Here is a 142,436-nt window from a genome sequence, read left to right on the forward strand (position 1 = left end):
AATGTGAGGTGCCTGACATTCAAACTGATACAAAAACAATGGGATAAAATATGCATAACTGATACAGTAGATGGAAAAAGAATGATTGGACAAGTGATGGCAGAACACATCTGAAATCAGAGAGCATGAAATTCATAAATAGAAATAGCTGAAGACTGTAGTTGTATTGTGGATAATTTAACAACTGTGCTAGCATGTCCACATTTTTTCACAAATCAAAGCTCACACAATTTGAGCAATTAAAAATGCAGCCCCGCTTTATATTAGCTGGCCTTAATTACTATGTACTTACATTTAAATTAATTTGGTACAGTGCACTTATTGTGTACATACATGTTTTACATTGTACTTATATTTAAAAAAATACCTGCATGTAATTACATCTGTGATTAATTTATATAACTACATTTATAATTACGCTGTTGACCCATCCCTTAAACCTACCCATACCACCAAGCCTGTCCCTAACCTTACCCGTATCCCACCTAAGTAGCAGCAAAAGTGTTTTGCAATACAATATGAACAAAATAAGTAAATTTTTTTCATGTAAGTACACACTAGTTAAGGCCACCTAATATAAAGTGGGACCAAAAATGCTTATATTTGTTAATTCATTCATTTTGCTGAACGAGACTCAAAGGTCCGAGTCAGTAAAATGATCCGAACTTCCCATCACTACTACGACTTCATCGTCTGTGTACTCCGGCTAAAAAAGGTAGAGAATGGCGAAAAACTCCATCTTATTTTCTCCTACAACTTCAGAATCGTCCGACATCGTTGTACCTTTTTGTTTGTAAACAGCGTTTGACTTACTGGGACTTTCTTAGTCTTTGCGCGTTCGCTTTGTAAACACTGGGTCTGTGGTTCCACCTACTTTCAGCGTGACCTTTCGACATGATTCAATAGTATGTGGACGTGCACCCCAGAGCCTGTGCTACACAAGCTTTTGTGCTTATAAAGTATACAAATTGTTATTTTCCGAAAACAATTACAGATCGTTTCGCTAGATAAGACCCTTCTTCCTCGGCTGGGATCATTTAGTGCCCTTTGAAGCTGTATTTAAACTATATTTTGGAAGTTCAAAATTGGGGCACCAATGAAGTCCATTATATGGAGAAAAATCCTGAAATGCTTTCCTTAAAAACCATAATTTCTTTACAACTAAAGACAAAAAGACATGAACATCTTGGATGACAAGGGGGTGAGTAAATTATTTGTGAATTGTTGTTCTGGAAGTGGACTTCTCCTTTAAGTAAGGTTAAGTTAGGCAAATTGTAAAATTTGCGTGCCAACTTGATGTCCTTGTTTTAAAACCGCAGCCTTCCAATTCCATTAGAAATTGAAATGCTAATGAATGCCCTTTAAGTACAGCAGTGACCTTAATGGAACAACCATTTGTCAGCATCACAGTTTATTTATATAGCGCCGATTTCATATTTACCTCACAGCATATGAGCACTAAAAGGTCAAAACATCAAGTTATGTTGTATAGGATATGGGCAGCAATGGCAGAGGGGCAGTTGGGACATGAAATAAAGGCCTGATTGTGAGAGCCAGTGGTTTGTCCAGTTTAAAATGCATTGGGGTTCAACCAGGCACTTACGCATGGCTTCTTTACACTTTGGGTGATAAATGGCCTGTGGGTATATGCATGGATCAGTACACAATGTAGAATGCAATTGTATTCAGCATTAAAGACGCTTCCAGTATTTCCTGCAGTCTGTTTTGAACAGCTTTTGCTAATGGATGATTGCATAATATTTGATGATTGGATGAATTTCAGTGTTTTGTACAACCATAGGCTGCGCAATCTTGAAACTCATCGATTTCTATTGTTGAGTGGCGACACGTTAACCATTCCAAGATGGCGGACACATTGTGTCTGGTGCAGTCGAATGTGGCTGTACTTCTACCTATCTATGGTAGTAAATGTAACATACAAGCAACACAATGATTTAAAACTGAAAGTCAGAGATGCTGCCTTAAATACTGTGCCCAGTGCACACTACACAGACATTGCACAGTGACGTGGTGGCGTCTCAGGTGCGCAAAACATGAATGGAAGTACAAAGGGTTCAAGTAGCTTTTATTTGCAGTTTCTTCATCCCTGAGGACCATGTGCAACTCTCACTCTAGTTGATGGACTATAGTTAGTATGCGTGATAGTGAAGATGTCTTTTAATTTTCATCCTCAGGGACATACACATTTAGCCTCTCCATAACAAACACATTCAGCTTTAGAGAGGTAAGGGAACTTTTTCAATTCATTTTATGGAGTACCTGCACTTCAAACAGCCTTCACCTCTACTACCTCCATACAATTCAACTGTCTAGAGTCTAGACGGCTGCTCCATCAATATAGTGGTGTAGACAGACAGACATTGACATTGAAAACATCTCTGGATCTCTTAGATCTCTAATGGATACTACAGTTCCTTACAATAGACTGAACTGACAACACTTGTGGCTCTTCAATTCATAGAACTTTTAAAAAATATTTTGTGATGGAGAAAAACAGATCTTCAGAAAATGTATGAATCTCATGAAGTTAGTGTTTTTAAGCATTTTATATTTATTCCAAAATAATAACTCAAGACAGTTGCAATTTAAACAATATATTTTATGTGTGAACTTATGTTCAGCTATTTTTTTTAAATAGTTAACCTTTAATTATTTTTTAATTATTCAGATCATCTGTCATTAAAGTTCAGTAAATATTGGTCACAGATTTTGAGAAGACACTGCCTACATTGTTGCAGCACAAATATTTTAAATTCATTTAAAATTATTACTTTACTAATACATGTTTTACATGCCTGTATTTTTTGTAATTGATCATTGTACACTAATTCTCAAATTTCAACATGCTGATGAAAACACTGACTGATTTTTCAAACTTTAACCAAGGACTACTGGCAGATTCATGAGATTTGTGCTGTGGATCATGTCATCCTAAACACCTCTGAATTTTTCATGAACAACCCGCGACGTGCCACAGGCAAGCTGGCGTTTTATTAATAAAAAGCTCACTGGCTTGATGCAGAGGAGGCAGCGACAGGGATTTCAAACATCATTCAGCGTTTTTTGCAATGCAGGCCATTGTAATGCATTCTGTTACTGGAAATAAAATTTAAGTAAATGTGGAAAATTCAAGAACCTGGTATTTTCAACGATCATGTAATTTAAAGCAAAATATTTAATTTGAATTTTTTTTTTTTTTTTGCACTGACGAATTATGCAGGAATGTTTATTAATAATGTAAATAGGAATGATTTGGATTTCATGCTGACTTTGCAATGTTTTATGAAGTGAAATAATAATTCAATAAATTTAGCTGCAAGCAGCAATTACCGGGTTTCAAGAGCTTTAAGTCATTTAAGCAAATATGGAAAAAGACATATTGTTTAGCAAGCCTGTAACCACCTAAATCAATGACTGGAAGGAAAAAAAGCATTTTTGTCAAATCCAGGTACTTTGCCATAGAATTATGTTTTTTTTTTTTTTTTTTACATTTATAACTGTTACAGTGGCAGCTGTGGTCCAATCTCCTTAAAACTTTGCACGCTTGTTTAGTCTTATATGTTCAGCAGGTTTTGTAAAGTTTTGAGTTTTCCTTTAGGCTTTATAGGATTTTGGGTAAATTTGGACAGGCCTTTTTTTCTGAATGACCTCATTACAGTCTCCCAAAGGGTAAATTTCAACATTTTTTGATAATTAATATCCGAGAGAGTCCGGAGAATTGTACTGGAGTGTTTTTTTTTTTTCAGACTGAGGAAAAAACCTAGAATTAGTTCACAAAAGTAGTTTTTGACAGTTTGTCCAGAAAGAGGAATTCTATCGTATAATATGAATATCGTGTGAAAAACCACACAACGTACAATCATTTACACTGATTTCTTTAAAATTTCTTTCAGATCTTTGGGGCCGTGAGTCAAACAAGCCCACCGGGTTTCATTCCGATCGTCCTCTGTTAACCTTTGTCTAACAGGTGCTCAAATTTTGTCTGCCAATGGCGACCATGTTTTTTTTGAGATACACAAATGTCCTTATAGACACTTGTGGCACTTTGAACCAAGACCGTGCACACCGATTTTAATGTTGAAAGGACAAATGGTTGCACAGTTATAACCATTCCAAGTTTTTTTCCGTCTAATAGTGCCACAAAGTGGCCAAGCTCCACTTTTTTTTTCCCTGTGACCTCAGATTGAGCTCTTACATAAGTGTTTGGTGGAGATATCTCATTCTGTTCAGGAGTTATAGGCATTTTACTAAAAGTGTCCCTGCCCTTTTCAACGTTTTGGCGTCCCTTTGCAACAGTGAGCCGAAAGTTTATTTTTTTTGGTAATCATTGATATTTACTCTACAGAAAATCTTTCTGCACTGGTTTGGTTCCAATTGGGAGAAAATCTACGACTAGTTCGCAAAAGTAGATTTTACAAAAAATGCGAAATATCAGGAAATTTCGCCAGGCTCACGATCAAATTTGTGGCATGTGTTTTATGCATCATGAGCCAAGGACTTAAGCCTGCGACTGACGATTTAGGAGTTATGAGCGATTTTGTACTTTTGTCCGCTGTAGCGCTCCCGTCAGGCCGATTGGGTTGAGCCTTGATCACGTTGTAGGTGGTGCGAGTACTACCATCCCTCCAAGTTTCAAGTCTCTACGACTTACCGTTTGGTCTGCACGACCAGTTTTATGTGGAGATCGCTGATCGTGACCAATCTAACAATTACATTATGCCCTTGAATCCCTACCAAACAAACTGGGGCTACGTCTACATTAATCCGGATGCATTTGAAAATGGAGTTTTCATTTTAAAACGCTCTCCGTCCACACTAGCGTTTTCCAAACGTTTTTCATCCACACTGAAACGTAGGAAAACGTTAAATTCGCCATACTGCACATATGTAAAAACTCACTTAGATCATACAGACGGAACAGACATCATACGTTTTCACGCAGTTCTTGGCAGGATCATTTTATTTACGGAAATATCTCATCATTCACTAATGCGTCCATGTCGCGCGCTCTCGTGTTTGATTTAAAAAGCAGCTGCCCTCACGTTTAGTTGCAGGAGTCAGGATAGCAACTGTGAGTACATTTTCTGTCATCTTTTTAGGACTGTAATATAAAGAGTGTACAAATATATCTTTAGCAGCAGTATAAAAAAGTGAATAGCACATAACAACCACAATTACCGGTATAAACATGGATATCTATTGGTACAATATGCGTCACATGACTAAACATGCGTCATCGTTTTCAAAAGCCTCCGTTTTTGCAGTCCACACTGCAACGCGAAAACGGCGTTTTCAAATTTATCCACTTTGGAGAGTGTTTTCAAAAAGCTCCGTTTTCCTTGACCAAAAACGCCGTCTCAGTGTGGACGGAAGGCCAAAACGGAGAGAAAAAGATGTGTTTTCAAATGAAAACGTATTAGTGTGGACATGGCCTGGAAAGCATTGTGGAAGGAAACTCTGCAAAGTCTAGCAGAAAATACTGTCCATTCTGATCTACATTAAACAATAATGAATGTTTTTCAAAAAGACACTGCTGTCATATAAAATACATTTATACAGCCAGGAAAAGATCTTATTCAGACATACTGTTGTTTTAGACAAAACCACAAACTGGGTCACGTATGATGAGATATGAAATGTTAATTATTTCTGTGAGTGATATTTTGCCAGTTTTACCTTTACTGCCATGGCATCAAACAGTAAACTGTGGCTCATGATTGTCATCCCGACAGCAAACTTCCAGAAGAGTCTTTATTATTTTTGGATCCTGACAGAAATACATAAAACAGCATGTAAGTGCTTGAGGAAGATTGGATAATACATTTCTGTTAAACAGCACTGCAATGCACTCCAATAAAACCCAACACTAAGTTATGTTAAATATCCAAATCAATCAGATCCTTTCTTGTTCTTACTATTCTAGCAAAGTTTTAAAAACATTAGTAACTCCTGACCTGGATTTACAGTTGGTTGTTTCTGGATTATTCCTGTTTTGTTGTACCAACTCTGCATTGTTGCTGATTTTATGCAACCTTGAACTGACTCTGAATTGAATTAATTATGCAATTAAGTATAATTATGTAAATTTATGTGAGCGTCTTTTTTTTTTGCTCTATTTTAATGAACTCCACAAAAGCTGTCTATCTCTCTGCTCATCTATGGATAGATTTACTTTCAGACACACACTGAAGGTTTTAGGAGTGATTCTCTTGGGAGGTAAAACTGTTTGTTAGCAGCCTACAATCGAATCGTTAGAAACAGATGCATTTGCTCAGCCTCATCTCTGTGGGTGTTCTGTGACTAAAACACAAACTGACATCCGAAGAGCTGAGATATGGACTTGTACAACGGAGGAGGAATGTTTAGACTGACTAGGGGGTCTGAAGAGAACCTGATGATCATTCTATGAACGTATAGCTCACCTGACTGCAAGTTATAAGAAATGAAATCCTCAAACTAGAATAAAAAAGGGTGTTTGGTTGTCAGATTGAATTACATTTATTTTCATCACACTTCTTGTTTGGATCTATGAAACTGTTAAGTCCTAGACTCACCTTAACACCTGCATATTCTCATTAATATACACACATCATAAAGTGTTGGCCTCATTTCTGACATATGACACATGGTGCTTTTTCACACGTGGCGTTGCACGGTTAGCAGTGCGGTGAGCTGTGAAGCTAATTGCCACAATGTTCTCTCAAGCACCGTGCTGACATTTAGAGAGCGATGGCCAGACATACATTTCAATTCAGTTTATGAGGATGAAAGTGGATTTTGATTTATCAAAGTAGCACACAAGCTTGAACAATCATTCTGTCCCAAGTTATTAACTACTAACCTTTAGTATTACATCATTAAATCAAGATGTTTGTTTTTTTTTAATAAAATAACATACAAACAATATTTTATTCATCAATGAAAACTGAAAATAATAATAATATAAATGTTTTTTAAGCAGCATCAGAATATTAGAGTGATTTCTGAAGGATCATATGACTGGAGTAATGATGCTAAAAATTCAGCTTTGAAGTCACAGGAATAAATTACTCTTTAAAACATATTCAAATAGAAAACAGTTATTTTAAATACTAAAAATATTTCAAAATTGTACTGTTTTTTTCTGTACTTTGGATCAAATAAATGCAGGCTTGGTGAGCACGAGAGACTTCTTAAAAAACATTAAAAATCTTACTGTTCAAAATCTTTTGACTGGTAGTGTATTTAGCCAGAATACATAACTTTTGAATGGCCATCTAAAATGATGTGTTTGTCAAGCTTTTCTTTTCTTTTTTTTAATCTGCAGAGCATGTAGTTACAACATCTACCAGCAGAGGCTAACCACAGGACATGCCATCACCCAAACCTTGACCTCTTGCCTGCCCTCATGCTTTTCCTCTTTTCTCTCACCTTATTTGTTATGCCGTCTATTTTTTCTCTTGCTGTGTCTGGTTAGGGGACAGTCAGGAAACTTTTAACCAGTTTAGATGGGATGTCAGGTCATACTGCTGCATGGGTGAACAGGTGCATGGGTGCTAGATCTGCAATGGAAAGGAAAAAATGGAAAACAGAAGAAAAAGTGGCGAGACGGAAGAGAGATGAATTCAAATAAACAGCAAAATTCACAGCAAAAGAGTGTGTTTTATAAATCAAACATATGCAAATATATAGGTATTTCATAAAAGAGATTCATAGATAATTTCCTACATTCATACTTCTGTGCATAAGTATTTCAGTTCTGTTTTTCACAGTCAGATGGGTGCTGAAGATCAGTTGAGTTTTCCTGTCATCTGCTGGTGGCTGGTGCTCACTACAGATACAAAGCAAGATATCAGCACTGGATGAGAGAGTATTTTACTTTATAAATAAGAAATTCATTCGGATTATAACAACCCCCTTGTTTACATCAGAATATCGCCAATATGGCCGCACATATGGGTAACTAACCAAACCGTGACGTAAGTGCAAACCCTCTGTAGGCCCTTTTTAATCTTAAATAAAAAATATGCATGCTTGATAATTCAAATGTCTGTGCCACTTTTAAACAGCTGAAACTACACACAGCTAATAGACCACATGGATTTTAAAATGCTTGGGTATTAATACTGAATAAATAAACATGTTTAAACAGTTTAAATGTGTCATGGGCATTACTCTCTAATCAAAAATAGAGAAGACCTGATTGCTGGCCAGATGATATCACACAAGAGGAATGCTCATATCAGGCTGGAGAATGTTATAGAACCCTTGCCAGAGATTCACTTCCCTCTACAAACCTTTGATCCAGCCATTACATGGGCAGAAATGCAGGCCTTCAGCTCCTAAATCCCACCACACACCAGCAAAGCCAAGTTTGCAAATCCAGCACAGGTGGGAGATTGTTTTGGTATTTCCTGATGAGAAACAGGTTGAAGCATGTATTTATCTATACATTGATACTGATGGTTTAAATGAATAACTAGTGTTTCTGTTTTTTCTAGAGAACAAACAAAATCTATGTAAACAAAGTTGAGCATAAGTATAATCAGCTGGAAAATAGGAGTGAAAATGTATAATTTAGTAGTACAATTATTTAAATTGAGCCTGTTACATTATTATCTATTATGTATTATTAATTATATACACATACCTCTTAAAGACCAGAATTTGGCAGAAAGGTTAGTTGGAAGAATAAATGCTCACATTAGTCTATGGTGTGTTACAATGGCGTCGACAGTCTTATTTTCCTCTCCATATAACTCTTATGGAAATCGAGTGTAAGTGTTGTAAACATTAAACAGTTGGCACATCAAAGATGCTCATGAATTAAGATGCCTTTTTGTGATTTATATAACTGTTTCTCTCAAACAATTCAGCTATAGAAAACAGTGACATATGAGCGATAATTCAGTTCCCAACAATGTGCCATCATATGAATAAACAATGCAGATGATTACTCTGCTACACTTGAATTGTATAATTTACTGTTTATTGCTTCACTTGTGCCATTTATTATATATTTGCTATAGTAATATTATATTAAATGCTATCTTTGACTAAACTTTGACTAAACCACTGGAAAAAACGTGTGGAAACTGCTAAATCATATGGAAAAAGGATAGTAAACAGCACTCAAGGACTCAATATTTTGACAAACCAAAGTTAATAGGTGGTAAAGATACATACCTGACCGGAAATTATAAGGACCAGGGTTGCCAGGTTTTTACAACAAAACCCGCTCACCTGCTATTCAAAACTAGCCCAGTCGCGTTTCGAAGGGGGTCCCCAGTTTGAAATTGCATTCTGGGGGATAAAATACACGTTTTTTGTCGGGGCACCGCTGGTAAATTCTTATTTCAGGGGCTAAATATGACGTTATTGGGGTCGCCTCAACCCGGAGACATCAAAAACAACCCGTGGCACTTGGCAACACTGATAAGGACAAACAGGAATGTTGTCAAGGTTCTTGCCCGGGAAATGCTGGTTCAGTTTGACCAACCACAAACGCCTTATGTTCCTCAGACAGTTTTTTGCACTCTTCTTTTTGATTTGTTATCATTTTCCCGGTCCGACTATTAGTAACGTTACATCCCAAAAAATTACAGTAGGCTAAGTGATGACGTAATGCGTTCAATGAACACATCAACAAACGCTGTTTCCAAGTCATTTCAGCAGCCGTTTATGAACAACTGTTTATTCATATTAATTATTTAAGCTAAACATTTTCAAATTTACGTTGTACACTACAGCCTCCGTGGTCACAGCGTCCCAAACACAAATGTTTCATTTTATATTTTCATTGTATGGCTATCTGGGATTTCGGTGTAGAGTTATCATTTTTTTAAATATATATAAGCAGCGTTTCAATTAGAATGTAACGTTTACAGTTCATTCACTATTACTTATTTACAAAAATAGGAAATTAAGTCACACGTTTCCAAGGTATTTTCAGGAGAAAATAGCGGCGAGAATAACGTGGAAATAACGGTAAGTTGTTAAATTAATCAAATGAGACATCAGCTAGTCTCTGAAGAAAATGTACCATGTTTTTACTATAGTAAATAGTTTAACGATAGCGTTTGTAATAAAACCATAGTAGCCTCAAATTTACTATTGTTATAAACTGTAAAATGTAATATAAAGAATAGCCCAATTAAAAATGACACTTTTGACTGAATTATTTATTTATTTATTTATTTATTTATTCGTTTATGTATATCTGCATTTATTTATTAATTAATTTATTTATGTATTTATTTACTTATTCATTTATTTATTTATACTTAAGTCATTTCTCGTCCTCCATATCAAAGTTCTTCTGGGATTCGTAAAACTAAAGTATGGACAGTTATGCTCGGACATGTCCGTTGAGTGGAATCGATTCCAGCGACTCGGAATCGACGAATCAATTCTTTTAGAATCGACTCCCAGTCTTACCCGGCCCCATTCAGAGCAACCGTGCGGCGGGTTTTTCAGAGGCAAGCAAGCAACATTCATTCACCATTCACATTTTGCTCAAACTCCAGTTATTTCTGTTAGAACATAGAAATAATAGGCTCTTGTTCTGCTCTCACTGCAGGGTTTTCTGGCTGCCATGGCAACAGTATCTGTATCAAAAACGACTACAGCTGACAGCTGGAGGTTTGTAGGGTTTCATGACCATAAACATCCTAAACGCTGTAAGGAATATGTGTCAAACTTTATATGTTCACATGGCATTGTGGTTCACACGTGTACAATGCGATTCATATGCTCCTGTGTTACTTGAAAAAGCTTTATAGAAATGCATCAGAAACTCTAAAACAACTCTACGCAAAAAAAGGTAATTAATGAGTCGGTTTACCCTCTCAGGTGACTTTAAGCATGAAAACATTGAAAATAAGGCAGAGATAAGTGGATTAATAGAACATGGCGTGTATTGATCTGAATGTCTACTGCATCAGCTGTTTTGTCGGTTTTCATGCAAATCTAACAGTAAACAGTAAATGCACTCACACAGATCAATGTAACTCTATTACACCCACACACATGGATTCAAGTATTCCTGCACTACAGTTTCACACTATAAACACATTAGGCCAGCTCCAGTTCTGACTGAGCTGATTTCCCAAATGAATTATTGAGTAATTGGTTGCACAGTAAAATCTACATACTGCTTCTTTGAATGAAAGCTATTTTATTCAGCAAGGATACATTAAAATAATCAAAAGTGATAGTAAATACATTTCTAATGTTTGTAGTGTTTCTATTTCAAATAAGTGCTCAACAATAAGAAAAGTTCTTGAGCTCCAGATTAGCATATTAAAATTATTTTTGAATGTTCATGTGACACTGAAGACTGGAGCAAATTACATTTTGAAATGTATTCAAATATAAAACTGTTATTTTAAATGTTAATAATCAAATCAAAAGTACCATTGAAAAGTGTTCTCTAGTGAGATTGACAGCCCAGTGAGATCAGGAGAGCATTGTGGGTTGTTTGTGTGTCATGGGTGGGAGATCAGAGTCACTCCAGTGCTCTGACAGACTCTTTGTCTCGCTGATGAGGGAAAGACGCTCTAATGGATCAGAGGAAGCCACTTCACTTTTACCACTCACTGCATCCACTAAGAACAAGGCCACAATATACAACACACAGATCTATCTATCTGTCTGTCTGTCTGTCTGTCTGTCTGTCTGTCTGTCTTTCTGTCAAGCTACAACATTTTTCTGTCTGTTGTTTATCTATCTATCTATCTATCTATCTATCTAGCTATCTATCTATCTATCTGTCTATCTATCTACCTATCTATCTGTCTATCTATCTATCTATCTATCTATCTATCTATCTATCTATCTATCTATCTATCTATCTATCTATCTGTCTGTCTGTCTATCTCTCTCTCTCTCTCCATCTATCTATCTTTCTATCTATCATCTGTCTGTTTGTCTATCTGTCTATCTGTCTGTCTGTCTGTCTCTGTCTCTATCAATTTATCTATCCTTCATCTGTCTATCTATCTATCTATCTATCTATCTATCATCTATCTATCTATCTATCTATCTATCTATCTATCTATCTATCTGTCTGTCTGTCTAGCTACAACATTTTTCTGCTGTTTATCTATCTATCTATCTATCTATCTATCTTTCTGTCTTTCTGTCTCTATCTATCTGTCTATCTATCTATCTATCATCTGTCTGTCTCTTTGTCATCTATCTGTCTATCTATCTGCTTCTGTCTCAATATCTATCTATCTGTCTCTGTCTCAATCTCTATCTATCTATCTATCTATCTATCTATCTATCTATCTATCTATCTATCTATCTATCTATCATCTATCGATCTATCTGTCTGTCTGTCTGTCTAGCTACAACATTTTTCTGTCTGTTGTTTATCTATCTATCTATCTATCTATCTATCTATCTGTCTCTATCTATCTATCTATCTGTCTCTATCTATCTATCTATCTCTCTATCTGCCTATCTGTCATGTCTCTTTATCTATCTATGTATCTATCTGTCTATCTATCTGTCTCTATCTATCTGTCTATCTATCTATCTATCATCTGTCTGTCTCTTTGTCTATCTATCTATTTATCTGTCTATCTGTCTCTGTCTCAATCTCTATCTATCTATCTATCTATCTATCTATCTATCTATCTATCTATCTATCATCTGTAAATCTATGTATCTATCTATCTATCATCTGTCTATCATCATCATCATCATCATCTGTCTATCATCTGTCTTTCTGTTTGTCTCTATCTATCTATCTATCTATCTGTCTATCTGTCTATCATCTGTCTGTCTATCTATCTATCTATCTATCTATCTATCTATCTATCATCTGTAAATCTATCTATGTATCATCCATCTATTATCTGTCTATCATCTGTCTGTCTGTTTGTCTCTATCTGTCTTTCTGTCTTTGTCTATCGCTGTCTGTCCATCTGTCTCTGTCTATAGCTGTCTGTCCAGCTTTCAGTTGTTGATCTATCTATTTATGCATCCATGTCATTCACAAAACATTTTCTCTCTTCTTTTTTCCCATCTCCTCTCTATTGCTCTCCTGCAGGGTTGTGAAAGAGAGGCTATCTATCTGTGCCAACAAACAAACATTGACTGGTGCTTCAAAGACGTCAAGCTGTCATTCAGCGGGTTCAGCCCGAATTGAATTCTCAACATCACAGCTGCATCTGGAACTGACAGATTCATAAAAGCTCTGTGTTTCTCACAGGTGTTCAAATAGAGGTACAGTTTTATTTAACATGTTTTGATATCCTCTCCTCTCCTCCCCTATATGACAGACTGTGTGTAGGCAGCTTGGCTCCACCATTTCCAGGCTGCTCAGGACAGCGTTCTGGTGACAGATCCGCCCTGGGTTTCCGTTCATTAGAGGGCCAGCGGGAATGTGGCAGGCTGCGATGGCGTTGTATGAGGCGTAGCCTGCAGTAATGTCCCACTTTTGTGTGTTCACCCTGCAAGCTGTCCCCTTGATGTGTGTGTGAGTGCATTGCTAAAGATTATTGTTGTAAATCAATAGCCTGTGTAATAGTATTAGGGTTTTTATAGACGGTGTCACACACATCAAGAGAACACACATTAAACACTGATATTCTTGGAAGTACCAAGTAAATACCATGAATTTCAGTAACATGGTGTATTTCAAAGTACTATAGTATTACCATACTGCACCATCTCTGGTACCTATACACAGTACTTTTTGTAAGAATGGCTAACACCAAGTGCCTAGGAGTACCATTTTAGATACCATGGTAAATGACTATAGTATTCATTCTGTACCATGCTACATATCAAAGTACCATAGTAATATATTCAGTTACTATCACTCGGACCAGATGTCCTCTATTAAGTGGTTTACTTCAGTGTAAGTGCCTTGTTAGTGCAGCATTTTTACAGTAAGAGGTACAGGTGCTGATGGTTTGGAATCTCACGCAGTGCAGACTTTCCTGTGTGCTGTGTGCGTCTATCTTTAGCACGCTAGGACCAAATAACTTGGCATGGGTTCAGCCCGTTGCCATGGACACTTTTGTACAAGCTCCAGGCTGCTGATTCGTGAATGTAGAGTGAAAGCACGTGCTGCACAACACAGCAGATCACCAAATCTAGCACACCATAGACATTAGGAATTACATCTGATCAAAAAATCCATGAGGCCAGACGAACAGTGCATCAGTTATCTTTTTGATCATCAAGATTTCTTGAGTTTAATTTCCCAAATGTTGCATAAATGAACACACATGGACTGCAATGTGTGATTTGATTAATCAGGGCAATAATGAGAAACAGGATTCCTGCTGGGGGCAGAACAATATAAAAATAATGAGTTCTGAGCTCATCAGGTTAATTTCAATGAGAATAGTCTTGGGGATTTACATAGACTACCTGGAGGAAATATGCAACACTCCAAGAACAGTGTGTCTAGGGACTGAAATATCATATTTCACTTTAGCAACCCATTAGAACAACCTAGCAACTTCACAGCAATGTGCTGAAACATTCAGAACACCTTTGCACCTTAGCAACACCCTGGCAAACAGCCAACTATGTTGCTACACAGTGACAGTTTTTTTTAGGATGAAGTGGTCGCTAGGGTGTTGCTAAAGCAAACACTTAAAACATCCTAGTCCTAGCACTCTAACAATGTGCTTCAAATAGTCAGAACACCCTAGCAACCACTTAGTACATCCTGGTAACTGCATAGCAGAGTGCCTAAAAACAGTCATTGCATAGCAACTACAGTTACTAAGAGGTTCTAAGTGGTTGCTTTCGCACTTAGCAATGGCATAGCAACACCCTAGCAACTACATATAACATACTAGTAACTGCATAGAACAATCACAGCTCACTAGCAGTTGCATAATAAGATAGTTGGGTGGTTGCCAGGGTGTTGCTATGCAGTTGCTAAGGCGTTTTGACTGTTTTTAGGCTCATTACTAGGATGTCAGGACTAGGTGCACCCTAGCAACATCCTAGCCACCACTTCTAGTAACATTCCAGTAACTGCATAGCAATGTGGTTAAAAACAGCGCGTAGCAACATAGTTGGGTGGTTGCCAGGGTGTTGCGATGCAGTTGCTAAGGTGTTTTGACTGTTTTTAGGCACATTACTAGGATGTCAGAACTAGGTGCACCCTAGCAACATCCTAGCAACCACTTAGAACATCCTAACAACTGCACAGCAATGTGCTGAAACATTCAGAACACCTTAGCAACACCCTGGCAACCACCCAACTATGTTGCTACACAATGACAGCTTTGAAGCACATTACTGTTCAGTTACTAGGATGTTTAAGTGGTTGCTACAGCAGCAACACACTAGAACACACTAGCAACCGCACGGCAACATAATTGGGTGGTTGCCAGGGTGTTGCTATGCAGTTGCTAAGGTGTTTTGACTGTTCTTAGGCACATTACTAGGATGTCAGGACTAGGTGCACCCTAGCAACATCCTAGCAACCACTTAGAACATCCTAGTAACTGCACAGCAATGTGCTGAAACATTCAGAACACCTTAGCAACACCCTGGCAACCACCCAACTATGTTGCTACACAATGACAGCTTTTAAGCACATTGCTGTTCAGTTACTAGGATGTTTAAGTGGTTGCTACAGCAGCAACACACTAGAACACACTAGCAACCGCACAGCAACATAATTGGGTGGTTGCCAGGGTGTTGCTATGCAGTTGCTAAGGTGTTTTGACTGTTCTTAGGCACATTACTAGGATGTCAGGACTAGGTGCACCCTAGCAACATCCTAGCAACCACTTAGAACATCCTAGTAACTGCACAGCAATGTGCTGAAACATTCAGAACACCTTAGCAACACCCTGGCAACCACCCAACTATGTTGCTACACAATGACAGCTTTTAAGCACATTGCTGTTCAGTTACTAGGATGTTCTAAGTGGTTGCTACAGTAGCAACACACTAGAAACTGCACGGCAACATAATTGGGTGGTTGCCAGGGTGTTGCTATGCAGTTGCTAAAGTGTTCTGACTGTTTTTAGCAGAGTGTTACAATGAATGATACCTCAAATGGTGATTTATGATATTTTGCTTCCCATATATGTCCTGATCCGCCAGTTGCTAAAGTGTTCTGAGTGTTTCCATGTAGTTGCTAAGTTGTTCTGGTGGTTGCTATGGTGATCTGTGATATTCTGGTCCCTAGATACAGCTCCTTAAATATAAGGTAATATGAGTTTGTTTTCACTTGAACTGTTCACAGGATGACTATTGTCAAAAAATGTCCTCAACAAACATGATTGGAGATACCATTCAGACAAATAGCGCAACATCCAGGATGCACAAATATGTGCAAAATATGTTTTTACAGTGTTTTAATGTGCCTAGTTTGAACATCTGCCATGAATGGAAACTCAGTTATTTGCATATCACTACAGAGACATGAAAGTGAGATGTCTATAGAGACAAATATTACCAGCGGGTTTTCACTATAACACACACACACTTTTGACAAAGCCCTACATAAAACCCTAGAGTGTTTGCGAACCCTCTGAGCTGTTTTTGTAAAACTAATTTTGGAGAGGAGTAATTTAGCAAAGTGTATGTCAGCATGTTCGTCTAAGGGAAACAGCAGCTGATCTATATGTGTGTGTATGTGTTTGTGTGTGTGTAGGCACATTGTGTTGCAGTTGTACGTGGGCAAACACATGGTAGAGCAGCCCAGCTATGACAGCCCGAGAGCGGAGAGAGCGAGAGCGAGCGAGAGAGGATGGTAAGAAGGGAGGGGGAAGAGAGAGAGTGATAACATGACAGAAAGCGAGAGAATCGGAGAGTTAAAGAGAGAGAGAGGGGCAGCCTGCCAGTGAATGGTAACACAGGATCAACCCTCATCCTACGGTAACTGCACTTGGACACACACATACACTCGTTACACACACATGCGACCATGCTGGAATGAACGGACTGAATTGTAGTCAGCGCTTCCTAACTAAAAGCATCAGCAGAAGACTGGTGAGTGTCATTCCCTTCCTTTTCAGTCGCCTGTTTAGTGTTATATTCAGCTTATAATGTAATTTGCTGCTTGTCACTTAACAGTCTGACTGTATGTTACTTGGAAGATTTATGCTTTGTTAACTGGTTAGTTCGAATCATGTTGTGCTTGCTTGAATGAAAGTAACTGTGTTTTGTTGTGTGTGAGTGATTCGTAAGCTTTTAATTCCGTTAAGCCTGCTGCTTTTTTGCCTGTCGTCCCGACTAGACGACAGGAGATCCGTAAAGCCTTTGTCAACTGATTTAATAGGGTCTGACTTTTAGACCGTCACAGTTTGTTGTGTGTCAGGAGGCTTATGGCGTCATTGTGATGGCATCACCCTCGCCGGGGACACCCCCTCTATCTCAGCTGACCGGGCCGAATGACAGGAAGTCTTGTAAAGGCTCGTACCTGCGAACGGTGCGCACACGGAAAACTACAAGAGGGAAGAGAGAGAGAGAGGCTGTGCTTGTCTTATCCACCCACATATATGAATCAGACTGCATGTGATTATTCTAGCACTGCTTCCATACGCATTTGATACCTCGAAAAACCTTGGTGAATTTTGACGAGTTGCTGAAAGTAATTATAATGTTTCATCAGCTGGTCCTTATATAAAACTAAATTCTGTCTGGGTGATCAGGAACCAAACATGAAGCGGAATGGTTTGTTTTGTGATAATGACTGGTTGATTGTGCATTATCCGACTCATTATGGGAATAATTACCAAGTTATTGTTATAAATAAATATAAAATATATTATTAGAGTTGAAATGATTCTATTATGTAAAAATATAGAGACCAGTGTAATATGATATAATTATTTATTGTTAAATATGAATGTTTTTTTAATACTTACGTGTTACAAATCTGATTTGAGATTTTTTAAAATGGTGTACATATTATAAATTCATACATAAAATGATTTAAAAGTATTTATGATATGATTCAAAACAAATTTTAGTTTTAAACAATACAAAAACAGTAATTTCTGTAGTCATGTAAAACCTGGTAATATTAGGGAATTTCATGAAACTTTCATTACGTAAAAAAAAAAAAAAAAAAAAAAAATATATATATATATATATATATATATATATATGTATATATATATTATTCACTAAAATTCATGAAAAGTACTGAAAATTAATGCCATTTTAGATCAGAAATATACAAGTTGAAAGGTAAGATTCATACCTTAAAACCATTAAATTCCTCTATTGAATATGTTTTTCTAAATTTGTAATGTCATGGGAAAATAAATAAATTATATATATATATACATATATATATATATATATATATATATATTTTTTTTTTAATTAATTATATATAAATGTATATAAAACTTACATTTAAACATAATGATGAAAATTATTAATGAAAATTAATCTTAAAAACATACATCCAATATTACTTTTAAATAAATTATTTTCATTATGTAAAATTAAAATAAAAAAATCACTATTCACTAAAACTTATGAAAAAGTATTGAAAATAAATGCCATTTAATATCAGAAATATCTAGTGAATATTTTTTAAAAGCTGAAAGGTTTTTAACTTGAAACCATAAAATTCCTCTAATAAACAGACATTTTGTAATGTCATGAAATTTAAAAATAATATATATATATATTAAAAGACATTATTATTTATATTATTATTGTTTATTATTAAATTCATTTATTATTATATTACTATTATATTATATTAATATATATATATAATATGTATGTATATGTATTATTAAATGAGAAAAAAATTATATATATTATGAATTTAAAAAATCTATTAAAATGAATATAAATCTTAAAAATGAATAAAGTTATATCCAATATAGACATTACTATTATTTTTAAATACACTTATTTTCATTACGTAAAATAAAGAATAAATAAATAAACAAAATTCACTATTCATTTAAATTTATGAAAATGTACTGAAAATTAATGCCATCTTATGCCAGTTTTCATGCAGTGAAAATACATTGCGTAGCAAAGAGAAAACTGACAATGTGCCGACAGACAAGACAATGTCCCAACTTTCAAAATTTTCCATTTTTAAAAAAATTCATACAATAAATACTGTTTTGTGACTCTTCAATGTGTCATGAAAGATTGATGCAGTGCTTCAGTTCAAGCGGCATGTGAACAGATCATGTCTTCTGCTTTAGTAGTTATAGCATGAAATAAACATAAATGAACATCTGAAAGTATCTTGTTTCAACTGCGGAAAGACATCAAACTAACACTATTTTTCAAGTTCAAGTCCACCAACGTTAATCTACTCTTCAGTCTTGTTTGTTTATCTGACAGAAATTTCAGGTTATGATTGGTGAGACTGCCTGTCAATCAAACTCCCTATGAAGGGTCAATTGTCCAATCAGAATCAAGTATTCCAGAAAGCTGTGTAATGCTTTTTATACTGCAGGGCTTGATTTGGTTTCAGGTTTGTTGACTACATTACACTGCATATCACTTTTCCACGTTCTTTTTGAATTGTTACAAAGTTTTGAAATAGTAACAGCAGTTTGGGCTGTTTATAAGCAAAATCTGTGGTGTATGGAAGTGCGTTTTAGGATTGAAACCTTGTTTGATGCCTTGAGGCATGTAACACTTGTGAGTGTCATTACATGAAAATGCTTTAAAATATGAAGTGGACACATGAATTCTGTTTTCCACACACTATGGGCTGCAGACCCCAGGGATTTGACTGTTAAACCATTAGTGATTAGATTACAGACTGGAGATTACTAGCTGTCTGTCTCTATACTGAGATCTCTCCGTCAGACATGTCGGTCGTGCCGTATTCGGTGGTGAGGGAGGTCAGGCGGTTAGAAGAGCTTGTTTGATCAGTATTATCATGCACCGTGAAACCTTTGATCTCTGATCTCTGTCTGTCTGTGGCTGAGAGGCTGTTTGCTGTGATTACAGGATTAGGACATTTTTTAGTTATTGCATTTTGATTTTGAAGTTGCTGAGGCGATATTATGGTTCAGTGATGGTACTGCTGTGGTACTTTGATATATACCATGGTACTACTTGTTTACTGTATTCAAATACCTTGCCATAGACATTTCTGACTTTTTAAGATATTAGTTTTCATGACTAAAAAAAAAAAAAAAAAAAAAAAAAAAATATATATATATATATATATATATATATATATATAAAAATGTAAAAGTCATATATTGTAATTAATTAATTATTATTTACAATAATTATTTATTTTATTCTTTTATTTCAAATTCACATACATTGTTTTATAGCTTTATAGCTTATTTTAAAAAAAAGTAAAATTGAAAATATTAGTAATTATTAATAATAAATGCCTCCACAAATTCCCTGTTTCAGTGTCATCAAAAATTTAATGAAAAAAAGTACAATTTAAAAGTCATTAAAATTATTTAATAATAATAATAATTAATTAATTAATTAAATAATAGAAATATCTAAATTGTGTATGATGAAAGGTCATAAATGAATACATTTATAATAATTTAATTTAACTTATACTTAAATACTTTTCTGTAGTGAATAAATGTTCTAAAATTAACATGTCATTAAAATTAAAATCTAAAATTTTAAAATGGAAAATTAATAGAAAATAATTAAAAAATAAAATGAAACATTAAAATGTTACATTATCTTATTATTATTAGAAATGTTAGAAATGGCTATAAATTAGAGTAGAATCTCTATAAAACAGTTGTTAAAAATTTTATTATTATGGAAATCTGGGAAAATAGTACAAAATCTAAAGGTGGGAATTCCATATATATGTATGTTTTATAAAAAAATATATATTTTATTATTTTAAAATGGAAAAGTCATTAAAATAATTAATATCTGAAAGTCATTTAAGTTAAAATTAAATATGATTTTAAACTTAGTTTTTTTCAGTTATGCTCAGTTAGAGATGGCTAGAAATGACAGGAAATTAAAAAAAAAAATCTCTATAAAAAAATCTCTATAAAACAGTTGTTAAAAATTCTGATCTTATTATAATGAAAATCTGGGAAAATAATAAAGGTGAGAACTCCATATATATATATGTATGTATCATAAAAAATATTTTTTATTTTAAAATGGAACGTCAGATCTGAAAAGTAATTAATTATAAATTTTACATTTAATTTTTTTTTCCAGGTATGCTGAGCTAGAAATGGCTAGAAATTGCATTACAATCTCTATAAAACAATTGTTAAAAATCCTAATCTTAATATTATAAAGATTTTAGAAAATCATAGAGAAACCACTGTAAAAAATCCTAATATTATGACGAAAATTCGGGGGCGGGGGGAAGGTGGGAACTCCATATGTATGTATTATAAAAATATTTCTTATTTTAAAATGGAAAAGTCTTAAAATTCATATCTGAAAAGCATTTAATTTAAAAAAAATTTAAAATTAAACTTTAAAATTAATTATTTGTTTTTTTTTAGTTGTGCTCAGCTAGAAATGGCTAGAAATTATGAAAACCTTTGAAAATAATGCCATCTCATACTATGACTATACAATGCTACAGTACTTTTTTTTGGGTACCTGCTTGTGAGTCATGCAATCACAGAAATGGAAAGAGAAGGCGGTAAAGAGGAAGTAAGACAGCAATTGGCATAGTCTGGAAGTGGAGGAGGAGGAGAGAGGTGGATATCTTAACAGCTGATGGGTCTCAAACATGAAGAGAGATCGAGGGTCAGCGTTGGCCCATAACTCAGCCATCATTCAGCCTGCCCTGACAGTCCAGCTGTGAGACGAACGCTATTTTCTGCCGCCGTACCCATCTCAAGTCTGGCAGTGAGAAGCAGCGTGGGCAGGACTAACCAGCATGACCTTCTCCTGTTTGTCGCCACACTGGGCGTCTTAATTCCCTCACTGAACCCTAGCAGGCTGCTGCAATCTGAGCTGGAATGATAATGCATCGGAATCCTGGATGCAGGAATTAGAGTTCCAGTCTGTGGATCTGGAGTGCTTTGGAACATTAAACTGGGAGACATTTATATGCAGAAGCACACGTGGGTGTATGTGTGTGCGTGTGTTTATAATATCCGCCCACTCACGGGCATAATTTATTCCGATTTATTGCATATATTAGCTCTACTCTGTGAGTAAAATTAAAGAAGTGTAAAAGCGTGTTGTAGCTTTCATTAAAAATGAAAGAATGCAGTTTGAAGTCATTATAAAGCATAAAGTATTTGGCTCTGTTGTTGTGCATGGCCGTGGTGGTATTTTTAGTGTAGGGACAGCAGCAGGACAGAGAAAGAGGTCAGATTAAACGCAGGTAAATGTCTTCTGAGGCGAGGCGCCAGTCTCTGACCTGCCCCGTATAACCACAATACTACAACTAAACTGTGACTGTGAGCTCATTACTGCACTATGAATGAAACCAAAGCTCTCATCATAGCTGTACACTGCTTTTTTGGACTATAATGAATGATTCTTATGCGTCACACTGCTTGCTCTCATTGGAAATTTGTTGTAGTGCCATCTTTGTAGTGTACAATGGATAATAGTGTGACAGTATCAGACAGAAATATTAAATGATAAACAGTAATATACTGTTTTGTTTGTTTTTTATTGGTGCACAACTAGTCAAAATTGTAGGCATATCTAAGGATCTTAGACAATGATCTAGATGCTTATTTAATTGTTTAATTAATTAATAAAAATGAATAAATTTTTTACAGCGTTTAGAAAAATGTATATTCACTATAGATTGACTGAAGAATTTAATTTTAATTAATTTTATTTTATTTTTAATTTTATTTTAGTCCTTACCTGTTAGCTTTGGTGTCATCTATGCTAGTATACTCCTAAAAGGTTGACATTCAAATTTTTAATTTTTTAAAAAATGATCTTTTACAGAATAATAATAATATAAACTAATAATAAATAATATATTCACTATAGAATGACTGTTTTATTAATATTATTATTATTATTATTATTATTATTATTTTTTTTTTTTTTTTCATTTTAAATGTGTGACTTTTAACTGATAGCTTTTATAACATCTAGTGTACTCTTAAATGCTGGCAGTCTTTTTTTAAGTATCCATTATAGAATTATTTATTTTATTTTATTTTATTTTATTTTATTTTATTTCTAAATGCTTTTTTTTCCTGAACGTTTAGAAAAAATCTATGTTAGAGTACTCCTAAAAGTTGACAAACAATTCTTTATTTTTTTAAAAAAGTATTCATTATAGAATTACTTTTTTATTTTAATTTCTTTTCTTTTCTTTTCTTTTCTTTTCTTTTCTTTTTTTTTTTTCTTTCTAATTCCCATTCATTCATTTGTTGTTTTATAGCTTTGTTTGAATTTTCTGAACATTTACAAAAAAAAATAAAAACTATATTCACTACAGAATTTTTTATTTTTATTTTCAGACTGTTTTTTTTTTTATTTTAAATTTGTGGCTTATAGCCCATATCTGTTAGTTTTCTATGTTAGAGTACTCCTAAAAGTTGACAAACAATTCTTTATTTTTTAAAAAAAGCATTCATTATAGAATGACTTTTTTCTTTTCTTTTCTTTTCTTTTCTTTTCTTTTCTTTTCTTTTCTTTTCTTTTCTTTTCTTTTCTTTTCTTTTCTTTTCTTTTCTCTTTTCTCTTTTCTTTTTTTTCTTTCTAATTCCCATTCATTCATTTGTTGTTTTGTAGCTTTGTTTAAATTTTCTGAACTTTTAGAAAAATACGAAAATTATATTCACTACAGAATTTTTTTTTTTTTTTTTATCAGACTGTTTTTTTTTTTTTTTTTATTTTAAGTTTGTGGCTTATAGCCCATATCTGTTAGTTTTGGTGGCATCTATGTTAGAGTACTCCTAAAAGTTGACAAACATTTTTTTAATTTTTTAAAAAAGTATCCATTACAGAATTACTATTTTATTTTATTTTATTTTATTTCTAATTCCCATTTATTCATTTGTTGTTTTATAGCTTTGTATGAATTTTCTGAACTTTTAGAAAAAAAAAAAAATGTATTCACTATAAAATGACAATTTATTTTATTTTGTTGTTTTTTTTAAATTTGTGACTGATAGCCCATATCCGTTAGCTTTGGTGGTGTATCTATGTTAGTGTACTCCTAAAAGTTGACAATTTTTAATATTTAGAAAAATATCCATTATAGAATAGTTTTATTTTATTTTATTTTATTTTATTTTATTTTATTTTATTTTATTTTATTTTATTTTATGTCTAAATTCATATACATTTATTTGTTGTTTAATAGCTTTAATCACTTAAGCTTTATTTAAAAAAAAAAAAAAAAAAAAAAAAAAAAAAAAAGCAAAATTGAATATATTAGTAATTATAATAAATATTTCTCTCCACAAATGTCCTTTCTCAATAGGAAATATGTCATCAAAAGGTAAAATAACCTTTGGGGGTAATATTAATAATTATAAATAAATGTATAATTTCCATACATCATAGATTTGTTGTTTACAGCTTTGATTATTAGAAAATAGTAGCCCAAAAATAATAAATGAGTAGTGTCTAAACTTTTAATTGGTAGGATCCTTGTTCTTATCCAGTAAAACACAGTATTATCATGGTACCATGTCCAAAATATAACGTAGAGTATTTGTTACTGAAAGCAAAAAAAAAAAAAAAATTACTGTATGTACTTTATGTATATATTTATTCTGTGGAAGAAAACACTTTTTAGTGCATTAAGTGATTATGTCTCTAGCTGTCCTAGCTTTATTCAAAAATATTTGCTTGATTCTAAATATACAATTTAATCCTAATGTGTAAAAGGGTATGTGAGGACAGGGACATCTCTGAGTGCACATTATCACAAAACCTAATGCACTAATGTGTGTAAATGCATCTCTCTCTGCCATATACTACTTAAGCTGCATCTCAAATTAGTAAGGCATCTTGTTAAGTGGTAAGACATTTAAAGAGATGATGGGTCGCTATTAGTGCAAACACAAGTGTCATCAAGGGAAATGTCATTTTTGTTTACGAGTTCCTGGTTCCTTTGGGAATTTGCAGGGAAAATAAGAGCGTACGTGTTGAGGTCACTAACGGTGTTAGATCACAAAAACATGTGCTTGTTTGCTTTGTTGTAGATCTGTTAGATAGCGTTAGGTGTACAGTCACTCACCAGAGCAGATGGGTGCAATCTGAGTAGGCATTATTACGTTATGTCAGGGCAGGGTGGATACAGTTGCTATCAGATGGACCCTCATCTGAGACAGCACATGTCTTCAGGACGGTTTGTGTTTAAGAAAAGGACATATCACAAGCTTGACATTTTAACCACAGGCAACACATGACAGCGCTTAGCACACACTGTTCATGTCGCAATGGCCTATCCATGGTTGGGGCACAAATCACACTTCAGCCAGGGGAAGAGAGAAGCAAAACCAGGAAATATTGATTGTAGTATTGACAGTTTGATGTTTTTCAAAAGATGTGACCTCTTGAAATATACAACTGTGACTTTCCACCCATATCTGTTAGCTTTGAAGCCAACCGTAATGTTAGTGTACTCCTAAAAGATGATAATCAAATATTATTTTATTTTATTGTAAGTTTTAGGTTTTATTTTAAAACATGGAAATAGCAATACTTTTAGTTGTGTTTTAAGTTTTGTTTTTTGTTTTTTTTTTTTGAGCAGGGTCACGTTCATACATATCCATGCCCATTTCTGCCACTGGAAAAAAAAAAGATAATTACGACTATCATAATTCTGAATTGGAAGACATAAATTCGCAATTCTGACTTTTTTCTCAGAGTTGCGTGATATAAACTCACAATTGCAGGATATAAACACAGTTGTGAGAAATAAAGTCAGAATTGCGTAATACAAATATGCCATTCTGACATTTTTCTCAGAACTTTGAGATATAAACTCGCAATTGTGAGTAATAAAGTCAGATTTTGTCAGATCTCACAATTCAGATTTTTTTCTCAAAATTGCGTGCTAAAAACGTGCAGTTCTGAATATTTTTCTCAGAATTGCATAATACAAACATTCAGATTTTTTTCTCAAAATTGCGTGCTAAAAACTTGCAAATCTGACTTTTTTCTCAGAATTGCTTGATATAAACTTGGAATTGCGAGTTAGAAAATCAGAATTGCAGGATATAAACTCGCAATTGTGAGAAATAACTCAATTCTGACTCTTTTCTCACAACTGTGTGTCTCGTAGTTCTGAGTTTTTACTCAGAATTGCATAATACAAACATGCCATTCTGACATTTTTCTCAGAATTGTGAGATATAAACTCGCAATTGTGAGTAATAAAGTCTGAATCGTGAGCTATACATTTTTTCTCATAATTTCGAGTTTACATCTCGCAATTCTGACTTTTTTCTCAGAATTGTGAGATGTAAACTCGTAATTGTGAGTAATAAAGTCAGAATTGTGAGAGACAAAGTTAGAACTGTGGGATATAAACACAATTCCAAGAAGCGAAGTCAGATTTGCAAGATACAAACTCACAATTCTGATGTTTTTCTCACAATTGTCAGTTTACATCTCAGAACTGCATCATACAAACTTGCCATTCTGACTTTTTTCTCAGAATTGTGAGATATAAACTTACAATTGTGATTTATAAAGTCAGAACTGCAGGATGTAGAATCACAATTTGACTTTTCTCAGAACTGCATGATACAAACTTGGAATTCTGACTTTTTTTCATAATTGTGAAATACAAAGTCAAAATTGCAGGATATAAACTCACAATTCTGACTTTTATTTCTCACAATTATGAGTTTACATCTTGCAGTTCTGACTTTTTTCTTAGAATTGTGTGACATATACTTGGAATTGTGAGATCAAAAGTTAGAATTGTGGGATATAAACTCGCAATAACTCAATTCTGACATTTTTCTCAGAATTGTGAGATGTAAACTCGTAATTGTGAGTAATAAAGTCAGAATTGCGGGATATAAACTCACAATTCTGACTTTTATTTCTCACAATTATGAGTTTACATCTTGCAGTTCTGACTTTTTTCTTAGAATTGTGTGATACAAACTAGCAATTCTCTTTTTTCTCAGAATTGCAAGTAATAAGGTCAGAATTGCAAGATATAAACGGTCAATTTTGCCTTTTTTCTCAGAATTGCAGGATTTAAATTTGCAATTGCGAAAAATAAAGTCAGATATAAATTTTTTCATATCAGATTTTTCAGAACTGCATGTTTGTATCTTGCAATTCTGACTAATTGTGAGATACAAACTTGCAATTGTTTATGAGTTAAGTCCAGTTCTGAGAGGAAAAAACGACTGACGTTTTCTAGAATTGCGAGTTTGTATCTCACGATTCAGAAAAAAAGGACAGAATTAAAAGTCAGTCTTGTGAAACAAAAAGTCGCAGATACCTTTTTTATTGTTTTATTCAGTGACGGAAACAGGCTTCCATACATATACGTCATATTCTGTTCTCGGCTCCAGAGAGCTTTGTCATTCACGTGTGTTTCATAACTGTGTGTTGTAATTTGAATGCCATGTAACCTTGCAGTCCACCTGTGACAGCAGATTGTATATCTTGCTGGTCATGTATTTATTTCCGTACAAAGGGGGGGGGTGAGGTCTGTCTTCATGTGGGCTATTCTTAACCCAACAACATTCGCTCTACAAGTCCAAACATTCGAGAAATGGCCTTGAATGAAGTTCAGGGCATATGACATCAATACAGCACTGGACAGATGTACAAAGCAGATATATTTACAGAGCACTGTAATGGATTGCATCACTGTATTCAGCTTCAACTCTTAATAAATCAACTCAGATGCACCAGAGATTATTTAAAGCTGAAATTAATATGATAATACTTGTACTTTTCCCTTTTAATGTGCAGAGAGACAGAATCGCCAATAGGGAGACCTGTCCGGAAACCATCAATAGTTGTAAAATGTAAATTAATCATGTTTCAATGTGTTCAGACACGTCATAGATGCTCTATCTGCTATAGACAAGTACCATTTTCTTCAGGAAATATAAAAATTGCAGTTGCACATGACTTTAAAATGATTACTTTTTAATACATGACATCATGAAAACTAATTTGAATAGAACCTCTTCTGTTAAGTACAAACTAAATGACCCAGGCTTGTTCTGTCTGTTTAACAGTGCAGCAATGTCAGGCTCTTTATCCATTATTTATTGACGTGAGACATTATGTTACACTGTCCCAGACAAAGCACTCCACGTGGATATATCTGACGCATGAAGTGTCAAACGCTGACATGCGAGTTATGACAGTTATGGTTAGCTAGCACGTCACGGACACCATCAACCAGCACACACGCAAACACATTTCAAACCCAGTACATCTTTCATATTTTATGTTCACATTATTCTTCAGGCATGGAGATAGTGGGTGAAAGATCCCCCACTAGCACTTCCTTTCTTTCTTCCAGCTCTGACGCCCACCGTCAAGTCACCCCCTACCAAAACTTCTCTCATGCCAACCCACACGTGCCAATCACAGCTTGTTACCAACCTGTTCGTAGTCTTCTAGACAGACATTGACGGTAGGTTGTTAGCAAGAATAGGTTGTTCATCCCTCGCTCTCTCTCTCCCTCTCTTTCTTTCTGTGTCAGGATCATAATGGAGGAAGAAACCCTGCTGCGAGAGAGACTGCAGGCTATAACAGTGAGTATCAGGCTAGATTTGTATTTGTTTTGGAGAATTGAGGTTTCTTGTGAAATGCTATCACTTTACATATTGCCATATGGCTTTGGTGTCAATTAAGTGTTTGTTATGTCTGGTAACATTGGTATGGTGAGTTTTTAGTGTGTTATTTAAATCAAAACATTCAGGTAGACTAACTAGTTGTGTTTACTCTTATGTAGCCTTGATGATAATATGAGCCACTCAACCATTATTGGCCGCACAACAAATCAAAAAAGAGATTAATCTGTGTTTATCTGCTTAAAAGTTGGTGATGAATTCCATTAAAGAATGTTGAGAGTGTATATGGAGAATTCATGTGTTATATGGAGTCTATGTGTTATTTCTGTCCACACTCAGCCTTTGAGCTGTTCATTTTATACATGAAGTCATGGTTTATTAGAGAGTTAAAAATAATGCTGCAAAGCCTTCCTCTCAAAAAGACTATATTAGTTCCCTCTAGTATGCATGCTTGTGTTAATAGCAAGACATTAAATGCCACTAATAGGAAAATAAACAAGCACAGAATACAGGGGGTCAAGGTGAAACTAAAAAAGGTTTAGGATCTTGCTTTACATAGCATGACTTTTTTCTCATCAGGACAAAAGAAGAATTCGAGAGGAGATAGAAAAGAAACGAAGATGCATTGAAGAAGAGAAATTAAAGCTACAATATCTAAAGGTATGAAGAAGACTTATAATATATATATATATATATATATTCATTTTTATATCATTATATATAAATTGATTTATTTTTCTCATTTTAATAATAAAAGTATTATTACTTATTGACAATAAAATACAATTATGTACTTTGTAAATAATGTAATAAAATATAAAAAAGTATAATTATTGTTAATATAATAATAAGTATTAATATAATAATAAGATTCACATTCTAAAAATACAATATATATATAAAATATTCTACAAAAATAATATAAAAACAAAAATAAAGGCATTCATATATAACTTAATATACAATACATAGATTTTTATATCATAAATATCAATAAAGCACAACTATATTATTTGTAAATAATGTATTTAAATATTATATTGTATAAAATATAAAAATAATAATAGTATTAATATAATAATAAGATACACAATATAACCATTCAGTATATTAAAAATATGTATTATATAAAATATATTATAAAAAAATAACAAAAATTAACACATTCATATTATTGCTCTATATTTATTTATAATTATATTTAAATTGATTTATTTTTATATAATTTATAATATTAGAATAATAATATTATATTAATTATTGACAATACTATACAACTATTATTTGTAAATAATGTATTCAAATATAATATTGTATCAAATATAATCAGTATAATAGTATTAATATAATAATAAGATACATATAACAACACAATATATAGAAAATTATATTATATATATATATATATATATATATATTATTCTTCTGTATAAAACACATTTTTTATATCATATAATTATATATGAATTGATTTATTTTTATATAATTTTAATAATAACAGTATTATATTACTTATTGACAGTACACTACAACTATATTATTTGTAGATGATGTATTTAAATATATTATAAAATATATAAGTATAATTGTATAAATATAATAAGATACATAATACAAATATAATACAAAAATAACATAATATAACAACTCTATATGTATATATATAATTCCTAGATGGAATATCTGAATGTGAATATGAAATTTATTTTTATGCTAATTGTATAATATTATAATATTACTTATTTAAAATAAATGACAAACAAATTATATATATATATATATATATATATATATATATATGTATATGTATATTATTACAATATATTCAAATAAGTAATAATAAAACAATATTGTTAATAGAATAAATATGAATAGATTTGTAGATGAATAGTTAAATGCATGTTTGAAAATACTGAAATATCTAATGTATTTCTAACAAATATCTAATATATTTAATATCATCATTAAATTATTACAGCAGAATGTGTTTGCATTTTGCAATTTTATTATGTAATGTGTAAATTTATGTGTTTTTAATTATTAATTTACAACACTGTAATGTCAAATAAATAAATTAGTGCTGGGCAATGATTAATTGCGACTAATTGCATCCAAAATAAAAGTTTGTGTTTATATAATATATATGCGTGTGTACTGTGTGTATTTATTATGTATATATAAAGACACACACATAGTATGTGAGTATATATTATAAAAATATTTACAAGTATTTACATGTATATATTTATATTCATATAATTCATATTTATATATAAATATATTTAATATATAAAAGTGACATTTTGTTTAAATAATATACATGCATGTGTGTGTATTATTGTACACATAATAAACACAGTACATATATTATGTACGCAATTGTTTATCCTGTTCCTGTTAATCATTGCCCAGCACTAAAATAAATACATAAATAAATTGGCTGATACGAGATGCTATGGCCTTCTTTGGACAAATAGAAAAAGACTCTACGGGAGCAATGGCTGATGGACGGATTGAGCACCCTAAGCGAAGAGGAGCAGGAATCAGCGAAGGCCCAGACTGAAGATAACCAGCAGCAGACTAAACTCCTGCAGAGCAATATTGACAGGTACTCTCACATCCCCATGAATAAAAAAACGAAACTTTTTACTCCACTAATGGTGTGCAGGGTTCACAGCTTCCTCTTGATTGAGAGAAGCAATTGGATTATTCTTGTTTAACCACTGTCATGGACTTTCAGTGTTAGCCAAGGGTTAGACAGACAGACCTCACTCACAGCATTACATAAACCATCTACTTACGCAACCCGCTTGGCAGCGAGAGCCTATTGACTTACGACAAGCTTTGACTGGAAAAAAACATTACGCAGGTCATACCTGCAGCAGGAAGGAAGGCTAACACAACAAAAGGACAAAATAACTAACTTTTGCAGCTAGAACCACACTCTTATAATGAGAGTTACCATAAGCTCCCATACAGGGCCTGAGAGACACACTCTCTGCTTGGTTTCCCTCCTGTGGAGCTTTATTTAGATGGAAAGGAAGTTTGCTTTCCAGCAGTTGTTAAGATCGATTTAAGGGCCTTAAAGGACTTAAATCTCCAGAGAGCTTTCTCTTGACAAATAGACTCCACAATATGATGGCTGCAGTTTAAATCAGGTGGATTAAGAGCGAAAAAGCAATATGATGAGAATCCCCACAATCACAGGACAGAGGAGGCTTGTCATCTCCTGTAAGTTATCTTGATGTATAGGTTCATGGCCCCAAGTAAAACATAAATGAGGGTCATCCTTCTGAAACTCTTAAACTAAAAACTCAATTTTCTGTATCATCAGCTCTCTGCACATGCCGTAAGGAATGTTAAAGATTGAACAATACCGAAAAATTACACAAGGAGGTGCCATTAGAGTGACTTTCATGAAAGCAGTCTACTTTAGACAGAATAAACCCCTTTTTACAGTTGCTGCCTTTTTTTGTTTTTTGCCAAAATTTGGATTTTGTTGCTATGTCATACGATCAATCAAACAATCAGTCAATACCTTTATAAGTACTATATATGATGTACAATAATTAAGTAGTATTTGAAAAGAAACCAGTGCTGTACTTGTTTTTAATAAGAAGAAATCAGACTTGTGCTCTTAGTTCTGTTTGAATTTTTTATTATATTTTTTATAATTTTATTATTTAAAAATATTGTTTGTATTTCTTAAAGTACAAGGGCCTATTTAGGGACTGGAGATGTAAAGTAGGTGCCATTTATATGTTATAAACATACTCATTTTTTTGTGTGTTGTTCTGAAAGCATGTTTTTGTACAATTTCTATACAAACAAATAATAAATTAAATAATACATGAATGATAGTCAGTTTATAACATCTTGGTTTGGGTCTGAATCATATGGAAGCCCGTTTCCACCACTTAATAAAAAATAAAAAAGGTAATTGTGACTTTTTATCTCATAAATCTGATTTTTCTCACAATTCGGACTTAAAAAAAAAAAAAAATATATATATATATATATAAAAGTCATAATTTATATAGCATAATTTTGACTTAATAACTCGCAATTGCGATTTTAGATTTCACAGTTCTAAGAAAAAAGTCAAAATTGTTTATATCCCATAATTCTGACCTTATATCTTTTCTATTCTAACTCGCAACTGCGAGATTGTATCTCAGGTTTATATCCTGCAAATACAAGAAAAAGTCAGAACTGTGAGATATAAACTCGCAATTCTTACTGTATAACTGCAATTTTATATCTCACAATTCTGCGAGTTTATACCCTGTAACTCTGACCTTATATCTTGCAATTATTACTTTATAACTCACAATTCCAAGAAAGTTAGTTGCAAGATACAAACAAATTTTGAGTTTATACCTCGCAATTCTGACTCTGTAACTTGCAATTCAGATTTTCTATCTCAAAATTTCGAGAAAAAATTTTGAGTTTATATTTACTTTTATTACTTTATAACTCACAATTGTGATTTTATATCTCTCTGTTCTGAAAAAAAAGTCAGAACTGCAAGTTTATGTCTCATAACTCTGACCTTATATCTAGCAAATCTTACTTTATGACATGTAATTGTGAGTTTATATCTCACAATTCTGAAAAAAAAGTTAGAATTGCAGGTTTATATCCTGCACTTTTAAGAAGAAGTCAGAATTGCAGGTTTAAATATCCCGCAATTGTGAGAAAAAGTCAGAATTGCAGAATACAAACTCTCAATTCTGAGAAAAAAGTCAGAATTTTACTTTGTAACCATAATTTTGATTTTGTATCTCAAAATTAAAAAAAAAAGAATTGCAAGTTTATATCCCATAATTCTGACCTTATATCTTGCAATTCTTACTTTGTAATCCACAATTGCGATTTTATATCTCAATTCTGAGAAAAAGTCAGAATTGCAAGTTTATTATCCCATAACTCTGACCTTATATCCCACAATTCATACTTTATAACTTGCAAATGTGAGTTTATATCTCACAATTCTGAACAGGTCTACCAGTCAGAATTGTGAGATCTAGATTCACAGTTGCAAGAAAAAACGTCAGAATTGTGAGATAAAAAGTCGCAATAATCTTTTTTATTTGTTATACAGTGGCAGAAACAGGCTTCCGTAGAATCAGAATTTCTGGAAACTATAAATTAAAATAGTTTGCACTAGGGATGGCGAAAACTAAAAAATTTCTTGACCGACCACCGAGCCTCTCATTAGCCGGTTGAAACCGGTTAACCGATTAGTTTAAAATATGGTACGCTATTTGAAATAACAGCCATTTCGAGCCGCGCCTGCAATTTCGCAACTCTGTCGCATCTCTCTGCCGCTCTGCCTCCCGCACACACACACACACACTGCCACTCACGTCACTTTTTTAAAATCCCCTACAGCGCGAAACATGAGTCCCGCAAACGCGGCGCCGAAGAGCTTGTTGTATGTAATCGTAGGACAAATGGCTCCTTAGTTTCAAATGGTTTGGGTACAAGGTGATCGCTTTGAAAATAAAGGCGTTTGTCTAGGTTAGAAGCTCATTTGAAACATTGCCACGGCTCATTTAAGAAAATGACAGCTCCGAAGAGACGCCGCTCTAACCTCGAGTGTTTTAGCCTGTTGCCTTTACTTTTCGCAAACCTTGTGAGCGCGCGAACCCAAACGCTGTGACCTCGCGCCAAATGTTTTTATTGGTTTATTAAGTACAAACAGGCGAGTTATGAAAAATTGAGTGTGAGGGATAATTTGTTCACTTAACACAAAAAGATGAGGAATGAGATGGCTAACTGTAGTAGCGTATAGTCCACTGTCTATAATAGCCTAATTTAGATATCACTTTTTTTTTAACCGACTACCGACAACTTTGACCGGTTAACGTTGATACGGTCAACCACCGGTCAAACGGTCATCGGTTAACATCCCTAGTTTGCACACAATGAAATCAAAGGCATAGTTCACCCCAAAATGAAAACTGTGTCATCATTTACTCACCTGTTCACCTCTAAACCTGTATGACCTTCTTTCTTTTGTAAAACCCAAAAGAAGATACTTTGAAAAATGTCTCAGAATTATTTTTGTCTATACAATTAAAAATCAGTGGGATCCAATGTTATTTTACACCCCTTTTACTTTCATCGTATGGACAAAAACATTTGAAACATTTTCAAAATATCTTCTAAATAAAGTCATACAGGTTTGAATGACTATTTTGGAAATAATGTATATAAATATTTGCCTGCATCTTTGCAGAATAGAGCGGGAAGTTGCAGATCTGGAGACACAAGAGCTGGAGCTTTCTGCAAAAGAGGAGATTGTTCTGAAACAACTGAAGGAGGTGGAGAAAACTCCAGAGGACATCATAAAGGTATTGCTTGTGTAATCACTTTAGCAGGCCTGGAGACTCCTTACCGCTTATTACAACACTGAGCTACTTAAAGTGGATCAGCTTTTGAGTTGTGAAACAAGGGAAATCATTACAATGCAGCATGCTGTGAAGATGCCCCTTGGTTTCAAACTGACGTCAAGAGAAAATTGTTTGTTGCCAGTTGCTGCTGTGAGAAAAGGATCGGTTTGCGTGATGTGTGATCTGGTGTGTTTTGAACGGTATGAAACTTGGTTTTGTTCTCCTTATCTCTTCATAAAATCCGGTTTTGGCACTCCACAAACTACTGTATTTCCCCGCAGGAAGTAAACGCAAATATCCGGCCAGGTAAAGAAATGTCTATTTTTGGTTTATTGCTATTTGTAGAGCATTCTTTCCCACGAGACTTCCTCAACAGATGCTTCTTACAGAGCCAGTCCAATACATCTACACTGCCATACCTGACGTCCCAAAGTGCTATACTCCCAAAACCAGGAGGAGAAGTGTCACGCCAGGAAAACATGAAACTGATGAAGAACAGGAGAAAAAAGGTAGGCTTTTGTTTACACCATCAACTATTTGCTGATATAATGAGCACTTGAAATATGTCAGGATGTTTAGACAGTGCAAACATGTCGTCAAACTGTCCACTTCTGTAATTATAGCAATTCAAGGTATGTAAATGCTGTTTTAGTATTTTAATAAAAAACATGAAAAAGATGTTATCCATGACTGTAATTATGGGCATGACACAGAATTATGAAAGAGGCCCAATAATCAAAACATCACCAGCTGAACAGGATATTATATCTAGCTACAGACTGCAAGATGACACATTTTTTTATTAAAGCAATAAGCCACAAGAGCCCATGTGTTATAGTGTTTCAGCCAGGGGTGTTGCGGGTAACGCATTACAAGTAACACAAGTTATGTAATCAGATTACTTTTTCAAGTAACTAGTTACTTTTAAATTCCATTTTTAAATTCACTGACACCTCCTGTGTTGAGAGAAAATGGGAGTGAGGCTGAGGGTTATTAGTTTAATTTCTGGCGTGAAAGGGATTTACAGTTGCCAAAAATATACAGTTGAAGTTTACATGCACCTGCAAAATGTTAATTATTTTACCAAAATAAACCATTGTTTATTAGTACTGACATGAAAGAGATGTTTCACATAAAGATGTTTACATAGAAAATAATAGCTGAATTTATAAAAATTTACCCTGTTTTTTTTTTTTTTTTTAATGATAGTTGTTCATGAGTTCCTTGTTTGTCCTGAACAGTTAAACTGCCTGCTATATTTCAGAAACATTGTTAAGGTCTCACAAATTCTTTGGTTTTTCAGCATTTTTGTGTATTTGAACCCTTTCCAACAATGACCATATGATTTTGAGATCCATCTTTTCACTCTGAGGACAACTGAGGGACTCAAATGCAACTATTACAGAAGGTCCAAATGCTCACTCATGCTCCAGAAGGAAAAACGATGCATTAAGAGCTGGGGGTGTAAACTTCTGAACAGCATGGGGATGTGTACATTTTTCTTATTTTGCCTAAATATCATTTTTTTTTTTTTTCATTTAGTCCTGCCCTTTGGAAGCTACAGAAGATACTTACATGTTCCCCAGAAGACAAAATAAGTTATATTTACCCTGGTCTTAAAAGTCCAAAAGTTTTCACCCCCCCGGCTCTTAATGCATTGTTTTTCCTTCTGAAGGATCAGTGAGCATTTGAACCTTCTGTAATAGTTGCATATGATTCCTTTAGTTGTCCTTATTGTGAGAAGATGGATCTCAAAATCATACAGTCATTGGTGGAAAGGGTTCAAATACACAACAATGCTGAAAAACCTAAGAATTTGTTTGAATCAAGTGTATGTAAACTTTTGAACAGGGTCATTTTTATAAATTCAACTATTATTGTACTCTTGTGGACTATATGTAAATATCTTTTATGTTAAATATCTTATGCAGGTCAGTACTAAATAAAAAATAACAAGCATTTTGTAACATCATTTTAAAAAAGTATTAAATATTTGGTTTGTGTTTAACACTGTAATTTCCTTTCAGCTGCATACACCATGAAGATCAGTGTAGAAAAAGATCTCCGCACTGGTGAGAGTCACATCCTCTCCACAGCCACCATCGCACCTCTGGATCTCCAAGAACAAGGCATCAAAGTCTATGACGATGGGCATAAATCTGTCTATGCCTTGCCACCTGATGGACGGGATTCCCAGAACGACATGACTGAGATGAGCCCACTTGAAGTAGAGGAACTTCTCTTGAAAGCCTCAGAGAAGAAAGCCCCAACAGATGTGGAATACCATGAACCTGTGTTTTCAAGCCCATTCAGTCGACCTACAACCCCTCAGAGGACAGAAAGAGGCTATATTAGCCTTCATGGCTTTCAGATGCCCGACAAGAACCAGATTCCTTTTCAAGCTGAGAACTTTCCCAAACAAGAAGCTGTTGTCTATTTAGGCACCAACCAACCAGCTCAAAACGGATCATGTGCTAATAGCGAATACAGCGGTGTAACCAGAATCAGCCCCGCATCTTCTCCCACACAAGAGTATGAGGAACAGCATCGGATAACTCCAACGGCAGACTCCGGGCTGGGATTTGGACGGTATTCACCTCTGAATCAAAAGGAAGATTCTAGTCTCAACTTTGTGAGCTTCCTCCCTCCCGAGGTGGAATCTGGTGAACCTGTTACCATGATCTTCATGGGTTATCAGAATGTTGTATCCGATGAGGAAGATGAAGGAATCCAAGCTGAACTGGTAGTTATTGGTGATGATGATGAAGATCCTGAGGAAGCGACTTTGTCGTACCACCCTCTAGGCTACCGCAGCAAGATCTTCAAACCCAACAGTATGGTGTACCGCTCTGAGATCAGGCCTGGTGGCATCAGAACCTCCAGCTCTGGAAGACAGACGCTAGGAAATGAAACTAAAGACCCGATAGACACAGGTACCATTCGAAGAGTGAGAAGACACTTTGGCTTCTAATTTCATACTAACTTTATGCATTTCTTTGAGTTATTGGCAACACTTTACAATAAGGTTCCATATGTTAACATTAAGGGATATATCATCCAAAACTGAAAAACCTTTCATCATTTAAAGGGATAGTTTACACAAAAGTGAAAATTCTGTCATCAGTTACTCACCCTCATGTCGTTTCAAACCTGTAAAACCTTCGTTCATTTTCAGAACACAAATTAAGATATTTTTGATGAAATCCAAAAGCTTTCTGACCCTGCATAGACAGCAACGCAATTGACAAGTTCAAGGCCCCGAAAGGTAGTAAGAACATCATTAAAATAGTCCGTGTGACATCAGTGGTTCAGTCTCAATGTCCTTACTACCTTTCTGGACCTTGAATGTGGTAGTTGTGTTGCTGTCTATGTAGGGTCAGAAAGCTCTTGGAGTTCATCAAAAATATCTTAAAGGGATCATGAACTGCCTTCACTGACGCTATGGGTAATTGTAAATGAATCTGAGGTAAAATTAAGTAAACAAAAGAGTTCTTACTGACACAGTCTGGAGCTTCATTAAAAATAAAGAAACTTACAGGATGTTTTTGTAGTACAATGACCTCTTATATGTCAAAAGATCAGATTTTAGTTTCTCAGTTCATCACCCCTTTAATTTGTGTTCCAAAGATGAATGAAGGTCTCACGGGTTTGGAACGATGTGAGCGTGAGTAATTAATGATAGAATAAATTTGTTTTGAATAACTATCTCTTTAAAAAGAGTAGTTCACTTTCAGAACAAAAAATTACAGATAATGTACTCACCCCCTTGTCATCGAAGATGTTCATGTCTTTCTTTCTTCAGTCGTAAAGAAATTATGTTTTTTGAGGAAAACATTACAGGATTTCTCTCCATATAATTGACTTCTATGGTGCCCCTGAGTTTGAAGTTCCACAATGCAGTTTAAATGATCCCAGCCAATGGAGAAGGGTCCTACCTAGCGAAACGATTGGTTATTTTCTAAAAAAACAAATTTACAATTTATATACTTTTTAACCTCAATACACAAAGTTCACGCAGAGCTAGACAATATGAGCATTTGAGGTTAAAAACTATATCAATTCAATGAATTGTTTTGCTAGATAAGACCCTTCTTCCATGGGACCGTTTAGAGCCTTTTGAAGCTGCATTTAAACTGAATTTTGGAAGTTCAAACTTGGGGGCACCATAGAAGTTAATTATATAGAGAGAAAGACATGAACATCTTGGATGACAAGGGGGTGAGTACATTATCTGTAAATGTTTGTTCTGGAACTAAACTAATCCTTTAACAATTGAAGTCAGTTGGCTCCAATGTAGTTTGTTTCCTGAAGAAAGAAAGTCATACAGGTTTGAAACTACATGAGATTGAGTAATATGACAGAATTTTCATTTTTGGGTGAACTGTCTCTTTTAATGCATCAGGTATTATGTACAACCACTTTCATAGCACTTATTAATTTTGGTTCATGCTAATTTCTACACATGCAGATTTAGAACATTTTGTTGTATAAACATTTCAAGTTGTATAAATTAACATTAGTTAACATTATGATTAAACTTGAGTTGCCAATAAACAATTTAAATAACTGCTTTCAAATGTTTATTCTGTTTCATGATACCTAATGCTTTAACTGATGTCGAACCTTACTGTAACTTTAAAGGGGTCATCGGATGCAAAGTTCACTTTTACATGTTGTTTAAACATTAATGTGTGTTGGAAGTGTATGTACAAATCTACTCTATAATGATAAAAATCCATGCAGTGGTTTTTAATTAATCTGTAAAAATAATATCCCCTTTTTTAAATTGAGCCGTCACACCGACAGAGGCCGCTCCCACGATAGTTGATTGACATAAGCGTCTTACCTCAGACCCGCCTAAATCAGCTGTAACAGTCCGACCTCCATTGTTTCGATGCCGAAACAGGGATGTAAGTTAGACAAGAATATCTCAGATTGAGCGATTGAAGTGTTGTGTTGCTGGATGTAATAATGAACGTAGCGGTCGTCATTTACTCCCGACATCTATGCTGCTGAAGATGCAGTGGATTACGTTTATTTGTGAATGGAATGCGCCTCCCGATCTACATATATCCGTCTATGTTCACGCAAATCATTCGTGATCCAGCTTCACTTACAGCAGAAGTGAGAATAAGGGTTTTTTAATGAATCTTTGTGATCGCCTTTCCAAATAACGTGCTAGCTAAACGCAGCTAAATTAAACAGGCTCGTCACTCCACAGAGAGAAGAGAGGGGCGGGGCGGGGCGGGGCGAGCAGAGCTCATTAACATTTAAAGCAACCTCGACCAGAACAGGATCGTTTTTGCAGAGCTGATTTTGGCAAGGTAAAAAGGGTGTTGTTTTACACTACCATTGAGAATTTTTAACCAAAGTACATTATAGATTTTTCATTAAGACTCTAAAGAATCATATCAACTTGTGGAAAATGGGCATCTGATGACCCCTTTAAGAGAGCAAGGAAACATTACTGACAACCAGAAAAATACTAGACTTATCATCAACTAAAATATCCATCAGAGGAGTACTAAAGTAAACCAGTCTCCTCAAGTAAACTCTTGCTGCTTTACTTCCACCTAGTGGCCCATATCTTCACATTTTGTCAGCGTTAGGAGCATCCACACTTGGAAAAATGCATGAAATGAAACCTAATGCTTGTCTTATAACAACTGGCTTGTTTTTATATGATTAATACAATTAATAAATATATGCTTTGACAAATTAACCTGCTGCTGTCATACTTTTGTGTGTACTTTGACTGTTTTTGGAGCAATACAGTAAGATTTGCTTACCAATATCAGACTTTAGAGACTTGGGATTTACCATAACACAAAAAAGTACCATGGTATCCATCTTATTTTCAACATAAGAGCAGGTGCAGCCATTTGTAAAGGTAATGTGTCTGACTTCTGGTCTCATCTGCTTCCATCTGTTTTTAGCTGTACAAAACAGCTTGTTTTGCTGCTTGATCATGTGTCTTGCAACATTATTTTAATGAATTATCTTAATTATGAACACAATGGTTTGTAGTGCAGTTTTACCATTTACTGCACTTTGTTATTCTTCCCGTTATTTCCTTACGCCGGCTTATGAATCGTAAGTCTAGCACATTACCAGAAAACAGCTCACATCTGCATTGAAAAATAAGGTGGATATAGTCACTGTCAAAAACGATTCAAATAAGAAATCCCATAGTCACCTATTGTAGTAATTTCTATATGGTATCATGGCAGAGGCAATGGTTACCATGGTAAATGTGTGTAATGTCTGCTAAAACATAATGGCTTTCTTAGATATCATTCTGAGCCATTTTTCATTCTTTACACACTGTCTTTATTTTGTTTCATTATAGGTTCAGCTGTTTTCCGACAGCTAATGTGTATTTCAGGGTAGTTTTGTCGATTTCTTTTTTTTTTTCTTTTCTCCACCAGAGTAATGCACCGTTCCTGTCCATCAGCTATAATTGAGCACTTTGTCCTTGGTAGCTTTTAAGACGTTGTGTCTGCTCAAGAGGTCTTTCATAACATCTGCTAAAGAGAGTGTTATGTAATAATCCTTGGCTTGCATTACGTAAGGTGCAAAATTAATGCTAAAATCCTCAACATTCTGCATATTCATTGTTTTCTCTGTTTTGTCATCCCCTGATTTTGGCACGCCAGTGCAGGATAAATGTGTTAACTGCAATCCCATCATTCTCTCTAATGACAGACCACAGACAAATCAATTGATTTGAATGACTGATCGTACTGGGTTTTGATTGGCTTGAAACGAACTAACCACCTGCATGCTGAATATCTAGGCACGGGTAAACTGAAATATTCTTACTGTCCTCTCCACAGCGCTGCCAATCAAACTGTCTCAACTAGGAAAATACATGTAAGCTCTTCAAAGCAAGATTACAATGTGGACATCTTGTACTTCCTGATGAGGATGAAATGGACTGAGTCTGAGAGACTGATCTGGAAAAAAATTGCTTATGACATGAATCATATTTGAGTGCCAAAAACAGCATTTGTTCATTATTCCATGTTTGTACATAATGTTCTTCAGTTGACTGTTCTGTAATTTGTTGTTTGTTGTTGTTTTTTCTCTTTTTAATCAAAGTGGAGAAAGGAAAAAATATATAGAAAATTCTTTTTTTTCTGTCCCCTTTACAGAGGCAAATTTTAATATCTGGTGACTTCATTTAATGCTTCAGAAATAATATTCCAACAGATATAACTCTTTTGTTTAAAAACTGTTAAAAAAAATACACCATGCTGTAATTATATATTTTTAATCAGTGCTATTGTCACATTTTCTACCATGAACAATTTAAAATGAATTACATTTATTATTATTATTTTAAATATAGCAAAATATGTTTTACCTTTTTAGAGATTATGTCATTTTTGTTCACCATAAATTTTACAATTTTTAGAGAAAGAAAAGGCAGGAAAAAATAACCAATTGGGTAAAAAAATATATTTAAAAAACAAGTTATATTCTCTTAAATAAACAAGTTTTGTAAGTTTGTAAAACCACAAAAATACTGATTAGTAATATTATTTTTTTTTCAGTATAATATTTGTTGACACATTTACATCAAAATTGGTCTAAGATAACAAGTGTTTATAACTGCAATATAATATAAAGAAATAATATATTTTAATGCTATAGATATCACTCTTTTCTTTAAAAACTGTTAAAAAATAAAATGCTGTATTAATATATTTTAAATATATCATCACATTTTCTAGTAAAAAAAAAAAAAAAAAATAAACATCCCTAAAACACTATACTTTTATTTTATTTTTATTATTATATGAAATATAGCAAAATATTTTAAGAAATGTTGTAGAGAATATGTAATTTTTTGTTAATCATAAATTTAGCAATTTTTAAAGAAAGAAAAAGCAAGACAAATAACAAGTTGGGTAAAAAATATATTCTCTAAATATTCTTTTATTCAGAAAACGTTATATATCACATTATATATTAAAGTTATATTCTCTTAAATAAATAAGTTTTAGTATTTTACACATTTAGTTTTGGAAGTAAATTTATCCTGTCTTTTGTACATTTTGTACATTTTCTAGTACAAAAAAACATAAACATCCCTTAAACAAAATACATTTATTTATTTTTTTTAGATTATTTTAAATATAGCAAAAAAATTCTTGTTAGTCATAAATTTAGCAATTTTCAGAAAAAGAAAAGGAAAAATAACCAACTGGGTAAAAAATATATTCTCTAAATATTCTTTTATTCATTTGTAATATAAAGAAATAATATTTCAAAACTACAGATATCATTCTTTTGTTTAACAAACTGTTACAAAAATACAATATGCTGTAATTATATATATATTTAATTTGTGCTGTTGTCGCATTTTCTAGTAAAACACACACACACACACACATATATATATATATATATATATATATATATATATTCTAGATGTATATTCTCTAAATATTATTTTATTCAGAAACCAAGTTATATTCCAAGTTATATAAACAATTTTTGCAGTCTAGTAATTGTCCAAAATTGGTCTAAAAGAAGTGACTATAGATATTACTCTTTTGCATAAAAACTGTAAAAAAAAACAAAATATGCTGTAATATTATATATTTTTAATCAGTGTTATCGTCACATTTTATAGTACAAAAAACATAAACGTCCCTAAAACAATATACATTTATTTAATTTTTAATATTATTTTAAATATAGCAAAAGATATTAATAAATGTTTTAGAGAATATGTCATTTTTGTTACCCATAAATGTATTTTTAGAGAAAAAAAAGACAAGAAAAATAACCAATTGGGTAAAAATATATTTAAAAACAAACAAACAAAAAAAACCTAAGTTATATTCTCTTAAATAAACAAGTTTTAGTATTTTACACATTTTGCTTTGGAAGTAAATGTATTCTGCCTAGATATTTTTTACAGTAAAATCACAAAAATACTGATTAGTAATATTTTTTGCAGTCTAGTATTTGTTGACATGATTCACATCAAAATTGGTCTAAAAAAACGTGACAAATATTTACAACTGCAATATAATATAAAGAAATAATATTTCAACACTACAGATATCACTCTTTGTTTAAAAACTGTTAAAAAATACAGTATGCTGTAATTATATATTTTAAAATCATGATGGTGTCACAAAACATAAACATCCCTAAAATAATATACTTTTTCATTTATTATTATTATTTTAAATATAGCAAACGAATAAGAAATGCTTTAGAAAATATGTGATTTCTTGTTAATGATACATTTAGCATTTTTTTTTGAGAAAAAGCAAGAAAAAGCTGAAAAAAATAACCAATTCTCTAAATATTCTTTTATTCAAAAAACAAGCTATATTTTCTTAAATAAACAAGTTTTTAATATTTTACACATTTTGCTTTGGAAGTAAATGTTTCCTGTCTACTGTATATATTTTTACAGGATAATTTTGCAGTATAGTATTTGTTGACATCAAAATTGATCTAAAACAAGTAACAAGTGTTTACAACTGCAATGTAATATAAAGAAATAATATTTAAATGCTACAGATATCAGAAACTGTTAAAAAAAATACAATATTCTGTAATTATATAATTTTTAGAGAAAGAAAAGGCAGGGTGAAAATATCTTATATTCTAAATATGTAAATATTCTTTCATTCAGAAAATGAGTTATATCTTTTAAATAAACAAGTTTTAGTATTTTACACATTTTTCTTTGGAAGTAAATTTATCCTGTCTAAATATTTTTACAGTAAAATGTCAAAAATACTGATTAGACATATTATTTGTTGCAGTCTAGTATTTGTTGGCATAATTCACATCAAAATTGTCTGTTTACAACTGCGATATTATTTCTGAGTCACCCGATCTTAAACTTTGCCACTGCGTCAGTGCAGAGGGCAGGTTTTGAGAGGACAATCATAAACCGTATTATGACCGTTTCTCTAAAGATGAGAAACCCATTACATGAAACCTTGAGAATATGCCTGATTGACAGAAAGCTTTTAAGAAATTCCTTGTGCAACTGTGTGCGTGTGTCGGAACGGCTGAGGCTGCTCAGCTATTGGCTGTTTCTGGTACATTCAGAGTAAGTCACAGTCTCTGTGGTTACAGAGAAGCAGAGCTTCAGCCAAGACAGAATCGCTGAGCACGTACCCTGTCCTCTCTCGGCTCGTATCACAACAAGGTAGGACACAGAGAACTTTATGAATAGTCAGACTTCCACTTTATGAAAACGAATATGGGGTGAATGAACTTGTTTAGGTGTCATGCTGTTGGCTTTATATGTAGCTTGTGCTGGATTGCTGTTAAATTTTGTCTGTGGTGCTGTAAAGAATGTAATATTATTAAGATGTAATGACATAAAGATGCTAAACACAATGAATTAGTGCTGATATGGTCTAAAGAGACTTGATTTGGTGCAAACAAGTGTGTGAGAGTGTGTACGATTGCATGGGGTGACAGGTTTATATCTGCAGTCTGTGTTTTTTTTTTCTTTTTTTAGAGACGTGGATTGTATTTTATATCGAACTTCACGTTGTTGCATCATTAATGTGAGAAATAATATCGGAAAAGTGCTTGCTATGTATATTGTTACATTTTTATGAGTTGCCATATCATGGATTTTTAAAAAATTATGTATTAGTCATCAATAAAACTCATTATTTTGGGCTTGTATTTATCAATGTCCTTTCATTTGACCCTGGAGCGTGAAAATGTTGCCGTCTCTGTGAAACAACCTCAGAAAAAGAAGCTGTGAAAGTTTAATTAATCCCAGGCTGCTCGTACAAACCTCAAGCACTTCTGAAAACGTGGAATACGAGATCTGAGATGTTGTCAGACAACATCAGCACTGGGCTTCTCAGCTCAATGTGTGTGTGTGTGGGTGTGTGAGTGTGACTGTGTGTTTTAGAGTGAATTAAAGTGTCCGCGTGGGTGAGTGGAGGCGTGTGTGTGTGTGTGCCCGGGGTAAATGTGAGACAGGGATGGATCCTCTTTGGAAATGATTACAGATGAGGATGTCTCCTGCTCCATTTCACCCTCACATTAATGCAGAGAGGAGCAGAAAGCTGCCAGATGAACTGCTATTAATATGTCAGCAAAAATCTGGATAACATTTTCGAAGCCTATATGCATACATGTATTCATAAAATGCAGTATTCATAATGAGTTTTGTTTTTTTTTTATTTAGAATTTGTGTCCATTTTGATATCTGGTGACATAATGCACCAGAAATAATATTTCAACTACAGATATCACACATTTGTTTAACAAACTGTTAAAAAAAATACAGTATGCTGTAATTATATATTTTTAATCAATGCTGTTGTCACATTTTCTAGTAAAAAAAATGTTTAAATTATTTTTTATTTATTTTTATTATTTTAAATATAGCAAAATATCACCATATATTCACTATAAATTTAAAATGTAAAATTTTTAAAGAAAGACAATGCAGGGAGAATATATATATATATATATATATATATATATATATTTTAAAGAAGTTATATCCTCTTAAATAAACAAGTTTTAGTATTTTGCACAATTTGCTTTGGATTTACAGTAAAACGACAAAAATTCTGATTAGTAATTTTATTTTTTGCAGTCTTTTATTTGTTGACGCATTCACATCAAAATTGGTCTAAAATAACGAGTGATTATAACTGCAACATAATATTAAAAAATAATATTTCAACGCTACAGATATTACTCTTTTGTTTAAAAATGGTTAAAAATGTGTATTTATATACACACACACACACACAAATATTGTAAAGTTGTGTATATAATGAAATTTAGTGATTATTCTGTTTTTTTTTTAATAAAAATATATATTTTCATAATATTTATACAAATACATATTTTTATAAATACATGATTTCATATACATACTGTGTATATATTTCTATATATACATATTCAGTGAAGGTCTAAACTACTATCTGAACTTCATTCACATATCTTTATAAATATTTATTATCTTGCTGTATTAAAACCACTCTATACTTATAAGCAGCTTCCAAAAATTATTTCTTGTAATCATGCTATTAATTTTTTGTAGTCACTAAATAAAAAAAATAAACACTTTTTCCATTCAAGCTGATAAATCTTTCAAAATATTCAGTTTTAGACATCTTAGTCTGCAGTGCTCTCATGCCGCATAGTGACATTTTTCTCATCTGAGCACATTGCCTTTCCATATCCAAGGGCTCCATGCCAGTCACATATGTCTGAATGGCCACCTACGCTCTGGCCCCCCAGCACCTGTTACTGCGATGCTCCACGCAGGTTATTATTTCATTCTGAATAGAACAACCTTGAGCCTAAAATGCTCTTTTCAATGGCCTGTGCTTGCACAATGATATGCACAACTTTCTGATACCGAAACGTGATTCTTAGTTGTATTTATTAGTGATAGCTCCGCCCCCAACTGCTACATTTCCCATGAAATCACTCCCTGGAAGGAGTCATTTAAGGAAACCCATCAGAAAGTGACACATGACCTCACTGACAAGCCACTCTATTGATCAGATGCAGCTGTTAACCAGTCAGAGATGCCCTGAGGTGACCACTCATGCAAACATCAGTGACATCAGACCAACTCGCAGTGACATTTCTGCCAATAACTCCCTTATCACATCAAGTTCACTTCCTATACATGCATTCGCAATGTATTTACTCAAGCCCAGAGTGCTGGTTTCACCGAGAAGATTTTCTTGGCAAAGTGGAGATGATCTCCTTCTGGCTCCTGTTTCTAAAGCTCACGGTAGGTACTGGGACACGCTGGTACCTCCGTCTGCCTTCAATGCAAATGTTATTGTCACTGAATAATTTATGGAATACAGATTGTCATGACACAAATGCTGAGACGGAGAGGGTGCGAGCGTGTTGAAGTTTTCTCACAAGCTGAGCTGCTAGAGGAGGAGTCGGGTAGGGGGGTGTTGCCATGGTAGTCAACACTTTAGCGCTTGTCATTTTCATGAGGCTTTGTGCCTTTGTGTAGCTTGATTGGGGTGAAATGGGCAGGCGCTGAAGTGGATGGTAATTTCACATAATTTTGACTGTTTTTAGTGGTCACATTAGCATGCCGTTCGAGTTTTGAATGATTGTGGAGACTTTCATGCAGCGGTGGTAATTATACCAAACGGGCGTCAAGAAAAAGCTAGACGGTGGAAGTATTTCAAGCCAAAGTGATGTAAACGGCTTACAAAATCTGTGAATGATGCCGTCAATTTGTGCATTTTGATTTTAGCACAACTTCCATATTGTACTGATAGCATGTTATGTGTATGAAAGTGTGTAATTGTGGTTTTGATGTTCTGAGGGGGAAAAAATCCTTTGCTAATCCCCATGGCAGCTGATTTCGTCTGTCAGAAGGAGTTTGAGTGTTAGATCACACACCACTTTGGCACTCGGCAGTTGGTACGAATTAGATCAGAAAAATCCATGTAAACAAACCACGCTGCCGTGATCAAACGCTCTTCAGTGGCGCATCAACAAGACAAGAAACGACAAGCGATGTGTGATTGATTCTTAATTCTCACATGATGTGCCCTCTTGTATAGAAATATGAAAAAAACCTGCGGTCAGTGAAGATTAGTCAGTTCCGTCAGTGGATTTGGCCCTCAAGGGATTTTCTTCTTCTTCTTCTTCCTCATTCTCTTCCATTCCTGGTCTGATCCAGAGCCTGTGCTGATTATCTACAGGACAAAAGTTTGCCATGCATGAGGAGAAGAGCCAGTTCTGCAGTATTACATAATGAATCTACTTATTCCTTCCTACTATAACCCACTTATGTGAAATAATTCACTGTGAGAGTAAACAATAGCTTCCACTTTCTTCATATACACTGGAATAATCTCATATAATGTTGCATATTTTACATAAGGAAGCCAAGGTGAATTGCAAATGCCTGTGCACGTTAAAAATACCTTTGACACTGTGTTAAACAGATGTAAAAAGGTGCGATTTGGCAGTCAGTTCAAAAGGTAAGAATTTCTATGTGGAGTGAAACTAACACTTAACTAACCTGGTTTTTGAAGTGCTGTTCAATTACAACAACATGGTGCCTTTCAACACTTGAGTCTCAAGATTAAGGAAGAAAACACAGGCGTTGCTAGACGTGTTTATGTGTGCTTCACTCACTTTTTCATCTACGTACCCAAATTTGTGTGATTTCTACAGTACTTTACATAAAAATTGGCTGCAGTAACGGTTTTGAAGTTATTTCACTCTGAGTACTATCCTTACCGGTCGTTTTTTCCATTAAATAAGCTGTTGTGCTTCTCTCACAACTGCTTTTCGGCATCCGTACAGGTTATGTCTGAAAAAAGATACTGAATTGTTTTCATAATGTTCCGTCCGTTAACGGTCATGACGTATGAGTTGCATATATCTTCCGTTGACGCGGGCGCCGCAAGGTAATGAAAGTATCCCATTCATTATTTTTCAGCGTGAAACATACAAATGTCTGTTAAAGATCGCTTGATCTGGAAAGCATCTGCTGTGTACAAACATCTGACAGATGTCTGTAAGATGTCAGTTTTACATACGTTCTAAATCATAAACATCTTAAAGACATCCGAAACACGTCTATTTGACATCTGATAGGAAACGTCCTATATCTCTGTTGAAAAAAACAGCATATGCTGGTTAGGTAGGTTTTGAAGCATGGGTGCTGGTTTGAGCTGGTCCTAAGCTGGTCCTAAGCAACTAGCTTCTGCTCAAGACCAGCTTAGGACCAGCTAAGGACCAGCTTCAAAACCTACCTAACCAGCACATGCTGGTATTTTCAACAGAGAGACGTATTGCAGACGAGTGAACACTTTAAAAAATACATCTTCCAGATCTAAATAGACGTCAAATTGACATCTCTGTGATGTATGTGTACTATCAGGGTGTTAACCTCAAATGAACCATGGTTTTGCTACACTATCCATAGTTTATCCATTGTTCTTGTAATAAAACTGTGGTTATACAAATGGTAATCAATACGCCAAAAAAAACAAGGTTACTACATTTTTACTATAATAAAACCATGTTAATTTTCGTAAGGGATGCAATTAAATGTCCCACAATATTATGAAAATTAACCATGCTTTTACTACTTATAAAACTAAAAAAGCATGGTTATTATAGCTAAACAATGGTAAACACAAATTAACCATGGTTTTGCTTCACTAACCATAGATTAACTATGGTATTTGTAGTAAAACCACAGATTATCTTACTGTTGGGAGTATGAGAGGGTCTGTATTACTTACTATTGGAGAAAGCATAAGGGCCAACTTGATCACGTGTGTCTTGATAACCAATCACATTACAGACGTCATTGAATTTCAGTTGTGCAACACTTAATCACCATTTACAGATACCATATGAATGAACATACTTGTGGATAGATGCCACAGCTGCATTTGATCGCTCCAAGCACATAGACCCATCCGTCATTTTGTAACGGTCAACTTGACGTCATTTACTATACAATGGGTTTGCAGATCATCGGCTGTGCAGGATTGTGGCATCTTCGAATATTCATTGATTACTATGGTGAATAATGACAAGTTGACCATTACAATATAGCAGACAGCTTATGTATAGCAGCCCACAGAAACTGTCGCTAATGAGGCATCTATGTATACATATCTATGGGAATGAATGAGAAGTGCCATAAGTTAAATCCCACCTGTCACAAAAAGTCTGTGACTTCTCTTATAAAATGGCATATGTTTTTCTGTGTAAACTCTTAAAAATAGTTGAATCCAAAAGTTTTGTTTAGTGTAAAACATGTTTGAAGATTAGCTGATAGGCTGTCGATTCATTAAATGATAAGCTGTTTCCTCTAAAAAGCTGTTTTAGTGTAGTGAAGCCTCTCTTCCATTGACATTCATTTAAAGAAAATAGCCTCTGGTCTCCTTTCTCAAACTGGAAGCGTTAGCATTAGCGTTACGCTTTTTTAGCTAAAGGTTGCAGGCTTGCCTTTTATTGGCTTTGGTAAAACTGATTATCCACCTTTTTCCTCAATGCCGAAGTAAGCCTATGGGTGAGACTTCAGGATCATTATTCGCTGTAGGGAAATAAAGATTTTAAATGTCTAAAATAAAGAAATGATGATAATATATTAAAATGGTAAGACATACCAGTTTGCAATATCAAGCAGCAAAATTAGCTGTTTTGTACAGCTAAAAATAGCTGGATGCGGATGAGACCGGAAGCCACACCCATAAAATTTACAAATGGCTGCACCCACTTTTACAGGAAGAAAAAGGTGGATACAAATGAGAATTAATCCACCAAAAACCCATGGTTACTACACTTTTGCTATAGTAAAACCGTTAACCGGTTAAGGTTCATAAGTTAAGTCTAAGTATTTTAGTGGTTTTAATTTCTGTGTAAAAATCAGTTAAGCAGGTTTTAAACTCAGAACCTCTTGCAAGGAATATTAAACCACACCAGCTCAAGCTCAGGTAACCCCTTAAGACTGAAAACTTAGCCCTAAATTAAGCCCTGAAAAACTTTCTCGGAAATTTAGTATTACATAACGTCTGTACTAAACATGAGTGGGTGCAAATTAGCTTTGATATGCTGTGAATGTTTTGGTGATTAGGGAAATGAGATTTCTCTTGCTGCTTTTGAATATCTTTGTCATCTTTTCTCTTGCAGGGAGCTACGACTGAGCCTGAAGAGGTGGATAGACTGGAAGAGATTGCAGGTTGTTCTCATCCTGAGAATCCAGAGCATACAGAGCTGAAGTCCCTGTCTGAGCCTGTAACCATGGAGACAAGTGAAAACTCCGGCACAGCAAACATAATTGACTGTGAAATGGAAGTCCTGGAGACTGAGTTACCTGAGAGCAAGGACACAGGAAGCAAAGATGAACAAGTCTGTTATGATGCTGACGTTTTAGAGTCCATTAGTACAAAAGTTGTGGCTGACATTTTAGCAGGCTTACCTCCTACCGAGACCAAGGCTGATGATCTGGAAGATGTTTGCACTGCCAAAGAGGCGCTTGTCTTGGAGGATACTCAAGAAGAACTTTATCGCAACGAGTCAATTACCTCTTCAACGTCCGACACTCCGTCAAGTGCCGAGAGCATGTATGAGAATGATGTCACGCACAAGAGGCAAGATTCGCTAAGACAGGAACCAGTGGAGAACGTAGCACCCCAACCAGATAATGTCGACGATGGAGATATGTTAGTCCAATTGGGTGTAGACTCACAGGAAGCCATATTAGAAAGTTTTGGATGTGAAGATCCAGAAGAAACCATCCTTGAGCACTACATCCGAGAGGAAGTTCTGTCAGACGTCTCCACGGAGTCTTGCCATGACCCAGACGAACTAGAAGAGTGTCTTCGGGTCGAAATAGCTGCGGCGTCATCAGACAGCGAAACCGATGAGAAGTGGAGGAACATCTTCTCTTCCTCCATAAATAGGGAAGATGATGATTCCTACATTGACAGCCTTGAGCTGAGCGCACAAGAACTCTTTATTCAAAAACCTTCCGTTGAGAATACTGAGGACGTTTCAAAGGAAACTGAAGAGCTGGAGATTCCGGTGGGAGAAGAAGTACTAGAACAACCAGAGAATGAGCCAGTTCAGGAACCGCAGGAGATATCCTACAATCCTTCCACACTGTTCCATGGCTTGTCCAAGATTTCCGAAGACGATGAGGAGCTTGGACGAGGTTCAGCAACTCACAAGAGCAATTCATTTGACTCTGTCAAATCCGATTCCAGCAAAAAGGTGCCGAAAGATTATTGTGTGATTCAGGAAATGAAAAGCGAGAACGTTAGCACAGAACATGTGGATTTTAAAGTTGCCCGCCAACAGTGGCTAGAGATCGAAGAGCAAACGAAAAACTTGACGCACCATCCGAGCACACCAACGACTCGATCTGGCACCTGCCAAGGTAGTCACAGTTTCATGTATACACCTGTCCGCAATATCGAAAGGCCAAAGAGGGACCTTGAGAGCTTGTCACTTCTAGAGGATTACGCACATACCCAGTTCAGCCCTTGCTCTGAGGATTCAGGTCTGGACGACTCAAGTTACAGATCACCGTTTGACGACCCAGAGACCCCAATTGAAAAGGAGATTCGCCTAACCATGGAGCGTGAGGAAAACCTGAGGCGTGAGAGGGGAATGTCAAAATCGTACTCCAGTGACTGTGTACAGATAAGAGCGAAATCTGCCAACTTGAACCCTGGAAAACTATGTCAAGAAGTCGATGAGAAAAGGAAGATGTTTGAAGACCGGGATGATGATGGAAGCATATCCAAATCTCTCAACAACAACACGCCTTCTTTCATCATTACCTCCTCACCAACCAAGAGCACACAGAACCAAGACTTGGCCGCCAACAATGTTATCATCCTCGAGCCAGAGCCTTTCCCTCCAAGTCCAAGGCATGGAAAAATGGTGTCCTCCAAATCTGCAGACTGGAGACCTGAAGATACCCCTAATGTCATCATTCTGGAGACGTCGAACCTTATTATTCGAAGTGCATCTGAGTTCAACTTGAATTCCGCCTCTGAGGAAACCCAAGAGAAGATGTTCCTCAACAACCCGTTTTTCAAGCTGCGGTCCAGGAGTACAATATCTCTAGTTGACGAGGAGATTAAGATGGTGAAGCAGCGAGAAGAGGAACTGAAACGTCAAAGGGCCAGTATTTACTCGAAGGATCACTTCCTGATGTCTCCAAACCGTTTGGACAGCTCATCGTTTACAGGTACTGCATACCAAGAGAATTTTCAATTGTTCTGAAGTAATGACTACACCACATTCTCAGGAAATATCTGTTCATTCTTGGTTGTCCATTTCATTTCAGATGATGTGCCAATTAAATGTAAATCATCCCCTTCATCTCCAATGAAAACATGCAGAATGGATCGTTCAGCTTTGTCATGTGATCATCGAGTAAGTATATGTAAATATTGCTGTGTTTGCGCTGTATCATAATTACCGTCATTTGGAGACAACACGTGACGCTGATCTTAAAGATGATCACGTCCATTCAGTTGTCAAAATTAACCATGTGAAAGAATTTTACATATAGCTGCAAGCAGCAATTACCAAGGTTCAAGAGCTTTAAGTCATTTAAGCATGTTGTTTAGCAAGCCTGTAACCACCTAAATCAATGATTGAAAAAAAGCATTTTGGCAAATACAGGAAATTTGCAGCAGAAATTGTGGTCCCATCTCCTTAAAATTTTGCATGCTTGTTTAGAATGACCTGTTGCATGTGCTCGCCATGTTTCGTGAAGTTTTGAGTTTTCCTTTAGGCTTTATAGGATTTTGGGTAAATTTGGACAGGCCACTTTTCTAAGAGATACCGTTATAGCTTCCCAAAGGGTACATTTCAATATTTTTTTTGATAATTATTGACCTAGAGAGTCCAGAGAATTGTATTGCAGTGTTTTTTGTTTTTGTTTTTTTCAGATTAAGGGAAAAACCTAGGACTAGTATGCAAAAGTAGTTTTTTTTTTTACATCTTCTCAATCATTTAACAAACAATTTGATTGACAGCAGTGGTTCTAGTAGAGGCAAAGCTGTCCAGAATGAGGAGTTCTCCAATATGATACGAAAATGACATATATGTGTGGAAAAAAAAAAAAAAAAGAACAATCGTTTACACCCTTGAGAAGTGCGATATCGCCCCCAGTGGCCGATTTCTTTCAAATTTCTCACAGACTGTCCACAGTGATTTTTCATGTTGATAGGACAAATGGTTACGTAGTAATTTTTACTAAAAGTGGCCCTGCCCCTTTCGAACATTTTGGCATCCCTTTGCGACGGTGAGTCGAAAGTTCAACATTTTTTGATAATTATTGATATTGACTCTCCAAAGAATCTTTCTTTGGTTTTCAAAAAATCAAAAATACTCTAAAATTTCGCCAGGCTTGCCAGGCTTATGATCAAATCTGAGGCATGCGTTTTGTCCAACTTGAGCCAAGGATTCCAACAACATAAGACACTTGAGTCTTCGTATTTTTGATCACTGTAGCGCCCCTGTCAGGCTGATTGAGGTGAGCCTCGTGAGTTTTACGTGGAGATTGCTGATCCTTGGCCATTCTAACAATTACAATAGGGTTTCAGTAACTTAAATATATTAGGTTGTCCAGAGGTTGTAGAAGTTTTTTCCAAAGAGAAAATAGAAAATTAAATCACTTTCTTTGTCCTCTCACTAGTTTCCTGAACCCTATACTGGAGGCCGACGTAAAAGTGCCATGGCTCTGCGCTGGGAGGCAGGGGAGTTTGCGAACAATGAGTAAAAATGGACACTGATCGTCAAATTGCAGCTGTTTTACGTAAGAGAATTTTCAATGCTCAAACTCGTCTGTTTATTGTGACAGCATATACACTTGCTACTGCTGCTTGTGTGACTTTGTTATTGATCCAGAAAAATCTGCATACGCCGAGATGCCTAAATGTTATTTGAATGTATTGTTTCACGCATATTTGTGATTCCTCTTTGACGAGGTATCTGGAGAGACTTATATACCATATTTTTAGTGTTTTGTCTACGAAGTTGAGGAGAATATGTATTGTATATTCATATTGTATTTTCTTGGCAATGTTTGTATATCCCTAAATTATATGAAAGCAGTATTGCAAGGTTTTAGGATAAAATTGAAGTGAAAATGGATGTATTTTGTTAAACATCACTGAAAATTTAATTTGGTATCTTTTGTCACATGAAGATTCTTTTTTAAAAAGAATTAATCAGAATTTGATTATTATGATTGCTCTAATAATATAGGCCAATTTTTGAACGTAATATTCTGCATCCAGATTACATTTCAGTACTTCAGTTATACTCAGTATGAAACCTTAAAGCTATTTATTAATTATATTAATCTTAGAAAATAACCTATTATTTAAAAATGACCTGTTGCTTTGTTGTCTACAGATAATGTGCATATTTATGTCAAACCGCCATGCTTATACAACAGTATTGCTTGCTAACCTTTGAATTCATGTCAGTCTCAAGAAAGTACTTGCTTTGCATACCGTTTGAACAATTGTGTTCAAAATACAAATTCAAAAATAAATGGCAATTAAAGGCAATTGTCTATTTATACTAAAACAGCTAAATGTGTTAATGAGCAACTGCACCACATTGTCTTCGTATAACACTTCACAGGAGAAAAAAAACTTCTTCACACACAGAAATCTCATTACCACACAGATAAATTGCATGATATTCAATCTACATGAATTAAATAACCAAAATACGGTCTAAAATAGAGATCAACCAGCACAAGACTAAAATAACAATGTAAAGACACAGATTAATACAATTAATGTACACATTCTAGATTAGGTAAGGTTAATTAAAGTTTTATTTAAAAAGGTGATTGTTCTTTCACAGATTGTCATCTGTGCAAAAACCTCAAATAAATGGTCCACTTCATCCAAACTACATTCATTCTTTGTAGAGAACGGACATTGTTAACAATGTTTACATTTCAGGCAGCAAGAGTCTTCAAATGCATTAGGCACTAAAAGAATTAGGTGGTTAAAACATAATTATTTCATATTTAGAAAAAGACATAAACAGCATCAAGATTGGTATAATTATTTGATCTGTAAACATTGTTAATTAAATGCGGTTAACAAAATATCACACTAAGGAAATATGTTCTTCAGATTCAATAAAGACTTAAAAAGCACATAATGTACATAAAAAAATAAATTACAAAAAGTGCTACAAAATATACGAAATTGATTTGTAACTCAGCAGGCAAGAAACTTTCAAATCAGACAAATTCATTCTAATAATCACGGTAAACTGGCAGGCATCTTACTCCATATTTCTTTGGCTTGTTTTAAAATAGGCACAATTAGTGAAAGTCCCAAAGACTAAATGTAGAAACGACTGTTGAGAGTGTCTCATACTGCACTGATGGTCCAAAGGAGAAGAGTCAGAAGTCCCAGATTTCCACAAAGATAAATAACCAGAACTATGTTTTTAAAACGAAACTCCTGGAAAAAGAAAATGGAAAAATCAGGATATACAGTCATGGCCAAAAATATTGGCACCCTTGCAGTTCTGTCAGAAAATGCAACGCTTCTCTCAGAAAATTGTTGCAGTTGTAAATTTTTGGTACTTACATGTTTATTTTTTTTTGTTTGCATTGGAACAACTCAAAAAAACAGAGAAGAAAAGTCAAATCTGGTACAATTACACACAGAACCCAAAAAATGCACTGGACAAAATTATTAGCACCCTTAACTTAATAATTGGTAGCACCCCCTTTGGAAAAAATAACTGAAACCAATCACTTCCTGTAACCATGAATGAGTTTTTTATACCTCTCTACTGAAATTTTGACCACTCTTCTTTTGCAAACTGCTCCAGGTCAATCAGATTTCCCAGCTGCTGTTTTGATCTCTCCACAGGTGTTCTATGGGATTCAGATCTGGACACATTGCTGGCCATTTCAAAACTCTTCAGCGCTTTGTTTGTAACCATTTCTGAGTGCTTTTTGATGTGTGTATCGGGTTATTGTCCTGCTGGAAGACCCATGACCTCTGGTGGAGAGCTTTCTGACACTGGCCACTACATTGCGCCCCCAAATTCCTTGGTAATCATCAGATTTCATGATACCGTTCACACAGTCAAGGTATCCAGTGCCAGAAGCAGCAAAGCAACCTTAAAACATCTTTAAATCTCCACCATGTTTGACTGCTTGAAGGCCACATTTCTTTTTCTGTAAACAGTGCCATGATGTCTTTGTCTCATCTGTCCACAGTACGTTCTCCCAGAAGGATTGTCGTTTTGCCACATAAGTTTTGGCTCCAGTCTTGCTTTTTTATGCCTTTGTGTCAGCAGTGGTGTCCTCCTGGGTCTCTTTCCATAGCGTCCCTTTTCGAAGAATAGTGTGAGCTGACACTGTTGTGCAGTGTTTCTGCAGATCAGCTTGAATTTGTTTGGAAGTTAATCCGGGTTCTTTATCCTCCATTTGAACAATCCTTCGTTGTAATTTTTCATTAATTTTGCTCTTCCGTTCACATCTGGGGAGGTTAGCTACAGTGCCATGGGCTATAAACCTCCTGTTGATATTGCGCACAGTGGACACAGGAACATTAAGATCTCTGGAGATGGACATGTAGCCTTGAGATTGTCCATGTTTTTCCACAGTTTTTTCTGTCAAATCCGCAGAAAACTCTACATTTCCTTCTTTTCTCCATTCTCGGTATGACACACAACACAAAGGTTGAGCCAACTTTTCTCCATTTTAACTGGTTGCAAGTGTGATTACTATATTGCCCACACCTGTTACTTGCCACAGGTGTGTCTAAATACAAATTACAGGAGCATCACATGCTTGAAAAGCAATTATTTCTTTACAATTTTGACAAGGTGCCAATCATTTTGTCCAGTCCATATTTGAGTTCTGTGTGAAATTTGATCAAGTTTGACTTCTCTTCTCTTTTTTTGTGTTGTTACAGTGCAAACAAAAACAACAAAACGTTTGCAGCTGGAACAATTTTCTAAGAGAAGTGTTGTATTTTCTGACAGAATTGCAAGGGTGCCAATATTTTTGGCCATGACTGTATTATTAATGAAATGCACATGTTTATCATGAGAAAGAAAACACAAACTCAACTCACCACGCTATGAGTCTCACTCTCATCAGGAACAAACACGACCTCTTCTTTGTCATCAGAATTAATATGTTCAGTGTAGATTTTGACATTTTTAAAATATTTACCTGTAAAACACATACGAATAAGAACACTGAATGAAGAAATAAAGCATCCACAAATAACTTTTTTTTCCCCTAGTATAAAAACATATTGTTTTGCTCTGAAAGGTTGTGGCATTTCAAAATGATTAGCATTCAACTAAACAGTATAATAAAACCTTTTACAATTTAATGGATTCATACAGTACAAATGATTTCCTGTCGTGAAAAAAAAATACTCATACAATAAATAACTGCTCTGGTAGGAAATCAGGTCCAGGATGCACATGTTTGAGGGCGGTTTACTGACCTATAGGTAAAAACCCCCTTCGATGGACTTCTAGAACCAAATCTGCCAGCACAAACCACACCACTATGGATGCCAGGACCCCTGTGGACCATGGAGCAGGCAGGAGCAGAGCTTGCTGATGGATCCCGAGGAAGATGGTGACAACTAAATCATGAAAACACACAGCTTGGTTATGACAGTTTTTAATAACACATACTGCTACTACTTCAAGCACCCTGGACTAATATTAAACAAGACTAACCTCCATAAACGTATAAACTATAAAATACATGATACGCAATCAGCTACAATAAAAAAAGAAACTACACAATTTTATTTAAACAAAATTAAATTTTATTGAACGTACAAAGCTGCTTTTTGCTGTCAGCACTGTTGTTAATATGGATCTAAGCCACATAATTACCCATTCAAGACTATTCATAGTACTGTTTCTTACCAGCAATGACCTGAGCTACTGTTCCTGTTCCAAAATGCATCCAGTTAAAGATATATCTCCTGAAAGCAGGTTACACAGAAAAGACATTTTAAAACATGAATTATGAATTAATATTAAAAGAGAAATTGAGTTCCAGAACAAAAATGTACAGATAATTTACTGAACCCCTTGTCATCCAAGATGTTCATGTCTTTCTTTCTTCAGTCATAAAGAAATTGTTTTTTTGAGTAAAAAAATTCAGGAATGTTCTACATATAATGGACTTCTATGGTGCCCGTGAGTTTGAACTTCCAAAATGCAGTTTCGATCCAACTTCAAAGGGCTCTAAACGATCCCAGTTGAGGAATAAGGGTCTTATCGAGCAAAATGGTTATTTAAATTTTTTTTTTTGACAATTTATATACTTCTTAACCTCAAATGCTCATCTTGTCTAGGTCTGCGTGAACTCTGTGCATTCTGGTTCAAGACAGTTAAAGTATGTCAAAAAACTCCCATCTCATTTTTTCCTCCAACTTCGGTGTTTTGCCTCACCTACATCGCTGTTTTAGCTTTTTTTTTCTAAAGCACAGGTGTCAAACTCCGGTCCTGGAGGGCCGCAGCCCTGCAGAGTTTAAATGCAACCCTAATTAAACACACCTGATCCAACTAATCAAGTCCTTCAGGCTTAATTAAAAACTGCATAGTATGTGTGTTGGAGCGAGGTTGGGCTGCGGCCCTCCAGGAACTGAGTTTGACACCCCTGTCTAAAGGGTGTTTGACCCTCTTTGCACGTTCACTTTGTAAACACTGGGTCATTACTTTTGAGCACTTGAGGTTAAAAAGTATCAAGTATTTAAAAAAAAAAAAAAAACTAATCAAGGGATTAGTGCATGTTCAAATCTCATACTATCATACAACTTAAACTACTTTTGCAGTATACATCTTGTGTGTTCATTTTTTATACAGTATTATAGTCACTGACAAACTCTATAAAATATTTTGGTCTGTAATTTATTTATTTATTTATTTTAATATTTTTGAAAGAAGACTTTATGCTCACCAAGGCTGCATTTACTTGATCAAAAATACAGTAAAATAGTAATGTTATTAAATTTTATTGCAATTTAAAGTAACGGTTTTCTGTTTTTCTGTGTTTTAAAATGTAATTTACTCCAGTGATTAACAAAGCTGAATTTTTGGCAGAATTAGAAATCATTCTAATAATATGTCCTATAATATTTATATTAGGGCTCGACCGATTATTACCACCGATATTAAGCATTTTTATGGTTATCAGTATCGTCATTTTCAAAACCAATGTGCCGATAAAATAATTTAAAGGCATTTAAAGATAGCTTTTGTCAGAGTCCTTGTTATTCTTAATCTTAACATCAATTTTCATTTTTACACCAGACCTATATATGTATAAATATATATATATATATATATATTTATACATATATAGGTTCAAAATATCAGTTTACATGACCTGTAATAATCTGTGTTGCCTTTGGCCCTAAAAAACCAACCCCTAATTAATATATATATATGTTCAAAATATCATTTATCAGTCTACTTGATCTGTAATAATTGGCATCGGCCCTGAAAAACACATCTCGGTTGACCCATAATTTATATAATAAACTGATACATTTTTTTTTTTGGAAGTTCATTTAAAGTAGAAATCTTTTGTAACCTTGTAAATGTCTTTACTGTGACTTTTTTAATTTGTCCTTGCTGAAAAAAAGGCATTAATTTCTTTTTTTTTCTGACCCCCAAATTTTTGAAACAGTAGGCATTTAAAAGGTTTCTGAAATATTGCAGACCCTTATAAAAACTAATTATGAGCTCTGTATATGTACCATCATTCTCACTATTTAAAAATGACTTTATTCAACAATGTTTCATCAGCCTTGAGCGTGTCAGTTGTGTTGCTGTCTAAGCAAGGTCAGAAAGCTCTCGGATTTCATTAAAAGGATCTTAATTTGTGTGCTGAAGATAAACGTCTTGCAGGTTTGGAATAGTATGAGGGTGAGCAATGTAACACATTTGATACTTAACATACTAAAAAAATATATTAGAAAATAATATGCAGTACATAGTAAATACTGCATTGTATGCCAGTAGTTCAATCTAGACATTTCTTTTCTGGCTGTATTGTGCAATACTGTTACCAGTATTTACCTTGAGGCGTCTGGCGCAGGTCTGAAAAGTGCCATGAGAGGTTGGATGACAGCAAGTGCCATGACAACACAACCCAAATAGGGGTGTATGCCTGCCCGCTGTGGATAACAAAATACAGATTAGAATCCCCAGTAAACATGAAGCTAATGTTGTCAACAAACTTTGATTCAACAAACTCCACGAAAAAATGAATAATGGCAGGAAACAGCTTTTCAAACACTGCCAAAGTACAAGGTGGATGGGTATTATTTTGTGTGGGGGCGGGTTTGGCGTGGAACAGGGCGCCCTCTGCTGGTCATAAACAGAAAGTGACAGAAGCTCTGACAGATACTTGGCAAGAGGGATGTCACAGATGCCCCTGTTGAGTCACAAATGTGTCCCTCATGCTCAGCCTTACGGATGGATACACGTGTCAGCTTGAGGCTCAAATAAACCAACACTTGCGGACTTAATAAGACACTCGATCAACACTTTGCTTGATTAATCCCTGAAGAAAACTGGGTATGTTTTTCAGAAACGAGCCTAAAAGACGCCACGCGGTGGGTCGCTTCTAATGAACATGGGATATTCATTCGCCTGCTTTTTTAGACAGCATGTGGGTCTGACACATTGGCAGCGCTGCTGAACAGTCAGAGGTGTGTGATGAAGGGGGTGAAAATATGACACACTGTTAAAGCATGAGTATTACTCGCAGGCAGACGTGTGTATGTGTGTGTCGGTGTGCGTGTTACCTTGCTCCAGCCTCCTCGGTACATAAAAGGCAAAACAAAGCCGACCAAGGTAAGCAGAACTGTGAGGGCCATTAGCATTCGATGTAACTGTGGAAACAAAAAGCTCTGAAGGTGATTCACTTTTGAAAATTCGATGAAATCCTCAGTGTATTAAACAAGCTCCTACCTGAAACCAGACCTTCTGCCCCAAAATATTGCTTTCGGGCCAATCGGGTTTGAAGTATCGAGCCATGATGACACCAGCACTGACCGTCGACATCCAGGCGATCAGCATGAAAGCCCCTATAGATACAAACAGACAATTAATCTACAGAAACAAAATGTTATGTACAAAACTAAGGGTGTTACTATGCAATTAACAGGGTGTTTGCTAGATTAATGTTTCCTGCCAAGAGCCTAAAACAGGTTTACTGTACTATTATTATTATATGTGACCCTGAACCACAAAACCAGTCTTAAGTAGCACGGGTATATTTGTAGCAATAGCCAAAAATACGTTGTATGGGTCAAAATTGCATATTTTTCTTTTATGCCAAAAATCATTAGGATATTACATTAAAGATCATGTTCTGTGAAGATATTTTGTAAATTTCCTACCATAAATATATCAAAACTTAATTTTTGATTAGTAATATGCCTTGCTAAGAACGTCATTTGGACAACTTTACAGACGATTTTCTCAATATTAGATTTTTTTGCACCCTCAGATAGTTGTATTTCGGCCAAATATTGTCCTAACAAACCACACATCAATGGAATTTATTCAGTTGTCCATTATTCAGATGATGTATAATTCTCAGTTTCAAAAAATTGACCCTTATGACTGGTTTTGTGGTCCAGGGTCACATATATTATATTTTTATTACAATATGTTTATAATATATAAAATAATATATTTTTATATATTATAGTACATACAACTATTTTTAATTAGCTTTAATTTTTATATTTTCATTTATTTGATAGAATTTTTTGAATAAAAATATTTTTAAGCAGTGTTGTTTTAGTATTATTGTAAAAAGTATTATTGGACTTAACATTTTAGCTTTTATTTTTATATTTTTTTAGCTTTGATTTTAATTTTGTATTTTTATGTTTTAACTTAGCGTTCATTTTTTATTTCAGTTTTAGTTATTTTATTAACTTCTTTTATTTCAATTAGTTGCCAAGTCAACATTTCTAATTTTTATTTAAGTATATTTTTTTAATCTAATATTTACGCTTTTTTTTTTTTTTTTTATTTCAGCTTTATTTCAATTAACAATTCTTATAGATTCTTACAGTATAGCGATTTTAATAAACAATTCAAAATTAGTTTCGGTTTTAGTTTTAGTTAACAATAACAACTCTGGGTTTAAAAAATGTCCAACCCCAGGATAGTCTTTAATGTAAATTACCACATTCAAGGCCCAGAAAGGAAGTAAGAACATCATTAAAATAGTCCATGTGACATCAGTGGTTCAACCGTAATTTTATGAAGCTCTCGAATATCATCAAAAATATCTTAATTTGTGTTCAGAAGATGAACGAAGGTCTTATGGGTTTGGAACGACATGAGGGTGAGTAATTAATGACATAATTTTCATTTTTGAGTGAACCATCCCTTTAATTTAGCATTCAAATGTGACCTTGGATCACAACACCAGTCAAAATGGTCAATTTTGTGAAACTGAGATTTATACAGCATCTGAAAGGTTGAATAAACAGGCTTTCCACTGACACATGGTTTATTAGGACAACATTTGGCTGAGATACAACTATTTAAAAATCTGAAATCTGAGGGTGCAAAAAATGTAAACACTGAGAGAATCGCCTGTAACGTTGTCCAAATGAAGTTAGTGCATAATGCATATTACTACTCAAAAATTAAGTTTTGATATATATTTACTGTAGGAAATTTACAAAATATTTTTATGGAACATGATCTTTACTTAACATTATGATGATTTTTGACCCATACAGTGTATTTTTGGCTATTACTACACAAATATAAATGTTCCTTAAGACTGGTTTTGTGGTCCAGGGTCACATATAACTGCATATAGGGTTTGATTATTTGGCCTCACCGTGATATTTCATGAGCAGGGGTGACCGAGAACCAGTTAGATCCTCAGGAGGTCCCAATATGGCTGTCTGATAGGTCGAAATCAGAGGTTGGCGGTCATGTCGATGGGTTCGCCCTGAAGAGAGATAGAGTCTTTTGACACTACTTGCTAATGAAAATGAACAACAACAAAGAAACAAAAAAGCAACATCTCACCATTTTCAGCTCGACCATGAGCCATAAAGAGGTAGTACATCTGGTCCAGACTGAACCTGTTCAGTATCTCAGGTGGGAGGCGTACGTCTCTGCGGAAGCTACACTGAATCACTCCATCTGACAGCCTCCATGCTGTGTCTTTCAGAACGTTCTAGAAATGAATATGAGCACAAAGACTTCAAAGTAAATTATTTTAATATCATTCTTATCTGTTCTTCAACTGAACAAAAAAAGTGCAAAAGGGTACCAGTCTAATTTTAAAAAATGATAGAAAAGCAATACGGTACATCTTATTTTCCAAGTGTTCTGAAGCCGTACAATAGCTTTTTTGTGTGAGAACCAGAAGTAAATGTATTTCTTCCATTTTAATCAAAATTCCTGGTTGTCAACAATTACTTTAATTGTTTGAAAAAGAACAGCATGGACATTAATCACCTTCTTTCGTGTTTACGAAGTCATATGGATATCGAATGACATAAGGAGTTATTTTAACTTTAAACTCACTGTGTGCTGTTTGTCAGACATTTTCACTGTTCAGTTCAGTACAGTTATACCTGTGAAGTGTATTCTGGGTGATGCCGTCCAGAAACATATCCAGCCTTGATGTCAACTGTGTCTGTGTCTCTAATACACAAATAGACGTCATCGTCCCCCTGAAATTCACAGCACATTTGCTATTATTTATGGGAAAACATACCATTTGTCATTCAAAGGCATAATAATGTCACACAGCGTTATTTTAAAGGTTTATTCCCCCCCCAAAAATGTTTTTTGTCATTAATCACTCACCCCCATGTCATTTCAAAACCGCAAAAGCTTTGTTCATCTTCTTTTTTTTAATTTTTTTTTTTAATTTTAGTTTAGTTATTTTAGTACTGTAGTGTTAGTTTTTACATATTTTATTGTATTTCAGTTAACGTTTTTTTCTTCTATTCTATTGTTTTTATCAGAGATCAAATGCTTGTCATGCTACAAAAGGTCAAAGTAATATATGTTAAACAGCAAGATGTGAAATATTGAATTATTATAAGCATCTGTGTATATTACCATCCATTTGTCCAGAGATAATGCAAAGGACACATAACCCTCTGCAGGTCCACTGAGCTCAAACATCACACTACTTCCCAAAGTCCTAAAGGACAGAAAGTGACACGCGGTGTTGTTTTGTGGGTCACAGCCCTCGGGATCTCTCAGACAGGACTTTGTGCTTCCACAGCCCTCAGAAGTGAACTGAAGGAGATGAGAATATTATTTATTAGTACTATTTAGATATTCTCATGACAGTGTGTAAACTGCCACTCCAGTCATTTAAGCATGGTTTGACTCACCGAATGTGACAGTATTGAGGAAGTTGTGATTTGGGTGGTTTGGACACCAGTGGACCCACCAAAAGAAGTTTGTGATGGAGGAGCGACACCATTTTGGGACACCACAGGACCTGGAATCTTCACCCAGTATTCTTTATAGCCGCGGGCTACAGTTACCCTAAAAGCAAAGAAAACCTATATCAAGTTTCATGACTAACAAGGTGGGTAAAAACAGCATTTGAATACTTACAGAAACTGCACACTGGGAGGAGAGTCAGATGGTGCTACCCAGATCACCTGGACCTCAGTCTTATGGGCATCACTGGTATGACTCACAGCAGAGCCCTGTGAACATTGAAAATGACAAAAAAACGAAGAAAAAAAGGGTTTTGTACTTAAATTTCATATATTATTTACATATTTAATTCAGTCACTAACAAATACTATAATCTACACACTGCCATTTAAAAAGGTTGGGATCAGCAAAAATGTCTTTTCCACTCATCAAGACTGCATTTATTTATTCAAAAATACAGAAAAAAACTGTAATATTAAAATGTAATATTTAAAACAGCGGTTTTCTATTTTAATACACTTTAAAATACAATTTATTCCTGTGACGCAAAGCTAAATTTTCAGCATCATTACCCCAGTCTTCAGTGTCACATGATCCTTCAGAAATCATTTTAATATGCTGATTTGTTATCAATGTTGGAAACAGTTGTGCTTCTTAATACTTTTTTGGAACCTGTGATATTTTTGGGGGGATTCTTTGATGAATAAAAAGTTAAAAAGAACAGCATTTATTTAAAACAGAAACAAGGGATGTCAATAATTGCATACAAAATTAATAAGTTTGAGTTTGCCTAATATATGTGTGTACTCTGTGTATTTATTATGTAAATATAAATACACACAAATTAATGTATATATTTAAGAGAAATGTTATTTATGTACAAAATATTTGTATCTATATATAATATAAATTCTGTAAAAAGTATAATAAATGCATATATTTGTAAATATTTCTTAATATAATACATGTAATATATACATGAATATCATAATATATACATTAATGCGTTTGTACACACAAATATATTAGGCAAACTCAAACTTAACTTATTTTGTATGCGATTAATCATTTGACAGCCCTAGTCCAACAATATACTCTATTGTCCGAAAGTTTGGGGTCAGTAAATTTTCTTTTTTCTTTTATTTTGAAAGAAATTAATGCTTTTATTCAGAAAGGATGCGTTAAATTGATAAAAAGTGATACTAAAGACTTATATTGTCAGTCAAAGGTTTCTATTTGGAATAAATGCTGTTCTTTTTATCTTTTTATTCATCAATCCCCAAAAAAGTATCACAGGTTCCAAAACAATATTAAGCAGCACAACTGTTTCCAACACTGAAAATAAATCAGCATATTAGAATGATTTCTGAAGGATCATGTGACACTGAAAACTAGAGTAATGATGATGAAAATTCAGCTTTTCATCACAGAAATAAATTATATTTTAAAGTATATTGAGATGAATGGGTCAATATACTTTAAAATATGAATGGGAATGGGTCACTGAATCATTGGCTCAGTTGATTTGCTCAAAAATGTGGATTCATTTAGTATCGAAATGCAGATGTTCTGTTGTGGCTTTATTTGGAACTATTTTCATTCATAAAATTGTGCAAAACAGACAATATTTACAATATTAATGTTGTTTATTAAACCACTGTACAAAACTAATATCACATTTGCAATTGTGCAGATAATGTGGGAAAAACAGCAAGATGATGACAGCTCTGGATGTGTTAAAGATTCTTGTGCTCTTTTTTTAAGTCTTGTAGTAAATATTTTGTTCTCAATAAAAGGATGCTGCAATCACTAACCTCTTTATTGTCGCAGTTAAGAAGCTGAGATATGTCAGGACTGATTAACTTAAATGATCCAACTATTTCATTGAGATTCCCAGCATTTCTTGCTTCTATGAGGAATCCTTTAAAGTAATGTTTTCCCTCTGAAGACGCCATCATTGATAGTGTCACTGCAAATATGAACAGATGACACATTTTCAATATATATTTGCAGTATTTTAAAAGCCTCAGATTACTGCTACAGTATTCATACCTTTGATTTCGTCTCCAGGGCTGAATTGGGATTTGTCTACTTTGATGTTAAATGGTGGATCTTTGGTGCTGGGGTCAAAGCCATGTCCGGGTGTCATGTCCCCACAAGCCACTTCAACTTTTCCATTACTGTAGCACATGACTGTCTCTGAACATACTGAGAGCAGCAGCAATACAATCCACATATTTGTGAGAACCTGAAATGAACGGGAATTTACTGCACAACCATTGTTAAACAAAAAACATAGTAATACTATAAATATATAAAGTCAACCGGTGTCTAATCAGCCTTTTCTGAGAAACCTGCAATTTAAGATAAGGAGGGGGGCTGCAACTGTTACTGACCCCAGAACAGTACTATAAGTCTGAAGAGTTTTAACACTCAAGGACACTGATCTGATCTATATTTTTAAATTAATGCAGAAATAATAAAGCCATTCAAGCTAATGTTCTGATGGATAGACTGGTTTGTTTGGTTAATGTAAAGTGAGATATACGGGTCAAGGTCATGTTTCTGTCTCGTGCTTAAGGATGACGACATATACTGATACAGACAGATAAGAATAAAAGTGTTAATGGAAGCAAAGTGGGGAAATGCGACCTCTTCCATAAAAAAGTATCGACTGTCTACAAATACCAGCGACTTTCACCTTTACACTGATACTGTAGCAGCAGCTACTTCCTTAAGACGTCTGCGCATGTGTAAAAAATAATAAGTAGGGCAGATAGACAGACAAGCACAATAAAATGCTAACGCAAGGATAAAACAAATACATATGCTTACCTCCATTCATCTAAAATAAGTTACCATCGCATAAAAAAACGAAAACACACTGTTGTACTTCAGCTGCATTGCACGAGGCACAATATGGGCGGTTTCATGGGCGGTCTCTTTTGCGGAGTGGCGTGTGATTGGTTGAATGCCGTGCGGAAAGCAGAATCTCTCACAGACGTGTGGGTGGGGCTAGAATGAATGACAAACAATACTGACTGAATACAATCTAGTTTTACAAGCAATTCAACTTTCATTAGCATATATATATATATATATATATATATATATATATACACACACAGTAAGAGTGATAGTAAAAATAATAAACACTCCTAACGCAGTCCAGAAGCATTTGAGGACAAGAAGTATAAGTTTAAAGTAAAACTTAAAATATTTACAACGTTATAATTACAGTTATAAGTTAAAATTATTATAAAATATTCCTGACATTAAACTTGAAAGGCCTATGACGTTTATTTTATTTTCATTATTAGATTTTTTTAATCAATTATAATAACTATAAAGTCTGTAAGATTGTACATTTTACATGCTAGTCTACATTTTAATATTAAAAACATTAATAGTATAGTTATTAGTTAAAAATGTTTATTTAATTTTATAAATGAGTCCATTTATAAATGTCTAAAATGTTATAAATAAGTCCGGGCTTCGGGACAATTTTCAAGTTATAGTTCAGACACAGGCCGGGCCTCGGGTCCGTTTTAGGCTTCTCCTTATTTTGATATTTTATTTATACACAAATTATGGTGATGAAAACAAATTTCCGCGCTGGTGGTAACACCGCGAGACTTCACTTTTGCTTCCACTTTGACTTCACTCAATAGGCTGAAAATGCCACAAAGCACCAGCAAACGTAATTACAATGAATGTGTCGGGGGAAATAAGGAGATATTTGAATTATTTATTAATAAACCAGTGTTTTCAGTGTGGCAAGGATGAAGTTGCCGATCCTGACTCACCATCTCCTCTCTGGACGCGCCTTTAGAGAAATGCATCTTTACAGATTACATATTGAACGAGTTGTTTTATTTTCGTTAAATAATAATTTCAAGCTTTCTATAAATATATTTATCATGTCTGTGAGGTATGTATTTGCTGAGTTTCGGTTCATTTTTGTGAAGCGCTCCTGTTGAGGCAACAGAAAGCGCATCATGTTTGTTTTCTTTATTTAATAAAAGCACCGTTTGCAACCTTTTGTTGATATTATGAATGCACACAAATAAAAGTAGACCCTTAACAGTTGCGAATGATGTATTATGAGCAAAAATGACGGAATATTTTAAATTGTTTCCACTGAAAAAAAAAAATGCAAGTCATGGCGCTGGCGCCTCAATGTCCTGCAATGCGCCTTTAGCGTCCACTCTCCGCACAAATTTGGGTATGCCTCTAATAGCGCACATTTCTCTAAGTTTAACGTTGAAACTAACATTGTTTTATACTTGAACTCTTTTGGGCCTATAGATTTTATTTTAAGCAAGTCGCGATGATTTGAGAAGGCAAAATTGATCAAACAGTCATTACATACAAAACTGAACTATTTCAATAGATGAAACAGTAGCTGTTTTGGGAGAAGGGGGGGGAAAGACGGGCTCGGGCCGATAATTCTGATAAGCTGTCGGACAAGGGCCGGGCTAGGAAATATATATGAGGCCCGTGCAGGGCTCTAATGAACATTTATCCGAATACTTTAATTATTATTCAGTGTTTGCAATACAGAAATGTAACCTATACCGTGTATCCTGGTCGTGAAGCTTGTTCAAACAAAGCTTAACTTACATGACCAGAGCTCTCTCTGGATCAGCGGTTGCGCGAAAGCAGGTTTAAATATTCCGATGTGATGGCGATTTCAAAGGTTTTATAGGCATGGCGAAATCATCATCATATAGCAATAAGATTGCGTGTGCTTGAATCGAGATCGCGATCTTTTAATGAATAATCCATATGAGTCTATAGCCTATGTATTTTTGTATGTCATAATTTGCACCAGACCTCAAAAGTTACCCGGGCCCAGGCCCGGGCGGCCCCCCCGGTTCCGCGATCCATGATTTGCGCCCCCCTTCCGATCTCTCCGCGCCCCCCCTATTGAGAACCACTGGTCTAGAGGCGTTCCAATATGCGTACCTGCGTCACGACGCAGAACAGATTTAAACTGAGCGAGGCAGAGCAACGTTACTATTTTGTTGGAAGGCCGCAGGCGGTGTTTATTCTCGTGAACGCAAGCGTTTGCTTAATAATTTGAGCAATATCACACAAGGAAGAGCTCTATAATAGTGAATAATCACCATGGCCGACATTACCTGTGGCACTCAGCCTCAGGTAATCCAAGTCCGAGTGTTATTTTGCTTATATAAGCTAGTAATAATAATACATAATAATGAATAATTGGCTATAATATATCCAGTACCGATAACAATAGTAATAATATTAATAATACAGCCTATTACATAACACACCTGTGCTGCGTGGTCAACGCGTGGTCATGCTTTGCTTAATGTAACCAGTGAGATGTCACTCCAGAGGTGTTAGCTATATTTAGGGTCACTGAAAGGTCATGTCACCTCAGATGTATGACCTTTTTAGACTCATAAGATCTGCTCAATGGCCAACATAGGGCGACACTCCGGTGAGGAGTCTGTCGGATGTAGCTGGTAATTAAACTTTCAATAGCTAATTTCAGTTATGGTACCTCATTTTAACATTTGCTTTACAGACTAATGCATGAAATGATTAAAGTGCTATCAACTGGACAAAGATCACAATAAGAGGCTTCAGGTGTCAAGATATGTCATCATTTTTGGTTGTTTTAATGTCTTTTTAGCTGTTAAGAGTCATTTTTGGTTATATTAAAGTCTTTTTAATAAATTTTAGTAAATGTTGTAGCAGTCTCTACAATCTAGCTTTTAAAGTTTTACAAATTTGTGTGCAGTATAAAGTAATTTTTAATCATGCAATGTTTATTATATGCTGTGCATGTGTATGTGTGCAAAGTTAAAGTAATTGTACAGTATGTACAGTAGAAATGTATGTTTTGGAAGTTGTGTGACTTGTGTTACACTGCAACATCTATCTATCTATCTATCTATCTATCTATCTATCTATCTATCTATCTATCATTGTATCCCTGTGCTGTTGTGTCAAGTTAGGTGAGTAGGTCAGATTTTTTTGTAAACATTATTTAAGAAACTGTGAAACGTGCAAATCCCCCACTAGCTGATATCAATTTCAGCAGATTGTTCACATGTTGTTCGTTGTTATCATATGGCAGCCTGCGCTCTTGGAGATCCAGAGGTAACCTCTCCTGTGTTTAAAGGGCATCCCAAAAAAGCACCGCCAGCATGTTCCGTGGCAAACAGACGAGAGTGCTTCTTCTGAATGACATGGAGAGACTGGAGCGCACTCTATTTCGCCTGGAGCAAGGTAGGTCTTATTGTTACAGGTTTTTTTTGTATAATCAGTTGTGCATTGCAAATGCAATGTCTATGATTTCATCATCTATGCTTTTATTATGTTTATTTTATTCTTTTATATATTTATTGTATCATGCTGGTGTTAATGTCTAATTTATTCTACCCCTCTTATTTCACTTACTTTATTACTCTCTGCAACTCAACACTTTGGACCCCTGGAGGAGCTTTGGATAGATTTACGTGATACTCGTGGTGCATGAGCACAAATATCACATTCAAAATTATGTCCACTATATATAGCGGAGGAATGTGCTGGTGTTCTATGCCATTTTCTGTGGTGCTTATAGGTTTTGCAGAGCAGATATTGTAAATATAGTTTACCATATTATGCAAAGGTCAGATTGTTGCTATATATAGAATAGGATACCAGCATACTGCTTACCTAAAGCACTTTTAAGCCATGGGTTCCCTCTGGAATTTGTAAAAATAGCTTAAATATGTTAGATTTCTGGGTAAAATAAGTTCTCTGTCTACTTTAAGAGATTTTTGTGTAATGTTATACAACATACACGGCCATTTAAAAGTTTGGGATCAGTAAGATTTTTTATGTTTTTAATGGAGTCTCTTATGCTCATCGAGGCTGTATTTATTTGATCAAAAATACAGAAAAAAACAGTAATATTGTGAAATATTATTGCAATTTCTAATATTGATTTCCTTTTTTAATATACTTTAAAATATTTTTTTCTGTGATGCAGTGCAGAATTTTCATCAGCCATTACTCCAGTCTTTAGTCTCTTATTATCCTTCAGAAATCATTCAAATATGCTGATTTATAATCAGTGTTGAAACTGTTGTGCTGCTTAATGGTTTTTTTTTTTTTTTTTTTTGGAAAACGTTTAAAAAAAATGACTGGCTCCAAACTTTTAAATAGTAGTGTATATTGTAAGACAAAATTCATGTTTTGAATAAAAACTGTTCTTTTAAATGTTTTATTTATCAAAGAAGCCTGAAAAAAGTATCACAAGTTCCAAAAATAAATAAATAAAATAAATGTAAAAATAAATAAATGTGATGCTGATGACTGGAGTAATGATGCTAAAGTAGAAATCTGTTATTTTAAATTTTCACAAAATTACATTTTTTTTTTTTTTCTGTATTTTTGATAAAATAAAAGCCTTGATGAGCATGAGAAACTTCTTATTGATCCCAAACTTTTGAATGGCAGTGTACAGTAAATGTTCTACAATTTCCACCTTTTAGCACTGTCTTTTTGCATTATGTCTCTAAATATGCTTTAAAATCCCGTGCATTAGATAGTGTTTTTAAAAATTGCATCCCAAAACCAAATATGCATTAACAACATCATAGTTTTTATAACCAGTGTCTTTAAAGGAGAAATAAAAAAAGTATTTCATTAATAGATAATAACATATATATTAATAGATAATTGCATAGATAATTTATGAGTAAAATAAAAAATTCAAGATGTTTTTGTTTTGAATAATTTGTTCTAAAACATAAATTTCACAGTACCTGAAAAGTATATAGTTAAGCCGTTTATTTAAAAAAAAAAGTTGCTACAGCATAAGTTACTGAACACAATATCTTGATTAATAAATGCACTATTTAATTGAAAGTTCCAGACTTAAGGTTATTGGATGTGCAACGCCCCCTACTGTTTTCTCATGTAACTCACATTTAAATTCACTTAGGCTTTGAGCTTCAGTTTCGGCCGGGCCCGACCCTCCAGGGTAAGAGTGTGCATGTCCACACCAACTACCCAGCACCAGGCAAGAAGTTCGTCAGCTCCAGCTTCCGTCAGCTGGAGTGGGTGAACCCAACTGGCAGAGAGGATGATTCAGACAAATATTGTAAACTGGACCTGGAGATAGCAGGCTCTTATCAGTATTACTTTGGGTGTGGGTGAGTGAATTGTATTGTTGTTTATGCTTCTTAGAATTTAGGCAGTTTCCATTTGCCTTCCAAGAAAAAGTAGGTGTTTCCCTATTATGTATGCAGGAATGAGGAAAGAACAGGAGGTGGCTACATTGTTGTGGATCCAGTGTTGCGTATTGGCCATGAGAGGAAGATCCTGCCCCTTGATTGCATTACAGTTCAGACTTATCTCGCTAAGTGTTTGGGCGCTCTGGATGAATGGCTAGACAGACTCAGAGTGGCCAAGGAAACTGGTATGAACCTCATGTTGATGTATCTGTTGAAACTCATGCATGACAAACATATACTAATGTCTATAAAATAGGTATTTACTCCTTATTGTTTGGGACTGTGGAGTTTATAAAGTGTATTAAATAAGAAAAAAACACATCATATATAAATCAGGTTAAACTTTAGCCACTTTGACCATCTGTGGTTTATTACAGCTTTTCAGAATCACACAAATACAGCCTTAGCATTCATGCCATATGTGCCTGTGCACTAACGAAGCACTAAGTAAATAGCTATTTCTGGCCAAATTTAGCCATGTAATATACAAAAAAATGACCCTTATGACTGGTTTTGTGGTCCAGGGTCACATATTTATTTATTTTTTATTTAACCTTTATTTAACCAGAAAAAACTCTCTGAGATTAAAAATCTCTTTCACAGGAGTGTCCTGGCCAAAATGTGCAGCAGTACAATCAATTACATCACAAATAAACATCACACAGACAGACTAAAGACACCTAAAAACAGTTGCATATTGTTAGATCAACTTCCATTTGACGGATAACTGATTTAAAATGATCTAGAGTCAGCAGATTTTCTAATTTTAATTTAGATTGGAGGAAATTCCAATCAAACGGCGCTGCATACATAAAAGACTTCTTACCTAGCTCAGTTCAAGTAAAAGGAACAGAAGGAGTATAATAATTTTGCGAACGAAGATAATATTTCTTGGTAATTTTCGGTTGCATAAAACAGCAGAGATAAGAAGGCAACAACCCCAAGAAGGCTTTATAAATAATTAAGTACCAATGCATTTTTCTTCTGGTAGACAGAGAAGGCCAACCTACTCTATGATACAAAGTGCAATGATGAGTTGAAGATTTACAATCTGATATGAACCTTAGAGCACCGTGATAAATGGCATCTAAGGAAGAAAGAAGATAAGAAGGTGCAAACTGATATACAACATCACCATAATCAAGGACAGAGAGAAAAGTAGCAGAGACTAATTTCTTGTTTACATTGAATGAGAAGCAAAACTTGTTCCTGAAATAAAACCCAAGCTTAATTTTCAATTTATTCTTCAGTTGAGTGATATGAGAGCTAAAAGATAGGGCTCAACTATGATGCCAAGATATTTGTATTCTTTTACTAATTCAATCACTGTACCTTGCAGAGTCTGAAGAGATACTAAATTATTTTCAGGGGGTTTTTTTGAGTTAGAAAATAACATATACTTGGTTTTATCAGTATTCAGAACAAGTTTTAAACTGTGAAGCCTTGACTGAATAATATTAAAAGCTGACTGAAGCTTAAACAAGGATTGCTGTCCAGAGGAAGCGCTACTATACATGACAGAATCATCTGCATAAAAATGAAAGTTGGCATCCTGAATATCATAATCAAGGCTATTTATATAAATGGTGAATAAGAGCGGCCCCAGCACCGATCCTTGGGGAACACCTTTTAAAATCTCTAATGAGTCAGATTTTTTACCTTTGGCTTGAACACACTGGGTTCTTCCACTCAGATAGTTTTTAAACCAAGAACTAACATGACTTGATAAACCAACAACCTTCAGTCTGTGCAGCAATATTCCATGATCCACTGTATCGAAAGCCTTTGATAAATCAATAAAAAGCGAAGCACAAAATTCACCATTGTCCATTGAACTTACAATATCATTTAAAACTTTCAAAATTGCCGTTGTAGTACTGTGTTTTTTACGAAACCCAGATTGATTAATAGACAACACTTTGTTTGCATTCAAATAGCATGTCAACTGTTCACTAATAAGACTTTCTAATATCTTTGATAAAACGCAGAGCTTTGAAATTGGTCTGTAATTATTCATTATAGTGGGATCCCCCCCCCTTTTAGTAAAGGAACAACAAAAGCTGATTTCCAAATTTCTGGAATAACACCAGTATTTAAAGAAAGATTAAAAATATAAGTTAAAGCGGATGTAATAAAATCAGCTGCCAGTTTCAGATACACAGGCTCCACACAATCAGGACCTGAAGATTTGTTTATGTCAAGCGAACGGAGTGCTTTATAAACATCAGTGCTCTTAATTTGTTTGAATCTAAGCTCTTCCTTTTCTAGATGATTTTCTGCATTAATAAAATCGGAATCGGAACCTATAAAATTTTGTGATTCAAATAGAAACCCAGAAGCAACAAAATGCTTATTAAAGCAATTGAGCATATGTTCTTTATCTGATATGCTAGTGGAGTCCATCTTTATACTTGAAGGAAAGCTAGACTTGTTTTTACTACCTGATATCAGTTTTATATTCTGCCAACATTTTTTTAGGATTATTTGAATTAATAGTAGTATTTTCAATAAAATAATCAGTCTTTGCTTTTCTAATAGCAACAGTGCATTTATTCCAAAGCTGCCTAAAACAGATCCAATCAGAGTTAATGTCAGATTGTCTAGCTTTTGCCCAAGCAGCATCCCGCTCACGAATTAGAACAGATAGGGCTTCAGAAAACCAGGGATTGTCCCTACCTTTAACACGGAATTTTTTAAAAGGTGCATGTCTGTTTACGATCGGTTAAAAGCCATCATAAAAGTATTTCCAGGCAGACTCAACATCGGGAATAAGAAAGATCCTGTCCCAATCATAACGTGCTACATCAAAAAGAAAGGCTTGTTCATTAAAGTGTCGCATACATCGTCTAGTGATAATACGTGGTTTATACTTAGGCAGTTTGGTATCTCTAACTATGGCAACGACGCAGTGATCACTAACATCATTGGCATATACAGAGGCCAAAGAGTACTTATGAGGCAAATTGCTAAAAATAAGATCAATTAAAGTGGACTTTTTGTAATCCTTCAAGTTAGGTCTAGTAGGTGTCTCAACTAGCTGAAAGAGATTTAGAGAGTCACAAATTGCTTTAAAACCATCAGATACTGACTTTAGCCAGTTCACATTAAAATCACCGAGAAGAACAAGCTCCCTGTATTTCAAAGAAGTCACCGAGTGCATCAGAGAGGAAATGGCATCAGAACTAGCTGAAGGAGGTCTGTAGCAACCAACCACAGTAAGATGTAAAGTCTTAGAAATGATAAGGTTTAAAGCTAATAATTCATACTTTTTAACTACTGACTCAGAGAGCAACACAGTAACTTCAAAACTGTCCTTGACATAAATTGCTACCCCCCCCTCCCCTTTTTAGTCTATCAGTCCTATAAACAGAATAACCATCAATATCTATGGCATTATCTGAAACTGTTTTTTTAAGCCATGTTTCAGATATTACTATAACATCCGCATTGGTATTTTTTGCCCAAATTCTCACCAAGTCCAACTTAGGAAGCAGGCTTCTCACATTCATATGAATAAAACCTAGTCCTGATCTAGATTTAAAATCAGCAGGAACTTTAAATGTTAAAGAAGTGTCATTAAAAGGACCAGGATTTGGTAAGACATTTCCTGATATCAGTAACATAAGAACTATAAAACTCCAACGCCTTACTGTTTCACTTACATTTCCGACAGATAAATTCAAACAAATGGAATAGTTTAAGACGCTAGTTTCCTTATTTGTTTGAACAGAAACTATAGAGTCCTCATACACAAAATTTGAAAGCAATGACTTCAAACGGCAGTCAGAGAGAATGTTAAAGTTTGTATATATACCAACCCCTGTCCAATTTGTCCATTTTGAAGTTAAAAAAAGTATCGTGATGGAAAGAAAAGTCTGAGTCATACCTGTAGCCGATGTTTCCCTGGTAGAGTATCACAACAAGAAATGCCACCAAAGCCGCGCAATTAGAAGAATTCAATTGTCCTTTCAAAATCCAACTGAGCCGACAACCAAAAAATAAAACAAGGTTTCTTTGCTGACGTGTAGACTTGTGGCACTACAACTCTTTTCACAGTGCGCTGCCCGACACCACGATGCAAAAGAGGGATCCACGCTGATGTCAAACCACGTCCCGCGCCGAAAGGAAACAAAGCAAAAACAAACAAACAGAAAAAAATCAGAGTCATGTATAATATCCCATAGCAGATCTATACAGGTGGAGCTGGGGAGGTGGTGGGTTTCAAAGGAAAAGCAGAAAGCACATTTGCTGCGTATGCAACATGAACCAATCAGCTTGTGCCAAGTAGTTTAATGCTGTGAATATCATCAGTTTGCATTAAGAACCCATCAGCCTGTGCCATCTAGAGTTTCGTGACAAATCATAGCTTTTATCTAACAGTGAACTGCCAAATTGTTTATATATGTTTTTGTTTTTTGTTTTTTTCAGGTTACAATATGATCCACTTTACGCCTCTGCAGAAACTAGGCGCTTCACGATCATGCTATTCCATAGCTGATCAGCTGGAGCTGAACCCTGATTTCTGTCCAGCTGGCAAGAATTACACCTGGATGGACGTGGGCAACCTGACGGAGAAACTTAAGAAAGAGTGGAACATGCTTTGCATCACAGATGTGGTGTACAACCACACAGGTACGTCTAACACTAGTAGAACCTTCCAGCACTGCATTGTGTTTTCAGTGTTTCGGCTGTTCATTTTATTGGAATGGCAATGTCACCTCTAAAGAATGACACAGCAGACCAAGAAAGAAGCGGTTAGGCTATTTATATTTAAATTGCAGCAATCAGAGAGTAGATGAAAGCTGGTTACATCTGTGGCACAATGGTTGAGATTTTTGACCTTTCAGTCGCTCTGCAGGAAGATTAACAGTGGCCGCCTAGTTCTTTGTGACATTCTAATGTTTCATGTTACCCTCTGCTGCATGCATGTCATGGAAGCAAGTCTGACCTCATGAACACTGTATAGGTTAATAGGGTGTCAAACTGAAATCCGTTTCCTGCCAACCAGCTTTGTTTTGGTTAGTGTGTAAAAGTGATTCAGCAGGGTGTAGTAGTAATTCAACAGGGTGCCAAAAGTTTGGCATTCTAGCACTTATTTTATTTTTGCTTTTATTATGATAACTGCAGATAATAAGGTAAAATTTCAGCATGCTTTAACTATGAGACACTAGCATTTACAGATGACAGTCATCTCAATTAACCACTTGTTTTTTAAAGTCACACAACATGATGGCTACCTACTGACATCATTGCCGGCTTTTTCATAACAAATTTAGCAATCTTCCTGTCTGATTTGTTTATTTTTTTCCAATAGATGTTAAACATGTTGTTTAGTGATAGGGAAAAAAAGGCAACATCCCACAAAATAAGTATGCGTAAATATATGAAATTTTTTTATTGTTTCTTTTACAGTTTGTTGGTCATTTTTTATTTTGTTTTTATTGTTATTCTCTAGTGCTGTCAATTTGAATAATTGCAATTAATCACATCCAAAATAAAAGTTTGTGTTTATATAATATATAATAGACAGCACTTAGAGAACAACAATATACACACCTGTGATTTTGGATGCGATTAATAACAATAAAAACAAAATGGTTTTTTTTAATCAGTGGCTGCAAGAAGTAAAAAAAGACATATGTGACCCTGGACCACAAAACCAGTCTTAAGTCACTGGGGTTTATTTGTAGCAATAGCCAAAAATACATTGTATGGGTCAAAATTATTGATTTTTCTTTTATGGCAAAAATCATTAGGAAATTAAGTAAAGATCATGTTCCATGCTTTCATATGATGTATCTTAAATCTCAATTTTGAAAAAATTACCCTTATGACTGGTTTTGTGATCCAGGGTCACATATTTCATTAATATCAAGACTTAATCTTGGACTCAGAAGCACTTTTTTAACTTCTGATGTCTTTGGTAAGTTGCTACAGGAAGCGTTTGCTGCTCTCTTATACTCAGCTGTGATTTTGGTTGCGATTAATCGCAATTAATCGCATCTCAAGTAAAAGTGTGTTTATATAATATATAATTATAATATTTTATATAAACAAACTTTTATTTTGGACGCGATTAATCATGATTAATTGATTTGACAGCACTAGATAATGACAATAAAAACAAAAAGTTAGCTTTATTTAAATCAGTGGTTGCAAAAAAGTAAAAAAGCTTGTGTTTATATGATATATAATTATATATAAACACAAACTTTTATTTTGGATGCGATTAATCGTGATTAATCGATTTGACAGCACTAAAACTTGGCTCTTTTTTAATCAGTGGCTGCAAGAAGTAAAAAGGAAATATTGAATTAATATCAATATTTAATCTTGGACTCAGAAGCACTTTTTAGCTTCTGATGTCTTTGGTAAGTTGCCAAAAGGAAGCGTTAGCTTCTCTTTTATACACAGCTGTGATTTTGAATGCGATTAATCACGATTAATCATGATTAATCGCATCCAAAATAAAAGCTTGTGTTTATATGATATGTAATTATATAATATATAAACACAAACTTTTATTTTGGATGCGATTAATTGTGATTAATCAATTTGACAGCACTAAAGTTTGCTCTTTTTTAATCAGTGGCTGCAAGAAGTAAAAAAAATATTTCATTAATATACTTAATCTTGGACTCAGAAGCACTTTTTTAGCTTCTAAAGTCATTAGTAAGTTGCCACAGGAAGCGTTTGCTGCAATTTTATACACAGCTGTGATTTTGGTTGCAATTAATTGCATTTAAAATAAAAGTTTGTGTTTATATAAAAACAAAAAGTTGGCTTTTTTAATCAGTGGCTGCAAGAAGTGAAAAAGGAAATATTTCATTAATATAAATACCTAATCTTGGACTCAGAAGCACTTTTTTAAACTGCTGATATCTTTGGTAAGTTGCCACAGGAAGCTGCTCTTTTAAACACAGCTGTCGTCGCTTGTGGAGCAGAACAGCCGTGATACTGTTAATGTGGAATCAGAGCAGTTCTTTAAACACCAGACTGAAGTTTATCACACTTAATGAGGCATTTTGAAATTGATTTTACTTGGTTTATTATGTGCAAATATACCAGTCTTTATCAGGAACCTGCATAGAATTCATTTTCATGCAGTTAAGCATGTTTATATGTCAACTTTTAATTTCCTTATCATGTGCGCACTGTTGATTTAGTGTATGTAATATAATCCCATACTAACAGGTACACCAGATTGTATTTCCATATGTTTGGGTTTTGAAAATAGAAGCGTTGCTTTTGGCTGAAATAAGATAGATGGGCATAGTGAGGATGAAATAATGTCTATACTGCAGTCTATATACAGCCGACTATAAGATTCTATGATTGTTTCCTTTGTTAGCTGCCAACAGTAAGTGGATCAGACTCCATCCAGAGTGTGGCTATAACCTGGTAAACTCTCCTCATCTGAAGCCAGCCTGGCTACTGGACAGAGCCCTGTGGCATTTCAGCTGCGCCGTAGCAGATGGAAAATACAGCGAAAGCGGGCTTCCACCTCTTATTGAGAATGACAAACGCATTACTGTGAGTCCTGAGGGTGTCACAGGTTTTTAATATCCACAAAATACTAGTTTATGGTGACAAATGAATTGATGTTTCAGATTCTTAAAGGGCTTCTGTGGACTGAAGTTTTCTCCCTACTGAAGTTATGGGAGTTTCTACAGGTGAATGTTGAGAAAGCCGTGGAGCAGTTTAGGAAGGTTCTTCAGGCTGGTGAGTGTTTCAAGTCTGTTAGAATGTTCTTGGATGCTCTTTCACTTGTTTTTTAGGGTCTGAGTTCAGTTGGGTGGGTTTTTGCTATCTGTAGGTAACAGACCTGCTGGGCCTGAGCTGGAAGGAAAGCCAAAATTGAAAGTCATCCAGGATTCACAGTACAGACGCCTCAGCAACACCGTGGACATGCAACTGGCACTGGAGATGTTTGGCAGACACACGTGAGTTTACTTCCTGTTCAGGTTATGTTTAATGATTAATGTTTTTTTGGGTGGCTTATTTGTTATATCTTGGTTTATTTCTTAATTATCTCACATGAAAAGGTCAGGGTAAGATAAGTGTAATCACAATAAAGATATTCAGTATTCAGAAGGTCCTATAATATCAACGTGGTAGCCTCTACATCAAAGTGTTTTTGACAAAAGTGTAAAATGTTTTGTAAGTCTGTATTGTTTTTGAATTATTGAACGAATTACAATTATTTGATCAAAATACAGTAATATTTTTAAAAATGATTACAATTTAAAAGAGCAGTATTCTATTATAATATATGTATATATTTATATAAAATCTTATTAATTTCTGTAATGGCAAAGCTAAATTTTCAGCAGCCATTACAGTTTTCATTACAGTTTTCTTTGAACAAAGTTTGGATTATATTATATTATATTATATTATATTATATTATATTATGTTATATATTACTTATTCATTTATTTCTACATTAAATCTCAATAGTCTGTTTTTTCTTATCATTATTCCACTTTGTAAAAATTTAACTTTACTTCCTGTGTGCTTATCAAACAGTAACGGCCCCAAATCCATCCAGGAGTGCTGCGATTGGTTTAAGAAGAGTCTAGAGGAATTAAATGTTGAATGCTATAAGGAAATGCATGGTCATCATGAGAAGGTTGGTTTCTGTGTGTATGATTCACAGGTGATTTGTTTGTTTAGCTTTAATATCAGTCTGATTACATTTTATCATTTCTTTTCTGAAGGCTATAAACTGCATAGTGGGAACGGTTTGTTATGAAAGGCTCGCCACCCAAGGCCCTCAGCTTGGGCCTGTCACCTGGAAAAACCCGTTGGTGACTAGGTAAATATTACGTAGATTTGCAGTGCAACACTGGCAGCCTAAAGTCTGGTCTGCTTTGCAATATATTCTGGCCAAGAACTGGCCATTTAGACATGGAGTTTCTATTTAACTGATATAAAGTGGCAAGCCACAGCTTGTTTTGTATATACATGATGTAAAAAAGTAAATCTGAAATCAGCTGACAGGCCATCCAATATGTAGATGAGTGTATTTCTTTATTGGAACAGATTTGGAGAAATTTAGTAGGGGATCGACCACTATGTGTTTTTCAGGACCAATGCTGATACCGATTATTACAGATCAAATGGACCGATATTCATGTCTAGTGTAAAAATGAAAATTTTAAGAATAACAGGCTCTGAAAAAACTTTCTTTAAATGCTTTTAAATTATTCTATTGGCAAATCTGTTCTGAAGATGACCAATACTGACAACCATAGAAAAGCGTAATATCGGTGTCGATAATCGGCCAGGCAATAATCCATCAACCCCTATTTTGAACTTGATTTTTTATTTCAACTTCAAACTTAACTACCTTTTTTTTTTTGTTGCAAATTTTAAAACAAAACTAGGGGTTGACCAATATGTGTTTTTTTAGGGCCGGTGCCAATACCAATTATTACAGATCAAGTAGGCCAATAACCAACATATTGAACCGATATATACTATATGTCTGGTGTAAAAATGAAAATGGCAAAATTAAGAATTACAATGGCTCTGACAAAAACTTTCTATAAATGCTTTTAAATTATTTTAACGGCAAATCGGTTTTGAAGATAACCATAAAAAAGCTTAATATCAGTGTCGATAATCGGCCAGGCCAATAATCTGCCAACCCCTATTTTGAACATAATTTTTTTTCAACTTCAAACTCGACTACCATTTTTTACAAATTTTAAACAAATTTCTAAACTAGGGGTCGACCGATATGTGTTTTTTTAGGGCTGATGCCAATACCGATTATTACAGATCAAGTAAACCGGTAACCGACATATTGAACCGATATATATATATGGTGTAAAAATGAAAATGCCAAAATTAAGAATTAAAAGGGCTCTGACAAAAACTTTCCTTAGATGCTTTATATCGGCGTTGATAATCGGTCAGGCCGATAATCGGTCAACCCATAAAATTAAGCATTACATCACTTGCTCACCAATGAATCCTCTGCATTGAATGGGTGCCGTCAGAATGAGAGTCCAAACAATTTATAAAAATAGCACAATAATCCACAAGTAATGACAGTCTTAACTTTAAACCAATGCTTCCGGTTAGATTATGAGTCCTTTATACATAACATTGCTTTTTTCTAATGAAAAAGACATTTCATCTTTCATTTTGATGTCAGAGGTCAATAGGGAAAGGACTTTTTTCACAGGAGGAAACATTATTATGGATTATGGACTCATATTTTGATTAGAAGTGATGGTTTAAAGTTAAAATGCCTTAGTGTTGGATTTCATTAATACACTTAGTTTTTCACTTCACCCAACGTTAATTGATGGACTGGAGTCTTGTGGATTATTGTGATGTTTTTATCAGTTGTTTGTACTCTCATTCTGACTGAACCCATTCACTGCATCCATTGGTGACGAGTGATGTAATGCAAAATTTCTTCAAATCTGTTCTGATGAAGAAAAAACTTATATATCTTGGATGGCCTGAGTTCATTTTAAGATAATTTTCATTTCTAAGTGAACTATTACTACTATTGGAAGTAATAAAAAAAAAAAAAAAAAATATATATATATATATATATATATATATATGTATATATAAATGTGTATATATATATATATATATATACGTATATTATTCTACAAATAATAAATAAATGTAGCCACCTGGTATTTTGCAAACTTTGTCTTTTTTGTACAATGCGCTGATGAGAATGGCAAATTTACAGTTCAGCCTTGTTTTAATGATTCAGATATTTTACCTTCCCATTTGAGGACATGACCATGGAGCAGGAAAACCAGCTGATGCAGAATCCAAATGATGCTTGTCATCTGCTTGCCCATAATGGATGGGTCATGGGAGATGACCCACTTAGAAACTTTGCAGAGCCAGGTGAGTCAAAATGTGTATCTATTTTGGTTTCTGCTGAATGGCAATGAAAATACCAGCATGCTGGTCCACACTGGTTGATGCTGGTTTGGTGCTGATCTAGAAATTGCAAAGCATTGCAATCTTTTTGGTGACTAAGAATGTTTAGGTGGTTAAAGGATTAGTTCACTTCTAGAATAAAAATTTCCTGATAATTTACTCCAAGATGTTCATGTCTGTCTTTCTTCAATCAAAAAGAAATGAAGGTTTTTGAGGAGAACATTCCAGGATTTCTCCATATAGTGGATTTCAATGGGTTGAAGGTCAAAAAATTTATACATTTTAATTTTTTTAGAAAATGACTTTGCTAGACAAGACCCTTATTCCTCAGCTGGGAATCAGGTAGAGCCTTTTGAAGCTGCATTGAAACTGCAAATTGGACCTCCAACCTCCTGATCCACTTTGAAGTCCACTATATGGGGAAAAATCCTGGAATGTTTTCCTCAAAAACCTTAATTTCTTTTCAACTGAAGAGAGAAAGTCATGAACATCTTGGATGACAGTAAATTATCAGGAAATTTATATTCTGAAATGAACTAATGCTTTAAGGGCCTAGTAATTCATTTATCTGTCTGTTAGGGTCTAATGTTTATTTGAGACGAGAGCTTGTATGCTGGGGTGACAGCGTGAAACTTCGCTATGGTGACAAACCGGAGGACTGTCCGTACTTATGGGCTCACATGAAGAAGTACACGGAGATCACAGCCAAGCATTTCTCAGGCGTGCGTCTGGATAACTGCCACTCCACACCCCTTCATGTTGCTGAGGTACGGGCTCAGGTTTCAACTTTATTTTTGATCTGCAGGCATATTTCATGATATATTTATACACATGACATCATATGCCACAAGCAGGAACTCAGAACGTTCTGCAGTGTCATTGTAAATTTGCACTGTAGGTATTTGACGTACTGTATGTTGTGTCTATAGGCCATGTTAGCTGCAGCCAGAGTGGTCAGACCCAATCTTTATGTGATAGCCGAACTCTTTACAGGAAGTGAACAGCTTGACAATTTGTTTGTTAATCGGCTGGGAATAACCAGTCTTGTCAGAGGTACTGCAGACTGCAAGAGACACATGTTTGCCCTTGATGCTAAATTTGCTCTTTGTGTTTTTTTCTTCCTCTCGTTTGTTTACTCAAAACATGAATCTTTTTTTGGCAATATTAACTCTTTCTCTTCATCATCTACTTCGTCCTGATGCATTTCATGTACACTCAAATAATGCTTCATTAATAACACACTTAATTAATAATTAACCTGCTTTATTATCCTAATGCAATAATGATTGATTATGTAAACTGAGCATGTTTCTATTCTTTGGCATGCACTTCTATCTATCTGTCTGTCTATCTATCTATTTTTTTCTATCTATCTATCTATTTTTCTATCTATCTAACCCTGCTGCTGGGTGGGCTGCAGTATATGTTGGCTGTTGCTCGCCAACACAGGCCTGATCTGTATGTGGTGGCTGAGCTCTTCACTGGCAGCGAGGAGCTGGACAATATCTTTATGACTAAGCTTGGCATTACCTCCCTTATCCGAGGTAAGACGCAACGAGATTGGGAAATGCAGTGCTGCACAAAAATGATGTGTGAAATGCAAATGCACCAGATGTGGCATGCTGTTGATTATGACACTAAATTATTTTGACTCGTTCCTCGAAATGAGCTAGAACACCACAGCTGCTGTTGATAGAGTTTGAGTTGGATTTCACACATTTGAGATGTTAGATATGGATGGATTTTTCAACTACTGGCACTTTTGTCACCTTATTCTTCAACGCAATTAAATAACAAGATAACAGGAAGAATAACAACTTTGCACTTTGCACTACAAACAACTGTGTTTATAATTAAGATAATACATTAAAATAATATGGGAAGACAACTATTTGCAATATCAAACAGCAAAACAGGCTGTTTTGTACAGCTAATGAGACCGGAAGCTTGACCCATAAAATTTACAAATGGCAGCACCCGTTCTTACGTGAAAAATAAGGTGGATAAAGTATGAAAAGTGGCCATACTTAAAAAATACCCAGTTATACTGCAGCATCTACCCTGTCATATAAAATTTGACTTTTTATGAAAAAATATCTGTTCTGTCATCAGAGGCCATGAGTGCTGGGGACAGTCATGAAGAAGGTCGACTGGTTTATCGTTTTGGAGGGGAGCCTGTAGGTTCATTCGTACAGCCAAGTCTCAGGCCTTTAGTGCCGACAATCGCTCACGCCATGTTTTTGGATGTTACACATGACAATGAATGTCCTATTCAGGTCAGTAACAGTAATTGATGGCAAAGAGCATATAAAATATGAATGGAGCCAGCATATCCTACAGTATTTCTGACGTAACATCCTGTAAAGTGTGATTGCTACTGTCTTTCTTGTAGGCTCGTTCGGTGTATGATGCTTTACCCAGCACTGCTATAGTCTCAATGGCCTGCTGTGCCTCAGGCAGCACTAGAGGATACGATGAGCTCGTACCTCACCAGGTAAAAATGTACGCAGTAATTTAACGCCTTGCTGCCCAATTAGTCAGTGACTAAACAGACAGCATTTTAGTTTGAAGACACGTTCTAAGAAAACTGGTTGCAAGGCTTCCAAATCACCATAATATCTAATGTTTCAAAACAACTTCAAGGAACCTTAAAGGGATCATCGGATGCAAAGTTCACTTTTTCATGTTGTTTGAACATTAATGTGTGTTGGCAGTGTATGTACAAATCTACCCTATAATGATACAAATCCATGCAGTGGTTTTTAATTAATTTGTAAAAATAATATTCCCTTTTTCAAAACGAGCAATTCTCAGATGCCTGTCGCACACCGACAGAGGCCGCTCCCATGATAGTTGATTGACATGAGCGTCTTACCTCAGATCAGCTGTAACAGTCCACCTCCATTGTTTTGATGCTGGAGCAGGGATATAAGTTAGACAAGAATATCTCCGATTGAGCGATTTAAGTACTGTGTTGCTGGATGTAATAATGAACGTAGTGGTCGTCATTTATTCCCGACATCTGAGCCGCTGAAGATGCAGTGGATTAAGTTTGTTTGTGAAGGGAATGCACCTCCCGGTCTACATAAATGCATCTATGTTCGCGCAAATCATTTGTGATCCAGCTTCACCTACAGCAGAAGTGAGTATAAGGTTTTTTTTATGAATCTCTGCAATCATCTTTCCTAACAACGTGCTAGTTAGCAAGTTTAGTGGCTAAACACAGCTAAATGCAGCTAAAGTAAACAGACTCGTCACTCTACAGAGAGAAGAGAGGGGCGGGGCGAGCTGAGCTCATTAACATTTAAAGCAGCCTCGACCAGAACAGGATGATTTTTGCAAAGCTGATTTTGACAAGGTAAAAAGGGTGTTGTTTTACACAACCATTGAGAATTTTTAAACAAAGTATATTATAGACTTTTCATTAAGACCCCAAAGAATCATATCAACTTGTGGAAAATGGGCATCCGATGACCCCTTTAAGATGACCAAGAATATATGAAATGAATGCATAGAAATATTAAGAAGCACAACTGTTTTCAACTGTGATAGTGATAAGAAATGTTTCCTGAACAGAATGATTTCTGAAGGATCATGTGACACTGAAGACTGAAGTAATGATGCTAAAAATTCAACTTTCACAGGAATAAATTACATTTTAAAATATATTAAAATAGAGATTTTTTTTTTTAATTCTAAAAACATTTCACAATATTGCTATTTTTGATCAAATAATTGCAGCCTTGGTGAGCATACTATGGAAGCCTGTTTGCACCACTGAATAAAAAATTTTAAAAGGTTACTGCGACTATTTATCTCACAATTCTGACTTTATAACTCGCAATTATGTCATGCAATTCTGAGATAGAAACTCACAATTCTGACTTTTTCTTAGAATTGCATGATATAAACTTGAGAAATTGCAAGAATTTTTTTTTCTCATAGATGCAAGATTAAATCTTATTTCTTGTTTTTATTAAAATCTTATTAAATTTTTGTTAATGCAATTCTGACTTTTTTCTCAGAATTTCCTACAATTCTCGCAATTGCGGGAAAAGTTAAAAAGGTAAAGGTGAGATAAAAAGTTGCAATAACTTTTTTTTATTCAGTGCCTGAAACAGACTTCTTTTAAAAATTTGACTAACCCCAAACTTTTAAATGGTAGTTAATGTTGAGATTCTGTTTTGACACATAAATATCATATTACATTTATCTTCTATGATTATGTAACAAGAAAAATATTTACATCAGTCCCAATTATGTAACAAGAATCCTTTGTTCTGTCTGCACCTTGATTATAAAACTCCCTCTACAAATCATTTCTGTTCTTTTCACTCAGCCAGAGTCCTTTGTATCTGGGTCAGTATTCATACATAAACAAAAGCCTTTCTGTTTTTATTTTTTTCTTCGTTTCACGTCAAAATGGTTCCCAGGGGGATATAATATACCTAGATAAAGCTATTGATTAGCATTCCCATTCATCTCAATGGGAGTAACTACACTGTAAATACAACCCTGCAAATGCACAACCTGAATGCTGCCATCTTTGCTTCAAAGACAGTCTCAGAAAATAATTTTGAGCCAGTCATCTGAGCCATAAATGCTTTGCAATTGATCACTCTTTAGGTTTCTATTGTCGTATGGTTTGTTAGGACAGGACAATATTTGGTCGAGATTATTTGAAAATCTGGAATCTGAGCAAAAAAAATCTAAATATTGAGAAAATTGCTGTTAAAGTTGTCCAAATGAAGTTCTTAGCAATGCATATTACTAATAAAAAATTAAGTTCTGATGTATTTACAGTAGGAAATTTACAAAATATCTTCATGGAACATGTTGCTATTGTTACAAATATACCCAGCTACTTATGACTTTTTTTGGTCCAGGGTCACATATAGGGATTTCTTGGAGCAAATGTTGCAAATGTGTATGCAGAACTGCCTTTTGCCCACATAATGGTCTTGGTACATTGTCTATCAGCACATAGTTGTTTGGCTACTTAGGCTAATTAACCAGGGTTGCCAGGTTTTAGTAAAGTTACTCAAGTAGCCCAAGACTAGCCCAATGGCATTCTGGGGTAAAATACACATTTTTTGGCAGGGTTCCCCTGGTAAAATTCACATTCTTGGGGCTAAATATCTCATTAACGTAGCCCAATTCCATGGGAAAACAGTGGACTTGGCAACACTGTAACCAACCTTGTTTTTTTTTCTCTCAGATTTCAGTAGTAAAGGAAGAGCGTCTGTACCCCAAGTGGAATCCTGATGCACTGCCCTCTTCTGTCGGGGAGGTGAACCTCCAGAGTGGTATAATGGCGGGAAAACTTGCCCTCAACAAACTTCATCAAGAGCTGGCAGAGAAGGGCTTCACCCAGGTCAGGATAATGTTTACTCATAACAGGCAGCAAAAAAATTTATTAGACTTTGATACTTGTAATCAAGTTTTCAAGTTTTATCTAATAATTAAACTCATTTGTCACTTAGCTGACAGTTTTATTCCCCTGAAATAAATTTAGATTAGAATAATTGCTTCAAAGAGCATCTGAGAGATGCTGTTGTAAATATTTTTAACTTGTCCTTCTTAAAGTTGTTTATACAGAGATGAACTTAAAATGGAAAGTCATTTTAAAAGAAGAAATGTGAAACAGGATGATTTAAAGCACTTACAAAGACACAAAAAGTATTTGAACTTTTAAGAGACACTTAAGGGGAGACACTGCAGGCAAAAACTGTTTTTTCATGCACATGTCAAGTTTGAGATTTTTTATATGATTTGCTTGATTATATACAACATTTTATTCCCCCCAAAAAATGTGAAAATATATTGTTTTCTGTCATTTTTTTGTACTAGAAATGCATGCAAATTAGTGCATAATTCATTAAATAATGCCTCATATGTGACCCTGGATCACAAAACCAGTTATAAGGGTCAATTTTCTGAAATTGAGATTTATACATCAAATGAAAGCTGAATGTATGTATTTATTAGGACAAGTCAATATTTGGCCGAGATACAACTATTTGAAAATCTGGAATCTGAGGGTGCAACAAAATCAAGATACTGAGAAAATCATCTTTAAAACTGTCCAAATGAAGTTCTGAGCAAAGCATATTTCTAATCAAAAATCAAGTTTTGATATAGTTACGGTAGGAAATTTACAAAATATCTTCATGGAACATGATCTTTACTTAATATCCTAATGATTTTTGGAATAAAAGAAAAATCGATCATTTTGGACCATACAATGTATTGTTGGCTATTGCTACAAATATACCTGTGCGATTTATGACTGGTTTTGTGGTCCAGAGTCACATATTTGCAATTGCAATTATCATTGTAATCAATCAGCTGGGTAAGTAAGGTGATAACTATTAGTTAATTTTTTACCCTATTCAACTGCAGTGTCTCGCCTTAAAAAAATCCTTTTTCCTGCCTTTTTATTATATCTCTAATTAATGTTTACACATTTTACTTTTTTTATTTCATTTTTTTTTATTTCTAAGATAATATGTGACCCTGGCCCCCAAAACCAGTCATAAGAGTCTATTTTTTTAATAAATAAGCTTTCCATTGATGTATGGATTGTTAGGATAGGACAATATCTGGCCGAGATACAACTATTTGAAAATCTGGAATCTGATGCAAAAAAAAAAAAAAAAATCACCAAATGAAGTTCGTAGCAATGCATATTGCTAATCAAAAATTAAGTTTTGATATATTTACGGTAGGAAATTTACAAAATATTTTCATGGAACATGGTATTTACTTAACATCCTAATGATTTTTGGCATAAAAGAAAAATCTATAATTTTGACACATACAATGTATTGTTGGTTATTGCCACAAATATACCAGGGTCACATATTTCTAAGATAATACACCTTTCTGTATAAACCTTATGTTTGATTATTTTTTGATTAACCAAAAATGTATAAATAAATAACTGAAAAAAAAAAAAAAATATATATATATATATATATATATACATATATATATATATATATATATATATATATATATATATATATATATAAATGCATGAATTATGCATTAGATAAACTATCAGAGTTGCATCTGCAAACAAATTACCTTTGCTTGGGACAAACATCACTTTTATGAGCTCTTTTTGGTCTATCTAGTGTTTAACATTAAAAAAAGTTTACCTATCTAATCCATTGTAATGTTTAAACCTGTAACCTACACCTCTCACCACTTGACTACAACACCATCAGTACACATGACTGTCTGTGTCTTTATATGTGTTCATCATGCATGTCAAAGGTTTACGTAGATCAACTGGATGAAGACACCGTGGCTGTGACCAGGCATTGTCCTAGCACACATCAATCTGTTGTGACTGTCTCTCGTACGGCCTTTAAAAACCCAGAAACACACCAATACAGAGAGCATCTGGCCCCCATGTACATCCCAGGTACACTTTTATTGCTAAATGCTGAATGTTGTTGAAATCAAACTCATTTGTGGCACATGATGTACTTTGGCATTTTATATTCTCTTTAAATGTCACTGAAGTATGATTTCTCATGAATCAGAGGTACTTATAAACCAACTAAACATGTTTTTTTCTTATCTGCCACCATGTTTTGCAGGTAAAATCGAGGAAGTGGTTTTAGAGGCACGTACAGTGGAGAGAAACACTGAGTCATACGTGAAAGATGAGAGGTTTATCAACGGCATGCCGAACTACACGGTTGAGATCCGCGAACACATCCAGGTAACATGACACCAGTGTCGGTTGCAGCTGCGCTGTGACATGAAGAGAAGGGCTGCCAGGTTCACATTTATATTTAAATGGCTGTCATCACACAAAGAAAAAAACTAGCATATAGAGAACCTGTTCTATGGCTATTCTGAGTATTTGTTGGCATGCCCTTTTACTGGAAGTTTGCTGTGTAAGTGTATAGTTACTTGACTACTGTATTTGTGTGCGGAGCTTGTTCCTTTTGATGTAGGCCTGAATAGAACAGAATGTTTCTGTTTTCAGTTAAAGGACAGTGAAATCGTGAAACAAGGAGATGCCACCACAAAGGGCCGCAGTGAGTTTGTTGAGGAGATTTTGTTTGAAAAGCTCACACCTGGTAGTGTAATTGCATTCAGGTAAACAAGCACACTCCGAATGAAATGAATTCTATTTAATGGAGTTTCATATAATGGGTTTCACTGTCATTATTTGTCATTTATTCAATCAGTAACGGCTGAAACTTACAAATGTGTGTGTGTTTATTTTTTTTAATTATTAGAATTTTTACCATTATTTACTCACCCATATGTCAACTTGTTTTTTTAAACACACCCAAAAATATGTTCAAGTAATTTGTATAAATAGGAAAAATGCTGTCATTTCTTCCATGGCACAAAAGGAAAAATGCATTTCTTCCAAAAAAAAAATATATATATTTTCAAGGAATTTCCACAGATTTTTCCAAACCACTTCATCCTTCAAGCTTCAAAAAGGACAAAAGCACAAAACATACCTTTTTCTTTAACGTAGATGTAAGCCTATGGGCAAGACTTCTGGTTCATTATAAAGAAATAACAGCGTGCAGTAAACTATTTGCACTACAAACCAGTGTGTTCATAAATAAGATAATACACTAAAATTACATGGTAGGACGCACCAATTTGCAATATCAAGCAGCAAAACGAGCTATTTTGTTCAGCTAAAAATAGCTGGATGCGGATGAGACCGGACGCCTGAGCCATAAAATTTACAAATGGCTATGTGCGTTCTTACAGGAAGCATCCGTTCTTGTTTGTCTTTTTTGGAGCTTGAAAGATGGAGAAAATCTATGGAAGTGTAAGCGTTTGTTTGTTTAAAACATGGGCACAAATAAATAATTGAGTTTTGGGGCAAACTGTTCTTTTAAATGAACATTAATTCTTTCATTTCAACTTGTAACCGGTCTCACAGGGTCAGTCTCGATCCAAACTCTCAGAAAATGGTCGGCTACCTGCGAACTCAACTATCACAATTTAACCGACTGTATAAATCCGGCAGTCTGACTGACAGCAATGTCCCTGGCATCCTGAAAATAGCTTTAGACTTGTGAGTCATTTTTACCTTAATCACATTCAAATGTAATTCATTTGTCTAGAAAGCGAAATGTCAATAAAAGTTACTCATTTTGCTTAGAAAGCTAAATACGTGCTGTTTAACAGTTAATTTTAATACATAATGATATGCAATAATGATATTCAATTCAGTTCTCTCACCTGGCCTGTTGTTTTAAATTATGTGGCAGTTTAATGTCCAAACTGACTCTGGCTGAGATGAATGTGTTGTTGTTCCGCTGTGATGCGGAAGAACAAGAAGATGGTGGCGGCTGCTACAATATACCGTCCTGGATGCCACTAAAGTATGGAGGCCTGCAAGGTACAAATATCCTCATAACAGGATTGGTCAAAAGTTTACATTCCTCTTTCAGAATCATTAAAAATGTTAATTATTTTACCAGAATAAGAGGGATCATCGTTTTCATGAGTCCCTTGTTTGTCCTGAACAGTTAAACTGCCCGCTGTTCTTCAGAAAAATCATTCAGCTCCCACAAATGATTTGGTTTTCCAGCATTTTTGTGTATTTGAACCCTTTCCAACAATGACTATATTATTTTGAGATCCATCTTTTCACACTGAGGACAACTGAGGGACTCATATGAAACTATTACAGAAGGTTCAAACGCTCACTGATGTTCTAGATGTTCATCGGTACCCCTCTCCCCTCCATTCTGGATATTTTCCTTGCACGATGCTCCGGTAAAGCCACCAGTATAGTGAAGGACCCGACCCATCCCTCTCATCATCTCTTCCAGCTCCTGCCATGAGGAAGACGCTACAGGAACATCAGAGCTCGCTCTGCAAGACTGCTCAACAGCTTTTGTCCCCCAGGCTGTGAGAGTCCTCAATTTCAACCACCTCACCCCCCTCTGAAACCGTATCCACAATGTAAACTGTTGAAAAACTCAAAACACGGTGCAATTCTGAATGTGCTACACACAGGTGAGTGGGCTGGACAAACCACCTGTAGTAACACATTCTTTCGTCTCTATATGCACCAGACACTTTCCTATAAACACTACATGTTACACAGAAAACATTGTGCACCTCTGAGTGTGCTACAAACAGGTGAGTGGGCTAGACAAACCACCTGTAGAAACACAGTCTTTTCTCTCTATATGCACCAGACACTTTCTTATTAACACTCCATGTTACAAGAACCTAATAAGGACTTAACAAATGTTTACTTGACAATGCACCACAAATCATATTGCACTATTTGCTTCTTTAACCTTTAAATACCTCTTCTGCACATTATGATGCACAGTTATTATGTAATAGTACTTGTATAGTCTGTCTTAGGTTATGTGTATGTATAGTCAATTATTTATAGTATATGTATAGTTAGATGTATAGGTTTAAAAAATTGTTTCTACGTCTAGTGTATGTATGTTCATATTTATGTTTATGTATGTAGCAGCGTGGTAATGCGAGACACGACATTTTGTTCCACTGTATGTCCACACGTAGCGGAGTGACAATAAAGCTCGACTTGACTTGACTTGAGAAGGAAACACGATGCATTAAGAGCCAGGGGTTGAAAACTTCTGAACACAATGTGTACATTTCTCTAATTTTGCCTAAATATCATATTTTTTCATTTAGTACTACCCTTCAGAGGCTACAGAAGATACTAACATGTTCCCAGAAGACAAAATAAGTTAAATTTACCCTGATCTTCAAATTAAAAAAGTTTTCACCCCCCGGCTCTTAATGCATCGTGTTTCCTTCTGAAGCATCAGTGAGCGTTTGAACCTTCTGTAGTAGTTGCTTATGAGTCCCTCATGTTGTCCTTAGAAAAGGTTCAAATACACAAAAATGCTGGAAAACCAAAAAATTTGTGGGACCTGAAGAATTTTTCTGAAGAACAGCAGGCAGTTTAACAGTTAAACAAGGGACTCATGAACAACCATCACTAAATGAAAAAACACAGCTGAGGATCATTCAGGTAGCAACATAGTATTAAGAACCAAGCGTATGTAAACTTTTGAAGAGGGTAATTTTTATAAATTCAGCTATTATTTTCTGTTGTGGACTGTATGTAAACATCTTTTATGTGAAATATCTTATTCAGGTCAGTACTAAATAAACAATAACATGCATTTTGAAAGATTCCTCTTATTTTGGTAAAATTAACATTTTTTAATGATTCTGAAGGGGGGTGTAAACTTTTGACCTCGACTGTAGTTATGTGACTGTATAAACCTCATGCTTTTATCACTCACAGGTTTCGTGTCAGTGTTGTCTGAGATTCGACCCAAAAATGACCTTGGACATCCGTTCTGTGACAATCTCAGACAGGGTGATTGGATGATTGATTACGTGAGCTCTCGTCTGATTAATAAAGGTGGCGCTCTAAGGGAGGTAAGAAAGGAAATATGTTTTTTAGTAATGTTTGGGGGGAAAAAGTAAAGAAGTTTGGCTTGCAACTCACCCTGCATCTTTATTAAATCATTTATATTATCTTTAAAAAATTTTGAATTGTAACATGTCATTTTTATGCACCTTGTTCTGGCATACTGCTTGTCCAAATAATTTTTTCTTATTTTACATAGGTTGGAAAGTGGTTCAGCGCTGTATTTACATACCTCAAACATATTCCACGCTACTTAGTGCCTTGTTATTTTGATGCGATTATTGTCGGGGCGTACGCCACAGCTGTAGATGCTGTTTTTAACCAAATGTCCAGGTTAGTATTATTTATGAGTGTTAGAGTGTATTTAATATTTGTGACCCTGGACCACAAAACCAGTCATAAGTAGCATGGGTATATTTGTAGCAGTAGCCAACAATACATTGTATGGGTCAAAATGATCGATTTATGCCAAAAATCATTAGGAGAAGATATTTTGTAAATTTTCTACTATAAATATATCAAAACTTAATTTTTGATTAGTAATATGAATTGGATAAGAACTTTATTTGAACAACTTTAAAGGTGATTTTTCTCAGTATTTTGATTTGAGAATATTGTCCTATTCTTATAAACCATACATCAATGGAAAGCTTACTTATTCAGCTTTCAGATGATGCATAAATCTCAGTTTCAGGAAATTTAACCCGTTTGACCGGGTTGACTGGTTTTGTGGTCCTTGGTCACCCTTGTCCTGAGTGTTGAGTGTAGTTTGTAAATGTGTGTAATGTTTCAGCTTTGTTCAGAACGGGTCGACCCTGGTTAAGCAGCTGGCCCTGGGGTCAGTTCAGATGTGTGGGGTGGGTCGCGTTCCTGCCCTGCCGCTTCTTTCTCCTGAACTGGAGGATGTCCCAATCTGGCTCAACAGTATGACCAAACAAGAGGAGCAATGTTGTGTTTCTCTTGCTGCAGGTAGGATTCATAAACAGTATAATATACTGTAAATAATTGCATCGACAGGAGTGTTTGTATGTATGTAATGCTTTAAATTACAGAAGAACAATTACAGTTGCATATTGTCTACAAAAATGTGGCTGTGACTAAAAAAATTGCACATAAACTACCATACTGACATGCTTTATGATGCTTAAAGGCCTAGTTCACCCAAAATGATAATTACCCCATGATTTACTCACACTCAAGCCATCCTGGGTGTATATAACTTTCTTCTTTCAGACAAATACAGTTGGAGTTATATTAAAAAATGCCGTCGACGCCAATAGCCTCAGGGTTCAGTGCGTTGACATATAGCGCAACTGTGCTCATGGCGACCCGAGTTCGATTCCCGTCTCAAGGTCTTTTGCCGATCCCGCTACCCTCTCTTCTCCCAGCTCTTTCCTGTCATCTCTCTGCTGTCCTATCGCAATAAAAAAAGGCATGAAAAATCCCAAAAAATAAGTAAAAAAAAAAAAATGCCCTGGCTCTTCCAAGCTTTACAATGGCAGTGAATGGGTGTTGAGATTTTGAAGTACAATAAAGTGCATCCATCCATCATAAAAAGAACTCCACACAGCTCCAAGGCATTAATAAAGGCTTTCTGAAGTGAATTGATGCATTTGAGTAAGGAAAAACATAGATATTTAAAACTTTATGAACATGAATGCACATACGCCAGTTAGCGGAAGCTAGAGATTACGGTTTATAAAATTGTAAAGATGGATATTTTTCGTACACAAATGCATCGATTTACTTCACAAGGCCTTTATTAACCCCCTGGAACCATGTGGAGTACTTTTTATGATGGATGGATGCAGTTTATTGGACTTTAAAATCTCAACACCCATTCACTGCCATTGTAAATCTTGGAAGAGCCAGAACATTTTTAAATGTAACTATATAATTGTATTTCTTTGAAAGAAGGACGTCATATACACCTTGGATCGCTTGAGGGTGAGTAAATCATGGGGTAATTTCATTTTTAGGTGAACTATCCTTTTAAGTTGCATTGTTTTTTTTTTTTTAAAATGCGGCAATATTTAAATGTGCCAGATATATATGATCAATTAGACAAACAAACATATATACTAACAACCAACATTACAAGTCCATTCAGATAACTTTTAAGTTGCATTGTGATTAAAATAATTATTATTGATGTACCAACTCATACTCTACATATTACAAATTTCTTAATATGAGATTTGTTTTGTCACCTTTGCAGGTCTGCCGCATTTCTCCACTGGAATTTTCCGCTGCTGGGGGCGAGACACTTTTATAGCACTCCGTGGCCTCATGCTTTTGACAGGGAGGTACCTGGAGGCCAGGTGAGCGTCAAATTTTAGACTGCATACCAGTGACTCTGAAGTCATCCTCTAATCTGATGTTGCCTCTGGCAGAAATATCATCTTGGCCTTTGCTGGCACGATGCGCCACGGACTGATCCCTAATCTGTTGGGTCAGGGCGTCGCAGCTCGTTATAACTGCCGTGATGCAGTATGGTGGTGGCTTCAGTGTATTCAGGACTACTGTAATATCGTGCCCAATGGCACAGATATTCTTATGTGCCCTGTGTCACGTATGTATCCCACTGATGATTCTGAAGCACAGGCCCTGGGGACAGTGGTAAGAAGAATGGAAACAATCTCTGACTGATTACAATACTTGATATAGTACAAATCTCTGCCTTACTTGTATGATGTTTATAAGGGGAGGTTCTTTTTTTTTTTACTTAATTTACCAAACTTCCATATAACATCCAAAATTATTAGTCACTAGAATAAATATCTCATGGTTCATAATAGGTGCAGGCTTATGTCTTTAGATATTGTTTACTGATTGATTTTATTCTGTTTAACACAAAAGGAGATTTTTATGCATGCAGTTACAGTGAATGGGCACTGGAGCTTTCAGACTTCAAAAAGGACACAAAAGCACCGTAGAAGTGCTATGAAAGTGGCTAATTAATGTGCCAAGGATACCTAGGGACAGATTTTTAGTGAATAATACTCAGTTCTATTATATGACATATTTGGACCATCTTTATCCTGCTTTTGTGGAGCTTTTTGTCATTTTGGAGCTTAACAGCCCCAGTCCTCCTACTAAAAGATGCTATATTGAAACTCCTGAATGTTTTATTTTATTTTATTTTACTGTTTTATTTTATTTTATTTTATTTTATTGTTTGTTTGTTTGTTTGTTACAAAATAACGTACTAGTAATTAAATATTTTATTTTATTTTGATGAAATAAGATACCAGTAATTAAATATTTTATTTTATTTTATTTCTTTAATTTATTTTATTTTATTATGATAAAATAAGGTACCAGTAATTAAATATTTTATTTTATTTTATTGGTTGTTGTTACAAAATAAGGTACCAGTAATTAAATATTTTATCTTATTTTATTTTATTTATTTATTTTTGTATTATTTTATTAAATGGCTTATTTAGAACACCTTTATGCTGCTTTTATGGAGCTTTTTTTTAGCTTAACAGCCCCAGTCCTCATATTAAAATAAAATAAAATAATAATAGTTAATAATAGTTGACATAACAATAAATAATTGACATTCAAACAAATAAACAATTTTTTTATTTTATTTATTTATTTATTTTGATTATGAAATTATAAGGTACCAGTAATTAAAAAAATATTCTATTTTATTGAAAACTATGGCTGGAATAATCTTTAAAAATCACCTTCTGTGCTCACAGATGAAGGAAAGTCATATGGATTTGTAACTTTCATTTACATAAGTGTTTTTTTATAATAATTAAGTATTGTTAAAAAATTAAGGTAGTGAAATTTTATGTTAAGTATGTATCACTTTTAATAAGCAAATCTGTCTACATTCACTGATTATAAGGGCACAGTGCACAAAATATTATTTTTATTTAATTTTTGATATGGAATAATTTCATTTTGACTAAAGACCGTTAATATTTTCGTTCATGAATTGTATCAGATTCACGACCAGCCATTATATGTGGTTATTCAAGAGGCTATGCAGCGTCATATGCAGGGAATAGAGTTCAGAGAGAGAAACGCAGGTCCACAGATCGACCACAACATGCGAGATGAAGGTGAGTCATTTTCTAAGAATGTTTTTCCGTGTCTGTCGCAAACCATACCTTGCTTTTCCTACTGTCCTGTCCCATAGGCTTTAACGTGGAAGCCAAAGTAAATCCCGAGACGGGATTTGTTTACGGTGGAAATCGCTTCAACTGTGGGACGTGGATGGATAAAATGGGAGAGAGCGACAACGCCCATAATAGAGGTTTTCCAGCTACACCCAGGTACTATAATTACATGCTAACATACCTGTCATGCCCTGTCTAAACCCATACAATAATGTTTCACTGTGTTTAGCACAAAAGAACGCTTTCATTGTAAAACACTGAGATTGAGTAGATATGAGCATGAATAAACCAGTCCTCAGTAAAACAAGTGGATGATGGTGTTGTGTTTACGTGCAGGGACGGTTCTGCGGTGGAGATTGTGGGTCTCTGTAAGTCAGCGGTGCGCTGGCTGATGACGATGAATGACAATGGAAAATTCCCATACTCCTCTGTCACAATACACAGAGATGGTACATCCTCTTTAACACATTCTCATTCTCAATGAACTGGTCAATGTTTATTTATTTTTGTTTGTTACAAAATGAGGTGCCATCAATAAAATATATTTTATTTTATTACAGTGATTTTTACTAATATTTATTAATATATACTAGTAGTATATTTTTAGTTTAGTTTAGTTTTACAAAATAAGGTGGCGGTAATAATTTTTTGTTTGTTTGTTTTATTTATTACAAGATAAGGTGGCAACAATGAAATATTTAGTCTTATTTAATTTTATTACAAAACAAGGTGCCAATAATTAAATATGTTTATTTTATTTTACCTAATTTTGCTTGTTTTATCTTATTTTGTTTTGTTTTACTTTTTGCTTTGTTTATTTTTTTTTATCTTTTATTTATCTTTATCTTATTTTGTATAATTTTGTTTTATTTTATCTTGTTTTTGTTTTATTTTTTTGTTTTATTTCATCTTATTTTATTTTGTTTACTTTTGTTTTATTTTGTATTTTTATCTCATTTTGTTTTGCTTTATTTTGTTTGTTTATTCTTATTTTGTTTTGTTTTTTAGTTTTATTTTCTTCAGTTTTATTTTATTTCATTTTATCTTATTTTGTCTTGTTTTTTGTTTTATTTGTTTTTTTCTTTTGTTTTGCATATGATCATATCATTTTAATTGTTATTCATTTTTATTGTATTTGTTCTTATTTTGTTTTATTTTGTCTCATTTTGTTTTATTTTACATTTGATCTTATTTTGTTTTAATTTGTTTAATTTTATTTTATTTGTTTATTCTTATTTAGTTTTATTTTATTTTGTTTATTTTCTCATTTTGTTTTATTTCATTTTATTTTTTTATTTGGTTTCATTTCATCTTTAATTTTATATTGTCTTATTTTTTGTTTTATATTCTTTATTTACTTTATTTACTATTTACATTTTTTTATTTTGTTTTATTTCAGCTTATTTTGTTTTGTTTATTTATTCGTTTATTTTATATTATTTTGTTTTGTTTTATTTCGTTTTATTTAATACTTTATTTTTAATAAAGAACCAGTAATGAATTTTATTTTACTTTATTTACATTCCGTCAAAAAAAGGTTAAAATTACTACCAGAGCAACAATTTAGTGGCATGTGGATGAATCTTACTACAGCGACTCACTTTTAAGTCTAGACTCTCCTGTCCCGTTGAAAAGACACACTTATAGTACTATCCCAGTTCACTCTTATAATACACTATATTCATCTGTCAGCATGCTAATAATTTTTCAGATATTTTAAAGATTGCTCATAACCATTACAGTGTCCTTTTTCCAGGAACAGAACAGTCAGTGTCCTACAAAGACTGGAATCAACGGATCCAGGAGAATTTTGAACGTTTCTTCTACGTGTCAGACGACCCTGCAGACCCAAATGAGCAACACCCAGACCTGGTCCACAAGAAATGCATTTACAAAGACAGTTACGGAGCCTCTAGTCCCTGGTGTGACTACCAGCTCAGGCCAAACTTCACCATCGCCATGGTGGTGGTGAGTCCAAGCGCTTATAAAAGATTCTTTCCATCTTGAGTTCATGTGGCTCATCTCTTATACAGTCCTTTGTTTTGCTAGGCACCAGAGTTGTTTACAGTGCAAAGAGCATGGAAGGCTTTAGAGATTGTAGAAAAGAAGCTGCTCGGCCCTCTGGGAATGAAAACTCTGGATCCAGAGTGAGTAGAAAACAACACCTGCTGTCTGCCTATTGGATAAGCAGCTACTTGTGTTAAAAGTGCGCTCTTTTGTCTGGCTGACTGGACATGGTTTGATAAGTGGTTTAGTCCAGAACAAGAGTATCGGTGAAGTCATTCGTGTGTCGAAATCTCTGATGTTGGTGTGTCTGTATTTGTTTAACAGTGATCTGGTGTACTGTGGTGTTTATGACAACGCCCTGAATAATGACGACTATAACTGTGCAAAAGGATTCAACTATCACCAAGGACCTGTATGTTTTCATGCATTAAAGCAATAGTTTGACCAAAAAATTATAACTCTGTCATATTTACTCACCCTTAAGTTGTTTCAAACCTGTATGCTTTTCTTTTCTTCTGCTGAACCCTAAAGAAGATATTTTAAAGAATGTGGGTAACCACATGGTCTTCTGAAGATGGGGGCGGGAATATATAGCTCACTTGCATTTAAAGTGATACACACCAAAACAGCTCTTTTTCAGACTTTTTGTTTCATCTTTTATTTTATTTTTTTGTCTTATTTTTTGTTTTATTTTCTCATTGTTTTTTATTTTGTTTTAAGCAAGCTTATTTTGTTTATTTTATTTTTTTTATTTTAGCTTATTTTGTTTTATTTAATACTTTATTTTTAATAAAGTACCTGTAATTAATTTGATTTTTCCTTTATTTACATTCCGTCAAAAAAAAAAAAAAAAAAATATATATATATATATATATATATATTTTTTTTTTTTTTTTTTTTTACTATTTAAAATAACTGTTTTCTATTTGAATATATTTTAAAATGTAATTTATTCATGTGATTCCAAAGTTGAATTTTTAGCATCTTTACTCCAGTCTTCAGTGTCAGAGGATCCTTCAGAAATCATTTTTGTATTATTATTATTATCAATATTTAAAACTGTACAAAGAATCCAGAAATTTTTTCAGGAGATGAGCATTTATCTGAAATAAAAAGCTTTTGTAACATTATATACTACATACTACATCATTCAAAAGCTTAGAGTCAGTATAATTATTATTATTTTAAAATGTTTAATATTTAAATTTTTAAAATATTTTATTTATTTGTAAAAATTTTAATTATTTTTTGGGGGAAAGAAAGTATAGAAATTAATACTTTTATTTATCAAGGATGCTTTGAATTGATCAAAAGTGATGATAAAGACATTTAAAATGTTACAAAAGATTCTATTTCAGATAAATGCTGTTGTTCTGAACGTTCTATTCATCAAAGAAACCTGAAAAAATCCTACTCGGCTGTTTTCAACATAATAATAATAACAAATGTGTTTGAGCAGCAAACCAGATTATTCGAATGATTTCTGAAGAATCATGTGACTGGAGTAATGATGCTAAAAATTCAGCTTTGAAATCAAAAGAATAAATTAAATTTTCAAATATATTAAAAAAGAAAAAATACTGTTTTTGCTGTACTTTGCATCAAATAATTGCAGGCTTGGTGAGCAGAAAAGACTTTAAAAAACATTACAAATCTTACTGTTCAAAAACTTTTGACTGGTAATGTACATATTGCAAAAAGGAACATAATAGGTTTTTTATGTCCAGAAAAAAAGAAACAAGTAAATGATGACAATTTTTGGGTGAACTATTCTTTTATAAAAATAAATCATTTCAGATGTTAAGACTTCATTGGTTTTCTAAGCTATGCACATTTCATTATTTACAGGAATGGCTGTGGCCAGTCGGATACTTCCTACGAGCCAAGCTTTATTTTGCTAAGAAAATGGGCCAGGAGAAGTACAACGAAAGTGTGTACCTGGTGAAGAATGTTCTGTCTAGACTTTATACCCATTTAGAAAGGTATTACAGAGCTCACACTAATACAAAAACACATATTTAGAATGATTTGAATCTACAGGTTATGTTTTCTTTGATCTAGATCACCTTGGAAGGGTTTACCTGAGCTGACTAATGAAAACGGACAGTACTGCCCATTCAGTTGTGAAACACAGGCTTGGTCTGTTGCCACTGTTCTGGAGGCCCTATATGATTTATGATTACGTCAAGGACAAGCTCTCATATACTTCTTGCCACCTGCCTGAGATTTTCAGCGGACTTTATTTTACCTTGTGTAGACACAAATCTAAGATGTTTTAGTGTTTGGTAGAAATGGAAACACTTTATCTTTTGATTGTGCCAGCTCACTTTTAGAGAGGTTTTATTGTCATGTTTACACTCTTGTTAGTAACTGTACTACCAGCATATTCAGCATATTTCGGTTTGTTGTTACTGATGCTCTCTCAAAACAGATTGCTTACCTTTAAAAACAACTGGTCTTTTATTTCATTCTCTAAATTCATATTTCAACATCTTACAGCTATTACAAACAGATTCACAATATGGGCGGGCTTTCTTTTTTGCCAAGTCATGGTTGCTTTGTTGTCCGCCCATAGGCAACAGAAGCTCATTGTTCTGCCTTCATGAACATACTTTACACAACAGACTACTGCAGGTATGATGACGTACATATTTTAATCTCACTCATGCCTTGAGTTATTTTAGATCACAATGTTGATCTAAGAGTGACAGCTTAACAAAACCATCCATGTAACATACAAAATTAATGATCATGTGTTCAGTGTAATTAACTTACCATGGTACAGTTTTCCCATATAATGCCTTGATTTCTGTTCACTCTAATAGCTGTTTAGCATGGATGGAACTAGAAAGGCAGATGTGATTTAAATTTCCTGGGTCGTCCTTACAAGAAAAACATTGAATTAGATATTCATAGTTTTCATTTCATCTGTACCATTTTTTTTTCCTTGCGTCTTTGCTAATTAGATGTTTTTCACAGATCAACTTTGTTGAACCTACAGTACTTTTACAGAAAATGGAGAAAATGGAGAATATATTATTTACACCACTTTGGAATTGCAGTAATGCAATTTCTCATGGGAAATTTTGTAGCATAGACTATACTGTTGGTAAACTGAATGATGTGTTTTATGGAAAAGCTGAAAAGCGGCGTGTATTATTGGCTCTAACAGCAAAGCTGAGCAATTATTTACAGAACAGTAATAAACAAATAACAACATTTCACTCAGTTTGTTTTTTAGGAGTTCCAGGTCTATAAATGTATAGTTATGCATCAGAAAAATGAATAAAATTAGAATTTGACCATTTTCCATTGTGATAAATGTGTTTCACAATTTGCACACTGCTAATTTTCTGTCAAAATTATGGGGGAAATATTGCATAATTATTATATGCGAACAATTAAGTTGTTTTTTAAGGGAGGTGATATCTAATCTTAACATGCTCCATTGAGACACTTTTGTATACAGAAATACAATTTATATCCACCTTTTTCTTCTCGTTAGAGAGGGCGTGGCCATTTGTAAATTTTATGGGTGCGGCTTCCGGTCTCATCTGCCTCCAGCCATTTTTAACTGCGCAAAACAGCTCATTCTGCTGCTTGATATTGCAAATTGCTGTTTTACCATGTTACTTTAATGAATTGTCTTAATTTTAAACACATTGGGTGTAGTGCTACCAGTTTTACAGTTTACTGCGTGTTGTCATTCGTGGTTATTTTCCTATAGCGGATAATGAACCAGAAGTCTCAATCATAGGCTTACTTCTGTGTTGAAGGGTAAAATCTTTGCGTGACAGGGGCAGCTGCCACAAAAACCTGCCACTTGACCCGTCACCGCCAAAGGCAGCTGCCACTCGACCTGCCACCGCTATATGCGCCTGCCACTCGACCTGCCACTCGACCTGCCACTTGACCCGCCACCGCCACAGGCAGCTGCCACTCCACCCGCCACCGCTATACGCGCCTGCCACTCCACCCGCCACTGCCAAATATGCATCAATCGGAGTGTACACAGTGGAGATGTTGAGGCACGCGCGACGCTTCGGTGCTGCTCGCGCCATTGTGGATTTAAAGGGAGGAATAAAACATAAGTTAAGGTAGCAAATATGTAAATAAATGTAAACTTGCACTGTTTGTTTGTTTATATGCATCAATCGGAGTGTATACAGTCAGAGATGTTGAGGCAGGCGCGATTCTTCGGTGCTGTGTGCGCATTATGGATTTAAAAACCTAAAGTAACGTAACAAATAGGTAAATAAGTATAGAATTGCACGGTCTGTTTACTTAAGTGCATCAACCGAAGTGTAAACAGTAAAAGGCAGCTGCCACAAAACCTGCCATAACGTACCTTGTTTTATTCCTTGCCACCTTAACTTATGCTTTATTCCTCCCTTTAAATCAATAATGGCGCGCGCAGCACCGGAGCGTCGCGCCTGCCTCAAAAACTCTCACTGTTTACACTCCGACTGACGCATATGAACAAACAGAAAGTGCAATTCTACATTTATTTATATATTTGCCACCTTAACTTATGCTTTATTTCTCCCTTTAAATCCGTAATGGCGCGCGCAGCACCGAAGCGTCGCGCCTGCCTCAACATTTCTCACTGGTTACACTCCGATTGATGCATATAAACCAACAGAAAGTGCAATTCTACATTTATTTATATATTTGCCACCTTAACTTATGCTTTATTTCTCCCTTTAAATCCATAATGGCTCGCGCAGCACCGAAGCGTCGCGCCTGCCACAACATTTCTCACTGTTTACACTCCGATTGATGCATATAAACCAACAGACAGTGCAATTCTACATTTATTTATATATTTGCCACCTTAACTTATGCTTTATTTCTCCCTTTAAATTGGCGCGCGCAGCACAGAAGCGTCCCTCAACATTTCTCACTGGTTACACTCCGATTGATCCAAACAGAAAGTGCAATTCTACTCTTATTTACATATTTTCTGCCTTACTTTATGCTTTATTCCTCCGTTTAAATCCGTAATGGCGCACGCAGCACCGAAGCGTCGCACCTGCCACAACTAAGCGTCGCGCCTGCCACAACATTTCTCACTGTTTACACTCCGATTGATGCATATAAACCAACAGAAAGTGCAATTCTACATGTATTTACATATTTGCCACCTTAACTTATGCTTTATTTCTCCCTTTAAATCCATGGCTCGCGCAGCACCGAAGGCGTAATGTAAGAAACAGACCTTGCAATTCTACACTTATTTGCCACATTATCTCATGTTTAATCCATAATAGAACACACAGCGCCTAAGCGTCGCGCCACCTGTTTGCTATAGCGGTGACGGGTCGCGAGGCAAGCGCATTCAGTGGTGGCAGGTCGAGTGGCAGGCGCAAATAGCGCTGACGGGTCGAGTGGCAGGCGCACATAGCGGTGGCAGGTCGAGTGGCAGGCGCACATGGCGGTGGCAGGTGGAGTGGCAGGCGCATTTGGCGGTGGCAGGTCTTTGTGGCAGCTGCCCCTGCCACGCAAAGATTTTACTCTCTCTCGGAAAAAGGTAGATTTACGCGTTTTACATTTTTTAGGAATATTATTTTGTTATTTAAAAACTTGCTGGTAACCAAATCAACCTGGTTATTTTATTTTACTTTTTATTGTCAGACCTACTTTGTTTAATCAGAGTCTGAAAGCAAGCCTGTGTTATATATAGTTTCAGAACCTATTAATATATCTGCGTCATGGGATCTCAGGATCACCCACTGTTGCCCTGCAGCGTTCAGTTACCTGTTCAGGTAAACCCCGCCCACAATGATAATACTATTTACAGTGAAGACTGGAATCTTAAGCGCGCACACATAGTTTCAGACCAAAACAAAGCCACAACTAGCGGGAGCATCCACCAAATTTTCATCAAAAGGTTGTTTTTCCACAAGATTCTCTGTTCTTTCACTTTACTTCCCTGTCGCTGTTCATTGATATCGCTACTCCTGAATATGGTTATATCACTTATAGTGAGTTTGTAAATCTCCACAGATGTTTCTGTATGTTCTCCTGTGCTGTGTCGGGGTCGTGCACTGTTACAGTCATGGACGTGTCAGTGGAGTTTGTGATACTATGACGCCTAATCACGGGTCTAACAGCGCTCAGACCGGCCCTGCTCCGTTCACCGTCACCGCTGACAAGACCACGTTTAAAGAGGGAGATCAAATCACAGGTGAACCTTTTCTTCTGCTGCTACCTACTTTGCTTTCACAAGCTGTGAAAACAGATTTCGTAGCTGTTTAGCGAGTAAAAGTTATTTTTACCTCATGAAATTGCAGAGCTAGAATGTAGTAAAGGTGTGGCGAAAACGTTTTCCCCTTTATTTAATTGCCTTGTACGTGTTATTTCTTCAAAATAGATTGATTAGCTCTGTGTAAACTTAATTGTTTATACTTTAAAACAATAGAACTACTATTTATCTTAGGGTACTAATTGTCCACTGAATGCCCTGAATGACTAATCAGAATGAGGTGATAGATAGATAGATAGATAGATAGATAGATAGATAGATAGATAGATAGGAGCTAATGGCTATTTGGAAATGGTAACACTTTACACTAAGGTTTCATGTGTTAACTTTACATGCTGTGGAAAAAATTGCTCATATTGCAACTTTAATGTTTGTAATGCATTAATGTTAACAAGTGAGACCTTAATAATAAAATGTTGCCATTAAAATAATGTTATTGTTATTATACTGTTTAGTACTATAACTAACGTTTAGAAATGAGTTGCTATTAAATGTTATACCATATGTTATGAATGCTTATACTATAATTTATTTGAAAAGTACTGTTACTAAATGCAATATACTGCATTTATGGTCTATACTATACTTTACTCAGAGCTGGGTAGCAACTGATTACATCATCAGGCCCCCAAAATTAAGTAATTATAATTAGACTACATTACATTTTAAAATACTAGGAATCAGACTACAATTACTTTTTTTTTTTTTTTTTTTTTTTTTTTTTTTTAGATTAGATGATTATGTGTTATTCATACAAAAGCAATGAATAACTCATGATTTATTGATTCTCCTTAATTTTTCTTTTTCGTATTTAAAATTTAAAGGACCCTTGAAATTTTAACATAAATATTTTAATAATTTCATATCACATTTGCACATTGCTCACAGTTTCTGATGTTTGTTAATGGTTACGTGCCATGCAAGTACACAAGTAAAATATAATTTTTTTAACTGTTTTATTTTGATTTCTGTCATTCTAAAATGATTTGTTTTAATTTCGTAATTTTATGATTTAATTAATTATTTGCTTTTCATTAAATACACATACCACCTGCAGCTACTTTATGAATCCAAATTTGGGAAACCTTGATGTGAAATAATGTTTAATGCACTTGATGTTGTCAATAACAATAAATGTCTCATTTAAATCAATGTGATAAACAAGTTAGGTCCAAAGTAATCAAAAAAAAATTGGTCTGATTACATTCTGTGTAATATAATGTAACGTAATGAATTTCTTTGCTAACTACAATTTTTGTCAGGTAATTTGGAATTAGTAATGGACTAAAATTTGTAAGTAATCTACCCAGCTCTGAGAGTATACTACACAACACTATGTATGATTTTAAATTTCCTGTCCAATCTGTTTTACACAGATTATGTTGAGTCACTGTTGGCAGTAATAAGTGAAATGTTGTTTACAGCCAGCCAACATATGACAGCCAAACACTTATCAGTTCATGTAAGGTAGATCAGGGTCTGTCTCTATGTCAGCAAGACTTTTTCTTCTTTCACAGTGTCACTAAACAACCAATCAGCGGATCAATTTGAAGGGTTTATGTTACAAGCACGTCAAGTCGGATCAACTACATCCATCGGCACTTTTAATGTGACAGGCAGTAATGCACAGCTCCTCTCCTGTGATGGAATGGCTGTGAGTTTATCTTTGGCTACAATCTACAGACTACGAGTCAAAAGTTTTTGAACTGTAGGACTTGTAATGTTTTTTTTGTTTTTTGTTTTTTTGCTTAAAAATAACAAATATTTACAGAAATACTTTTACTATTTAAAATAACTGCTATCTATTTGAATATATTTTAAAATGTAATTTTTTCCTGTGATCAAATCAAAATTTTCAGCATCATTACTCCAGTCTTCAGTGTCGCATGAGCCTTCAGAAATCATTCTAATATGCAAATTTGCTGTTTAAGAAACATTTATTATTATTAATATTATTATCAACATTATTTAAAACAGTTGAGGCAGCATTTTATTTAAATTATTTTTGTCATTTAATTTAGTTTTAGCCTTATTTCTATAGTAAAAACTATTTTTAATAGTTTTAATTTTAGGTAACAATGACAAAACTGATGTACTTACAATTTATTTTACAGCACGTGTACGTGTACTTTGTTTTTATTTTTGTTTTAGTATTCTTAATTTAGTTTATTAGGGTATTCAGTAAGATGCCAAGGCAATATTTTATTTTAATTTCATTTAATTTAATTTTATTTTATTTTATTAATAATATTTTTTAAAGAATTCTCTTCTGCTCAAAAATTAGAAATATTTACAGAAATATTTTTACTATTTAAAATAACTGTATTCTATTTAAGTATATTTTAAAATATATTTTTTCTTGTGATCAAAGCTAAATTTTTAAAAGCTACAGTTATTTTATTTTTTTTCTGGGAAAGAAATGATAGAAATTAATGCTTTCATTTAGAAAGGATGCTTTAAAATCATTAAAAGTGATGATAAAGACATTTATAATGTTACAAAAGATTTCTGTTTTAGGTAAATGCTGTTCATCTGAACTTTCTATTTATCAAAGAAACCTGAAAATATTCTGCTCAGCAGTTTTCAACATAATAATATATTACTTTTTTTTCTTTTTTTTGAGCAGAAAATAAGAATATTAGAATGCTTTCTGAAGGATCATGTGACTGGAGTAATGATGCTAAAAATTCAGCTTTGGAATCGCAGGAATAAATTACATTTTAAAATTCTTTCGAAGAGAAAGCAGTTATATTAAATAGTACAAATATTTCAAAAGTTTACTATTTTTGCTGTACTCTGGATCAAATAAATGCAGGCTTGGTGAGCAGAAAAGACTTCTTATTGTTCAAAAAATTTTGACTGGTAGTGTATATACATATTTGTATTTAAATTCTTTCACATTGATTTTACTAAAAAGCTAGTATGGGATGAAATTGATTAATGTAGCCTTTTGTTTTATTATTATTAAAATAACTAATTATCAGACATATCCATTTTTAATATTATACTGTTATTTATAATATTATATTATTCAGGGTAGAGCAGTCTCTCACACATCAGACAGTAAAAAAACTACAATTCAAGCGAATTGGACAGCGCCTACATCTGGACAGCTTGGCGATATTGAATTCAGGTATAATTTTTAATGTGTTTATCATTTGTATGATACTTATTTTTAATTTTTATTTTTATTTCTTGGTGTGATTACTAATGAAACATTTGGGGTTGTATTTCAGAGCAACGTTTGTAAAAAATGCTTCTACCTTTTGGGTTGGTGTCAAGAGTTCTGTTGTGACATATACAGGAACAGCAACCGCAGCCCCGACTGTAAGTCTAGCTTTTATTTTAAACCTAAACAAACATGACAACTAGGAAAAGGATTTATCTATCTCTTTGTACTGTATGTACTGTATTCAGCAGAAATGGCTCTGTTCATTTCAGGTTCCATCAAATCCTGATTGTGGGAAAACAAAAGTCTGCTTCAGTCAGCCCAGCAACTGCGACCCGACTGCCAGCACAGCCTGTTACTTCATGGCAGTTCAGACATCATCTAACCAATCAGAAATGAGGATCGAAATGTTTGGGCAAGCTGATGGATACGTTGCTATTGGGTTTTCAGATGACCAGGAAATGGTGGGAATATCATCTTTGTTTGTCTAAAAATATTGCAGCAGAATTTCCAGGAACAATGAAAAAAGTTTGCATTGTTTTGTTTGTATTTTCAGGGCAATGACGACATCTACATCTGTGGTAAAGACAGCAGCGGCAGCCTCCGAGTGCAGTACGCTTTTTCCACAGGAAAAACAGCTCCGACTATTCTCCCACCGGTACATTCCTCTAGTGTTGCACCATTTCTAACTGTTATGTAATTTGATATCATCACTCACACATATTCTGTGTGTTTACAGGGGAATGTGACTAATGTCAATACAGTGCTGAATGGAAATACTATCAATTGTTCTTTTACTTCACGTAATGCCATCAACACTGGAAGTAGAGCAACGTCTACCAGGGAGTACTACCTCATGATTGCTGCCGGACCCTCCAACAGTCAAGGTTGTGTGTGGTTCTGTGTATGATCAATATGCTTTTGCCATTTTTTTTGTTAAACAAATCTTCTATTTGGTTTTATTTTTGTTTCAGTTTTAGTTTTAGTAATTAGTTTTAATTTAATTTAATTTAATTTTGTTTATTATTTTATTTTATATTATTATTTTATTTTATTTTCAGCCTTATTTCTGAAATAAAAAAATATTTTTAATAGATTTAGTTGGTAATGACAACACTGATGTAATGTTTTCATTCAGTTTTAATACATGAAAAATAGGTTACACTTTTTAAAAACATTTCTGTTTGTTTGTGTTTTTTCGTTTGTTTCGGTTTTAGTTTTAGTAATAGTGATACTTAAATTAGTTAGGTGCCAAGGCAACATCTTATTTTATTATATTTTATTGTATTTAGATTTAATTTAATTTTGTTTTATTTTTTGGTTTTAGTTTATTTCTGTAATAAAATAAAAGTAAATAAAATAAAATGTGATACTTAATTCAGTTAGGTGCCACATTTTATTTTATTTTATTTTATTTTATTTTATTTTATTTATTATTTAAATGTAAAATTAAAATTTATTTATATTAAATATATTGTTTTATTTTAGTTTATTTCTGTAATAAAATAAAGTGTGATACTTTAATGCAGTTAGTTGCCAAGGCAACATTTAATTTAATTTAGATTCAGATTTTATTATTTTTTAATTTTATTTAATTTTATTTAATTTTAGTATTCTATTTAATTTTATTTTAGTGATTTTTGTAATAAAAACTATTTTTAATAGTTTTAATTTAATTAATAATTACAACACTGATGTAAAGCTTTCATTTTGTTTTAATATATGAAAAGTAGGTTAGACTTTATTTTACAGTATGTGTACAGTACGAGTACTTTTTTAAACATTCCTATTTGTTTTGTTTTTATTTGTTTCGGTTTTAGTTTTAGTAATAGTGATACATAATTCAGTTAGGTGCCAAGGCAATATTTAATTTAATTTAATTTTATTTAATTTTATTATTATTATTTTTTTTTTTTAATTTAATTTAATTTTATTATTTTATTTCTGTAATAAGAACTATTTTTAATAGATTTAGTTTTAGTAAACAATGACAACATTTTGTTTTAATATATGAAATTTTACATTATGTTTTCTTACAGTGTGCTTAGGCAGCTACATGGGTTATTACTAGTTATTACCCAGTTATTGTAATTACTATAGTAAGTACGTAGTATGTACATGCGGAACAGGAATGTAAAATAAACAGTAAATTTTCTTATTAAAATTTTTCATATGTAAGATTGTCAGTCAATAATAAAAATCTCTCAAAGAAATCTTCAGAAGATTTGTAATATGAACTAATTTTATGGTGCTTTTCTAAGCTTGACTGTCTCTATTCACATGAAATAATGACAGTATCTTCATTTTGGTCATCTAACTCAAGTTTATCTTCATTTGTAGGTAACATCGGGATCCACACGAATAAATATGTCACCAGTACCAAGGTTAATTTACAGGATCCAAGCCAGATCATCACAAGTGCTGAAGAATTCCCAGCGATTATTAAAGCTCACGGTGAGTACATCATGGCAGACAGGATCCACTTGGTCCACATTAGAGCATCACATCAGTGTTGTTGTGGTCCTGATGATACTGATCTGCTCCAGGTTGCCTTATGTTGATCTCCTGGATGACCACGGGCAGTATAGGGATGCTCATAGCACGCTATTTAAAGGGAGCTGCCAAGGACTATGGTTGCTGCGGCAAAGATTTCTGGTTTATGGTAAGTTGCAATCTGTTTTTTACATAAATCTTTCAGACTGATGCGTGCAGATGGTAAATTCTGATCCATTCATTTAGGTATTGTAGGCATGTTTACTAACCATATTTCAGATTGCATGCAGTTAAATGCATATGCGTTTGACAAATGTTTTTGTAGCATGCAAGATATACATTTTTTAGCGCCATGTTAAAGTCTTGTGCTTAAAAATCAGACATGAACTTGGCTGGATCAGGGTTGTAAAAATATGGATTCTGGATTATCAGATTGTCAACAAATTAACAGATTTAAGCTGTATATGCCAAAATAATAATAATAATAATTCAATTTAGCGTCGTAGTCTATCATAGTGTTTAAACAAACCCGGAGTCCTGCCCATGTTGGCCGCTTTATCTAGCTCATCATCTTATTTGTAAGTGATTAACATGTGTCATGTTGACATAATCTGTATGACATCAGCATGACAGTGGAAAAATTTCTCAGATAAATGCTTTCTTGGAGTATGTGTGGAGTGTGAGCAAGATAAGATAAAAAGCTAGTTACAGTGTCTGAATATCACTTGACACTAACTACCTTTATTGCATTACATAATGTTTGACAGATTACTGCCCAATATTACTTTTGTACAACAGTTTATGAATCCACTGATAATATTGAGTTGCATGTTAGCACAATATCAGCGATCTCAATTTTTTTTGGACTGGATATAGCCAATGTATATTTAAATCATCTTATTCATCTATTTTAATACATTTTCAGTGTACATGGACTAGTTTTGATGCATTATGTGATGTTGGTAAAGACCTCCAGTAAGTTTAAACTGGTAAATGTGTTAAAAATAACTAAATACGGTTTATTTCTTCTTCCAAAGGCCCACGTGTCTTTCATGGTTCTGTCAGTCACTGCCACGGCCATTGCTTTCATACTGGTGTTTTCTTATGCACGGGATTGGAGTGGGGTAAGCTAAAAGAAATCAATTATATGTTTTTTAATTAAATATACTTTCATAAATGAAAATAAAAAATGAAATTAAAATTATATATATATATATATATATATAATTAAATATAAATTATATATATGTATTATATATATATGTATTATGCAGTGTGTATGTATATATATGTATATATATAATTTTTAATATTTTTTATAATTTTTAATTTAATTTTTATATTATATATAATATATATAAAAATATATATAATTTGTATTAAATACAATTTAAATATACTTTAATAATAATAAATGCTAAATTTAATTATTTATATAATTCTAATAATTAATATAATATAATTATTTATATATATATATATATATATATATATATGGTAAATTTCATATAAATTAAATTTAATTATATATATTATGTATTTATATATATATATATATAAATATATAAACATTTTTTATTAAATATAGTTTAATTACACACACACATACATATATTTAAATGTTTAAACATAATTTTATTAAAATATACTATATATACTATATAATTATATACTATATAATTTTTAATTTTATAAATATATAAAGTTATATATATATGTGCATATATAATTTTTCTTTTTTATGAAATCTACTTTATATAACATTATATATATTGTTATACATATGAGAAATGTTGATGTTTTTAGAAGATACTACATAACACAATTTAGTTTTAGCAGCGTTTTTACATAATCTAGATTGGGTAAAATGTGTAGTGTAAACACGTCCACAAAGATATATAAAATATATCTATATCAAGGGTTTAAAATTGAAGTGCTGTTAACATCAGATGTTTCAAGTGAAATTTAGTGTTGTATGTGTGTGTTGTAGGGGGCTCATCCTGTCTTGGGCTGTTTGGTGATGATCCTCAGTCTTATTCAGCCCATAGTCGCTGCTTTCCGCTGCGAGCCGAGTCATGAACTGTGAGCGAAACTTCTGCTTAACCTAATAGGAAATGTAACAACGATGAGGGAAGCATTACTATTAATGTGCTGCTTTTCTTTGCAGGAGATTTGTTTTCAACTGGGCTCATTCCTTCATTGCTTTAGCTATCAAAGGCCTCGCAGGTATGACAACAACTTTATCATCCTTATCAACCTCTTCTATTTGCTTAGAAGAAAAAACAGCCTCTTTTTATTCTGTAACACAGTTGCTGCGATTTTCACTGGTCTGGCACTGTTTGAAGAACATAAGGAGGATGGATGGATGTTGAAAGTTTTGGGAGGTTTTGTTACCTGGGAGGCCCTGATATATATTCTTCAAGATCTTAACCTGCGCTCCAAGAAAAAAGGTAACGCTGTATTCACATAAAGTTATTTTGAAAAATATATTTATATCTACTACATAAATGTAAGAGTTTTAAATATATTTAAAAAATACATATCATTATTTAATTCATTCTTTTTATACAGAAAAATTTTGTTATAATTTTAAATAATTCTTATTTTAATTTTTTTCAAAATCTAATTTTATTTCTTTGATGGCAAAGCAGTTTTCAGTCACATTCTTTCAGAAATCATTCTAGTATGATGATTTGCTGCTCAAGAAACATTATCATAAATTTTGAAATGTATCAGTATTTTTTATTTTTAGGATTCGTTGAATAAAAGGTTAAAAAGAACAGCATTTATGAAGTTATTTAATTAAAATAGAAATTCTTGCTAACCTTAAAATTGAACAGTAGTGTATTATTATTATAAGATTTTGAAAATTTTTATTTGTACATTTATTATTTAAATAATAGAATGCATAAACCGTGTATTTAACTCTTGTCATTTTATTTTAGGTTCTGAGATGTGCAATTTTGGATCGGTAAGTCTAACATGAAGACATATGAGCTTACATCTCATTATATAAATAATTTAACAAACTACATGCAATGTGATCTTGTTATTATCATATTTTAAAATAATATTTTGTTTGTTTTTGTTAGATGAAACCTGAAACAGTACTGCTTCTCCTGTTTTTATTGGGAAACCTGGCTTTCTTAATAGCACTTCTTGTTGGAATAGGGAGGTCTTAAATAACCTCAACATCAACGGCCTGCCTCACTGGTTCTGAGACCAATTTTTTGCCATTTTGTTGTATGAGTATGTGTATATTTGTATTTGTTACACTTTTCTAATTAACTGTTCATTTAAACTCTCATATAAGGCCAGCAGAATCTCTACACCATTTTTTGTTTATTCTTTCCAATTAGAGATTCACCACTGTGCTTTGGAATAAGGAATGTAACTGCATTATGATATTAGGAGACTGTTCTTGCAATAACTGTACTGTAAATTGCTCATTAAGATGAAGGAACAATAGTGAAATTATCTTGGGATTTAATCAAAGAAGCCAGAAAATAAGTATATCTATTATTTCATTTTATTTTATTTAATTTTATTTTATTTTAAAACTTAACAAATGTTGCTTAAAACATTTATGGAAAAGATTTAACATTTTATAAATATTTTTATGTATTTTTTTATGTATGTATTGACATTATATTGTAATTGTAAACTTGAGAGTATGAGTCATCCACACCCAACCACTAGATGGCAGTGTCATAAAAGGTATTTTATGCAAGTGTGTAATATAATTATTGTACATTTTCAGACTATTCAAGGTATGAGCTGCGAATTCTTAACTTAAATTTATTCGTACACATTATAGATTAATAAATAGACCATTTTGTTTGCTTTTTTAGATTTGATGTATGGATGAATGATGGTAGTTAAACTAAATGACTGAATTACTTAAGCTGAACCAATACTTTAGTCCTAAGTATGAGAAGAAAAATAAATGTTTTGTAGTTTTTCTATTTATCCTAAATGGCACTACAAATGTTATGTGTTTTAAATCAACATGTGAGATTTTTCGTGAGAAAAACATGGAATAGATTTGATTATTGAATATTTATTATTAAAAGTGTCCTAAGAGGACACACAGAAAAGAAAATTGCTTCAGAGGCAGAGAAACTTATGACATTTTGATGAAAGATTACAAAAAGAATTTGTTTTTGGAAAAACACACACAGATTAATTGTTTGCAGGAACACAGGAATGCGTGTTGTAAGCACATTACATTTTGAACATTATTTTCAGTTTATGCCTCCACATCAGACAAAGAAGGGAAAGCAAACTCCTATAGCCACAGTGTATGGGTTGATGTCCACAATACGGTTTTGGACACTCCTCATTCAGGACCTCACTGAAACACACCGCCGTGCCGCTCTGGTGTTGATTTAGCAGCTTGTGTGAAGTCAGCTGGTTGGCTTTCATCTTTTACAGTGTTGTGCCTCGTAGTTCTTGCTGTTTCAGCACAGGCCTCCTGGTGTTCGGCTGGTAAACGTGGAGGGCAGTCGTGGCAGAACAGAGGAAACAGACAGGAAAAAAACGCAATACTAGCACTCTGCTGTCTGCCCGATTCACTGGCCGACTGTGTCGGGGTCAAGGGCTGTCCTTTCAACTTGCTTTGAATCAGAGGAGTCACAATGACTCTTCACCTTCTCTGTGTTGCAGAAAGGCCATATTATTATGTTAGTTTCATCCAAATCAAAAGTGATATTTTTTGTGCTAAATGACGCTATTTTATTTGGAGTTAAACTGATTCGACTTTACATAACATGACTGAATATAGACTAACATTAAATTTAAAGAACATTTTCGTCAAAAGTTAAAAACAGTATCAACCGTTATGTATTATGTAACTATCGTATATATTGTGTGTATAACGTTATATTGTGGGATTAAATCCAGCCTGGAAGTTATTTGGGCCCAAATGAGACTAAATGATTCTGGCCATGCTAGACATATGCTTTGCATGTTACATATTCAGTACAAACGGTAGCAGCCGCTGGATCCGCAGTGAATTTGGAGGAGCAGACCGGGCAGGAGTCAGACAAAGTGGGCGTTTGGAATATTTTGGACATTGCACTCCAAGCTGAGGTGAAATTAACAACCCTGACAGGATAGAAAAACCAGAGTGAAACTCTGGCGCTGGTGCATGGAACAGGACGTCAAAATATCATGTATTCTACAGGTGATTTGTTATCTTTACGCAGTGGTTTGTGAGTTTCCCAATCCTCATTTGAACCCTTTACTGTTTTGACCTTGACTTGATGCAATGAACTGCAGCGTGAATCATGGGAGACTGTCTGACTGATGTTTATTAGCATAAAGGGCCAGTGATCCGGAGATGCCCCTAGCAGAACTGCCCCGGGCCCCTGGACTTGAATAGAAACGAGGCTGGATATGCCTGCAGCATTTCTGAAATGCTCACTACACAGGCTTTCTAGATGTATTTCTCAAAGCAGGAGATGTTTTAAGCAGTTTTGAAAGATTACGTACTAGTTGTTTGCATTCATCACAAATGCTGCTTGCTGAAAACCGTATAGATTTACGGTATATTTATTAAACAGTGTTTCCCAAAGGATATACAGTTGAAGTCAAAAGTTTACATACACCATGCAGAATCTGCAAAATGTTAATTATTTTACAAAAATAAGAGGGTTCATACAAAATGCATGTTAATTTTTATTTAGTACTGACCTGAGTAACATATTTCACATTTAAGACATTTACATATAGTCCAGAAGAGAAAATAATAGTTGAATTTATAAAAATTACCCCGTTCAAAAATTTACATACACTATTTTCTTAATACTGTGTTGAATGATGACCTGAATGATCCACAGCTGTTTTTTTTGTTTGTTTGTTTAGTAACATCTGAACTGCCTGCTGTTCTGCAGAAAAGTCATTCAGGTTCTGCAATTTTTTTGTTTTTTCAGCGTTTTTGTGTATTTGAACCCTTTCCAGCAATGACTGTGTGATTTTGAGATCCATCTTTTCATACCGAGGACAACTGAGGGACTCGTATGCAACCATTACAGAAGGTTCAAACACTCACTGATGCTCCAGAAGGAAACACGATGCATTAGGAACCGGGGGTGAAAACTTTTAGAATTTTAAGATCAGGGTAAATTCAACTTATTTTGTCTTCTGGGGCACATGTAAGAATCTTCTGTAGCTTCTGAAGGGCAGTACTAAATGAAAAAAATATGATATTTAGGCAAAATAAGAAAAATGTACCCATCCTCATTCCGTTCAAAAGTTTACACCCCTGGCTCTTAATGCATAGTTTTTCCTTCTGGAGCATCAGTGAGTGTTTGAACCTTCTGTAATAGTTACATATGAGTCCCTCAGTTGTCCTCAGTGTGAAAAGATGGATCTCAAAATCATACAGTCATTGTTGGAAAGGGTTGACTTCTACTGTGTATATATATATTTACAGTTCATTAAAATTACTTATGCCTGTAGTTAATTTAAAATCTGTTACGGAATCATTTACTGAAAACCAGTCTCACACAGAATAACTACAGTATGAGTTTCTCTGTGTGTCTGTGGTTTCTGTGAGAGCCGTTTGTTCTGATGTAATGTCTGTAGCTTTAGGTGTGTCTTCCCATTACCGCTGATATATAGACATAAGCGGCACAGCTTTCTCCCACTCTGAGAAAGATTTGTTTTTTTTCACACAGTCGGTTTCTGTTATCTTTTATAAAGTATCTGCATTCAGTTTGCTAATCAATTTAGAAGCACAATTAGTCCTAGTTTATTCTGTTTTGAGCGTCAACAAATAAGCATTTCTTTTGTTTCCACCAACTGTAAATTATTACACTGGTGTTTTTTCCTCATCGCAACTATGCCAAATGAGATGAATGTTGAAACTTCCTCTTGCACAAAATAGGTTTCTGTTCCTTTAACGTGATGCTATCTCTCCATATCCTCTCGCTCAGATGAAGTTATTTAAATTCACATCGCTAAACTGTACACCTCACAGCTCAGTCAAAACTAGAGCTGGCACTGACCTCAGAGGAAACACGTAATACTTAAAATGTGTGGCTTTACAGTGATAAAAATAAATGTTAGATGTGGTTTAATAAATTCTCTTATATGCCACAAGTATCTGTTGATAAAACAAATCAATCTTTTGTCAGCTGTTCCATGATAGTTGGTGTGTTAAATGCATTAACATAAAACACTATTCAGCACTCAAGCCATTACTGTAGATGAAAAGCGAATTTGGCCAGATCTGCATTTGCTGAGGCTTTACGGGTACAATTAAGCCGTCTGCTGATTCACAATCTTCTTGCCAACTTAAGCGCTAAGGCATAGCCAAAGGTTCTGCTTCTCCAAGACTCTCATCTGAAAAAAAGAGAAGACGCTATTGAAGTTCAGTGAAGTTCAAAAGCAGTACTTACAGGCCAAAAAAGGTCACCTTTGTTCATCTTCGGAACACAAATTAAGATATTTTTGATGAAATCCGAGAGCTTTCTGACCGACACAGCAACGCAACTCACACAATCAAGGCCCAGAAATGTAGTAAAAACATTGTTAAAATAGTCCATCAGTGATTTGACCGTAATGTGAAGCTACAATAGTTCCTTTTATGCCCAAAGAGAACAAAAATAACAACTTTATTCAACAGTTTTTTCTCTTCCATGTCAGTCTTCGACGCGCATTGAACCACTGATGTTACGTGGACTATTTTAATGATGTCCTTTCTACCTTAGTTGTTTTGCTGTCTATGCAGGGTCAAAAAGCTCTTGAATTTTATCAAAAATATCTTAATTTGTGTTAGGGATGTCACAATTCTCAATATAATATTGAACCATTCGGTATGACATCCACGGTTCAATACGTGCTTGTGAGTTGCGGTTTTTCAGTTTTGCATTTAAATAACTTCCTTGTTTTATTTCTCTCTGAATTTGCTTTATGTGTGCCCGCAATTTTACATGCTGAAATGAGGAAACGCTTCCCTGGTTATATTTGGAAAAGCAACACAAGCAGAGCATCTTTTATTCTAATGACATGCACGGATAAGCTTTTCTAACTCTGTTGTCCAACAAAAGAGTTATAAAAACAAAAGTTATAAAAAACATTATAACTTCTTTTTAATTCACAACATCAGTCGAGTGTTTGAAATAACTAATGAGGCAGACTATAACTTCTATACTCATATTCTATATTTGCCGATAAGCAATGGCTTACAATACACAAGATGGCTTGAAGAACACAGATAAACCATATATTATTGCAGACGGGTGTTTATTGTCCTTACGTTTAACGTTATATCTTGCTTTTATTCAGTTGCAGCAATAGCGATGCTTTTATCCATATTAGAGAAGCTGGAACGGTCATCAGTGATACTTTGATGCATATGTGGATTTTCTGCACGAGGGCACCCTCTGGCATCCAGTATGAATGAAGCCCATTCTATTTTCCTAAAAAATCAAAAAAATAATACCTCTCTCAAAAGAAAAATTAAGCAGGCATATACTAAACTACGCTTTTGCTAAAGTACTGAACCCACACTGAAGTGGCAAGATATCAGAACCGAACGGAACCAAAAACCGTGGTTAAAAACCAAAGTACGTATTGAACCGTGGACTAACTGTATTGTTGCATCCCTAATTCGTGTTCTGATGAACAAAGGTCTTACGGGTTTGAAATGACATGAGGGTGGGTAATTAATGACAGAATTTTCATTTTTGGTTGAACTATGCCTTTAAGTAACTGTACAGTGGAAAAAATACAGTAAAATATACAGTTAAACTACAGCAGTTGTGGTTGCCAGAACTTTACCAAAAAATGTACAAAAGTTAAAAAGTACTAAAGTACTAAAATCTGTTTTGAACATCTATAATACATTGGCAACCACCACAAAAAACTAATAAACAAACAAAAAAAAGGTATTTAGAAAGCCACATGAATCAGAGCTCAGCATATTAACCACAAGAACACACAGCACTAACATAATGCAATATACATTAGTTTAACAACATAAGATAACATAAGACAAACTGTTATTCAGTGAAAAAACATCAAATGTGGGTTGTCAAACATGGAATTCCGATTATGTGAATTTATGGGTCTTACTGTAAGTAATAAGATGATTTCTTTTTCTTTTCCAAAATGCAGCTTCAAAGGGCTCTAGACGATCCCAGACGAGGAACAAGGGTCTTATCTAGTGAAACGATTGGTTATTTTCTAAAAAATTACAATTTATATAGTTTTTAAGCTCAAATGCATCTTGTCTAGCTCTGTGTATTCTGGTTTAAGACAGTTAGGGTATGTCAAAAAACTACCATCTCATTTTCTGTCAACTTCATAATTGTCCTACATCGTTGTTTTAGCTTTTTTTTGTAAAGGGCATTTGATCTTGATTTGCACATTCACTTTGTAAACACTCGGTCGGTATTCTGCAGTGCTGTAGGACGATTTTGAAGTTGCAGGAAAAAATAAGATGGGAGTTTTTTGACCTACCTTAACTGTATTGAGCTGGAATACACAGAGTTCACGCAGAGCTAGACAAGATGAGCATTTAAGGTTAAAAAGTATATAAATTGTCAATTTTTTAGAAAATAACCAATCTTTTTGTTAGATAAGACCCTTTTTCCTTGGCTGGGATCATTTAGAGCCCTTTCAAGTTGCATTTAATCTACATTTTGGAAGTTCAAACTCGGGGGCACCATAAAAGTCCACTATATGTAGATAATTCCTAAAATGTTTTCCTCAAAAACCATAATTTCTTTACGACTGGAGAAAGAAAGATATGAACATCTTGGATGACAAAGTGGTGAGTACATTATTAGGAAATTTTTGTTCTGGGAGTGAACTTCTGCTTTAAACGCTGTACTTCTAGTGTCACTACTTCTACTTCTAGTAAAAGTCTTTTAATATTTTGTGAACCGGTTCCTCTCATTTACAACCCTCTGTTTTTTATACCTCTGTGCCTCAAACCCTTCATTTCTCCACGTTTTGGATGTGAACAAGTCTCATTGTGTTCTCTCTTCTCCAGAGCAGTTAAACAGGGGATTACAGGTGAGTCTTGGCTAAGTTCTCCTTCATCTGGTTTGGATGCCCTAGAAAATGAGTATGAAGGAACAATGGTTTGATTGGACACTGGTTTAATGTCTCCGAGGTATTTTCCTCTTAAACAAACTATGGTAACATATGCTAGACAAGCTGTTTCACATTTCAGTACATCTGGCTGTTTGATTTCATATTTTACACATAATTTAGCACATTAGTGATATATTTCCAGTTTATGTGGTATCCATTCACTGCAGAGGATCCACTGGATGTCAGTTTCTCCAAATATGTTCTGATGAAAAAACTCATCTACATCTTGGATTGCCTGAGGGTGAGTAAATCTCTATATTTGGGTGAACTATTCCTTTAAGAGAAAAACAAGATACAATGCAGTTTGCATCTGATACCAAAAAAGTAAAGTTTTACTGCATGTGCTTTGCATTTTAGTTAATGATTTTCCTTTTAATGTTGCCTGAATGTTTCTGAGGGTACATGGCTTTAGCGAGAGTTATGGCTACATGCACTGCTGCCACTATTCGGTTCATTATCTCTGGCCTTCCTGTGTAAAGTGCTACCGCTGTAGCTAGTTTAGTAGCAATCTACATCATATCCTAGAATGTTTTTAGATCTTTACATCTGAGGACAAAATGAGATTAATATAGTTTGTAGCACATAAACAAAGGCAAAAAAGTGATTATTTTCACTGGTTTCTTCTCTTCTAGATTCCATGTTCCTTCCATGGCCCTTCAAGAAAGATCATCAGGCCCTCTGATGTGACATTTCAAAAAACAGAAACTCAAAAATAGCATGACTATGAGTATTTTTAATTAGTAATAGAGATAAATTGATCGAGGAGGACAAAATTTGAATATTGTGGTGAAAGAGAGCAGTATGGCACAGAATGAAGGTAATGACTGATCTGCCTGTTTTTTCTGTACTACTTTTATTCTGCTTGTTTAATGTTTCCTTCATAATTTAATTGAATTTTAAAAAAAATTTATATTTACAGAATATTTTTTAAATATTATTTCTAATTAATTTTTATATTTTTATATTTAGTTTAGTTTTATACGCCACTGCTTTTGTTTATTTGTTAATATTACTTGTTTACTCCATTTGCACTATTGTTATTTGACCTTTTTTTCCATTTTGCACTACTTTAACAATACAAATTTGTAGATTTTATTATTTAATTACTAATAATTGGTTAAATACCTTTGCCTTTAAAGGATTAGTCCACTTCCAGAATAAAAACTTCCTGATAATTTACTCACCCCCATGTCATCCAAGATGTTCATGTCTTTCTTTCTACAGTCAAGGTTTTTGAGAAAAACATTCCAGGATTCTTTCCCCATATAATTTCAATAGGAGCTAATGAGTTTAAGGTCCAAATTACAGTATCACTGCAGCTTCAAAGGGCTCTACATGATCCCAGCTGGGGAATAAGGGTCTGATCTAGTGAAACGATGGGTCGTTTTCTAAAAAAAAATTAAATGTATATTCTTTTTAACCACAAATGCTCATCTTGCACTAGCTTGACCTCACACATTACATAGTCATGTTGGAAAGGTCATACATGATGTAGGCAGAAATACCGACCCAGTGTTTACAAAACGAATGTGCAAAGAAAGTCACACATCCTTTACAAAAAAAGGTAAAACAATGATTTCGGGCGATTTTTAGGAGGAGAAAATGAGATGGTGAACCGAAGTACACGGGCAAAGAACTAACAACGCATGACGTTTCCAACATGATTGCATAATGCGTGAAGTCGAGCTAGTGCACGATGAGCATTTGTGGTTAAAAGTACATACATTTTTGTTTTTTTATAGAAAATGACTGATTTACAGTTTTACTAGATAAGACCCTTATTTCTTGGCTGAGATCGTGTAGAGCCCTTCGAAGCTTCATTGAAACTGCAATTTGGACCTTCAACCCAATGATCCCCATTGAAGTCCACTATATGGAGAAAAATTCTTGAATGTTTTCCTTAAAAACCTTATTTTCTTTCGGCTGAAGAAAGAAAGACATGAATATCTTGGATGACATGGGGTTGAGTAAACCATCAGGTAATTTATATTCTGGAAGTGAACTAATCCTTTAATACAGCCATTCTTTTTGAATAATTTAAAGCTTGATTTTGTCAATTTTTTCCCCAGTCACGCCACTGATGGCACCAGTCACCCTGTCCTCCAGGGTGCAGGCCATCTGTGACACCAAGACCAAAAACAGACTCTCATAACCTGATTCATGAAATGTGTCAGCTTTCAGAACACACGTATGATTCATGAGCACGAATTAAAAAAAATGTGTTTCGTTGCACATTAAAATTGTGCATTGCTGCGGGCTCTCACACTGTCTCACCCCGTTTCACTCTCTGTTTTGATTAGCTGTCCTGAGATATTGTTAGTAAACATGATGTCACGTTTAGACAAAAATGAAAGAGTTTTCAAGTTGCTGAATTAAGTCATTAGGTGTTCAAGTGCGTAGTGCTGAAACCCTATTGTAATTGTTATAATGGTCACAGATCAGCAATCTCTATGTAAAACTGATCATGCAGACCAAACCATAAGTCGTAGAGAATTGAAACTTGGAGGGATGGTAGTACTCACACCACCTACAACGTGACCAAGGCTCAACCCAATTGGATTGATGGGGACGTTACAGCGAACAAAAGTACAGAATCGTTCATAACTCCTAAATCATCAGTGGCAGGCTCAAGTGTCTTATGCTGTTGGAATCCTTGGCTCATGGTGGACAAAACGCATGCCTCAGAATAGACCGTGAGCTGGTGAAATGTTCTGGTATTTTGGAATTTTTGAAAAACTGATTTTTGCGAACTAGTCCTAGGTTTTTCGTCCGATCGGAACCAAACCAGTGCAGAAAGATTCTCTGGAGAATGAATATCAATATTTATAAAAAAAAAAAGACGCAAAAAGGCGCCAAAATTTTTGAAAAGGGCAGAGCCACTTTTAGTAAAATGCCTATAACTCCTGAACAGAATGAGATATTTCCGCCAAACTCGGAACACTTATGTAAGAGCTCAATCTGAGGTCACAGGGAATAAATCACAGATCTTGACCACTTGGTGGTGCTATAAGAGGGAAAAAAAACATAAAAATGGCTAAAACTGCACAACCATTTGTCCTGTCAACATGAAAATCGGTGTGCAGGTCTTAAAGAAATCGGCCACTGGGGGGGGGGCGATATCGCATTTTTCAAGGGTGTAAATGTTGTACGTTGCACACTTTTTCACACATATGCACAATATTCATAACATACAATAGAACTCCTCATTCCGGATAACTTTGCCTCTAGAACCACTGCTGTCAAGCAAATCATTTGTTAAATGACTGAGAAGATGTAAAAAACCTACTTTTGCGAACTAGTCCTAGTGTTTTTGCTCAATCTAGAAAAAAACACTACAGTACAATTCTCTAGACTCTCTAGGCTAATAATTATCAAATTATTCCCAAATTATTTTGGGAAGCTATAACGGGGTCATTTAGAAAAGGGGCCTGCCCAAATTTACCCAAAATCCTATAAAGCCTAAAGGAAAACTCAAAACTTCACGAAACCTACGAAGCACATGCGGCAGGTGATTCTAAACAAGCATGCAAAGTTTTAAGGCAGATTGAACCACAGCTGGCACTATAACAGTCATAAATGTTAAAAAAAATAATATTTCCATTGTAAATTACCTGGATTTGCCAAAAATACCTTTTTTAAAATCACTGATTTGGTAGTAACAGGCCTGCTAAATAATGTCTTTTTTCATATGTGCTTAAATGCCTTATTTATTTTTGTTTTCTTTGCGCACAAAAAGTATTCTTGTAGCTTCATAAAATTACGGATGTACCACTGATGTACCACTATTTTAACAATGTCCTTACTACCTTTCTGGGCCTTGAACGTGTCAGTTACTGTACATTGCTTTCTATACAAGGTCAGAAAGCTCTCAGAATTCATCAAAAATATCTTAATTTGTGTTCTGAAGGTGAATGAACATCTTATGCGTTTGAAACGACATAAGGGTGAGTAATTAATGACAGAATTTTCATTTTTGACTGAACTATCCCGTTAGGCCAAGCATGGCACATTCAGCTCTTGTGAAGTAATACTACTCAGCCATCAGAGGGAGCACTTCTAAGTAAGTAATATTATGCTAGTAATAATTCTATACTAAAAACACTATGATGTTCATTAGTATTTCATTGGTTTGGGTTTATTTTAAACAAATTAATAGTTTTGTAATGATATTTCACAATTTTACAGTTTTTACTGTATTTTTGACCAAATAAATGCAGCCTTATTGTGCATGAGAGACTTTTTTTAAAAACATTAAAAATTCCTACCGACCCCAGTTTTTGAATGCTAATGCAGTTACTTGCCTTGTGGCTCACGATTACAAACCAGCGACCCTAGTGACTTTAGCTGTCTCTATCTTATGTACCTCTTTGTTGATCATCCGGTGCATTGCCCCGTCCTTGCACAACTGACAGCTCCACGCCGTGAAACCCTATCAGATGTCTGGCTCTGTTCCTCCCGGGGTCTCAAGGTTATTGATTTCCGCAGTGGACTCGGTGCACGCAGATCGATACTTCTACAAATGGTTGTAACTAAAAAAATTTAGTCCAGGTATTAGTAAAGGGCCAGTACTTTTTCCTCTCAGACTATGATTTGCTGTTCAGTTGTGTGTATTATTAAAATATTAGGCTACTGAAAATATCTGACTTTCAAAAAGCTCTGTAGTGATATTTCATTGTTAAGCCTCTCTTTACAAGACATTTGATGGACTGTGGATTACTTGTGATGTTTTAATCGGCTGATTAGACTCTCATTCTGACGGCACCCATTCACTGCAGAAGGTGCTAAATTTTTTCAAATCTGCTGTGATGAAGAAACAAACTCATCTACATCTTGGATGGCCTGAGTGTGAGTACATTTTTAGGAAATGCTCATTTTTCTTTTTTTCATTTTGACTAAACGAATGAACGTTTTGTAAAAAATAGTGACTGTGTAATCTCTGTATTAAATTTCAGACGCAGCCTTGATCTTTGCCTGTGAAATATAATCATGACGCTTGTGCAGAGAGCCCAGCAAAGTCATCAGGTATTGTCACCAGAAGCATTGTCATTAGCACGCCGCGTCAGGCTATAAATTACCGTCACAATGCGGGTCATGACAAGGATGGCAGTTATTGGAATGGCAGCAATGTAGCAGGGCCCGAGTCTCTCTGAGCATTTGGCAAGTGTGTGAAGCTTTGATCATCTGTCAGCTCAGAGGGGGCTATCTGCCTTGTGCCAAGTCTCTAAAATTGTGGAGGGAAACAGAGATAGACATTGGCTCCAAACATCCTGCATTCTCCACTTCCTTCCTGCGGTGGCCCACATTGTCAGGCTTCCTCTTTCCCTTCTGCAGCCAATCACAAAGCACTGCTTTGCAGATAAGCCCCTCCCACCGTCACAGTAAGGCTGATTCACGTTATTACTCTCTCTGGGGATTGATATGTGATTGATGACAACGTCCAGCCCTTCCATACCGGTGTTAAATGGGATAGAAACACAACCTGGGCGATGAGTGAAGCAGTGTGGGTTGAGGAAATCTGGTCTGCTGTAGCATCCTGCATCACACCAACCTCAGTCAACCCTAAAACAGAAGGAAAATAAATAAAGAATTCCTCACAGAGCTTATTAGGCTCCTAACACACCTTGGTTATGACAGACAGATGGTTTAATTTACTGTCACGGCACGCTCAAGACCCCCTGGTCCACCGTCTCACTCACTGTGTCCTTCTGAAACATGTAAACATCTTAGCTGGTGCCTGCTGGATGTGGAAGGAGTGTCTCCACAAAGTTTGAAAAACAACAAAGGACAAATTTACTAGTCTAAGATCTGTAGATCTGACCGTAGTGCTTTCTACAGTGCCAAACCATGCATTTTCATTTCAAAAGCATGTTGTGTTGATAAAGACCTCCTTGGCTTCATCATGACAGGAGCAGAGAGAAAGAAACAGGATATCCATGACAATGCAATTGTCCTATTTCACTGCTGCTTATCTGGAGAATGCTCTCTTCGGCCAACACTCATTCTCTTGCTTTGTACTGCTGCGTGTAAAAAACTCAGAGCAGCCAATAACAAACTGCAGATGAGGTAAACAAATAGACCTCTAGTTTCAGGTTAAACTATTTTGAATTGTCTGCCATGTATTTGGGAATATGAAACAAATATAATCCATATAATCCAGATAATCTTACACTGTTAAAGCATGAAAAGATATTAGACTGCGGTCATAGAATGATTTAATCGTACAGAATGTATTCAGATGGATGTTTGGATGTTCTTCAGTTGGATAAATTGACATCTGCAGACTTTCTTAGTCATTACTTCTTTACGTTTCCCTCAAATTAGAAATGTTTATTGTTTAATCACTGACAAACGTTTAGAACACAATATGCTTGCGATATTTAAATTATACGATATATAATGGTTTTATGGCAAACTTATGTTGCTGTCCCTTATGAAAATTAACAATGGTTTTACCATAGTGTTTTGTGGTAAAACCATAAAATTAATCATGGTATTACCATAGAATTTGCAGTAAACCATGGTAACTACAAAATTAACCATGGTTTAACTATCGTTTTACCATAGAATGTACCATAAATCATGGTAACTACAAAATTAACTGGTTTTACTACAACAAACATGGTTTAACTATGTTTTTTTGAATTAAAACCAAAGTAACCACAGAATTAACCATGGTTTTACTACAAGAACCATGGTTTAACTATCATTTTTGTAGTAAAACCATAAAATGAACCATGGTTTTACCATAGAATTTGCGGTAAACCATGGTAACTACAAAATTAACTACGGTTTTACTACAAGAACCATGGTTTAACTATTGTTTTGTAGTAAAACCATAATATTAACCATGGTTTTACCATAGCGTTTTTGTGGTAAAACCATAAAATTAATCATGGTTTTACCATAGAATTTGCAGTAAACCATGGTAACTACAAAATTAACCATGGTTTAACTATCGTTTTACCATAGAATTTACCATAAATCATGGTAACTACAAAATTAACTCGTTTTACTACAACAAACATGGTTTAACTATGTTTTTTTGAATTAAAACCACAGTAACCACAGAATTAACCATGGTTTTACTACAAGAACCATGGTTTAACTATCATTTTTGTAGTAAAACCATAAAATGAACCATGGTTTTACCATAGAATTTGCAGTAAACCATGGTAACTACAAAATTAACTATGGTTTTATTTCAGTATTTACAGTGAATGACGAAATAAACCACACATTTATAGCTTAACTGTTTTCTAGTAAAACCATAAAACACTAAATTAAACATGGTTGCACTATAATATGTGTGCTGCTAATACTGTTATACCCTGGGAGAAATAATTAAGCATGATTTTGTCAAGAAAATAAAAGTAAATAAAAAATAAGAATGTCTTGAAGTATATACAGTGAGTAAACTAGTTATCAAAGACTATAAAATACCCAAATGTAACAGTGATCACGGCAGCTCTGGCTCCTCAGGCGTTGTTAGCAAACTGACTCGTAAATCTAATTTCAATGGTTACTCAAATGTTTCAAATTCTTAAAACGTATATTTACGTGGGCTTTGTGTAAATGGATATCCCCCTACTTAATGTTTTCCTATTCATAATTCGCGCCCTGATGTAGTGTCGAAATACAGTTTGCGGCTACTATGTGTGAGGCTACGTCCTCCGGGTGTTCCGGGTGTCAAGTCAGCAGCGCAATACACGGAACATCTGAAGCAGGAAGACAGAGAGAGAAAGATAGAGAGAGAGGGGAGGGCGTGGGGAGGGGAGAGTGAAAATAAGAGGTGAAAGAGCGAGTGAGGAGAGCAGCAGCATACGGAGCAGTCACTCTCCTCTGGTGCTCCAACCCTGGAAACACCATCCAGTCATTACATCGCCCGTGATTCTGCTATGCGCATCGGACGAGGAGACGCTACTTGCGCTTTGCTTTTGGATTGGTGTTAAATCGTTTACTCTGACAGGATGGAGCATTGGAGACAATGTGCGCTATGGCTGATCAATTGCAAGGTGCTGCCACCGAACCATCGGGTGACATGGGAGTCCTCTCAGGTGTTCGACCTGGCGCAGACCCTGCGGGATGGGGTCCTTCTGTGCCAGCTTCTCAACAACCTGAGACCACAGTCCATCAACCTGAGGGAGATCAACCTGAGACCTCAGATGTCACAGGTAAGAGATAGCCTACACGAAGGCAAGAAGTTCTGTGTTTACAATAAGAATGGACGTTAAACTCTAGAATTGGAGGGTTAAAGCATTCTTAGAAAAACATGCTGTTGTTATGTATTTGAAAAAGGTGCATTTGCTGCTATGTACGTACTTATACATCCAATATTTTGCAACAGAAAGTTGATGTTTTGCCAAAAATGCTGTACCGTTATTTGTGTGCTAAATTCTGCCCGCTATCGGTTAATATGAGCAGTGCAGTAACAATATAAAGAGAGATAGAATTTTAAACGTTTTAAACATTAAAAGTAACAGAACTTTTAAAAAGACAATTAAAAATTCTAGAATAATCTAGCTTCTAATGGGCGCCACCATGTTGACATCACATGACCCAGCTAACTTTTGTTCTAAGAACGTTTTGCTACATTTCCATAATGTTATAAAAATATTATTACTGATAGTGCTATCAAACGATTCATTGTGATTAATTGAATCCAAACAAAAGTTTTTGTTTACATAATGTATGTGCGTTTATTATGTATATATAAATATGCACACACGCATGTATATATTTAAGAAAAACGTGTTATGTTTATACATTAGAAATATTTATATATGACCACAAAACCAGTCATAAGGATCTTTTTTTTTTTTTTTAATTAAGATTTATACATCATCCGAAAGCTGAATAAATAAGCTTTAATGCAATGTATGTATGAGATACGACTATTTGAAAATCTGGAATCTGAGGGTGCAAAAAATCTAAATATTGAGAAAATCACCTTTAAAGTTGATAAAATGAAGGTCTTAATACATATTACTAATCAAAAGTTAAGTTTTCATATAATTATGGTAGGAAATTTACAAAATATCTTCATGGAATATGATCTTTACTTAATATCCTAATGATTTTTGGCATAAAAGAAAAAATTATCATTTTGACCCATACAGTGTATTTTTGGTTATTGCTACAAACATACCCGTGCTACTTACAATTGGTTGGTGGTCCAGGGTCTCATATATGATATTAATTATACAAATTTAAATATTTACACGGAACCACATACTTTTGAGGTCAAAAGTTTACTTCCCTCTTTCAGAATCATTAAAAATTCTTTGGTTTTTCAGTATTTTGTGTATTTGAACCCTTTCTAACAATGACTGTATGATTTTGAGATTCATCTTTTCACGCTGAGGACAATTGAGGGACTCATATGCAACCTTTACAGAAGGTTCAAACGCTCACTGATGCTTCAGAAGGAAAAATGCATTAAGAGCTGGGGGTGAAAACTTTTGAACAGAATGGAGATGTGTGCATTTTTCTTATTTTGCCTAAATATAAATTTTTTGGTTCTTTTTTTTTTCGATCTTCAAATTAAAAAAAAATGCAGCTCGGCTCTTAATGCGTTGTGTTTCCTTCTGAAGCATCTGTGAGCGTTTGAACTTTCTGTGATAGTTGCGTATGAGTTCCTCAGTTGTTATCAGTGTAAAAAGATGGGGCTCAAAATCATACAGTCATTGTTAGGGTTCAAATACACAAAAATGCTGAAAAACCAAAGAATTTCTGGGACCTAAAGAAATTTTTCTGAAGAACAGCAGGCTGTTTAACTGTTCAGGACAAACAAGGGACTTACGAACAACTATCACTAAACAAAAAAACAGAGCTGTGGATCATTCAGGAAGCAACACAGTATTAAGAATCAAGCGTGTGTCAACTTTTGAACTGGGTCATTTTTATAAATTCAACTATTGTTTTCTCTTGTGGACTATATGTGAACTTCTCTATGTGGTCGGTACTAAATAATGCATTTTGAAATATCCCTCTTATTTTGGTACACTTTTAATGATTCTGAAAGGGGGGGTGTAAACTTTAGACCTCAACTGTAATTATACTAATAATAATTTGTTTAAATTCATGTAGTTCTTTCAGCCAGTCCTCAGCTTGTTTTTTTAAAACATAAAAATAAAAGTATAAATTCTAAAACCACCATATTGGGAATATTAAGAGCTGGCTAAACACAAGCCAGTAATTAGTGAGTGCTCCTTTAAGGACAGTTTTTGACTTTCTATGTAGCTGTCTATGACAGAAAATGTATTTTAAAAGAGTACAACTAGGTCAAAATGATTTTTGATACACAGTTCGGTCAAAACCATGAATCTACAGCGTACCGGACAGGGTCAGGGTTAGACGAAAGCTTTTTAGTCTGGTCTCGTTCGCTGTACCCTGTCAGGTGAGAGCAGGATTAGTTTCAGTATCTGCGGGAAGCTGGTTTATTGAAAACAGCAGCCTGTGATATATATCTCTTGTTCTGTGTTGTCAAACACCATCTGCTCCAAGTCTGGAGTTGATTACACATCCCTCTCACATGAGGAGAAAGCTGCCATCAAAGCAATGACGTTTCATAACTGACAGATACAGTATTCACCTTTATTTTCAAGGAAACGGATATACACTAACCAGCGTCTAGACAGGCACACATGCACTTTGTGATTACATTTGTCAATGTGGCGTGGTCACAGAGTAGCATTTGGTTAGCCTTATTTTTTTAAATGAAAGCTTTGTTTGGTTCACTGGTTTACTGACAAAAACATTCTGTGGAACTTTGAAATATCTGATTGGAATTATAGCAGACGTCATTTTGGCTTTGAAGCATCGCCTTGCCGGCGATTACATCAGATGTGCTTCTTTGTTTCAGTTGGTTTGTTATATCATAGTTTCTTTTAGCGTTCTTGATTTTCATCTGCACTGACGTAGAAGCGTCTCCATTCACCAAAGGGGTTTATCCATTGAGAATTAACATACGCAAAAAAGGGAACAGAAAATGAGCAAATGGTCTGTGTAAACCAGTGTTTTGAGCGTAGAGGTGAAATTTCCATCTCTAAGGGCAGCATCTGAATCCTTGCATGAATTATTCATGACGTTTTTGGCAGCTATTTTATCAAAGACTCATTACAGCACATGGGACACAGACGCAGGCGTCCCGGGGGAACAGCTCAGACAAAAGAAGTGAAGAGAGCAAACTAAAAGCCGGAGTCCCCACCTCATCAGGGCACCTCCAGGGGCCCAATGGACCCTTTGGGTTTCCCTGCACCCCACGATAGGCGTGTAATTAAAATATAATGCCGAATTCACCTCTGAAATTAATGTCAGTAATGGTTTGATGTTCGGGACAGGCAAGAGGGTGTTTTGTGTGTGGAGGAGGGGGTTACACTATTGTACAGTTACATATAGGCAAGCAATTTTGAAGAAGGTACCTTGAAACTGTAGCGTCTGATATATATATATATATATATATATAAGAAATGTTAAAAAAAACAATGAAGATATTTGCATAGTTTTAAAAATTCTATTTTAAATAAATGATGTTTTTCTGAATGTTTTATTCATCAAAGAATAATAGATCTATCTATCTTTCTATCTATCTGTCTATCTATCTATCTATCTATCTATATATATATATATATATATATATATATACATTTTGGAGTCACTTTAAAGATTTTTCAGTAGTTTGGGGTAATTTCAATAGTTTGGTAAATTGATAGTTTATTTATCAACAATGCATTTACATTGTTTCAAAAAAGTATATTTTAAATAAATTACGTTGTTCTGAATTTTGTAATTGTCAAATAATGAATTTTAATTATAATATAAATCTAAATATTTTATATATAATAAAAAATATTTTTATAATATAATATAAATATTTATATAATATCATATTTTATATATACGTTTGAATAATTAGGGGTCATGTTTTAAGGAAATTAATGGTTTCATTTATCCACAATGTGTTTACATAAAATAAATACATTTTAAATGAATGTTTTTCTATGTTCTTTCTATTCATACAAGAATGTGTTTTTTATTATAATATAAATATAAATAGTTTATATATAAATATTTTAAAAACATTTTATATATAAATATATATATATATATATATATATATATATATATGTGTGTGTGTGTGTTTGTGTGTGTGTGTATATTACGTTTTAGTAGTTTAGGAAAGAAATTAAAAGTTTTATTTATCAACAATGCATTTACATTTTAAAAAAAGATCTATTTTAAATAACTGATGTTTTCTGAACTTTCAATTCATTAAAGAATGAATATAAATTTTATATATAAAAATGTATATATAATATAAAATTTTATATATATACATTTATATGAATTAAAAAGTTATATATATGTTTTAATAGTTTTGGGGTCATTTTTTCAAATAAATTAATAGTTTTATTTATTTAAAAAAGAGAGTAAAGATCTTTTCAATGTTTTTATTTATTTTTTTAAATACATTTTGTTTGGAACTGTCTATTCAGCAAAGACAGAATTGTAATGAATAAATGTATTTATTTCAAAATATTTTATATATAAATATATTTTAAAAAAAGATCAAAAACGACTACATATATAACAGCATTTTTTCTTAAATATATACATGTATGTGTGAGCTTGGTAATATTTTTAATGAAGATACATAGAGATTAATATTGTAAAACATTGCAATATTGCAGTTTAAAATTACTGTTTAATATATTTTTTTAAATGTAGTTTTTAGTGCAGGCCAACAAGTAATCACAATTTATACATTTTTGTTTACACAGTATATGTGTACTGTGTATATGTGTTATGTATATATAATGACAAACACATACAGTGTATATTTTGAAAATATTTACATGTATATATTTATTTGTATTTATCTAATTTATATTATATATAAATATATTTAATATATAAACAACGTTTTTTTCTTAAATATATACATGCATGTGTGTGTGCGTTTGTGTGTGTGTGTGTGTATATATATATATATACACAATATACACAGGACACACATATATTATGTACACAAAAAAATGTTTATTTTGGATACGATTAATCGTGATTAATTGTTTCCCAACACTAGTAACTTTTAATTACATAATTATATTGTAAATTCCATATCTAAATATATCAACTTCTGAAGATTTGTGCTTTAAAATCAGCTGAGAAAATGCAAAAAGCAGTTAGCGGATTCTCTCGGGCCTACATACAGTACAGCTTTAGAACAACACAGAAGCTTCAGGGCAAGTTTGAAACATGAAACGTGGAAGTGCAAGTTTGAGGAAGCCACAAAGGCAAGCGCGTTTCTCACGCACTGCGTCAAATCAGACGGTTGGTTTATGGGTTTCTTCCGTTCAACGTGTGCTCTTTTGAGAAGACTGTAAGGAAATGGCAACAGGTGTTTGGCGGCGCGTCAGAACTTTATTTAGATATCGACAGATGTCAGGGAGAGTTAAGTCATGCGGGATGTCATGCAAGATTTCATTATCAAACAGTGAAGTTATCTGCATTACAAATGCACGTAATGCACACGAGCCCTCTTATTTGCACCCGCTCGCGAGCATCTGGTTTGCTGCAGAATCGCCGGCGTGCGGTTATTTCACACTGTCATTCTAATGCCAGATAGTCACTGTCTCATCATTAGGTTGGAGGGGGAAACACAAACGCTGACGCCCACTCGTTGGGCAGATAGTTTCCGAGCAGTGACGCCCGCTGGGGAAATGAGGAAATGGGATGGAGGAAGGAAATGAAACTAAACGTCCTCTAAAGACCCTTGACTGCACCGTGGTGAAACATCAGAACCTCCACTGGGCCTTTTTTTCAGTGAAACGGCGAGCAACAAGCTCCCGTCTGAACACCGTCTCAATTTTTGACTTCTTACTGTAATACGATGTGATTTACAAAACGTACATGACAGATCCTGGGCTGTTATTCAAGAATATACTTTACATTTTTTATGAGGTGTCTATTGAGAATCTCTTTGAATAATACACATGTACTGTACTTTACATAGTCTGTTAAAAGCTCCTTTTGGGAAAGGGTCAGACACTGGTCACGGCAGCAGATGTGTGCGTTTGAGTATTGAAACACCCATCAGTTTTAGTTAAATTACAGCTCCAGGTTGTTTTTTTTTGTAATTCTCAGTATCAGAATTTGGATTTCAGACTGGGACTGGTTGCATTTGGTTTCCAGCAAACCAATACAAGAGGAATAACTAGACATTTGCGTTTTTCTAAAGTAAATATGAATGTGGTTGCCCATGCAAAATCGGTGAGTGTAGTTGTGAAGGCCTTTCTATACAGTTTCAGATGTGTTTTGCATTGTCAGTGAGCTGCGTGCATAATCAAAATAAAACCAAAAGTGTGATATGACTTAGTCTGATTATCAAATTACAAAGGCTGCGATATATTTACATAAATGTATGCACTGCATGTTTCATGGGGAAGCGCAGCACTGTATTCTTTAAGTGTGAGCAGCTCATAGTCTGGTGTTTTCGGTCTCTCAAAGTGCTTTTGTTCACAGTAAGAATGAAACATAAACATGGATATTGTATATAGTTCCACTGTAAAAATATACTATTCACCAGCTTGTGATTTGATTTGATTTCTGATTCTGTTTGATTCAATATGGATTATTTTCAATATATATCAGGTACAGTACATGCCAGATTTTCTTAAGAATAAAAAATGTCGTAACTAATGCTCTAAAATATACATGAGAGTCAGTTAGTACTACATTACTATGATATTGAAATTAACTGATTTTTATACAAATGCTTACGTTTTTATAGTAGTGAGGTTACAATTACATAATTATATTTCTACTCCAATTCCTTTTTTGAAATATAACATTTAAATGGTGGAAAAAAAGAGAAATCTCTCTATATTTTTTTACCCAGCCCTAATATTATATTATAGTATATTATATTATATTATATTATATTATTAAAATGTTATTTTATAATAATAATAATAATTTTATTGCACTGTAAAAATATTATTTTATTTTTCTTAAACTCTTACATTACAAATTATTACTATATATTAATATTATATTACTTTTGGTTAATTTGTAATACCATAATAATAATAATAATAATAATAATACATTTTCATATTAGTATATATTCACAAACGTTTTGGTAAAATTTTGCAGTCCAACAAACAAGCACAGCACATTTCTTTTCTTTTCTTTTTTTTTTTTGCATTTAAAATGTCAATTTAAAATTTTCAGACTGTAAAAATATTAAAATTTCTTAAACACTTATATTGCAAATTAATATAATATAGGAATATTACATAAATTTTGTTTAATATTTTTAAATTTTTAAAAAATTATTTTTCATTTTGATTTCAAGTTTTGGTCAAATTTTGCAGTCATACAAACAAGCACAGCGTTTTTTTTTTTTTTTTTTTTTTTTTTTAAATTTTTCTTTTTTTTCCTGCATTTTAAATGTCACAATTTTACTGGAAAATACTTCTTTAATTTTCTTAAACACTTATTTTACTAATTAATGTAATATATGAAGTATTACGTTAATTTTGCTTGATATTTTGAATGTGTGATATAATAATAATAATAATAATAATAATAATAATAATAATAATAATATTTATTGATATAGATTTACTAAAGTTACTTCACATTTTGCAGTCCTACTACTTCTTTTCCCCCACATTTTACATTTTTAAATGTCAATTGCTAAAGTTTATTTCACTGTGAAAATATTATTTTAATTTTTAAAAAACACTTATATTACAAATTAATATTATATATTAATATTACATTAATATTGTTTAATCATTTTAATTTGTATTATAATAATAATCATCATCATAATTATGATCATATTTCATATAGACATATATTCACAAAAGTTTTGGTCAGATTTTGCAGTCCTACAAACAAGCACATCAAACCTTTTTTCTTCATGTTTTTTTTTTTTTTCTGCATTTTAAATATCAACTGCAAATTTTTATTGGACTGTAAAAATATTATTTTAATTTTCTTTACATTAATATGACATTAATTTTGTTTAATATATTTTTAATTTGTAATATAATAATAATAATAATAATAATAATCATATTTCATATTGATATATATTCACAAACGTTTTGGTCAAATTTTGCATTCCTACAAACAAGCGCAGCATTTCACTTGTTTTCAGCAAAATTAAATATATTTAATTAAACAATTGAACTGTGGTGTCCAATTGTGCAAAAAACCTGTGATATCCTTCTCTGTAATCACATGGCACAGTGGCTTTTTGACAATCAGCACTGCTCTCTTAAATGCATGCAATTTCAATTAAAAAAAAAAAAAAAACGCAATTACACTTCCCCCCAAATTAGAGTGTAGCCCTAATTGTCAGCTTGTTGCTGGCCACTATGGCATTTCTAGGTGGTTTGGCCGGTTATGTACTGGCACATTATTTGAGGCCTCATTTGTGTCGGTAACACATGTAGTGCGGCATTACATGCCAGAATTGAATAAATAGACTTAATGGTTTGTTCAGATCCCCAACCCAAAGTATGCTCATTAGTAACGGTGAAAGTCACTACATCACACTACAGGAATAAAACGATGCAGAAACAGCATGTCATGCATATTAATGCACATTTTCAGGATGCACAAATCTTTGCAAGGTCTAGTAAGTCCAGCCAGACCTCGCTCTCTCTCTCTCTCTCTCTCTCTCTCTCTCTCTCTCTCTCTCTCTGTTTCTCTGAGACTGACCTTTCCTTCTGTCACCAAGGTAACAGCCTCTACTGTAAATGGTTGGGGATCAGGAGGAATAAAGATACTCTCTAAAGACAGTGTGAATCGCACATTTACAGTTCATCTTTTGAGCTGCACAGATGGATTTTTGCACAGTAATGTGCTAATTATGCCGGTCACCAAGGGATACACGCATGCATTAGGATTTGTAAATGAAGGCGGACAATTCCATGTTCAGCCAGAGCTCTTTTGTTGCAAAAAATCCATGATTATTATGTTTGGAAAACCTACCCAGCCCCTCTTATGAGATTTGAATCGTATTCTGAACATTGTAAAAGCATTTACCCTCCACGTTAATGACATTAAACTGAATCGAGATGGTCATTAATGATGAGATTTAATTGTAGTATCCTTTTAAGTGGCCGATTAAAAACAGCCATATCCTTTTCTGTGCTCACATGGCAAAATGGCTTTTTAGATGACACGTATGACGATCAATCAGCGCTGCTTTCGTGAATGCATGCACACATCCTGCAGCGGTGCAGTAGGTTTTGCTTTAGACCTTCAGCAGAGCAATGACATCACGGCGCACAATGAAACGGGCATTATCTCGTCTCGGTCGGGTTAAAAATAGCCCGTAGACGGGCGATGTAAAAATGCAGTGGCACTGCTCGAATTTGAGCAGGATGCCAGTGAAGCACTAATATCGAATTGCATTTTCAAAGTGCTGATGCATCTGGAAAGTGAAGCTCCTGAGATAAAATAAGAGGATTGATGTTTTGAGTGCTGTTAAAGTGCATTCAGACACATTCTGACAGAACGCATCGCAAGGGTTGTCACAGATGACAGTTTTGAGCTCTTGAACAATCCTACTGCTTCCCTTAG

At 34.3% G+C, this 142,436-nt stretch overlaps 6 protein-coding genes across 11 annotated transcripts in view; 5 read left to right on the forward strand and 1 right to left on the reverse strand.

Annotated features, from left to right (window-relative positions):
* Positions 1 to 16,749: 16,749 nt before the first annotated feature.
* Positions 16,750 to 56,149, forward strand: palmdb (palmdelphin b). 3 transcript variants are annotated; one of them, XM_051097817.1, is made up of 9 exons: positions 16,750 to 16,980; positions 28,388 to 28,472; positions 28,571 to 28,622; positions 29,241 to 29,321; positions 31,139 to 31,269; positions 34,906 to 35,020; positions 51,725 to 53,792; positions 53,892 to 53,980; positions 55,251 to 56,149. In XM_051097817.1, the coding sequence occupies exons 2-9, from the start codon at positions 28,432 to 28,434 to the stop codon at positions 55,332 to 55,334; spliced, it is 2,661 nt and encodes an 886-aa protein (XP_050953774.1). In that variant the 5' UTR covers positions 16,750 to 16,980; positions 28,388 to 28,431; the 3' UTR covers positions 55,335 to 56,149. The 3 variants fall into 3 exon arrangements, with proteins under 3 accessions (XP_050953774.1, XP_050953775.1, XP_050953776.1); XM_051097818.1 differs by lacking the exon at positions 28,388 to 28,472 and having other exon boundaries at positions 16,753 to 16,980; XM_051097819.1 differs by lacking the exons at positions 16,750 to 16,980; positions 28,388 to 28,472; positions 28,571 to 28,622; ... (1 more) ...; positions 31,139 to 31,269; positions 34,906 to 35,020 and adding an exon at positions 43,512 to 45,245.
* Positions 35,346 to 42,797, forward strand: LOC127155542 (palmdelphin-like). The gene is made up of 3 exons (XM_051097822.1): positions 35,346 to 35,568; positions 37,087 to 37,992; positions 41,896 to 42,797. The coding sequence occupies exons 1-3, from the start codon at positions 35,436 to 35,438 to the stop codon at positions 41,934 to 41,936; spliced, it is 1,080 nt and encodes a 359-aa protein (XP_050953779.1). The 5' UTR covers positions 35,346 to 35,435; the 3' UTR covers positions 41,937 to 42,797.
* Positions 56,150 to 56,511: 362 nt separating the features above from the next.
* frrs1b (ferric-chelate reductase 1b) lies at positions 56,512 to 69,005 on the reverse strand. Its single transcript, XM_051097820.1, has 16 exons — positions 68,873 to 69,005; positions 68,090 to 68,285; positions 67,852 to 68,006; positions 66,212 to 66,306; positions 65,983 to 66,139; positions 65,702 to 65,884; positions 65,209 to 65,307; positions 64,655 to 64,805; positions 64,461 to 64,574; positions 62,561 to 62,676; positions 62,395 to 62,481; positions 61,664 to 61,761; positions 59,501 to 59,559; positions 59,065 to 59,208; positions 58,681 to 58,781; positions 56,512 to 57,048 (listed from the first exon to the last, which is right to left on the reverse strand). Exons 1-16 carry the CDS (start codon positions 68,876 to 68,878, stop codon positions 56,956 to 56,958), a joined length of 1,854 nt encoding a protein of 617 aa, XP_050953777.1. The 5' UTR covers positions 68,879 to 69,005; the 3' UTR covers positions 56,512 to 56,955.
* A 2,463-nt stretch (positions 69,006 to 71,468) lies between these two features.
* On the forward strand, positions 71,469 to 106,031 carry LOC127155957 (glycogen debranching enzyme-like). Of its 3 annotated transcripts, none has more exons than XM_051098585.1 (34): positions 71,469 to 71,532; positions 72,150 to 72,301; positions 74,007 to 74,217; positions 74,314 to 74,483; positions 78,727 to 78,930; positions 81,650 to 81,831; positions 81,909 to 82,020; positions 82,115 to 82,241; positions 82,828 to 82,930; positions 83,019 to 83,116; positions 85,046 to 85,185; positions 85,801 to 85,988; positions 86,151 to 86,274; positions 87,334 to 87,497; positions 87,614 to 87,715; positions 90,440 to 90,595; positions 92,503 to 92,653; positions 92,832 to 92,956; positions 93,227 to 93,339; positions 94,154 to 94,288; positions 94,485 to 94,615; positions 96,524 to 96,660; positions 96,852 to 96,985; positions 97,446 to 97,621; positions 98,871 to 98,973; positions 99,046 to 99,271; positions 100,617 to 100,734; positions 100,812 to 100,947; positions 101,128 to 101,240; positions 102,548 to 102,759; positions 102,841 to 102,938; positions 103,123 to 103,210; positions 104,647 to 104,780; positions 104,860 to 106,031. In XM_051098585.1, exons 2-34 carry the CDS (start codon positions 72,220 to 72,222, stop codon positions 104,975 to 104,977), a joined length of 4,611 nt encoding a protein of 1,536 aa, XP_050954542.1. In that variant the 5' UTR covers positions 71,469 to 71,532; positions 72,150 to 72,219; the 3' UTR covers positions 104,978 to 106,031. The 3 variants fall into 3 exon arrangements, with proteins under 3 accessions (XP_050954542.1, XP_050954540.1, XP_050954539.1); XM_051098583.1 differs by having other exon boundaries at positions 71,492 to 71,532; positions 72,195 to 72,301; XM_051098582.1 differs by lacking the exon at positions 86,151 to 86,274 and adding an exon at positions 86,642 to 86,765 and having other exon boundaries at positions 71,503 to 72,301.
* Positions 106,032 to 108,604: 2,573 nt separating this feature from the next.
* zgc:163022 (putative ferric-chelate reductase 1) lies at positions 108,605 to 118,577 on the forward strand. Its single transcript, XM_051097629.1, has 16 exons — positions 108,605 to 108,688; positions 108,805 to 108,985; positions 110,581 to 110,717; positions 112,099 to 112,196; positions 112,300 to 112,390; positions 112,505 to 112,696; positions 112,789 to 112,890; positions 112,972 to 113,119; positions 114,573 to 114,686; positions 114,779 to 114,894; positions 115,763 to 115,849; positions 116,716 to 116,807; positions 116,893 to 116,951; positions 117,035 to 117,175; positions 117,671 to 117,696; positions 117,818 to 118,577. Exons 2-16 carry the CDS (start codon positions 108,805 to 108,807, stop codon positions 117,905 to 117,907), a joined length of 1,674 nt encoding a protein of 557 aa, XP_050953586.1. The 5' UTR covers positions 108,605 to 108,688; the 3' UTR covers positions 117,908 to 118,577.
* A 14,031-nt stretch (positions 118,578 to 132,608) lies between these two features.
* LOC127155509 (guanine nucleotide exchange factor VAV3) overlaps positions 132,609 to 142,436 on the forward strand; it is a 107,772-nt gene continuing 97,944 nt past the window's right edge. The window contains exon 1 of one of the 2 annotated variants that reach the window (XM_051097753.1): positions 132,609 to 133,003. In XM_051097753.1, coding sequence (XP_050953710.1) covers positions 132,800 to 133,003 — 204 coding nt within the window. In that variant the 5' untranslated portion in view covers positions 132,609 to 132,799. The remainder of the gene's footprint in view (positions 133,004 to 142,436) is intronic. The other variant, XM_051097752.1, reaches the window with a different exon arrangement.

Source organism: Labeo rohita, chromosome 24 (genome assembly GCF_022985175.1).
Source record: "Labeo rohita strain BAU-BD-2019 chromosome 24, IGBB_LRoh.1.0, whole genome shotgun sequence".
Classification (NCBI taxonomy): domain Eukaryota; kingdom Metazoa; phylum Chordata; class Actinopteri; order Cypriniformes; family Cyprinidae; genus Labeo; species Labeo rohita.

Excerpts from the sequence above, each read along its gene's own strand:
- frrs1b (XM_051097820.1), bottom strand. Across the intron at positions 62,482-62,560 it reads GGCAGAAGGTCTGGTTTCAG|TTACATCGAATGCTAATGGC; the intron begins GTAGGAGCTTGT and ends TTGTTTCCACAG. Across the intron at positions 61,762-62,394 it reads ACCGAGGAGGCTGGAGCAAG|CGGGCAGGCATACACCCCTA; the intron begins GTAACACGCACA and ends TGTTATCCACAG.
- LOC127155542 (XM_051097822.1), top strand. The coding sequence starts at position 35,436 with ATGCTTCTTACAGAGCCAGTCCAATACATCTACACTGCCATACCTGAC. Across the intron at positions 35,569-37,086 it reads TGAAGAACAGGAGAAAAAAG|CTGCATACACCATGAAGATC; the intron begins GTAGGCTTTTGT and ends ATTTCCTTTCAG. Across the intron at positions 37,993-41,895 it reads TAAAGACCCGATAGACACAG|CGCTGCCAATCAAACTGTCT; the intron begins GTACCATTCGAA and ends TCCTCTCCACAG.
- zgc:163022 (XM_051097629.1), top strand. The coding sequence starts at position 108,805 with ATGTTTCTGTATGTTCTCCTGTGCTGTGTCGGGGTCGTGCACTGTTAC. Across the intron at positions 108,986-110,580 it reads AGAGGGAGATCAAATCACAG|TGTCACTAAACAACCAATCA; the intron begins GTGAACCTTTTC and ends CTTCTTTCACAG. Across the intron at positions 116,808-116,892 it reads TGCGAGCCGAGTCATGAACT|GAGATTTGTTTTCAACTGGG; the intron begins GTGAGCGAAACT and ends TTTTCTTTGCAG.
- palmdb (XM_051097817.1), top strand. The coding sequence starts at position 28,432 with ATGCCAACCCACACGTGCCAATCACAGCTTGTTACCAACCT. Across the intron at positions 28,473-28,570 it reads TCACAGCTTGTTACCAACCT|GATCATAATGGAGGAAGAAA; the intron begins GTTCGTAGTCTT and ends TTTCTGTGTCAG. Across the intron at positions 53,793-53,891 it reads GGACAGCTCATCGTTTACAG|ATGATGTGCCAATTAAATGT; the intron begins GTACTGCATACC and ends ATTTCATTTCAG.
- LOC127155957 (XM_051098585.1), top strand. The coding sequence starts at position 72,220 with ATGTTCCGTGGCAAACAGACGAGAGTGCTTCTTCTGAATGACATGGAG. Across the intron at positions 94,289-94,484 it reads CTGAAAATAGCTTTAGACTT|TTTAATGTCCAAACTGACTC; the intron begins GTGAGTCATTTT and ends ATTATGTGGCAG. Across the intron at positions 102,760-102,840 it reads TCACCATCGCCATGGTGGTG|GCACCAGAGTTGTTTACAGT; the intron begins GTGAGTCCAAGC and ends TTGTTTTGCTAG.